We start from the raw sequence: 130,129 nt of genomic DNA, 5'->3' as shown, positions 1-130,129 counted from the left end.
TTGTTATTTTTCGCATCTCACTGTGTGTGTGTGTGTGCTCCAAGGACCAGAGAGAGAGATTTTTTAAATCTGGTCAGGAATTAATACAAGTGAGAGGAGAGAGAGTTATAAAAAAATCATCAGAGGCTCATAGGCATCAGAGGCCCCGAAATCCACCGAGATATCGTCTGATGTTATTTTCTAACAGAAATCGATTTAATTTGTTCTTGAAAGAATCGACACTTTCTGTTTCCACCATCTGTCTCCCTTAGGAACCTTGTTCCATGCATTTACTACTCACTCACTGCTGTCAAACCTCACACCTACCTCTTTCCCCACTTCTTTAGCCCACAAGACCAGTCTTTGCCCTGAAATGTTTAAGATCATCTTGAAAACTGTGGAAGCCTCTTAAATTCTTGCATTTGATATTGCGCCTTATCACATAGTTGAGATGTCTCAAAGCGCTTCACAAGTTATACTGTAAAGTGGAGTGAATGTGTATTTTGTAGGCGAAACACAGAAGCCAGTTTGCGCACAGCAGTATCCCACAAACAGTCATGGAGCGAGTGACCGATTTTATTTGGGAGATTGTCGGCCAGAACACGGGGAGAGAGAAACCCCTCTCATTTTGAATCATGCATTGGATCTTTCACATCCATCTGAACAGGTGCCTGTTCCATACTTTGCTACTCGCTCACTGCTGCCAAACCCACACCTAACTCTCTCCTCACTCTATAACCTGGCTTTGGCTTCAGCCACACTAGAGAGGTTGTGGCCTCTGTGCCCAGATGTGTTGAGGGAGTCAGGGAGCTGGTGCGGGCACGATGGGCGGAATGACCTCTTTCTGTGCTGTGAACCTCCTCGATTGCATACCTCTAACGTACCAGGGCTTCAGAGCAGCAGGGCTAGCAGCCACCAAAGCTCTGAGAGAAGTGTCTCTACAACACACGCTCTCGCCTTTCTCTCTCTCTCTGGCCAAGCTGAAGTCCAACAGAGGAAATAAGCCTCGACGAACACCAAAGGAGACAAGCTCTCTCTTTACCCCGGGGCAGAGAAAATGTTGTGCTGGGGTGATTCCCAATGGAGCAACGGAGCGCTTCCTCCCCCCTTCCCCCCGAGAGAGGGAGCCAACAAGCAAACCGTCCTCAGAGAGCAAACAGCCGGCCAAGAGTTACACAACCGTGGGCTCAGCTGTGATGAGAACAGATGAGCCCAGGATGCACAAGTCAAGGAGACAAAGCTTTTGGGAACTAAGTTACAAGACATGGGAAATGACTCATCTCACTCGAGTCTGGGAAAGCTGACAGATATGAAACGTTTCCACTTCCTCTTCGGCTCAAAGATTTGTCAGCAACAGGAGATAGGGTTTACAGCAGTATTCAACGTATTTCTGAACTGAATTAACCCGTCATTGCCATCCTCACCAGGCTGACAGTCAAGGCTGACACTAACACAGTACTGGGGGGAGCACTGCATTGTCAGAGGCGCCTTCCTTCAGATGAGACGTTCAACCCAAAGTCCTGTCTGTGTCTGTTCAGGTGGACGTTAAGTATCTCACGCCATCAAGTGAAAAGAGAAGGGAGTTTCTTTCTCTCCCGGTGTCCTGGTCAACAATCCTCCAGATAAAACTGTTCACCCACTTCATGGCTGGTTGATGGGACACCGCTGTGCACAAATTGGCTGCCGCTTTCAATCCCAAAACACAGTGACCACTTTATGGTAAATGCAGTGAAGCATTTTACAACATCCTCTCAACGTGAAAGGTCATGTAACGTAAGAACATAAGAATTAGGAGCAGGAGTAGGCCATTCGATAAGATCATGACTGATCTTCTGACCTAACTCTAATTACCTGCCCTCTCCCCATATCCCCTAATCCCTCTACTTTTTAAAAAATCTATCAGTCTCAGCCTTGAAAATGTTCAAGGACTGACATCTACAGCCTTCTGGGGGAGTGAATTCCATAAATTCACTGCCCTCTGAGTGAAGAAATGTTTCCTCAACTCTGTTCTAAAAGGCTGACCCTTAATTTTCAGACTGTGACCCCGGTTATAGATTCCCCTACCGGGGGAAACAGATCCTCAGTGACTACTTTATCAGCCCTTTAAGAATCTTATAAGTTTCAATAAGATCCCCCCTAATTCTTCTGTACTCTATAGAGAATACAGCCCCAGTTTATTCAGCCTCTCCTCATAGGTCAGTCCCCTCATCCCAGGCACTAACCGAGTGAATCTACACTGCACCCTCTCTAGGGCAAGTATGTCCTTTTTTAAATAAGAAGACCAAAACTGCACACAATACTCTCGGTGCGGTCTCACCAAGGCCCTATACAGTAGCAGCGAGACTTCCCTACTCTTGCACTCTAAACCTTTTGCAATGAATGCTAACGTGCTGTTCGCCTTCTTAGTTGCTGCTGCACCTGCAAACTAACATTTTGAAACTGGTGTACAAGGACACCCAAATCCCTCTGAGCACTAACACTATCTAATCTCTCCCCTTCTAGAAAATAATCTGTTTTTCTATTTTTGCTACCGAGGTGAATAACTTCACACTTCTCCACATTCAATTCCATCTGCCACCTACTCGCCCACTCCCCTCGCCTATCTATATCCCGTTGCAATCTTTTTGCATCATCCTCAGAGCTTACTCTCCCACCGAGTTTAGTGTCAGAGGGTAACAAATGCCAGGGGTAATGAATGCAAGGATTATTATAAAAACCCTCTTACAAACACATCTCTTTGATCGTGCTTTGGGTGAAAGTTCTCTCTTTTTCTGTTCTGTCTCACTGCTCGCTTAAATTTTGCCTACAAAATATACAGTCAATTTACTTTACAGTATATTCTGTGAAGTGCTTTGAGACATCTTGAAGCAGTGATAAGGCACTATATCAAATGCGAGGATTATTATTATTATTGATGAAGCACATCAGGACGTGAATGGTGCTATATGAGTGTCAGCTGTTGCAAAATTGTCCCTTGAAACTTTGAGGGCTCTTTGGCAAGAGGGAGAAGGGCTTGCTCCACAGTGTGTACTTGGCATAAGTTCTTAACATCGCAATGAAAAACATACGCTGACACAGCAGACACAACAATACAACAATAAGCTGAAAATCTCAATGAAATCAAATTGGTCACCATTTGAGCGACTTGAAAGTACTTTCAGAATCATTGAATCTCACAGTATGGGAGAACTTTCGGCTCACCGTGCCTGTTTGCCTGTGCCGGCCGGCTCTTTAAAGAAGCTATTGAGCTAGTCCCACTCCCCCCGCTCTGTCCCCATAGCTCTGCAAACTTTCCTTTTCAAGTACCTATCCAATTCCCTTTTGAAAGCTACAATCAAATCTGCTTCCACCACCCTTTCAGGCAGGGCATTCCAGATCGTAACCAACTCTCTGGGAAAAATAATGTCTCCTCGACTCCCTCTGACCTTGGACTCAAAATTAAGCTAGTTCAAACTCAGTTTGTGTGAAATGATACAAACCACTTTCTTACTACCAAGAAAGCCACTGTTCAGAGCCATGGGATGAAATCTGTGACGTCCCGAATTTCACTTCAGCAAATTCTGCCTCCAAGTTTGCGATGGCTAAGATTGAAACGGTCTTTGCTTGGCTTTGGCATCCGTCCATCGGAGGGTTAATTAGTACAGAGGAGCTGAAAGGACTGGTACAAACCACAGCATCCATTTTGTATCCTAATAATCTCCTGGCAAACAACAGGAGAGCTGATCTGGTATTCAGGGGAGAGAGGCTCCTACATGCTTTGGACCACAGATGCTCAGTCTACAATTGCACGTCTCTGCATCAAAGGGAAGCCACGGGGAGAGATCAAAGAGCCTTTCAAGGATAAAAGCCTCCAGGATTTTTCAATCCTCGGCCCACTTTCAGGCAGCTCATGCCTAGGCTGGAGTCTCAGTGGGTAAAATGCTCACTCGCATCTCGCCCTCAACCAACCAGCTCCCCCAAGTTTGTACTGAACTGCCTTACAGGAGGCTAGTGCTGAGATCAAACAAATACATACACTCTCAGGAAAGTGCTGTGAGCCTGAGCCAGACCAGGCTGGGAATCTGCTCACTGAGAGGATCGATTAATTTATACAAGCATTCTTACAGAGACATGACATGTGATGGACTAATAATAATAATAATCCTACCATTTGATATAGCGCCTTATCACGTCTTCGAGACGTCTCAAAGCGCTTTACAGAATACACTGTAAAGTGAATTGACTGTATATTTTGTGGGCAAAACACAAAACACGTGTTCACCGTGCAGGAGTCAATCACTGGAGTAATGTTAAGTGATCTGTCCCAGTGGGGAGGGGTTGAGGTTGGGTGTTGGTTGATTCTCTGTGTTAAAGTCAGCAGTAGCAGCACTGGACAGTGCAGAATAGAGCAAAGCTCCAAGATTGTGAGTCTGATGCATTTGGACCAGTTAAGAGATTGACTGAAGCGAGGCACTGAATACCAGTCTGTTGACTTGTCCTTGTTAGATGCCTGCTGTTACTGAGCTTGTAATTGTTGATACATGAGTGTGCACAGAGGATTACACCAGAGTCCCTGGACACAACTAAACAGACAAATTAAACGAGGCTTCTCCAATTAGTGTCTGGGAATCCTGAACCGAGCAACGTTCAACAACAACCTGCATTTATATACAGCGGCCTTCACGCAGGGGAGCGACTTGAAGCCCTGCATAATTGGACGCCAAGCAAGGGAGGAGGGGAAGGTGATCATAGACACAGGTGAAGAGACAGATCTTTAGCAGGATTTAAAGATAATTAAAGAGGGGATGAAGCAGAGGGATTGAGGCAGGGAGTTCCAGGGGTTTGGGGTGCACTGGTTGAAGGCACTGTCACGGATGGTGGTGTGGAGGAGTTGGGGGACACACAGCAGGCTGTGTTAAGTGAGGAAAGGGGATGGGCAATAAGATGGGGCAGGAGTAGGTCGGAGAAGTTAGAGAGGCGCACCCCCCCCCGACTTTCCCCCTACCTCCGCCGCCCCTACACCATCACTCCAGTTACATGACAACCATTACAAATGAGGTCACAATGTGTTGGTTTGGGGCTGGGTGAGGTGACACAGAGGTAGGGTGGGGGAAGAGCGTGGAGGCCATTGAAAATTAGAATGAGGGTTTTCAACTTCGCAAATCGATGGTACCAAACACGCTGTTGTGTCTCTGAACGGTCCTTGCGCAAAACTTTCTTTTCGGCCAGTTGGGTGTCTGACACTCAAGATACACAGTCAAAAACAGCCCAAAAGCAACACCATCCCAAGGGGAATCCAAACCAGCTCTGAAACACAAATTACCAAAACTGCCAACTGCACAAGTTAATGCTGAAGATGAGTTTGCTGTGTAACGTTGCCCAGGTCACACATCACAGATCTTCACAACCAACCTCTGAGAGTGGATCTCTGACCAGCCACAGCCACACAACAAAGCAACATTTGACTATTGCAATTCACTTGGTTTATTGACTACGATTTCATTGTTGACTTAAGATTGGCTCAAGGCTCAATTCTCAAACGCCACAAATTCCTTGGTCTGTAACGATTAATTCTACATAGAATTTACTGCAGCAATGGACAATGTCTCGTCCTTTCCATTGAAACCCATGTTATGGATCTAGCATTGAAATATCCCTCTTGACTTTACTTTACTCAGACTAAAGCCTAGCAACTGGCTAGTTATGGAACAAGCTTTGCTTTGCATGGGTGAGTGTTATACAATCTGACAGCAGATTAGTCACAATCTGGCACCATGTAAATAAAGACAATGTCACCTTTTAATCCATTGTCACCTCCTCTGTGGCACAGGCCTCAGCTAATGGCAGCCTTTGGATCAGTCCTTGCCTCTCTCTCTCTCCCTGTGCGCTAAGCTTTCCGTAGACAGAGGGCCTGTTGTGCCGGGCGCAGAACTTGATGCTTTACTAACACTGAACTCAACCTGTTTGTGTGATTGGACATTACTGTGTTGAAGGTTTTTGTCACAATCCTCAGCCACCTTGTATCACAATCATTTCCAGTGGACATGCAGTGTGGCTGTATCCTATTTGTCAGGGGCTTTGCAACCCAGCAATTCACCCGTTAGTCCCTCAGGTGGGTTCAATAATAATAATTTAACAGTAATAATCCTTGCATTTGACATGGCGCCTTATCAAGTTGTTGAGACGTCTCAAAGGGCTTCACAGGATATTACTATAAAGTGGATTGACTGTATTTTGTGGGCGAAACGCGGCAGCCAATTTGCGCACAGCAATGCACAAAAGGGAGTTTCTCTCTCTCCCTGATTTGCTGGCCAACAATCTCCCAAACAAAATTGGTCACTCAATCCATGGCTGTTCGTGGGACACTGCTGCGTGCAATTGGCTGCTGCGCAAAATATACAGTCACTACCCTTTACAATAAATCTTGTGAAGCGCTTTGAGACGTCTTGAAGACGTGATAAGGTGCTATATCAAGTGCAAGGATAGTTATTATTATCCCCTTCTCCCTCGTGTACGCATCACCTTTTCTCTTAGATCACAATAATATTTCTTGCTTCAAACACAGCTAGTATTCCGATAACCTGAGACGGGGGAGAGCTAGAGATTCAGCTCCACAGAGTTAAACAACCAGACAACACGAAATATTAAACCATGCAAACCACAATTTTCAGAATATCTCATGATGAAACTTACTCACAAAGTCTGTGACTCCGAGATCAAGTGAGAGCACAGCACAAGCAGATAGACACCGCAATGGCCTCAAGTAGCCTGGGGGAATCGATGGGGATGTATGGGGCAAGGGTCATCACACGTCACCCTGATAAGACTCAACATCCTTTCATTTGAAATAATGCTGCCTTGGAATATGGCTTAAGTCTGCCCTGGAGGCTTGGGGATGTCACGTGGGTGGCTGCGGTTCAGCTGCGTACCCATTGTCACAGTCAACCCCAGGGCACTAACACAGCATCCTCCTGCATTCAACCTCACAAAACAGAGGTTTTCTGCCCCATAATAAACAATCCAACTGGGGGGACTGTTCGCAAACCTTTTAATGGCTCTTAATTTGTAAACCTTTTTGTCTGCAGATGTTTAGAAAGACACCGGCTTCAGAATTAAGACAGGGTTGAAGAATCTCTCACAGTTCTGCCCGGGATGGACCCCTGGGGTTAAGGCTGAGGCGAGGTGGAATCTCGCTTCTCGTCTGCAATTTATTCTTGTCGCTCCGGTTGTTAATAGCAGACAGTAGCATCAAATATCTCTGGGAGATCACAAGCTCAGCCTCATCTGCTTGTCAGCATCTCACCAGATCATAGGAGAGGGTTCGGATCAAGAAGACCCTTCAGCCCATTATAATAACAATCCATTTGATCTCATCCTTGCAGAACACAAGAGTTCCCGTCCTTCTCGTTAAGGCTCACAGATCCTCATCCTTCTTTCTCCCCAAAATAACCCATGGCCAAGATTTAATGACAGTGTATTTATTGTCTGAGCTGAGCAATTTGCAGCACAGGAGGAGGAGACGTGGAGCAGACCTGAGGTACCAGTTAGACAGCCAGGACAACAACAACAGAATTACATTTGTATAGCGCCTTTCACGTCGGGTGGACGTCCGAAGGCACTGGAGATGCAGTTTAAGACACGAGCATTCCAGGCAAAAGGCATTCTGGTAACAAGAGAAAATTCACAGCGACTCAGAAACCAGATTGAAAGCACATCCTTTTTTAACCCAGAGACAAGTCTGAAAAGGACGAAGTTAAGCACTGGATATTCTTAGCCTGGAGCGTGTCTGGCAAACCTTTGCCTGATTGGGTGTCTGCAGTTATTACAAAGGACTTTATCCGGGAGTTTGGCTGAGCCTGTTCGTCCTTCCAAATTACATTCAGATGTTTGAACGCTTTTTTTTGCCAAGAAAAAACACAGGAATGAAATGAGAGCTTTGAAACCAAAAGGGAGAGGTGAATTTTACACAGATGATGCAATGCATTGGGGGGTTTTCTGTTATAATAATAATCATAATAATAATCTTTGCACTTGATATAGCACCCCCTGTACCATTGTAGGAACCTCTCGAAACGCAGCACACGATTTACCGTCAGGTGTAGTGACTGTGTATTTTGTAGATGAAGGCAGCAGCCAGTTTGCACACAGCTGATCTGGTTAACATTGGCTGTTCCAAGTCAATAATTTCCTCTTCCCAAACCCAACACCAGCAAATCACAGCCCTTCACTTCTGACAGCTGATGGACACCTTCTTATTGCAAAACAGAAACTGACAAAAAGTTTTGATCCTCAACATAGGGCAATTTCCCAATGTATTCCCCAGGCTCTGGAGAGCTGTAATACAAACCATTAAACATCAGGAACGTGGGCTCGGCTATCACCAGGGCAGACAACGGTGACATATACAAATGCAACATAAATGAAGATTACTATATTATATATACATGCATACATACACACACAGTATATCAAGGCCTATAATAAGGATTAAAAATCTCTGATCATTTCAGTACGAAATCTCGGGTTGAAATTTGCTTTCTGTAGCTGTCATCATAAGGAACGTGTTTCGAAACCCCACAATTTCACGCCCTATTTGTTCAGAGTTTCAAGCGTTTCCTTTCGTAAAATTTAAGTTAATATTTGTATGTTTTTGTAAAGGCAGAAGTGGGGAAAGCCGCCCTCCCCCAACTGCCAACCATGAAGTTTAAGAAAGTCCCAGATTCCGAACTAAGAATTCAAAGAAATTCCTGTTTTGCTGGGGATGGGGAGAGAGTGTGTATGTGGGTGTGTGTGTGTGTGTGGGGGGGTGTATGGGGGTGGGGGGGGGGGGTGTTGGGGGGTGGGTGGGGGTGTATGTGGGGGGGGTGGTAACTACATCTGGCATTGCTTTGCTAACAGAATAAAGTATTTTGCTCGAGTTTGGTAAGGAGTTCCTTAAAAACATACAGAGTTTACTTTATATTCCCAAAGCAAACCCCCCCCCCCCCCACCCCCCCTCTCTATCTCTCTCACCAGCAATCACTCACTCTATCTCTCACCAACTGACACACTCTCTCTCTCTCTCTCCCCCAGTGATGGGATGGGATGGGATGGGATGGAGAGGTTGTTGGCGTCTCCACAGCAACACGAAGACACAGGAATGGAATGAAAGTCTGTGGTCAGTCTCGGGGCCGTTTGAGAGGGTTTAGATGCTCCTCACACGCCTTCCCAGTTCCCTCCCCCCACTGCTCAAGCTTTCCCGAGACACGTTATAACTAACCCTTCCCCCGTGAAAACAGTTGCTCAGCGATATACGTTTCGGGAGGAAATCTGATAACGTTCGCCAGTAATATTTTTTATGACCTCTCTCTCTCACTCTCACTCTCTCCCCCTTCTCCATCCACGTCCCACAACAGGTCGCAGATGGGGGGGAGTTGGGGGTTGGGGGGGGAGAGGGGTCAGAGTAACACAGTGAGCAAAAGAGAAAGTAAAGTGAAGTGAGAAGCGATCCGCAGCCCTCGACTCACCGCTGACTCCCCGTCTGTGGCTGTGACTGTGGCTGTGACTCCATCCCCTGAAACCTTCTCAAAAGTAAACAAGACTTTGTTGCCAGGAGTTGGCTGTTTGGTTTGTGTTGGTTGCGGTGTGAGAAACTCTGTGAGCCCGGAAGAGCCTTAACCCACCCTCCGCCTCTCTCTCTCTCTCTCTCTATTCCCCTCCTTCCTCCTTCGCTCTCTCCACTCCCCGCATTGGCCGCTGCAGTAACAATAGGGGGGGACCAGAGGTCTCCAATCCGCCTCCTACATGTACATGTTTCCGCCTCCCGCTTCCCCCCCAAAAGTTACAGCCGCAAATGTGGTCGTTTTCAACAGCAACAACAACAATAATAACAATAATAACAATAATAACAAGCCTTGCAGTTGATTGGGCGCCTTATCACGTCTTCGAAACATCTCAAAGCGCTTCGCAGAATAGACTGGAAAGTGGATTAACTATCCTGTGGGCAAAACCCGGCAGCCGATTGCACTCAGACAACTGTCGAGACCTCGTCCCCGCGAGTGGCCAGCAATCCCCCAAGTAAAACTGGTCACTCACTCCATGGCTGTTTTGGGACGTTGCTGTCCGCAATTGGCTGCCGCGTTTCGCCCCAAATATATACAATCGATTCTCTTTACCGTGTATCCTTGTGAAGCGCTTTGAGACGTCTCAAAGACGTGATAAGGCACTGTATCAAATGCCAGGATTACTATTATTAATTAGATGTGTGCTCTTTTTTGCCAGAGCATTAAATGATGGATGCATTAGCCACAAATAAGACAAATTTTCAAAAGAGATTTTCTGTCTTTAAGCAGTTAAACTGCAGCCAGAGTCTGCATCAGAGATTCAGGGCCAGAGTGTATGTTTATCAGCAGTAGAGGGAGCTCCTCACACATCAAGGCAACAATCCCATTGAATTTAGACTTTTTTTTACTTAGCATTTCAGAACGAGCAGAATTGGGACAACTCTTGCAAAGTGGAGTCCTGTAGCTCAGTGGTTAGAGTACTTGTTAGTCGATCGGCGGACTGCTTTTCCGGGGATAATAATCCCTCAGCAAGAATAATAATTTGGTCACTCAATCCATGAATGTTTGTGGGACATTACTGTGCGTAATTGGCTGTCGCGTTTCGTCCACCAATATGAATACTCTCTGCCGATTGTCTATTTGGTTTATTGAAAATGACGAGCACTATTACTGTACAAATACAGTAACATCAAAAGCCATTTACAAAGCTGTGTAATAAACTGTACAAACAACAATAGACACAAGGGTTGTGTGGCTACACAGTGCCATAATAATTAGCTCAGACTATAAACAGATCGCTGTACATAATAAGCATGAGCCTATTAACGCACAGAAAATGGCAGTGAAGAGGGGTAGGGAGAGGAGGTGAGAGTTGAGGTTGGAAATAAAACAAATAGCAGAGTTATATATTCCTGGCACCAAATTAATGGACAAGACACATTTGACAGGAAAGAGAAATGAAAAGGACAAACATCTGCAATAAAACTGAAGGCAGAGCAAGGGCAGGACTTTGGTGCTTAACACAGCTGTGTCACGGCTACTTTTGCTTTTGATGCAATCTGATGCAAGGGATTATTTTCGATGCAGATTCAATTTCTAAACTTTATTTCTTCTACTTGAAATCAAAGGTGGTGGAGGAGGGAGGGGAGGGGGTTGTTGCTGTATATTACCAAAATACCATATGGTCCTCAAGAATATCAGGACCTAAAACCTAAAACGAGTGAGCATCAGTAATTTAGATTGGGAAACCCTATCAACGGGATAGGAGCAAGTGTTGCCCTAGTCAGACAAGAAGGACCAGAGAGAGAAGTTGTGTTTGTTTACTGAAGGCTCCCCCCCACCACCCCAAGTGAGGGACAGTCATGGTGCGGTGGTTCATGGTGGGATCTCTCGCTGTCTCTCTAATTCTATTCTGAATGTTCACAGACTGTGACACAAAGCGTAGGTGACACAACACAAAGCGAAGCCGTGGCAACAGGAGATTCTTCACTTGGCCAAACAAAGGGTGCGTCAGTCACCATAGCGACAACTGCAGGACTTTGGTACCATGGAGGGATGGAGGGATGGAGGGAGGGCGACATCAGGAGGTGACGTCAGCCGCAACCCAACTTCCGGGAAGTGCCAACCGATGGCCTGTTTTTTTCATGAAGAAGACACCGCCGTTACTAATGCAGGCTCCGATTTAATGGACCCAAGGTTATTGTGCTCTCACGGGGCCGAGTGTATTGACTGTCACCGGGGAGAAACAGGTTAGTATTTTGATCGGCAATATCAGAAATAAATTCAGGTCGACTCCCATTCACAATCCTGTCCCTCTGGTCTCTGGGGGTTTGATCCCTGGAGGGGGTTTGTGTTGTGAGACGCTCTAAGACGCTCTATAGAGGACGTTATACTGTTGTTGTGGTTCACAAATCTGAAGCCGCACTTACCTGGAATGGCCACTGTGCGTCACTGTTCTCATCCACTGAATCCCAAGGAGGTTCTGTGAGAGCTTCAACAGCCAAAGCTGCGTCGCTGATTGCACAGAATGCGACTCTCTGGGGAATCTGTCATAGGAATTAACGTGTTACACAAATGGGACAAACAGATTGTGGTGGGTGCACAATGGATGGTTAAAACCAGATCACATAAAAGGCACAGTCATGTGTGCAAAGCTGAGCCAACTCACTCAAACCCAATGCATCCTTTCAAGTTGGTGGTTGGAGATTCTTTCACATTGAGAATGTGTTCCTGAGACTCCCTGTAAAACTCTACCATGTGTATTTTCTACCAATGCTCCCCAAATAAGGGTAACTGTGTGGTGGAAACAGAACGCCCTCTGTTAGGGAGCTTCCCTCCCAGTGGAGCCCTCCTCAGCCTCTCATCAGGAAAATGGAGCGTTTCTGCTTGGGAGAGTTGGGGTGATCTGTTCTAAACGTGGCAACTCTGAAAATCATCACAATGAGATGTTGCCTTTATCCTCTACCCTTAGCTGCATTTACCCAGCTGGGTGAAGGATGCCCGTCAGTAAGCAATGAGAATGAGGAAGGAACAGCACAAAAGAAGGAAAACGAGTGGAAAGAAATAGTCTTTGTTCCAGTTATGAACAAGGACCACTGAAAAGCCACTTGGAGGAGCTCCAGACATTTGGTCGAAATGGTCTCATGGTTCAGCCAACACTATGATCTGTAAAGTAATCAATGTTCCCGATTCAAGTTGATTCGCATAATCAATAATTAATATTAATCAATTGCAGCAAAAGAAAAGTTACGGAATTAACTGTTACATCCAGGTAAGTTTTTCAACAACCGGTCAAATAAGCTGATCAGCATTGAAACAAGGAATTCCATAGAGCGACTTGTATTTCCACTCATTGTTTGGTGTGTGGGTCATCGATCAGATCGATTCAGTCAACTGGGGCTTTCCAAGATCCTCAATAGAAAGAGATGTCAATACTGTGTTTGGAGGTTCTTCATCTCTGCTGTGAAGCCTGATTTCACTTGATTTCACAAGAGGAGCAGTGTTAGCAGCAGCGTTCACCATCTTTACAGTGTTCCCTAAAGTGCAACATTGAATTCTGTTACCAGGAAATCCACGTAATCTCTCTCTTTGGTTTTAAACGCTTCCGCGATTCTCCTCGCCGCCTCTTTGTGCTCCTTCCCGTAGAGTGTAACGCCGTTGACCTCTAAGATCACATGGCCCACCCTCAGCTTGCCACAGTTGTGTGCTGAGCCACCCCTCTGACAAGGAAACAGAGGAGAGAGAGAGAGAAGTGTTACCTATAGAGTGATTATCTGAGAAAGGGTCTTGAGTTCTGAACCTATTCATTATCAACGGAGTGTTAATCCCACAGTCCCTTCACCTTGCCCCTTCCTTTGCCTTGTTCAAGGTCCATCTCAAGACCCTCCTCTTCGACTGTACCTTCTGTCAACCTCCCACTCCCGCCCTCCATTCCTCCTGATCCCAATCCCCAGCTCACATCCAAATTCTTGACTGTCCAGCACCTTTGGATGTCTCCCCAACGTGAACAGTGTTGTGTAAATATAATTTGTTGTTGTTATTGAACCTGTTCAGTGATTATCTGAGTCAGAGAATTAAACACTATATTTGTCCAGTGACTCTGTGACACGGAGCTAAACACTATACCTGGATGGTGACTATACGAGGCAGTGGTTGCCGAGTGTTGGCTCCTCCTTCGATGGCGATTCCCAGTGTGGCCGCGCTCTTGGGGACTCTCACTAGGACTGAGGTTGGCTCTAACAGCCCCGGCTGCAGCAGGAATAAAAAACACACACTAATAAGTGAGAGAAAAATAAGAGTTTTAGAGGATCTTTCTCTTGGAATGAAAGGACCCCCTTTATCCATTCCCACCATATCCCCATCGATGTTTATTCAACATAGATTTACATCTCAAATAAAATTGGCTGTTTGTGGGACACCCCTGGGTGCAATTGGCCTCTGAATTTCACCCACAACATACACAGTCACTCCACTTTACAGTGTATCCTGTGAAGCGCTTTGAGATATCTTGATGACTTGCGAAGGCACTATATCAAATGCAAGGATTATTATTGTTATTATTATTATCACCTCAGGAATGATCCAGGAATTAAGTGCATTGAGAACATCTTAAGCCTAATGTCTGGGGATCTGAACACGTAAACCATAACAGGTTTACAATTCTTCCAGTAGTGACCCACGTATTAATATTAATAATAATGATAATTCTTGGATCTAATACTATTACTGTAATATCAAACCATCTCAAAGTGAACGCTTTGTGGGCAATTGCTGCCAAGTGTAGTGACTGTGCACTTGTATGCAACTGTAAGGAACTTGCCGTGTCTGCAGCTAGTCACACCAGAGGGTCGCTGAGGAGAGACAGAGCCTATTTATTGTCTGTGCGTCAACTGGTAAATTCCCCTCGGACATTACTAAAATCAATTAAAGTGCATTAGAGCAAAGGGAATATAATAAACTAAGCCCAATGGAATTGCAATTTTCCAATGTCTGCATCTTCCAGGATTGAATAACAGCACAAATGTGCTTTGCGAGCTTAAACAGCAAGCAGAGTGTCAGAGCTGCTGGGGAAAGACTCTACATCTCCAGGGACAAGATATTGAGACTGAGTTGAAAGAGGCGATGGATTGTCAGCTGTCATTTCCCTGTGAAGATTACTGTTAATCACACTTGTCTAATCCTAACAAATTGACACCTAAATCACTTTTCTCATGGCTATACATAGACTACTTTACAATCTGAAATGTACAAGACTTGAATATTAAACACACCGAACCTGCAAATCAAAGCCTTAATGCAGTCCCGGCTCAACTACAGCCCGTGGGCAGGTTTCAGATTTTTATGGCATAAATCAAGAAATATTCAATCAAGAAAATGTATTTTGTTGGCCGACCAAAAAGATTAGCCACCCCTGATCCAATGGGGAAGGTGGTCTGAGCTTCCAGACAGTGCTCTCAATGGCAAGCTGGATAAACTCCCAACAGTTACCCCAATTCACACTTAGTGATACCCGAGCCTTGGCTCTCTCCAACATGCACCGCATACTCTCCGGGATTAAGTAAGCAGGTTACAAGTGCAAGTGTGGCACTCAACAATGGAACCCTCAAGCTAGATAGGATACCTGGGTTTGATTCCTGGCAGAGTGAAACCTTAGGCAAGTTTCCTTACTCCATACGCCTGATAATAATCCCTCAAGAAAAAAACAACAATAAATTGGTCATTTTCAATCCACGACTGTTTGTGGGACACTGCTGTGCGCAATTGGCTGCCGCATTTCGCCCACAAATATACAGTCAATTCACTTCTGTGAAGTGCTTTAAGACGTCGAGAAGACATGAAAAGCGCTATCTCAAATGCAAGGATTGTTATTTATTATCATTATTATTCCTCTTAAACACAGTGATGAGTTTCTGTGTGTATCAGATACTCGGCTGAGATAAAAAAATAGGCTGGGAGAGGAAAGTTAATTAATTGCACATTTAATTAATTGTGAAGGAAATGTAGTATTTCTCGAGCACCAAGCTGTCAGCCAAGTCCCACTCAGCAGATATGCCTCAACAGAATGTTGCAGCACAGAAAGAGAGAGAATGTTTTTTTAACACACAGCCCGTCGAATTCTGTAAAGACGGGATCAAAAGGGGTCAAAGCGAATTCTTTGCCTCAACCTTTCCCTGTTAACTTCCATTACCAGCCAATCCACTGTACGGTGTATCCTGTGAAGTGCTTTGAGACGTCTGAATGACGTGATAAGGCACTATATCAAATCCGATGATTATTATTATTAACTTTATTCCGGTGAAAGAGATGAGAAATGAAAGGATTACGTACCGGCTTTGAGGGTCCTTCAGGTTGACTCCCATTAGTGGGGGCGTCTTTGCCGGTTTTGCTCGTCACGGGGACGGGGCTGGTGTCCTTGCTGTTCCCCGCAGCGTCACACACGTCCACTCCACTGTCCTCACTGAGCGTCTGCCCACTGTCCGAGAGCTGGGACAGGGCCACGGCTGTTGGGAACAGGGAAGACCACCTGTTATTGGTGGGAAACCAGCTCCTCATTACCATCCCCCGTTACCCCAGTAAAGACCTTAGTCATCACGGAACTCGCGCACATCACTTGTCTTGTCCAACCGCAAACCACAGGGACCATTTTACCATGAGCTCCCACTGGCTCAATGTCTGGCTTCTGTCTCAGTCACGGTTTCTTTTCTTGTCAGATAGACAGTGTGACTGGCTACAGGGGAGCACAGTGTAACTGTGGGTGCAAAGATATTGAGGGTGCAACAACACCGTGTGCAAGGACACTCTGCAAAGTACTGGGTTTTCAGATGACACTTGCCTCTGGATTGGGGCAACGCACGGACTTCGTTGACATCAGGCTCGCTGTTTGGCTGGTGGACTTCCACCATTATATAGTGCTGATTGGCCGATGCAGGCGGTGGGGGAGGCAGGGGTGGGGGTGGGGGAGGGGGAGTGGCGTGGTACGGAGGGGGAGGAGGGAGAGTTATGTGGGTGGAGGATTGAAGAGCTGGGGGCAGCCGGGATGGTGATGGCGGATGGAGGGGTGGGGACGTGGACTGGTGAGGGCTGGGTGGCCTACGAGTGGGAGACCTCACCCTGGGGAAGGGGCCGATGGGGTGCTGCGACACCTGGCAGAGCTGAGCCCCCACCTCGCTCCTGGCGCTGGGGGGCCGGGAGGAGCCGTGGGCGGAATCATCTGTCGACATGACCGAGGACGAAGAGAAGGACGAGCGTTCGCCAGAGCTGTCAGACCCGGGCACCGGCCGGACCCCCGAGGGGCTCCGAGGGGTCGTGAAGAAGAGGCCGGAGTGTGAGGAGGTCTCGGAGGGTGAACTACGCTTCGGTCTCTCTTGGATTGTCCTGCGCTGCTGGGCGTAGCTGGGGGCGGGGGAGGGGGCTGGGGCGTGGCCAGCGGTGTGGCTGGGGGAGGGGTCAGGAGGGTCGGGGGGCAGTGGAGGTTTGAAGTTGGGGGGATTTTCAGAAAATGAACGGACATCGTCCTGGAAAAGCAAAAATCAATCAATCAATAAATAATCAATACATTGACAAATCAACAACAATAACTGGCATTTGTACAGCACCACGGTGTCTCCCACAGTGTCACCCACAGTGTCACCCACAGTGTCACCCACAGTGTCACCCACAGTGTCTCACAGCGAGTGTGGAATTCACTCCCCCACAGGCCAGGGGAGTCCATTGATGAACCAGGGAGCTGGAGATGCTGGTGACAACGCCTGCTGATAAACAACCAATGTCCAACGTGCTGCGGACATGTTTCTGGCCAAACCTGGTGACAGCCGCGATGGTGATGAACGTTACGGAGGCAGTGCTTACCAGAGAGACGTCTGGCAGCTGGTCAATATCTCCCTGCAGCCGGTCATTGGCACTTTCGAGGTCTGTATCGTTCTGCACATGAACACAGTGCACATGGGGTTAAATCTACTCGTCAGAGCCATAGAAAGGATAGTTTGGGTGGTGGCATTGGGAGAGGTGGTCACAGCGCTTGAGACTATTACACACCTGAACCCCAAGTGGTGTAGACCTCACCTAACGGACTGACCTCTGAGTAACAGTATGAGAACTCTCCAGGTATATGCTAGAGAGTGTGATCGACCGACCAACCGACCGACCGACTGACCGACAGGCTGATTAACTCCCTCTCCTTCTCTGTGTAAGAAGATACTTCCTGGTGTCTGTCCGGGACTTGTAGCCACTTTCCCTGCTCCTTGGCACAGCTGACAGTATCACTGATTTTTACTTCCTGTTAGATTTCCTCAGGCATGGTGGGCGGGGGGTTAAGTGGGGGGTGTGGGGGGGCACTTCTGACAATCAGCGGCTCCCCCAACACTACCACTGGAGGGTCAGCCTGAACCACGAGCTCAAAGTCCCTGAGGAGGGGGCTTGATCTGTAAGTTTCTAATCCACAGACGAGAACGAGGGTGTGGGTGTGGTTGGGGGGGTGGTAAGATGGAGGGCAGTTTGGTACAGAAAGGGCTCACAATGAAGCCTCTCACTCTGCTCCGCTGATCTCACATGGCACCCGTCAGCACGTGGCACGCTGCGTTGCCGGAGATTAACGTTCGGTGCCACTCGGCTTGTGTGCTGGGCTGCAGCCAGAAAGCTCAGCGTTATGTATTGGCCAGGCTCCAGTAATACAATTTTGCCTTCATTTTAATCTACGGTCTCCAAGCTCACGCATGCAGACAGACATGCATGAAAATATACAGCTGGATAAGCACAATTATTGTTCAACAGAAACATGGAATTGCATGGAGCCACACAGCACGCACACTCAGGCTGTTCTGCTCCTGTTCTGTTCAGCCCAACTGGTCCGTGACACTGTTTATAATCCATGTACTCCAGGTGGAAAAATTGGGAAAAAAAGACAAAGAAAAAAGAAATTGCAAGCAGAAGCCAAACAACCCTACACATGTTGCCAGCCCACACTGTCAGTGTGTGTCAGCCCAGTGCAGTGTTAACGTTTTTGCCTCCGAGTCAGAAGATTGTGGGGTTCAAACCCAACATTGTATAATGCAGCGCTGGGGGGGTGTTTCGCTGTCGGAGGTGCCGTCCTTTGGATGAGACCTTAAACTGAGCTCCCTGTCTGCCTGTTCAGGTGAACGTTAAAGATCCCATGGCACTAATTCGAAAAGAGAAGGGAGTTCTTCTCTCCCCCCCCCTATCCTGGCCAACAATCCCCCAAATAAAATTGGTCATTACTCCATGGCTGTTTGTGCGACACTGCTGCGTACGATCGTGCTGCGGTGTTTGCCTACAAATACACAGTCACTACGCTACACAGTGAAGCACTTTGGGAAGTCCTTCTGACGGGAAAGTCGCTAAACCAAATGCAAGGATTGATTGTTATTAAAAAAAAACACACAAGAGCAAATAACGTGAGTAACGGGTTAGAACCAGGATTGTCTTCACACAAAAACAGCTCGGCAGCTCTAAGCATAACAAAATCCTTCCCCCGACTCACTCCACACTAATGTCAAGCACAGCACTCGAAAGCATACACCACACTGAAAGCCACTGGTACCTCCATAAGGTCTATTAACCACAACAGTCGTTCCTGTAACAAGCAGGTATCAGGATGTGCACAGGAGAAACAGAACAAGGGTTAATGCTTGAGTAGTTTCCAACACGGATAAACAGCGAGTTCTCCCCACAGGAGCCGAGCGAGGAATAAAACACACAAATAGCGGCTTCTCTAACTCTGTGAAGGCTGTGGGCGGAGGTTGGTGTGGGGTGGGGGGCAATTTAGGTTCCACATGCAGTACCAGCTGAGAGCAGCAAACTTACACATTCATACATATACACAGAGATGCACACACACACTGATACACACGTAATCATATATACGCACTCACATACGTACGCACTCACACAGACGTGCACTCACATGCACACGCACTCACATACATACACACACCCACGCACACACACATGAAAGCAAAATAACACGCAAGAACATTTCAATTGGTCCAACGTAAGGAGCTGGTGTCAGAGAGAAATGATTGGCACTATCCAATCCGTCAATGTTTCAGCAAAAGCCACTCAACACAGCACCAGACATACCATTGAGGGGGATGTGGATACCTACCCTGGCAGAACTCAGAGTCGTAGACGTGTAGTAACTAACAGACGATGATGCCGTGTCCCCATATGACATGACAGAGTAGGAATCAGTCCCAGTGCTGGAGTTCTGCCGAGCTTTCATTGACTCAATCTCACGTTTCAGGACTAGATTATCAAATCTGTCCAGATCTTGGGCTGTGATTACACTGCGGACCTCAGAAAGCAGAGAGAACTGCCAAATAGCAGAGAATGCGTTTACTAAAGAAAGAGTTAAAAAAAAAACTTTCACACATATTTGTTACAGTCTCAAAAATGAACGGACCTCCGTTCAGACACAAGGTGGAGGGGAAATTGTGCCAGAGAGAGGGAGAGAGAGAAAGCTCTTTGTGACGTCCTCCTGACGTGAAAAGCGCTGTATGATAATAATAATCCTTGCATCTGATATAGTGCCTTAACATGTCGTCATGCGCTTCAATAATCAATATTATTTATCATAATAATTGCTAGAGAGGTTCACTCAGGTCCTACCTTGGCATGAGTGTTGAGGAGCTCGAAGAGAGCCATCACTAGGGCCTCGATGCTAATGTGATTGTCTTTGTACTCGTCCAGGTAGTAGCTCATGGTGGCTCGCTCACTCTCGTTCAACAGGTGCCTGGCCTGTTCATCCAGCATGGCCCTCGCCTGGCTCACCAGGCTGCTCAGCATGACCTGTGACCCCGCCAGACCCTTGTAAAAGATGGGCTGAGCGGCCAACAAATAAATAAAAAAAGAACATAAATAATTGAGAAACAAACAAACAAATAAAAATAAATATACATACATACCTATCTACCTACCTACCTACCTACCTAACTAACTAACTAACACGCATTAGTTCTTTGTCGCAAATAGCCACAAAAGCACCTTCTCTCGTCTCTCAACATTCAGGGTGTTGGTGTTGGCAGGAAGGAACATAAGTTAAGAATCTACAGCACAGAAGGAGGCGATTCAAGTCTATAGAGTCTACACTGGCTCTCAGAGCAAAAGCTGCACTTTCATACCCACTATCCTTATACCTCTTCAAGCCTCTATCCTTCATATATCCATCTCCTTCCCTCTTGAAATGCCAACAATGGACTCTGCCTCTGCCTTCTCACTTGGCAGGGCATTCCACGTCTCAACAACTCTCTGTGCAAAAATAATTCTCTCAAACTCTGCTTTCAGTTCTTACCTTAAGAACTACCTCCCCTTCCCCTTCTCGCTTGCTTTGCTTGGAGTAAGACCCCACCAATCATAAACTATTCCCCTTCAGTCCTTCCCAAACCCTTGTTCTTCACACGTCAACCCAATTCCTTTTAAAACAACGTAACAGCTTGTGGTAACCCATTCCATATCCCAATCGTGTGTGGTGTGTGTGTGTGTGTGTGTGTGTGTGTGTGCACATGACTGTGTGAGTGTGTAACCGAGCCCCAATTTTCTAACCTCTTCCTTTTTGCCCCAGGTCACCATCTTGAATTTATGCTCCAGGATATAATGGTAACACTATTTAAGCAGACACCAGCTTTCAGTCCATAAAGGTGGACCACGGATGGGAGTGGGGCTTTGGCTCTAAGTGTCTCAGCTCTGCTTGGGACCAATGTTGACCCCTGGACAAGGCTTAAAGCAGCTCACAGCCTTACATCAACGCTCCCCCCCCCACCTTGGTGGTCACTGCTAAAGTGCCCTGATCTCTTCCTATCGGCTCTACCTGGTTGTCCTCATCAATGAACCCGGCCATGTAACGCTTCATCAAAGAGAAAGCAGAAAGCGAGAGAAAAGGAAAAGAGATTTTAGTCAAAGGCGTTTTACACCAGAGAGTGTGTAAAGAGTGTGCGAGTGTGTAAAAAATATAAAAAATATAAAGCGAGTTCGTCACAACTGATGAACTCTGTCTTACCGCAGAACTTCAATGTTTTGTTCACAATCGCACAGGAGAAAAACGGTTAATAATATTTGTTCAGTTTAAGGATTTGGGAGTATTCCAGGGAATGGGAAAGAGTTAAACCTTTCCGAGACATTACCCTACGTGAAAGACACTACATAAACGCTAGTTGTTGTTGCTGTTTTAATTGGGTCAAGACAAGGCTGGCCAATAATAATAATAATCCTTGCATTTGATATAGCACCTTACCGCGTCTTTGAAATGTCTCAAAGCGCTTCACAGAACATACTGTAAAGTGAATTGACTGTATATTTTGTGGATGAAATGCCACAAGACGTTCAATTGGAAACTTGCCCAGTGAGGTCATTGGGAAATAAAGTGAATTACAACAACGTACGACTTTCAATTAAAGACTGAAATTATGAAGCAGAACGTTTGCTATTTCCTGATCCTCATTCGTTGTCACGGTGATCAGAGAGTGTTTCCATCTGGTCTGGACATCCTGGAGTCTTTCTGTGCTTTCTGAGCTCAGCAAAACATACCAGTGACCGGAGAGATGGGTTTCACGGGCAGACTGATTAGATCTGCAATGTTGTCTTCGAGCAGCAAACCACAAAGTGCAAAGGGCCTGGACGAGAGGTTTGAGACGTTCTCATAACTCATTCCCACAATCTCAAAAAGCCAGACACGTGACATTTCATTCTTTTCAAGACCTAATCATGAGGCGTCAGTCTGGCTCAGTCACTAGCGCATTCTGGCCTCTGAATCAGAAGGTTGTGGGTTCGAGCCCCCCCACCAACCCCATCCCCCGCGTCGGGGACTTTGAGACTCACATAGTCTCAGCTGTTGATCTCAAGTCTCTGAGAAAGGCTCAAGTGTCCGTGCCAAAAGAGATTTCAATTTTGAAAAGTGTTTAAAGGAAAGCCTCATTGGTTCTCAATTTATTTGAAAACAAGTCAGCCTCTTCAACCCAAATTGTTCATCTCCCTACCACCAATGCCCCAGTTTCTGTTTGCCTGACAGAAGGGGATGAGAGAATATGCCTTTAATATTTAAAAGGCTTCCAGCCATTGCTAATGAATATACAATCTCATCCCAAATGATTAAAGGTGAACGACACCTGCGTTGAATTCACGATTTGTGCAGCGCGGTTTCCAAAGCAAAAAAATATAATAATGCTAACTCTCTCCACCAATCCTGGGAGGGATTGTGTGACTGTGGTGAGCGTGGCATTGTGCAGCCACTTACCCACATCCATAATGCATACCACACACCGCAATTTCCTGTGCATTTCCAAACCCAATTTACTATGTGCCTCATGCAGCAAATTGCCGCAATTTACTGGAGACCCCCTGCATTCTGTAATTTACTGCAGGCAGAGTGCTCCCTCGCGCTCTCTAGTCTAGCTAATGCTCTCTAGTCTCGCTAGTGCTCTCTAGTGCTCTCTAGTCTCGCTAGTGCTCCCTCATGCTCCCTAGTCTCGCTAATGCTCTCTAGTCTCGCTAGTCTCGCTAGTGCTCCTAGTGCTCCCTAGTCTTGCTAGCGCTCCCTAGTCTCGTTATCATAAATAGCTCAATTTTGCTTTGTTACCTTGTCTTCCCAGCAAATGATGAAAGCTAATTCAATGTTAATTTCATTCCCATTCAGTTCATGAATTCCCCCACACACACCCCCACACATACCCACACACCACCACACACACCCCTATACACAGCCACACCCACACACATTCCCATACACATCCCAACCCTCCCACACAAACCCACGCACACCCCCACACACACCCCCAAGCACACCCTCGACTACTCAGCCTTGGTGTGTCCGTACCCGGGAGTAATTACAACTTCATTAACAAGCGATTACAAGGAAAGTGTGATAAACGGGAAAGGTGATCAATAATTCAAATTCATTTACAATTGTTACGACGCAGCAATTTATGTCAAACCAAGAAGTTAGTTGCTGCTCTTGGACTCCAGGAGGAAAGATTGGGTTCGAAGCCGGTGATATGTGCTGTGCTAATCACCACTGGTGATAATTAGTGAAACTCTCCACACCCCACACTCCCTACCTCATTCCCACACTAAGTTGCTGCTCTTATTTACACATCAATTAGAATGCTTACATACCTCTACTGACCTGAGACACATCTTAAGCACTCTGGAACGCTGCCCTGTGTGTGGGGCGCTGTATAAATGCATATTGTTGTTACCGGTGAATTGACTGCCGGGCACTCAGTGGCCAGACAATCACGCCATGTTGCGATACCGAGTGTCGCCTTCCCAATAAGGTGTCAGCCTTTCCCACAAGTTTGTCCACTTTAAAGCTTTAAAGGTGGAGATTCAGACCTTACATGTATTTTGAATCAGAGGAGAATATAATGATAAACAACAACAACAACAAAATTACATTTTTAAAGCGCCTTTCACATCGGGAGGACGTTACAAGGCGTTGAACAGTCAGGGATCAGGACTCGAGCGTGAAAGAACAAGAGGAGAAGCACTGAGTCCTACCTTAGCCGCAGCCTGGCCAATGTCCTCCCCAGGGATCCTGGAACGGAAACATGAATGTGAAATGATTTTACCTTCATGAATAACGCTCTGACTTTACTGCATCAAATAACCTTGCAATACCCTCTACCTGTCACACTGCAGTTATGTTTTTTCAATGGTTATTATTATGGCCTGTGCTCTGTGAGTCTCAGTCACAGTGTACACGGCACTCACTCACTTGGCTACAGTACACAGCAGCTCAACCCAAGATATTGAGGTCTGACCAGACCACACCAGGCCAGACTACGACATATAGTTCTTGTCGTAACAAACCAACTGCCAGCAGTGCAAAGGAGAGCAAAGAGGGTGCTCCCCAGTGTTAGAGGGAATAATAATAATAATCTATTGGATATAGCACCTTACCATGTCATTGAGACATTTCAAAACGCTTCACTGAATACGCTGTAAAGTGAATGGACTGTGTATTTTGTGGGCAAAACGCGGCAGCCAATTGCGCACAGCAGCGTCCCCACAAACAATCGTGGATTGAGTGATCAAAAAAGGGATCATTACCCCCACGTGACTGGTCTTTGGGAGCTTTGGGACATCCTCCTGACGTGAAAGGCGCTCTATAAATGTAATTTTGTTGTTGTTGGTGGTGGTCTGTCAATCGCCTAACAACCAGATTGTTAACTGGGCAATTGCAGAGCGAAGGGCGAAAAATGTGCGCGGTTTCTCCCTCCGCAGAGCACCGCTGACCAGAGTGATCTGGGTGGGATGCAAATCGCACTGGGATACGGGTACGCTGCCTGGCACTCACTGTTGCCGTTTCTCAAGGTTAATCACAATAGCTGTTGGCTGGAGGCTGCAGAGAAATCCATTGCCTGTCAGCGTGGCTGACATTAACAATCGTTTTCCCTTTAATTAAAGTTAAATGTGAACTCATCGCTATTCCAAGGCCGAGCTGTCCTGCGCTTGTTCAATTAAGGGACTAACAATGAGCATCAGCGAGAGCTGGGAAGTCACTTTGTCACCTGCCCCTCTTGGCTGTGCAGGTCCATGATTGATTGCCACGATCGCTAAACATTTCCCAACCAATATGTGTTGGAATATGTACGTCTGGCAGCTCAGCACAGCAAATCAACACCTGCCACACTCCATTAGAGTTATTGTTTTACACACACGCTCACACCCAACTCCAGCAGGAGTAGGTGGGCACCACAACCACAAGGCTTGTTGCTGGGCTGGTGTTGAGTATGGGTCTGGGGAAAGGGGGCCTCACCCCATCTCTTCTGTGGCGTCCAGTCAATTGGTGCTGAGTTTAAAGCCGGGTTTTAGTAATAATAATAATATGAGAGGCTCAGGCTCTGGAGTCTATCAAAGGCCAATCAATCTAAACACCTACGTTATTTATTGATGATAAGAAATATATTGCAGCAAAAAAGTTATGATTTGTAGCCCCTCAAAACAGACCCCCTTCCTGTTAACAGACTCCATCTCCAATAACAGACCTCTCTCATCCCCCCCTCCACCTTCCATGTTAGGCCTTCAGTTCAAACCTTAGCAAGAATGAACTGTAAGAAAATTAAAAGGGTTCAAACCTTGAATAACAGAAGCAAAAGCTGACTGAGATCAGAGAGGTTGACCTCTAACCATCAGTTGTGCAGAGAATTGGCCTTAATCTCCACACAGAGCCTACATTACATTAGTCACTGATCCTGACTTTACACTGTAAATACAGGAGAGTGCCTGGGATTTAAAGCCAACATGATGCAACATAAGGCCAATGCACTTAATGCATTTAAAATCGCTCGGTAACTAGGATAGTGGTGGCCCCATTAGGTATGTTTTGTGGGGGAGGGAGTTGGGGTGGGTGGGGGGGGGAAGATGGAATATTTTGATTCAATTGTATTAATCACAGCAGAACCAGGGTGAGCGCTATTGGCTTGATGTGGTCAAAGGAACCATGAGGAATTGTAGTTTGATTTACAGTTCAACAAAACTGCTTCTGTTCAGACGCTTGATGAAGGAAGAGGCCACCAATTTGGACAAAAACAACTTGAATTTATATAGCGGCCTTTCACCCCGGGGTGTGGGGTGGGGATTGAGCCTCATTCTTGAAAAGATATGCCTCAGAGGGGATCTTGTGGAGTTATATAGATATATATAGATATAGATATATATAACTTTAAAAGCAATGGAAAAGGTAAACCCAAAACAATGGGTTTAGGACGCATCAAGACAGCAGGACAAGAGGACTAACAGGGTTACAAAGGCGAATTACAGGACGGTCACCGGGAAGCACTGAATACAATGAAGTAACTTCTAAATACAATTATCATGATTTTTCACATGTTTTAGTTGTTGGTCAGTGCACTGTAAAAGGAAACATGTGGGTGGGGGGTTGTGGGGTAACATGACTTTGTGAACACCCTGTGCAACATAAATTGATAGTATATAGTGCGTGCGTTATAATGTGGTATTAAGAGCTGGAGACATAAGGCTGGGACTTACCCTGTGTGGCCTCCAGAGGTCACGCTCTCGCTCAGCTCTGAACCTGAGATCCACTTTGTCTCGTCCACGATGGTGCGAGCGTGAGGCAAGCGGCCCACATCCTTTATGGTCATCATCAGGTGATGTGAGGACTTCAAGATGCTCACAGCCTCATCATGAGGGATACTGAGGAAGCTTCTCCCGTTCACCTCTAAAATCTGGTCCCCGACCTGGAGGGCAACAAAACAATCGCCAAAACATCATTCATCAGGGTTCGGTGACTCAAAATCATGAAATGCGTTGGGTTCAGAGAGACTTGGCCTCTGGAGAGACTCTTATACAGAGTTAATGATGGTACCTTGAGGCCCGTGTGTTCAGCTGCGGATCCCTGGTCCACCCCAGTGATGTAGATGCCCAACGCATACTCAGCACCGCCTCGGATCATCAGCCCCAGTGACTTCCCGTCATCCAGGACCAGGTTCACCTGCAAAAGGCCCAGACGCGGACGGTGGTGAGACAGGAGCCGATCAGATAATTACCCTCCCATTTGTAATGGAATGTGCAAGCCCCCCTCCCCCGGGGGAGACACAGCCTGTTTACCTCAATCCAGAAAGTATTAGGTGCTGGTTGGTAAGAGACAAGGCTTGGGGTGAGTGTGTTGGGGTAACTGCTGGAGCCTGACCGGCTAAAATCACATCGCCATTGAGTGCTCTGTCTGTCAATTCAATGTTTTTTTTAACAGATTCATCATGTTAATTGACAGAAACAACAACCTTATGAGTAAACTTTCCCCTCAAATCTTCCTCAATACATTAAAACACCACCTCATAGGCTTCAAATAAACCTCACTGGCTAAATACAGTAAAAGATAATGATAATAAATTATTCATAATAATAATTTGCAGACTTCAACATATCTGAGAACTTAATTCAGATGACAGAAACATTGGTTAGTTGTACTACAGTAAGATTGCTTCCCATCTAGAGCTCGGTTGCCAAAGCACTCATCATTTTGCTAATAATTAAACTGCAGTCAAAGTGAATGATTAGGGTTATAACAATAATCTTCCAGCACATACTTTGCATTTTATGTTCATTATTTCTGCATTTGCATTCCAGTTTAAGAGCACACTGTGTGTGTGTGTTTTTTTAAAAAAACAATAAAACTCGTTTGGACAGTAATTTAATTGGGGTGTCTGGGGCGAGGTGTGAAATGTGATCAGCATGTTGAAAGTCGTGAGCAGTTCACAACTCCAGATGACAATAATTAAAACCGAGGCACGACTAGGTCTCAGCAGGAAGTTCATGTGTAATGCCTGGGCCAGATGAAAGGTGGGCTCAGTTACACAGCAAATTATTCTCAATTGGGGCTGGAAGGATAGATTGAAGCTGTACAATCCACACTGTACAATAGCGCAGAGGGTAGGAGGTTGGCCGAAGGCACAATCGAAGAGGAAAGTCTTGGTATCAGAGGGTATTTTGTGTTTCTAGAGGGAAGTACACAGGGCATGTCTCTCAAGATAAAGGTCTTGAGAGAAGACGTCTCAAGAGGAGTCCATAAAAGAAAAATAACAATAATCCATACAGCGCAAACCAGATGGAGATGAAAGTTCAGAGTGCTGCTCTTTCTCAAAACTACTGAAAAGAGCAACTTCGTCACAGCAACAAGCATAAATATTCACAAGCGTTTTATTTACAGCTGAACCTCTTGAGCGTTTTTCCCCGCTGTGCTGTGCCCAGATCTGATGGTGACCCAGTCCTGCCCACTGCCCACGCGGACTGCCAGGCGCATGTGCCCAGGGCTTCTGCCCGTTTTGCATTAGAATGAGCTCGTCCTCCCAGCCACACAAAATCGTGAATGAACAAAAGATCAAAAGCATCAATTCAAACGAATAATTCATTAAGTGCAATTAACTGTTCTTAAAGGCACACTCCACAAGTAATCAGACTGCAAGAACTCTTTAAAATAGCTGTTGGGACAGGATAATAATAATAATAATAATAATAATAATAATAATCCTTGCATTTGATAAAGCGCCTTATTACATCGTTGAGACGTCTCAAAGCACTTCACAGAATATACTGTAAAGTGTAGTGACTGTGTATTTTTGGGGCAAGGATATGAGGAGGGCAGAGTGTGATGACATAGATGGCATGGCATTCGTATGTAATGAACCATATTAACACACGCCATAATTTCGAACCTGTTCTTCCTCCCTTGTCAGAAGGACCGTCTGGCAAGTCGAGACCAAGAAATATTTCCCAATTTTACCTGACCGCAAATTTCAACGTAAAATGGCTACAACCAACCCCCAGCTGGAGTCCAAATCCCTGACTGTCCAGCGCCTTGGGACATCCTCCCGATGTGTAAGGTGCTGTGTAAATGTCATGTGTTGTGTTGCTGTTAAAACCGAGTGTAATTTGGAGCCTGGGAGATGAGCAAGTGTCTCTCAGTTCTCCCCATCACGGCCAACCTCCCCTCGCGGCTCCCCGTCACCTGGCGCTCAGGGAGGGAAGCTTTTACCTTCTTCTCATCTCCGTCTCGGAGCAGCTGGAGGTTGCTTCTCTTCTCGCTGTCCTTCCGCCGTAATGAGCTGCTCTGGTGCTCCAGGAGGTCCCCCGGGGGGGAGACGCTGCGGCCCAGAGGGTCCACCCAGGTGTACACGTGGTTGGTGATGTAGCCCCCCGGGATACGGCCGACCGAGCGCACGTGCAGGGTCAGCTTTTTGGAACCTTTCAGCACCTGGGAAAGAGACAAGTACAATGAGACTCACACAGCAGTGACTGCTGGTCAAGCGCTTTGAAACGTCCTTCTGGTGTGAAAGGCACTATATCAAATACAAAGATTATTATTATTATTACATGGGTATCTGAGCAAAGGTGTTTGCATATCCACGTGTACATGTGCAGCTCAGTTTGCACACTTTTTGCATATGTTAATTTATAATCCACGACTGTTCGTGGGCAATTGGCTGTTGCGTTTTGCCCACAAAGTACACAGTCACTACACTGTGAAGTGCATTGAGACGGCTCGATGGCGTAATAAGGTGCTATGTCAAATGCAAGGATTATTATCATTAACATTATTAATATTATTATTACAGGCGTGGGTCTGTCTATTCCGTGTGTTTGTGGGCGCTAGGCCATTTGTGTGTGTATTAACGAGAACAGTTAAACCGAGCAGAGAAATCCAACGAGTAGATTGAATGCACCGCAAATACCATAAAAAAAAGTAAATCATTTTTAGCTGCAAGGATTTGCACAAATGCGATCAATAACTCACAGAACGAAAAATTCCATTTGTTATTTATGAGATTACGCAACGAAGGACCAGAGCCCTCGCCAAACCCTCTTTCGTGCCGGGAAACGTGAACTGAGAAATTGCCGTAAAATACAATATTAGAAAAGAGCAAAATCTAGTTTACTGTCATGTGTGTTATTTACTATGGTTCTGCTGTGCCTTTACTGTACGACAGGAGATGAATTGAGATGCTAAGAGGCATTTAGCTAATGTATGGACGTTGTGTGTGTAATCTCTGCTAACAAATCTCACTGCCTCGGACAGAATGAGGACGCCAATAATTTAAGCACTGATTGCCATTTTGCATGATCAAACATATTGATACCATTCTGCTGGCGTCATCCATTGATTACATTTTTTTAATTTAAATTTAAAAATTGGAATTGAGGTACAGACCGGCCATGATCTAATAGAATGGTGGAATAGGCTTGAGGGGCTGAATGGCCTACTCCTGTTCCTATGTTTCGATGAAGTTCTAAGTGAAGCTGAATTGGCTTTGTTTAATTTTGCCCTCAAATTACACAGCCCCTTCATGTCAAGGTAAATCCTGAGTCATCCTCTTGGCACTGTACCAAATGCAAAGGTTATTATTGTTGTTATAATGTACCATTTCCCAGGGACTGAGGAATATCACTGATTCTCCACACTGCGAGTTAAGGGGCATCACAGCTCATAGCGTTGAAAACAATTTTTATGAAGGATTATTCCAATTACATATAAAAAAAAGCTCTCATTTGATTAGCTTGAAGTGAGAGTACTTTTTTTTATAAAGTTGAAATAACTTTAAAATTTACAGTCCTTAAATCATAGGATTTACTCCAAGCACACATCAATTCTGTTCAAATAGCGATTGAATTGCTATCCCTTGATTGGAGCGGTAATTTTTCATCCTCTCAAATGCTGCTCATTCAGTTCGTTGAGCGATTACCATTGAATAAAGGAACCATCTCATGCCTGGGGAATTATTATTCACTCCCTGGCAATCTCCATCAGCTCAGACCTCAATTTCTCCCTGCATTTTGAGTTCCAAGCTCCCATCGCTCAATCTAGTTTACATTGGAGAACTCAGCCTTGTTACACTCGATTGAGACCAAGACGTGAGAATGTGCAACTAACTCACTACAGGAAGCCATGGTCGAAGCAGAAAGGGTCAATGTATTTAAGACAAGCCTCCATGCATACACTGAGGGAAAGGGGAACAGGGGGGTGTCAGAGAAGGGATGGAGGCTCGTTTGGCTTACAGAGACCGGTATGGACTTCCTGGAGTCCCATAGGGTAGTGGTCAGAGCACTCGCCTCGCAAGTGAGAGGACCTGGGTTCAATTCCTGTCCTTAGTCCCCACCCCTCTGTTTACCAGTAGTAAGTAGGAACCAAGTTGTTAGTCGATTTTGGTGGATCGATTTTCTGGGGGTAATAATTCCTTCAATAAATGAATAAAATAATAATTAGGTCACTCAATCCACAACTGTGTGTGGGACACTGCTGTGCACAATTAGCTACAAAAGTTTTTTTCTTTTGGAGGGATTATTACCCCCGGAAATGATCCACCAATCAACTAATAACCGATTTCCTACTTAATGGTGGAACGGAAGAGACGAGGGGATGGGGTGGGAGGGGGATCACGCAGAAGCCCCGAGATAGCTGAGCGGACGGGGCATATTTTTATAGTTAGCTAAGAGTGGCGAGACTCTCTCTCTCTCTGTCTCTCGATTTACAGTAGCGTGACTCACTCTGAATTCAGACACCAATTCGAGATGTGCGATGTCCTTCAAGCTTTCACACTTCATTGAAGAACTTTCTGCTCAAGTAATTTTTACAGCAATACATCTATTCTAATGAAGCCAGCCATTAAATGTGGGAGATAACTGGCACACACAGTGCCTTGGCTTCCATCTCAGCAGCAGATTAGTCTTTCTTTTGGGACAAATTAGGCAGAAGTGAAGATGGTTTTCTCTTGTATGGAGGAAGCATATTTAATCACAATTTGTCATTCTCGTTATCATCATTAGCCTCTGTGTAAAGAAATATTTCCCACGGGCAGAACCTCAACTATTCTCCTGGAGATTTTCTTCACTGAAATAACATCAGTGATCCGAATGAGATCTGCTGAGCCCCAATCCCCCACCCTCTGGGTTATATTAACAAGTCTCTTCCTGCCTGTTCGCCGGGAGATTAACTGTCTATTAATTCGATCAAAGCACTGAAATGCTGTTCTCAGTTTAAAAGGTTAACAAGGAGAAACCATGAAAAGATCAATACTCTGAGAAGTGGCAGCCTTTTGCTGAAAGGTCTTTTTCAGGTTGGACAGGCGATGCATCAAAACTCAACTCGTATCTTCCTGTCACTGACCCGGTTTCAGTTCTCGCAGACGTAAGCCAACACTGGAGCATCAGATCCCATGGGAGGTTGTCTGTAAAGCTGTCGAGTCTTATGATTATTTCTCCTTATTGAGCTGCTTCTGCTTTGTAGTGCAATCGGCTGCCGCGTTTCGCCCACAAAATACACAGTCAATTCACTTTGCAGTGTATTCTGTGAAGCGCTTCGAGACGTCGCAACAATGTGATGGGGTGGGGTTGGGGTGGGGGGGGGAGGGCGGGGGAAGGGGGTCAATGCAATTTGGGAGGTGCCGTGCTTTGAATGAGCTGTTAAACTGATGTCCTGTCTGTGCCTGTTCAGGTGGATGTTAGAGATCCCTTGGCCCAGTTCAGAAAGAAAAGGGAGTTCCTCTCTCCTGGTGTCCTGGCCAACAATCCCCCCAATAAAATTGGTCACTCACTTTCATAGTGAGTTTCACACACCATTTTACACGAAACATGGCTGCAATGGTCGCCTACAAATACACAGTCACTACGCTTGACAACAAATCCCCATGAGTCTGGTTGAGGCATTTTGATATTACAGGTATCATGTGGTTTCTATGGATAAAACTCGGCCCTAAGTGAGCAAATCTGCCTTTGATTCGACTTCCATTGTTAGTCAGTGATCGATCAAGCAAATTATTCCAGAAAGGAAAATGAAGCGTTGATTAATCGTTGAATCTTGATGATATGGATTATGTTGATTTTAATGCCCATACTCCATTAACTTGTGCATCGCACAGTCTGGAAGGACTGCACGGGTTAGAGGTTCGTTCTCTGTAGACGAAGGAACATAGGAATATAGGAATTAGGAGCAGGAGTAGGTCATTTGGCCCCTCGACCCTGCCCCGCCATTCAATAAGATCATGGTTGATCTTCTAACCTAACTCCATCTGGTTGCCTTTTTCCCATATCCCTTAATCCCTCTATCCTTTAGAATAGGGATTGATAGGGGACCTGATGGAGGTGTTTACAATTATAAAAATAATACAATAATCCCTGCATTTGATACAGCACCTTATCACGTTGTCGAGACATCTCAAAGCGCTTCATAGAATATACTGCAAAGTGAATGGATTGTCAATGTTGTGGGCGAAACACGGCTTGTGATTCCACACAGCAGCGTCCCACAAACAGTCGTGATTTGAGTGACATTATTGCTATTAGAAATGGGTTTGATAAGGAGAAGGGTTTGATAGGCTTGTTGGTGATTCCATAAGAGGCAAAACATCTCGGCCCATTTCACAATGGGGTGGAATCCTATGAGTGTGAAGAGAGAAGTGGGAGGCGACTGCAGGTGTGGGCAAAGGGGTTTCAAAGTGGGATTTAAAGCCATGTAAAGAGGGGGCGTGGCAGAGGCAACAGTGGGATTTTTGGAGGTGAGAGTCTGCAGCTCAACAAAATGGGGAGCCCAGAGGGTGCGTTGGGGTAATTGCTGGAGTCTAACCAGCTAAATCCGCATAATTTGCCATTAATATTGCCATCTGCCAAGCTTTCCCGCTGCTTGTCCAGCTAGGACCTCCCACACGTTAGGGCTTAACACTTGCAGGGTTAATAGGAGTCGAGTGGGATGACTCCGTGCTCCCAGTGACTGGTCTAAGCGCAAAGAAGAGACTGAACAGTATATGTCTCTGGGCTGTACACTCTTGCTGATCGGTTTACTTAGGTAACGCTCCTTTAACTCAATATTTATTTACGGTCCAAGAGCAGCTCACAGCATTATTGATGGATGATAATTGCAGGGCCACAGGCAGGCAGCAGGCAGGCAAGTCAGTGACATATTGACATGCTCTGCTTTTACATCAATGTGAAGAGAGTGGATGTTGGTGACAGTTTATACAAAATGGGACAGATTTTCCCCCCAGGTCCAGATTTACTCTATTCACAGAGGCTTTTCGGAGTATCCAGAAATTAACACATTTCTCAAACGCACCCTCTTTATTTTGAAGTCAACATCAAAGGTGAGACTGAATTCAACTCCACACAGGAAGTGATGTCAGCGCGCTCCCTGCACGCAGCGCGTCTAACGACCCAGAGCACTGCACATTAGAGCGTTTCCTGGAAAGCACTTTGGGGTGTCATCCTGATGTGAAAGGTGAAATGGTAGGATTATTAATACTATTACTAGGCAGCCATTTTTTGGCATCAATGTAGTTGGGACCCACAGGATACATACATTATAAGCAAATCGGTCATGTTTCATATCAAGTTACTTATGTAACTGAGATGCTTTGTCATCACCCTCTATTCTGCTATTCCCAAAGAAGTAACCAATGTATTTTTTTGCACCTTTTTTTTTGCAAACATCTGTTCCAAACAGACATCAGCCAAGAGCCTTGAAATTCCACCTAGTTTTAGCCTTTAGGGCCATTTCGTCTCAGGATTTAAGGCAACGCAGTATTGTTGAAAGACTCTTGAATTAGGAAGTGGATTTCTTTCCAAGAACAGCGGAAGGCCAGCTTCCGAATAAAAACTGAATTGAAGAACTTTTCTTAACTTTTCTGTGTTTTTTTTAAAAAAGAACAATTCCCGCACTTAATTTGGAGGCGAAACGGTTCCAGAGGCTAAGACTGGGTGGAATTTCAGGCCCTGTAGAAATGTTTTTGGCCACGGATATGGGACCGGCACTTTTGATTTGTTGGAAATTCAATTAGATCAGATGTTAATCCACCAATAAAATCATCAGCAGTGTTCCAGACTTCAGGCTATGGTCAGCCAATATTTAACCATTAGCCAAAGATGAATATAGGCTGTGTTATTGAACCAATTCTAATGCAGAATGTTCTTCTCAATCAGTCAGGGGGTTATAATGTGTTTTGAGAGAAGGCACTCCAATCAATGCTGCATAAGGTCAGGGACATCTAGTCAACACATGGCCTGAGCACTGGGCTGGAGGTTATCGGTTCAAGTCCCATATCAGGGCTTTGAGCTCACAGTCTAGGCTGACACTCGAATGCAGCACTGGGAGATGTGCTACACTGTCAGGGGTGCCATCCTTCGAATGAGACACCAAACCGAGTACTGTTCAGGTGCACTTTGAAGATCCCATGGCACTATTCGAAAAGAGAAGCGAGTTTTTCCCGCTGTCCTGACCAAAAATCTCCCAAGTAATAATAATAATAATCCTTGCATTTGATATAGCGAGATGTCTCAACAACATCATAAGGCACCGTATCAAAAGCAAGAATGGTTCTTATAAGAAGAAAATAACTTGGAAAACAAGTCAGGTTGTGCAAGCCCTGACAAAGAAAATTTAAAAGATGTCATAAGAAAACAAGGCAAGGCTAAAAAAAAACAAGCTGTTTCCTAATACTGTTTCCTTAGCAAACTCTTGTGCTTAGTCGATGTTAACGATACGCCGTTTGAGCTGTACACTACAAAGATCAGGTCGGCTGGAGAATTGAGGTCCAGTGCAATCAATATTTCATTATTTCAATAAGGGAAGCCTTGTAATAAATGTTCGCCCACAGGAGAGTTTCGCTCGGATTGACCGTACATTTCATTACAGGTCTTTCTTCGTTTGAAAAATGAATTGGTCCTGGCTGGCGGAACACTTTTTGCTTATGATCCTGTGCGATTCAAAAAAACAGGTCTGAATTCCTGGGGGAATTCTGAACTGCATATTCAGGGAGTCTGGATTTTAGTCCCATTCAGTACCACTCACTACCCAGTATCTCTGTGCAGCTCTGTGTTAGAGCAATGCTCTGTCAACAAGGTGTCAGCCCGGCTGAAGTGATAGCAACTCTCATCACCAGATCAGACATGTACCAGAGTCACGTCAGCTCACAGTCCAGGCTGACACTCCGATACAATGCTGGCGATCTTTTTCTTGAGACTTAACACCAAGGTTCTGTCTGTGTCTGTCCTGGTGAACTTTAAAGTACCCCTGGCGCTATACGGGAAAGAAAGAAGAGGGTTTTTCTGGTCGACAATCCCCCATATTAAATAAGAAAATTTATTCCAAGTGGGCAAATTGACTGCAGTGTTTTCCTACAAATGCACAGTCACTACACTTTACAGAAAATTAAGATTTTTCATCTTTATAGGTGCTGCGTTGAATTATTAAATTTAACAGTTATTATTATTACTTTAGAATTATAAAATTAATATTTTATCAGTGGCCAATAGATGGCATTTCGCATTAGTTATAGAATACAATTTTTTTTTGGTGCCGTGTTTTATTTTAGTCTTAACCAAGCACACAAGACAGAGAATGGGACCAGTGGGTAATTAAGGTGATTTCCTGGATATCTGAGAGGGTTCTCCATGTGTCTTCTCCTCACATATTATTCTACACTCTGAACCTTGTGTACCTGATGCCAACAGCCAACATTAACCCACGCTGCACCAGGGACGCCTCATATTACATAAGAAGCACAAATAACGTCTTGTTTTGTTTGAAGTGACATCAGTCAGTGAAATGATGCCATCATCCCACAAGGCTGATCTCAATATTTCTCCCCAATTCATTCATGCAAATTTAGATCCTTAATACTTTCGAGGTCAAAGTCATCCACATAAAAACAATACAAACAAACCATTGCCAGAGAACTGGAGGATTTACGAGCAGCACTAAAGCTGGATTTACAAGATAGTCGTTCACAACCCTACATGCTGAACTTCTGCAATTGATTTGTACATAACTAGTACGAGTTTTGCTGTGAACTAGCAGAAAAATGTAGTGTATTATTGACAGAATCTTCTGGTAATGCTTTTATACAGTTACTACACCAGGGTCAGAGGAAAGCATCTCCAAACTACAAAGTCACTACACTTTACAGGAAGTTCTGCAACGGGCTTTGAGGCCACTCAAGAACGTTATAAGGCGCTACAGCAAATGCAAGTATGATTAATTAATTAATTAATTCTTACTATTATGCTTTCAGATCAAAGTTTGCAGTCATAAGGCTTTCCCTGGATGGCCTAGTAGATAAAAACACGGGGCAATGTTCGCAATTGACTGCTATGTTTCCCCCATAAAACATACAGTCAATTCACTTTACAGTATATCCTGTGAAGTGCTTTGAGACATCTCAAAGATGTGATAAGGAGCTATATCAAATGCAAGGATTATTATCAGTCGTAGTATTTCTGTGAAGCACTTTGTGACGTCTCAATGGCTGTTCTGGGGACAAGGCAGACATGGTGGCGACACACTTGTGTTATGTGCTCACTCTGGCTGCTGCCTCATGCACTAAATATTAATCCTGGGTTGCATAGCAGCAAAGATCATGAGAGCTACTCACCACATAATGTATAACTCAACGCTAAGCGGCAAATGATAATCCCCGATTAAAAACCAATATAGACTTAGGCAACTCCAGATGATGATAATGTTCATCTTCTGCTGGAGTCACTGGCCCTCTGAGCTCATACAGATGGGGGTCGAGGGGGGAAGCCAACTGAGATGATGTCCTCCCATCACAGAGTCCCAGCCTCACAACCACCCATTCTGGCAACCTGTTCTAGTCATTCATTCGCCCCCCCGCCCCCTCTGATCCCCCCCGTCCTGTCCCGGCAAAGAAATACTTCCTGGCCTCTGCCCTTAAACTGCCCCTTTGCAACTCTATTTGTGAGCAAATGCGGCAGCCCATTTGGACCCAGCAAGGGTCCCACAAAGTAGGCATGCGTTTGCCACGGAGGATTGTCAACCAGGATGAGTGCTGCTGAGCGAGCGCCAAGCAGTGCCCAGGTTCACAGCCATGTTTGCGAGCCTGAGCCAGTGATATCTCGGACCAGCTGCAGAGAAGCCCCTTGCAGCAGAGGCAGATTAACACCGCTGTGTCTGGATGACAGTTTGAAACACGGTTCTTTAATAGTGAGTTGCTCTGGGAGCCCAAAGTCTAATGGTCTCCATCTGCCGTCTGCTTTTCAATCTCGCACAGAAAACGCACCTCGTTACGCAGCACATAGATTCTTTCCAATGGTTAGGTTCATCCTCCCGGTCATGACAGTGACAGCATCAAACCTGGGTCAGTGGCTAACACTCTTGCCTCCGAGTCAGGAGGTTGTGGGTTCAAGCCCCACGTCAAGGACTTTGAGCTCACAGTCTAGGTTGACGCTCCAGCGTGGGGCTGGGGTGAGCACTGCATTGTCGGAGGTGATGTCCTACGGACGAGACATGAAACTTAAAAGATTCTATGGCACCAGTTTCTCCTCGTGTCCTGGCCAACAATCCCCTAGATATAACCGGCCATTCAGTCCATGGTTGTTAGTAAGCAACATTACTGCATGCAAATTGGCTGCACAAATACACAGTCACTAGATACAACAACAACAACAAGATTCCATTTATAGAGCGCCTTTCATGTCGGGAGGACGTCCCAAGGTGCTGTACAGTTGGGTCAGGACCCGAGCAGGGGGGAAATGGTCAGGGTGAGGGGAGGGAAGCGAGGAGGGGGTAGAGAGTCGAGAGGGGAGCTGAAGGCACGGTCAAAGAGAAAGGTCTTGAGACCGGCCTTGAAGGAGGAAAGGGAGGTAGCGGCGAAGGCACTGGGGGATAGAGTTCCAGAGCCTGGGGGCTGAGAGGCTGAAGGCGATGGAAGGCGGTGCCAGTTGTGGCGCGGATAGAGTTGGGTGTCATCCGCATACATGTGGAAGTTAACCCCATGTCTGCGGATGATGTCACCAAGGGGGAGTATATAGAGGGTGAAGAGGAGGGGACCGAGGACAGAGCCCTGAGGGACACCGCACGAGACAGTGCGGGGGCTGGAGGAAAAGCCGTTCGTGGAAACAAAGTGAAGACGGTGGGAGAGGTACGACTTAAACCACTCAAGAACAGGGCCTTGAAGGTTGAGGTGGGAGGACAAGCGGTGGAGGAGGATAGCGTGGTCGACCGTATCGAATGCTGCCAATAGGTCGAGGAGGCAGAGGGAGCCCTGGTCACAGATGGTCAGGATGTCATTGGTGACCTTGACCAGGGCAGTTTCTGTACTATGGCCAGCACGGAAACCCGACTGAAGGGGTTCAAATAATGAATGGGTGGAGAGGAAAGAGCGCAGCTGGGAGGCGACAACTCATTCCAGGACCTTGGACAGGAAGGGGGGGTTGGAGATGGGCCGGTAGCTTGATAGCTGCAACGCATCAAGGGAGGGTTTTTTCAAGGTGGGAGTGATGATGGCAGTTTTTAGGGGAATGGGAACAGAGCCAGAGGAGAGAAACAGGTTGACGATGTCTGTGATATGTGGGGCAAGGAGGTGGAGCTGGGAGATAAGGAGTGGAGTGGGGATGGGATCAAGGGAGCAGGTGGTGGGTTTCAGGGATAGGATGAGTTTGGTGACAGAGGGTGGGGAAATGGGTACGAAAGTGTGTAGGGGAGGATGGGTAGGAGTTGGAGTGTGGGAGGGAGAGAGTGGGGGGTGGGTGGATGTTGGAGGGGAAGTGACCGCGGAGCGAATTCCCTTGATTTTGGATTCAAGGAAATCCAGCATTTCCTCGCAGTGAAGGTTGGAGGAGATGACCAGCGTGGGATGGCGGGGGGGACGGAGGAGTCGGGATGTGGTAGAAAACAATAGCCTGGGGTTGTTCTTCGCTTCCAGGATTATCGACTTGGCCGAGGCTAGAGTGGAGCGGGAGATTTTGAGGAGGTCCAGCCAGATTTGTCGGTGGATTGTTAGGCCAGATTTGACGCAGGTGCGTTCAGTGGCCCGCACCTGGCTCTTCAGTGAGGGGAGGTGGGTGGTGAACCAGGGGGAGGAGCGGGAGTAGGAGACAGTACGGGAGGTGATGGGGGCAGAGTATCGAGTGTGGAGGAGAGACTATTGTGGAGGAGGGAGAGAGGAGAAGAGGGGTCAGTGAGGGTTGAAGGCCAGAGGGAGAGGAGTTCAGAGGACTCCAAGGCAGCGGTTAGGGATTGTGGGGGTAACTTCTTCCAGGGGCGGTAGAAGGTGGTGGTGGGTCTGGTGGAGGTGGGGAGGGGGGTGGAGGTGGTGAAGGAGATGAAGTGGTGGTCGGAGACGGCCTTGTCGGTGATAGTGACATCCGAGACACTGAGGCCCCGGGTGATCACCAAGTCGATGGGTGGCCGTGACTGTGAGTGGGGGAGTTGATGTGGAGGGAGAGGTTGAGCGAGGAGAGCAGGGAAGAGAGGTCCGACTAGATGGAGCAGGAGGGGGTGAAGTGCAGGTTGAAGTCGCCCAGGATGATGAGGCGATCAGAGCAGAGGCAGAGAGATGTAAGAAGGTAGAAATATCGGAAATGAAGGTGGGAGAGGTTTTAGGGGCCGGTAGAGGAGGAGGATTTTGAGTGACATACACTTCACAAAAAAAATCCTGTAAAGCCTTTTGACAATGTGAGATATAAAATGCATTATTCTTCTTATTAATAATAATAATAAATGTTGAAAGTCTGACACAAGCCAAGGTAAATGTAACATTAAGAAAGGCCAAGAAACCATCAGTATTCCCCAATTCCTCTCTTCCCTATAATTATGACATGAATGAGGGCCTCATTTGTTGGATCAAGAGAAGAATTGTACTAAATTACATAAGCCATTCCTTTCATTTGTTGAGTGTTTAGGATCGTTCTTCTTTCTAACAGGATTAACCACTATATACTATGTTATTTTCTACTTAAGCATTTTGCTTTGGGAAAGCATGACTGAGCTTAAGATGCAGACAATGGAGAGATTGAGTGAGAGAGACTTTGGAAAGGAGAGGAGAGATTGTGTAAAAGCCGTGGGAAAAAGCATCAGCACCAAATTTAATGTTTTCTAATCCTTTGTTTTGCTCGTAAACAGGTTTCAGCTTATTACAGCGACCTTCATCTTATTACTGCAACAAACTGAATTCAGTCTTCTCAAACGTTTTTTTCTAGTGTGACACATAAAATCTTTTGCATTTGCCAAGTGGGTAATGAGATTACCCTTCACCTACGGCAGCTCTGTGGCATCAAAATGCATACACAAGAAATAACCTACTCAGTAAACATTTCTCCACAATAACTCGCATTTATAGAGGTCCTTTCATGTGAAATATTGTCCTGGAGCGCTTTCTCAATTCTATAACAATAATAATAATCCTTGCATTTGATTATAGCATTTTATCACATCTTCAAGACATCTCAAAGTGCTTCACAGAATATATTGTAAAGTGAATTGGCTGTATATTTTGTGGGCGAAACGCGGCAGCGAATTGCGCACAGCAGTGTCCGACAAACTCTTTGTGACGTCTCAACAACGTGATAAGACGCTATATCAAATGCAAGGATTATTATTATTTAATTTTACCTTGGGGTATTTAACTTCTATGAGCAATGTGCTTCATTCCCATTTGAAATTAAACTTACTTTCACAGCATCCCCATGGGTGACTTTCTCAAACAGCTTGTCGTTGACACGTAAGATCTGATCTCCCACCTGAAGTCCCTCTTTCTCAGCCAATGAACCTTGCTCAACAAGAGACACATAGATTCCGACCCCATGTTCGGACCCTCCTCGGATACTGAAGCCCAACCCTTCGTTAGTTTTGTTTCGCCTCAATGCCACCAGCCTGACCTCCCCAAAGCTTTCTTTGAAGCCCTGCTGAGGAGGAGCTGTCCCTTGCTCGGTGCTGAAAGTGGTCTGCACTGCTCTGGACGGAGGCATCTCAGAGGGCTGGAGAGGGAGAGAGAGAGAGACAGAGAGAAACAACACTGTAAATACAAATTGTCAATGTGCAGAGCCACTGCAAGGTAATCCAATAACAAAGAGAGTAGCTAAGACATTCGATAACAGAGACTTGTTTTTATATACTGATCAATAGCCTTCTCAGTAGAGACATATTCTGTTGATAGGTATAGGTAACAATCTTTCAGCCACTGTGCCTCAAAACTCTGAAACATTCCTCCTCTATCCCTCTGTCTTGCCCCTTCCTTCCCCATCTTCAGATCGCACCTGAAGAACTTTGTGCCTCGGGTCCCCTCTCCCCAGTTTGGTGTCATGATCCACCACTGTCAAGTGCTCTGAGACTCATGAGGATGAGGAACACTATATAAGTGCAAATTGTTGTTGTTGTATATGTTATTGCTTCACAGATTCCAAAATGTTGGGGTTTCATGCATTTTGCATGGGCAGATCTCAGAGGGGATCTTATTAAAATATTCAAGATCCTAAACTAAGATCTCTTATTTTTAGGATGTTGCTCTAAGATCTTATTTTAGGATTTTTAATCAGATTCCTCTGAGATCTTATTACGAAAATATTCAAGATGCTGTTCATCTGAACCTCAGCAAGTTTATCAATAAATGCAAATGCCAAAATACAATGAATAAAGCACACATCTACAAGTGTGTGTGTGTGTGTGTGGGGGGGGGGGAGGGGGTACCAATTCAATCTTAGAACAGGGAAGATGAAAATATACAGATCAGATTGATACAGTCTACACAGAGAATCGTGTGTGTGTGTGTGTGTGTGGAATAGACCACCCAGAGAGACAGTGGAAGCAAATCTCTCACCATCAACTCAAAAGGGGATTTAACTAGCTATTCAGCCAATATNAAAAATATAAAAATGATATGAGAGGTTGTGTATTCACCTTAGAACATCCCTCCCCTTAGACCTGGCCAGATGGATGCACTGTTTCTCCCATCCCTGAGTTCCTATGTGCAATAGTCAGTGTACGTATGTCCCAGAATGCAGTGAATTCCTACAGCATTTTACTGTCAATGATAAATAGCCCAAGTATCAAATGACTTTGCCAAGGAGGGAGAAAATTGGTGCTATTTGATTTGCACAATAAATAAATTGGAGAGGACAAGGGAAAGGCAGCTCTATACAACAGAACAAAATAGTCAGTCGAGTCAACAGAAGATCACAACCCAGATTCCTCTCCCTCCTGAGCTCTGCACTACACTGAAAATGATGGGAACACACGGACACACACATACACTCACACACACACGCAGTGATTTGTTCTGATGTGCCAATCTCTTGATACAAAAACAATCATCCAGTCACAACAGGATTTTGGGATGTTTGGTGATTTCATGCAAACGTATTATTAATAATAATAACCCTTGCATTTGATATAGCGCCCTATCACGTCTTTGAGACGTTTCTCATACATAAAAATATTTATGTGTCTCACAGTCAAAAAGAAAAATGTCTCACACACACAAAAATAATCCTCTTTGAAGCGTTTGGCTGCCTGACACAATAACCTGGTAAACAGCCACTGTGTAGAGACATGTGCTTGGTTTATTACCAAAGCTGTGTGTGTAAAATTCATGTAAATAAACATATGTCTCCCCCCACCCTCTCCCCACACACACAAACCACGGAGCTTGTGATCAGGACATCAAGGCGCTAGTTTTTTCAGCAATGTTTCCATTGACATAACCTGCACTCCAGAAGGCCAGGTGAGATGGTGAGGATCTTAAACTGGATCCTCTGGGGATGGGGAGCCAAGTGAACTCAGAATATTTCTCAAACACTTCGCCTTGCAATCAGGATCAATCCAAAGGGGTTTTATATGTAGTATTTTAAAAAAAAAATGTTTTAAAGCATTAATAAAGCAGTGAGTGTAAGTGATCATTTTAAATGCACCAAAATATAGCTATTATATAGATATATAGAGACATACATCTGTATAGATACATCTAAAGATACATCTACATGGATACATCTGTAGGTACATCTACATGGATACATCTGTAGATACATCTACATGGATACATCTGTAGATACATCTACATGGATACATCTGTAGATACATCTACATGGATACATCTATAGATACATCTATATGGATACATCTGTAGGTACATCTACATGGATACATCTGTAGATACATCTACATGGATACATCTGTAGATACATCTACATGGATACATCTGTAGGTACATACACAAATATAGAGATTATTTATTTTGGTGAATTTTTATTTGGAAACAAGAACAGCACAATATATTAGATGTTTCTGGTATCATATATACACATATGAGGAAGTGAGAGAACAAAGCGGAGAGGAGAGAGGGAACGGCGCTGCACTTACATGGAAGTGTCCGGCGTTGGCAGCGCCTCCAGTGCCGGTGCCCAGAGTCCCATTGCCGGACAACAGGTCGGATTTCAAGTACAACCCCTCGGAGGTGTAGCGGTCAAACAGGAGCTGGTCTGACCTGGGGATGACCAGGCGGAGCATTGGCAAGAGCTGCCTCTTGCCCTGGCTGTTGAGGATAACTTTGAGCGTCTGCACCAGGTCGTAGACATTCCTCTTGCAATGGTAGACATTGAGGCAGTGGATGAATTGTTCCCTCTCGTAGTCGCTCAGTAAGACATTGAGAGCGTTGTGCAGTTTCCTGACGTTGGAGGACAGAGAGCGGCCGCCGGAGCCGCCTCCCGACACCAGGGAACTGGCCGACGAGTTCAGGGACATTCGCTCCAGGTCGGTGGACATGTTGAGGTTGAGAGAGACAGCAAAATAAAGTGGCTGGAGTTGTTGTTGTTGTTTTGGAAGGAGGAGAGGTAAGATTAACCTTATCAGAACATAATTTATAATAGCACTTCCATGAATTGCACAATATATATATAATCTACCTATCTATATATATAATTTAGATAACCCTCATGGGTTTAGAGCGATTGCAGATGTGATCTTGATTGGTGTGGAGATCTCTCTCTCGGTGCTCTGCTGGTCTCCCTCCCTCCCTCTCTCTCGCTTATCTCTCCTCCTCCTTGTCACTCTCGTTCTCAATCTGCATTTCGGTGGTTTGCTGAGCAGAGCAATCGCTGGGGGTTTGGGGTGATCTTCATTGCAAGAGGTTGAGGCAGAGAGCTCTCAATAACCCGTTGCTTTGAAGGCGGGAGCTTGTTCAGGTTACAGATGCAAGACTCAAGAGTCCCTCTGTCTGTCTCAGTCTCTCTCCCTGTGTCTCTCTCTATCTCTGTGTGTGTGTCTGTGTCTCTCTCTGTGTGTGTCTCTGTGTGTGTGTGTGTGTGTCTCCGTGTGTGTCTCTCTCTCTGTGTGTGTGTGTCTCTCTCTCTGTGTGTCTCTGTGTGTGTCTCTCTCTCTGTGTCTCTCTCTGTCTGTGTGTGTCTCTGTCCGTCTGTGTGTCTCTCTGTGTGTGTCTCTGTGTCTCTCTGTCTGTGTATGTCTCTGTGTGTCTCTCTCTGTCTGTCTGTGTCTGTGTGTGTCCCTCTGTGTGTGTCTCTCTCTGTCCGTCTATGTGTCTCTCTGTGTGTCTCTCTCTCTGTGTCCCTCTCTGTCTGTCTGTGTGTGTCTCTCTCTGTGTCCCTCTCTGTCTGTCTGTGTGTGTCTCTCTCTGTGTCCCTCTCTGTCTGTCTGTGTGTGTGTCTCTCTCTGTCTGTGTGTGTGTCCCTCTCTGTGTCTCTCTCTGTCTTTGTGTGTGTCTCTCTCTGTGTCCCTCTCTGTCTGTCTGTGTGTCTCTCTCTGTCTATGTGTGTGTCTCTCTCTGTCTGTCTGTGTGTCTCTCTCTGTCTATGTGTGTGTCTCTCTCTGTCTGTCTGTCTGTCTGTGTGTCTCTCTCTGTCTATGTGTGTGTCTCTCTCTGTCTGTCTGTCTGTGTGTGTGTCTCTCTCTGTCTATGTGTGTGTCTCTCTGTGGCTGAGATGCTTTTGTCAATTTCATCAGCTGTTATTCCCCGCGGAAATGACGCAGCAGATCTGTTGCTAAGGCGACAGCGACTCCCCGGGACGCCTCTGGTCAGTCCGCAAAATGGTGCTCAGTGGTCAGTCTGTCTGTCCTCACACAGGGCTCGGAACCCGCTCAGGCAGCGCATCACTGCAGGTTCTACATATACATATATATATATATATATATCTGGTGCTAATGAGACTGAGCTGTGTGTCTGGGTCTCTGTGTGTGTGTGTGTGTGTCTGTCTGTGTGTGTGTCTGTGTGTGTGTGTTTGTGTCTGTGTGTGTGTGTTTGTGTCTGTGTGTGTGTGTCTGTTTGTCTGTGTCTGTGTGTGTGTGTGTGTGTCTGTGTGTGGGGACACTGCTGTGAGCAAACCGGCTGCCTACAGAATATAATAATATATAATAATCTTTGCATTTTATACAGCGCCTTATCATGTCTTTGAGACGTCTCAAAGTGCTTCACAGCACATACTGTGAAGTGTAGTGACTGTGTATTTTGTCGGCGAAATGCAACAGCCAATTGCACACAGCAGTGTCCCACAAAGAGTCGTGGATTGAGTGCCCCAATTATCATTATTATTATTTTTGGAGGGACTGTTACCCCTGGGAGAAGCAATCTGCCCACCGACAGTATAATAAATACTATCATATAACAACAAATTCCATTTAGGCAGCACCTTCCATGTTGGAAGGATGTAAGGCACTGGACAGTTTGGGATTTGGAAAAAAAGCGAATATACGGAGCCCCATAGCGTAGTCACATGCGAGTGGACTCAGGTTCAATTCCCGGGCAGGGTGAAATTTCCCTCAAATTTCCCTCCTCCACGCATCATCTATCTATATTACCATTAAAAAAAAGTACTGACCGCAGAGAAGCCAGGGGAGCTTTGATAACAAGATGTTTCCGTTAACATTCAATTACTCGGGGAAATATTAGGTATCAGCCGGGCTCAGTTGATAGCACTCTTTGACTCCCAGTCAGAAGGTTGTGGTTTCAAGGCCCACGTCAGGACTTTGACCTCAATAGTCATATTCTCGTGTGAATAATGCAAGACATCTGCTAGTTCTGAGGTTCGGAATTATAAAATCGATCAACTCACGTGCTCTGAAGAAAGTGAATGGTCCAAGGATTTCATGAGCTATTAAAGAAAAGCAAGCCTAAAGTTTAATAAAACCAATCATTTCTGACTCCTGACTTCCAGTTTTGTAGATGCCGCATTGCCCTCTGGTGCAATTATAGATAGTACACATATCAACATTGAAGAGACAGCTGCAATGTGTCATCCACACCAAAACAATGTGGTGAGTGCTTTAACTGCAATCAACTCCTGGTATAGCTCTTAAGAATGATGTACTCAAATAATGTAAGATACATCCTGCCTTGCAGATAGAGCACTGTGTCTAAGCAGCTCTCTTTGAAAAGAGATGGCAGTTTTTCCTGGTATCCTGGCCAACAATTCCACCTTCCCCATCCCATGTCCCCCCTCCCCCAGGCAAAATTGGTCATTCACCTTCATGGCTGTCTGTGTGGGACACTGCTGTGCGCAAATTGGCTGCCGTGTTTCGCCCACAAAATACACAGTCAATCCACTTTACAGTATATTGTGTGAAGCTCTTTGAGATGTCTGAACAAAATGATAAGGCGCTTTATCAAATGCAATGATTATTATTATTATAAGGAGTCTTTGAAAATGAATATTATTAGATGCGAGAACACCTCGCAGGAAAACAAGCTCTTCTCACCTGCTAGAATGTCGAAAAAAAATAGTTGGAAAATTCTCATTGCATAGCGGCTGCCAGCTCTGTGGGGACACTCCCACTATTTATAACTCACCCTCAAGACTCCCTGCAGACAGGCTAACTCTGGTAAGTCAATAAAATACAAAACAAAATTGCATTTATATAGCGCCTTTCACATCGGGAGGACATCCCAAAGCACTGGATGAGAGTGAGGGTGGAACAATTCTGCTACGAGCTGCCTGCATGACCTAATCTAAATGCTTGGTGTCTTCAGACATTTGACAAATAGAAAAGACACAAAGTGCAGTGTATTACATGAGAGTGACATATCGGGGGGAATGAAACCATTCATTCTCAATCCCACAATGTGTTTCTTTGCCCTGGGACATGCTCCTCAGAGCATAAATCTTCTTAATGCACGAGGCGGACACGAATCGTTTTGCAACACATCCCTGTTTGTTCTCTCTGTCTTTTGCCCGCAGAGCTGCAGGGGAAAAGAAGATTTCCCAAACAGTACTACGGTGCCTTGTGATTTCAAGGAAGTATTTCCTTACATTGAGTATAATTAACAGGCAGAACAGGTTAACCAGGGAGGGTGGTAGAAGCCAGGGAATTGTGTTCATTTAAGTAGCATTTGATGCCTGTAAAGGGAGGATGGGAGGACGGCTATTTTGGAAAGAAGAAATCAAATGAGCTTCTTCATCCAAACCGCTCTTGGGATGTACTCAGTCCCTGTCCATGTCATATGGAGCCCATTCTTAATAATAATAATCCTTGCATTTAAGATAGCACCTTATCACATGGTTGAGACGTCTCAAAGCGCTTCACAGAATCCAGTCTAAAGTCAATTGACTGTATATTTTGTGGGCGAAACTCAGCAGCCAATTGCGCACAGCAGCGTCACACAAACAGTCGTGGATTGAGTGACCAAATTACTATTTTTTTTAAAAGGGATTATTATCCCCGGAAAGGTGATCCATCAATTGACTAACAACCAGGTTCCTACTTGCTGCTAGGTAAACAGAGGTATGTGGAGTAAGGAAATTTGCCTAAGGTTTCCCCTTTATTTGAGACTGTAACCCAGATCCTTGCCAGGCGAGACCGCTAAACGCTACAGTTGTTTGCTGCTGATAGAAAAGATGCCACAGCACACATTAACATGGCCTATTTGTCTCACTAAAACCCAGCAGGGATATCCTTTCCAGGGCTTGAGAGAGAATTGAGATTCTTAGCTCATCGCAAGCGAGCGATTTCTCCACCATGCTGGCTGCCGATTCCCCTGCCACTAATTGCGACACGACTCCAGATACTTCATTAAACACATTCAGATGTCTCGCTCACCATCTGTCTCCCCTCCTTTAGTTTTACTGATATTGCTATAATGCTTCCAATTCTGAATCCTTAGGCACACAATAAGCAAAGGAGAAAATATGTCGACTTTGGTAAAAGTCAAGAGTTTTTTTTTACACAGTACAATTTTTTTATATAAAAAAAAGCTCCTCTGCTGGGAGTGATTAATTGAGGATGGGAGTGTGCAGCCGCAGCACTGGTTCAGTCACAGTATTTTACAACTTTGATTTCCTTCAGTAAACAGAATCAGAAAGGTTGTTCACTATAAAGTCAAAATGAATATCGAAATACTGTACAATGTTATCCCAAGAGCTACTACAATCCCATTTATCCCTACATGAGTAATGGTGTGAAACAAGTGTGGACCTTTCTATCATTACAACTGATCAATGGGTTAGAGCATAATGGGAGTCACGTGTGTGGGGCAACACATTGCCGTGCTTATCCACAAAAATAACAACAACTTGCATTTACACAGCGCCTCCTCACACAGGGTAGAGTCCCGGAACGATTGATAGTGGAGGAGCACGACCCCGAGCTGGAGAGGTGATTGTAGGCACGGTTGAAGAGAAAGATCTTCAGTCACGACCTGAAGATGGGGAAGGAGAGGGCAAGGCAAAGGGATAGAGAAAGAGCGTTCCAGAGTTTAAAGGGTGTAGTGGCTGAAAGCGCGGCAGAATCCACAGGCACAGAATGAGGATATGAGTGGCATCAGCGCCATCCTCATCAACATGACTGGGCACAAGGTAAATGCAAGACCTTATTTGTGGCTGTGCTCCGACTGACTGGCGGGGAGCACCACAGGCCAGGACAGGGATTCAGCATGTCTCAGGAAGGATTGCTTTCACATACTCAGCCACAATCCCACACTTCAGCTGGTACAGCACCAATGGAACCCTCCTTGTCCAACAGCAGTAACTTGGATTTATATAGTGCCCTCCACGCCGGACGGCGTCTCACAGCGCTTCACTGTAACGGATTCCGGGCCGAGCCGGGGGGAGGGGGAGGAAGGTGACCAAAGGTGCGGTCAAAAAGAAAGGTCTTCAGCAGAGACCTGAAAATAAGGAGGGAGCAAGGCGAAGGGAACCTTTCATAACTCTGCCGCCTGCATTCTCAGCCGCACAAAACTCCGCTCCCAATCACCCCAGTCCTGACCAGACTGCACTCGCTGCCTGTCCCAGAGAGGATCCACTTCAAGATCCTCACCCTTGTATTCAAGTCCCTGCACTCCTCTGCACCTCTCTGACCTCCTCTCTCCTCACAACAGTGCTCATTGCCTTTGTTCCTCCGGGTCTGGCCTCTTCCGAGTCCTCCGCTCCTCCCTTGGTGGCCGTGCCTTCAGCCACTGCCCCGAGGCTCTGGAACTGCCTTCCTCATTCCCTTCGTCTCGCTCCCTCCCTTCCTATTTTCAGGTCTCTGCTGAAGACCTTTCATTTCGACCGCGCCTTTCTTCACCTTCGCCCCCCCCTCCCCCCGGCTCGGCCCCGGGATCCGTTACTGTGAAGCGCTCTGAGACGCCGTCCGGCGTGGAGGGCGCTATATAAATCCAAGTTGTTGTTGTTGTTGTTGAAGGGAGTGAGGAAGGCAGAGCCTCCAGAGCCTCGTGGCATAGTGGCTGAAGGCTCGGCCGCCGAGGGTGGAGCGGAGGAGTCGGGGGACGAGGAGCAGGTCAGACCCGGTATTCCACACCGGAATGCTCCTGCTCCCACCATCCCATCCCATCCCATCCCATCCCAGGCAAGGGGCAGGCTGTCAATCACATATGGGCCCCGCCCCCATCCCACATCACGTGGCACAGCGAGTTGACCCAGCCGGCCCTTGTCGGACCACGTGACACGGAGAGCCAATGGCAGCGGCGCTGGCCGCCGGAGCGGCAGCTGAGTGGGCGGCAGAGCTGTCAGTCACCCAGCCAGGCAGCCAATCAGCCTGTCCGTCACCCCCGGGTCCCGCCCCGTGATCACGTGAGCGCGAGGGCAGCCGTTGGTCCGCGGCGCTCGAGCGGCAGCAGCTGGAAGATGGCGAGTCAGTCACAGGGTATCCAACAGCTGCTGCAGGCGGAGAAGCGGGCGGCGGAGAAGGTGGCCGAGGCCCGCAAACGTGAGTCCCTCCCCCACCCACAGGGGGGTTCAGTGGGGGCCCGGGACCCGGCACCGAGAGAGGCCCCGCCTGACAGCTCAGCTCAGGGCCTGCTCTCCCCCTCCCTCTCCCTCCACCCTCCCTCCTCCTCCCCTCTCCCCCTCCACCTCCTCCCTCCTCCCCTCTCTCTCCCTCCTCCCCTCTCCCTCTCTCCTCACCCCTCCTCCTCTCCTCCCCCCTCCTCCCCTCCCTCTCTCTCCCCCCTCCCTCCCCTCTCCTCTCCCCCCCCCCTCCCCCCCCCTCCTCTCTCTCCCTCACCCTCCTCCTCCTCTCCCTCTCTCTCCCCCCTCCCTCCTCCCCTCTCCCTCTCTCCCCCCCCCTCCTCTCTCTCCCTCACCCTCCCTCCTCCCCTCTCCCTCTCTCTCCCCCCTCCCTCCTCCCCTCTCCCTCTCTCCCTCACCCCCTCCTCTCTCTCCCTCACCCTCCCTCCTCCCCTCTCCCTCTCTCTCCCTCTTCCCTCCTCTCCCTCTCCCTCTCCCCCCCCCCCTCCTCTCTCTCCTCACCCTCCCTCCTCCCCTCTCCCTCTCTCTCCCCCTCCCTCCTCCCCTCTCCCTCTCTCCCCCCCCCCCTCTCCCTCTCTCCCCCCCCCCTCCTCTCTCTCCCTCACCCTCCCTCCCAGCCTGGGAGTCACACAGTGTCCTGCACAATGTTTACAGTACAATGTCAAGGGGTTGACCAGGCCTCTCACTCTGCCCCCCGGGGGTCAGCTCTGGCCCCCGGGGGTCAGCTCTGGCCCCCGGGGGTCAGCTCTGGCCCCCGGGGGTCAGCTCTGGCCCCCGGGGGTCAGCTCTGGCCCCCGGGGGTCAGCTCTGGCCCCCGGGGGTCAGCTCTGGCTCGGGCAGTGATGCTCACGCACCTCTGTGAGTCAGGGGGTTTGAGCCCCCAATGTCAGGGAGTTTTGGACTCACGCAGTCTGGGCTGACACCCCAGTGCGGCGCTGGGGGAGGACCACATTGTCAGAGACGCCGTCCTTGGGATGAGATGTTAATCCAATGTCTCCCTTTGCGCTGTTCGAGTGGATGTTAAAGACCCCGCGTTGCTATCGGAAAAGAGAAAGGAGTTTTTCTCTCTTTCCCGGTTTCCCGGCCGACCATTCCATCCCCAGATAAAATCGGTCGGCCGCTCACTTCGCGACTGTTTGCGGAATGTTGCTGTGGGCAATTTGGCTGCTACGTTCCTCCCACAAAGTCATTCCACAGCCCTTTACAGTCCTGGCAAGTGCTCTGAGATATTCTCGACGGTGTGATAAGGTTTTCTGTGCTGCATCAAATGCAACGCTTGTTATTTATTATATCCTGTGAATCGCTTTGAGACTTCTTGTTTTGAAAGGTGCTGTATCAAATACAACGATTATTATTAAACACTGCACACTGTATACAATGTAATGTGGGTATATAAATGTCTGTCAACAAAACACAATTGGTATACATAACAATCCTGTGAAGTGCTTTGAGCTGTTTTGCGACAGTGTCATGTTGTGTCAAATGTAAAGATGAATATAAATGTGTAGAACTATAGCCGCTTGTCCTCACCTATAAACCCTCCACACCCTCGGACCTCACAATCGAGCTCTCTGATACTCTGCCCTACTCCAGCCCTGCCTCCCACTCCCTTCATTATTAAGAATATCCCATTGTGTGAGTTGGCTTATTTTTTATCTATTTTTTAAAAAGAAAACAATCTTATCTTATTAGATGTGTTCCTTCAGTCCATTTTCTGTTCAGCATTTCCAAACTTTTCTAAATCATCTTGTGCAACCCGTGCCTGCTAATGTGGATGTAAAACTTGTAAGTTCTACTTTCGAGTTTAGTCAAGCAAAGCTTTGAAGTAAATTTGGGCCTAATGTGCCGTAATTTTGTGACTTCCAAATTTTTCTTTTTTTAGAAAAGGTTTTTTTTTCTTTTTTAGCTTCGTTGTGGAAGTAATGAATGGTAATTTGTCACCTGAGGATGAACCTCCTCCCCAAAGGAGCATATATTTTTAAACATTTAATCTCATTTTATTGAGCTTGAAAGGTTATAAGAGTCTTCTGATACTGAAACCCATCCAAACTGTTGTGATCTTGTGCTGGTGCCTATTGACCTGCAGTACAATTGACCAGAATGTTGAACATTAACACTCAGTGTGACGTTGCCTGAGTTGAAATAATTTGAAACTAAGTATTGTGTGAAAATAACATTGATTTATAAAATGTAGCAGTAATATGGAGAAAAGATCATGTGAGAAGTAATCAATTCATTGTAACGTGTTGTGGATTATTTCCTTCTGTGAAATGTTGTCTATGAAGGTCATTTTGTGCATGAACAGTTTCCGACATGCCTTCACTATTGATTTAATCGATTTACTATGGCAACACACTCCTTAAAATGGATGTGTATCTGAAATCACTGAGGCATAACGTTTCACAGTAATTTGACCAGTATGGATGGAGCTTTGTTTCTCAGCAAAGGAAATTTGTGTTCTGAAATAATGTGTCACTGGTGCCACCATACGGTCAGTGGTCGAAGGTACCAGATTCAGGAAGCATGAAGCATGAGTTTGTTCCCAGCAAGTGATATATCCATTTACCAACAACGTATAGAAGTTAGTTTACTATGTTACCTGAATGTGTATGTATTGTATACACAGTATAATAATCTGTAGTAGACTTGCTACAAAATGATTTACTGGTATCTTAATACGTCCCTCACTTAATTACAGGAAAGAATCGCAGATTGAAGCAAGCGAAAGAAGAAGCTCAGGCTGAGATTGAGCAGTACCGTCTGGTCAGAGAGAAGGAGTTTAAAGCCAAGGAAGATGCTGTATGTTATATAAACTGTACACGCTCTGAGATGCCGTCCGGCGTGGAGGGCGCTATATACATTCAAGTTGTTGTTACACTTTAATATTTTATCATGTATAGTGTTTTAAAACATTGAATGTTGATCTAGATTCACCCTTGGACTAAAGTAATGAATATTACTTAACTGTGTGATCCTTTAAACTTGTCAGTTTACCGAACACCTCACTTGAAGTTAGTGACTCGCTTTTCACTCTGCAGGGTTCAATGTGAGCAAAACACATTTGAACCTATTTAAATCTCTGTGGTGCTGCTTTTGGCATAACATTTGGCCCCAACATAATGCATAAGTAAGATTTGACTTGGGAACACTCAAATTGGTTTGAGAAAGTAGGCTGTTAGCACCAGTTAAAAATTATGAGCAGGGCAGTAATTTAAAGATCTTTATAGTTAGTTTTATTGTTGGTATTTTGATCTGAAACTAAGTCAACAACCAAATTTATTTTTTCACTAATTGTACCTGCTGCTTACAAGCTTCTCAAAATTATCTGATCAGTAATTGCAATGCTAAACAGCATTAATCCATATAACTGTTCGGATTTGTATAATAACTTCCCTCTAATTATTTTGAGATTAACAGTCTTCCACAAATATTAATATGTAAAGATTAAACTTTTTTTTTAAGCAAATACTACTCTTATCATAGTGGCTTGTTTCTGTATTGCTTTTCAGGCTCTTGGCTCCCACGGTAACTCAGCAACTGAAGTGGATAAAGAAACTCTGGAGAAAATTAAGCTTATCAGACAAAACTATGAGCAACACAAGGAAGTTGTCTTGAACAATCTACTTGCTTTAATCTGTGACATAAAACCAGAAGTGCATTTAAACTATCGCATTAATGGCTAGAAAATAGACCAATATGATTGGTCTATTTTCAGTCAAAGTTGTATTTTGTGGTGTTTCTGTAGTTTTTTCCAAATTGGTACTGTGCAGAATCATTTTGCTTCAATAAAATTTGCAACGGATTAATTAAAAATAAGTAGGCTCTATTTCTAATTTCCTCCTGTGAAAGTTAAGTGACCTGCACTTATACTGAAATGATTACAAATTATCCTTGGGCTTTACTTATTCTGGTCCAAGATGAGGGTGATGTAACAGAACTTGTTAATAGGTTTGATCCTTGCCTAAATGAACATTGTACCAATGAGCACAAGATTATTACCTGCTCCTGTATTTTTCAGCCTCACAAGCAACATTAATGAACCACGTTCAAAGGCGTGCCCGTTTTGTGTGTAACTATACTGTTTTGTAATAAGATCATGAAGAGGGTATAGTGATCCAAAGGAGTCTGACTGCCTGTATGAGCATTTCTTGAGATTTAGTGTTCGGCAAAGGATGGCATGATGATTGAGTGTCAATTCATATGTTTATTGCCTTGACTGACAAGAGGTGGGGTGTGGGAATACTCCCATTCACTGCTCTTCGTCACCAGAGAGCACAAAGGGGATGCTCTTCGTCACCAGAGAGCGCAAAGGGGAGGTTGGTAAAGTGCAGCTGACAATTGGGTTCTTCAATTATTCTATGTAGGTGTTCCTAACCCTTTTATCCCATCCCTTTGTAGTAAAAGTGGAGCCACAGGGGTGAAAAGGGAAAATGTGGTTTACTTTCATCTTGAGACTTCTGAGCTTGTTGCATTGTAAAAACTGAGGTGAATTTAAAAGCTAGATAAGGATTAAAAATGAAGCCTTATCTTGGGATTTTGCCGAACTCCTTGTGTAAGGCTATAGGTTCTCAAAACTCAGATGGTTAGCGGAACTTTCAACTTGAACCAATATTTCTGTTGTCAATCTGACCTGTTTTGAAAGTATGAACTTTGCCTCCTTTAAGAGTGATTTCTGAGCCAAAGCTATTACCAGCTCATTCCTAAAACCTCTCAGGAATTCAGATGTCTATAGGTTTTTCTAATATTTCTCAGTACTATATGAAACAATGATGCTCCCTTTTACTGAACTGCCTCTTGACTATGTTTTCTTCAAATTGATACTTTTCTTTCCTGTAACCTCTGATGAGCACCAGCTTTTTTCTAAAATCTAAATAGCAATAAAATTTTGTTTGTTACTCTTACTAAAAGTCATTGTGTAGGCCTATTTTTATGTATTAAAATGTTTTTGTGCTCGCCAACTTAAAGGTAGCTACATCACTTTGCCTTGTGAATAATTTAATTGTAAATCCATTTAATTCAAATAGTTAAAGGGACAAGATAATAACTAACTGATAACCTAAGAGGGAAGAGAAATTCTCTTCTTAACGAGTGGAGAGTGGGTGGGAAGGGATGTTAACCTGCTGTACTGTGGTCTAGAATCAACAGTTCAGGTAATTGATCCAAGCCTCATAACTGGTACACAAAAGCCTGGGCATATTTCACGCGTCAGGATATAATGGGGGCTACAGTGGACTGAAAAGTTCAGGATGTTTGTGATCTTTAGAGGTTAGTTTTGCACTGATATTCATTGAACAGAAACCAACACCAATAAATATGCTCCTTCAAATTAAATTCTATATTGATGTGCAGCAGAGAGGTATAATTCTCTGACGTCAGTAGCTTGAGAAGGAAATTTGGTCAATGACATGTGGTGAAATGTTTATTGTGATTTTTCAGATGGAGATTCTGAATTATATTTATTGGGATGGGTACTTCTGTAAGGAATTGTTTTATTGAGCTATTTCACCGAGGTAATCTGGTATGTCATCAGCTTTGCAAAATGGCTATTACGTTCACAGCATCACAATTTACTCAGTAAGTTCTTGCTGGCAGTGAGGGCGCTTCTTGCAAATAAGGTGCCAGTTTGGTGTTGAATAGGCAAATAAATGGTGTATTCCTCAAAATAACTATTCAAATAGGCAGGTGGTTTTAAAATATTAGTAAGAACCTGAAAAAGTGGGTTTAAAATGTCAGATGTAATAACACGTCAATAACACTGAAACCAATTAGCTTTGTGAGGGCTCCCTGCTGGCCTCTTGTTGTCTCCCTGCAAAATCTGCTGAATGTTGTGTTGACTTTTACACCGTGAGATGAAGAGAGTAGATTGGGTCACAACTTCAGTGACTTATTCACTGTTGACTGGAAGGAAGGAGTGAAGGGGTAGCAGCTCGAGCTGTTCCTTGCTGGAGATGGACTTGGATTTGACTGAGAAAGGTAAAAGTAATTTGGAAACAAGACACTATTACTTGCTGAGAGCTCTGGTGTGATTTTCTAAACAGAAAACGATCACATAATGCACATTGAAGTGCTGTGAGAGAAGCTATGAGAGTGTTATATTTTGTTGAGTTACCGACCAATATTAATTGAAGGAAAAGTATTTTTTTCTTTGGGGATGTAAGTTTTTACATTTACATTCCTTCAGTTGCTTTGAGCTGAACCTGATTGTGACTGATATTCAGCGGTGATTTATTCAATCATCTGAATGTCACTTTGTGTAAGAAATATACCACCACAGTGCAGGAAACATTTACTGTTGTTTTAAATCAGATATGGTTAGCAGACATTTTAAAATAAACTAGTTAAAGAGACATTAAACCACAATGAAAATCTAGGTACCGCATGGCAAGATCGTGTTCTTACAAGTTATAAACTTATTATTTATTAAGTTATAAATGTATTATTAATAATCCTTGCATTTGATATAGTGCTTTATCACATCGTCAAAATGTCTCAAAGTGATTTACATAATATTTTACCCACAAAATACACAGTCAATTCACTTTACATTATATCTTGCGAAGTGCTTTGAGACGTCTCAATGACGTAATAGCGCTACATCAAATGCAAGTAATATTATTATGCTCAGTTTGGTTCCTGGTTGTTAATCTTCTAAAATTACATATGTTTAGGACTTCATAACGGGCAGCTTGTTCTGGTTCTAAGCTCTGGCAACTGCGAGTGGTCCCGAGGTTTTAACATGGATTGGCTTGTGAGAAGGCTGAAAGGATTGGGATTTCAGGTACAGTATTTCATTGGATCAAAGCCCCAATCAAATGTAGAAAAGGGTTTTCTGTGCGGTGTGCTTATAAAAGACTGAGACACAGAAGTTCTCTGGAGCTAAGGGAACGGGAGGAGGTTTGATCCACTCCACAAACATCTTTGCCTTCAGTGAGCACCAAATTCCACTGTAATATAAAATTCCAGACAACGTCTCTGATCTTTTCTCTGATGCTCCATACCTGACCTAGGATCTTAATGACAATTGTCGTGTCATTTGCCCTGCTCCCCATACAGAAATCTAACACAGCATTTGAGATCACTTAAGTCACTCAGTTCTGACCAGGAACCTGCCACGTATCTGTGCCTAAGCACTACCCACCGCAATGCGTTTGCTGTGGAGAAAACTAAACTAGAGACAAGAGACCATATCAGCCAAAGTCAGAGTGAACCCAATATTGTTTGAAGGATTTAAACATGTAAGCCACCTCCTTTAGTAACTGTTTTGGTCGCTGTTTATTTTCCCTAATATAATAGCTATGTCCAGACACATACAGGGGGCTGATTGAGAAATCACTAATGGATTCAAGAGTACGAAGATACATATGTTTTAACTCGAGGGCTTTCAGGCTGGCGTTTGCTGTGGTAAGTTGTCATTCTGCTGGGAATGAGATTTCGTAACCTTTATAAATCAGGCGGTTACAGTAAGGAGCAAGCGTATGGTAGAGCCTTACTCCAGTAAAATGATGTTGAGTTAAAAATGCAGAAAGCTCTTAAAAAAATAATTTAGCTATTAGCCCGGTTGGCCTTAAGGCATTGCAAAAGGAATTCGACAGGAAAACAATTCGAAACGCAATTCAATTGGTGTCCCAGGAGGAAAAATAACGCTCCACTTGGGGAGGCTGAAATCATTTGTCTCTGGAATTTGAATGAGGTTTAACAGAACACATTTGCGCTTGGTAACATGCACTGACTGTAAAGCCTTTAGATCTGAAACTTGAGCAATGTTTCGAATGGCAAATATAAATAATCCTTAATAATTAGAGGGTGGGGGGAATGAATGATCAAATGTTGAGAAGAAAGTTTACAGAGGACAAGAAATCTGACCACAAGAATCTGTGAAATAACAATAAGAGCAAAGGAGACATGAGAGTTCTTGAAGTTGTTGTTATACCCATCCCTATGAGGAATTTGTAGTCAGGGTCCTATCGCTGAAATCCATTTGTACCTTCACTTAGACCCATTGATCATTGTGGATCCGTTTAATCACCGGGGGATGAAAATAGATGATATGTGGCCTCTTGTTGTAAATTTATTTCTAAGTTTGTTCACTCCACCAAAACTTGGGAGTCTCACAAAAAACAAATGATCACAGGAGAAGCACGGACAGGGGGAAAACAGGGATTGCAACGACATCTGTGTGAGGTGTTTAATTTGCTGACTGGATTAAGATGTTGTGTTAAACCAATATTTAACCATGGATCAACAGAGCAGGTGATGTCCTGGGAGGGAAACTGAACTGGCGGTGAAATGAAAGTAAATTGAAAATTAGCCTCTCCAAGATGGGTCAGACTGGGTAAAATCGTTCAATTTGAGAGGATATATTTACATTCCATACATTACACAGCAGTTATTAAATTATCTCAACCCAGCTCCGCCAGGCACTGCTTATTCTTTATGTCACATCGCCCCGGGTGACTATATTCATCAGACGGACCATTCTTCCTTTTGCAGATGTTCTATGTTGCTGCCTGGGGAAACATATATTCCACCTTCCGTCAGCTCAGCGTGAATTTGATCACCTTCTGCCTGTGTGTAAGCCTGTCTGCTGCTTCCTTCACTGTCATCATCATCCTGCTCCTTGACAGGCAAGCCAGGAAGGTACAGGCAACTCGGCCATTTCCAACCCCCTTTCTCCGCTGTCCGTTCCCAGCTCTAAACTTCTTTCTTCACATTCAATGTCTTGAGTAACCTGAGATAAAAGGGAACCTACCTGTTTCTTTTCCAGATTAACGTAAACACTGATGTGCGCTTAGCTGCTGTCAACGAAACCCTAATGAAACACAATCTCCTGGCAGGGATCACGGAGACAACGCACTGGTTCAGTAACATGGTCCATGTATCCTGTTTATAAAGCTGCTGATCGAGTCAGAAGGATGTGGGTTCAAACTCCCTATGTCAGAACTTGGAGCTTGTAGCCTAAACTGTTGGAGGGGCCTTCCCCTCTTAGCCCCACTCTCCCTGCCCTCCACCCCACCTGATCCCAACCCCCTGCTCGGGTCCAAATCCCTGACTGTCCAGCGTCTTGGGACGTCCTCCCAACACCGTGAAAGGCACTGGGTAAATGTCATGTGTCGTTGTCGTCCTCCTTCAGATGAAACATTTCATAGTAAAATCCCTCAATAAGAGTGATGCTATATCAAACGCAAGTATTATTATTAAACCGAGGTCCCCTCTGCCAGTTCAGGTGGACATTAAAGAGCCCGTAGCACTATTGGGAAAGAGAAGAGAGTTTTTCCCCAGTGTCTTGGCCAATCATCCTCCAGGTAAAACAAACTGTTTGTTCACATTGTGGCTGTTTGCAGGACATTGCTGTGCCACAGTCACCATCTGAGCCAATCATCCTGAACCTTAACACTCGGCACCAGCTATCACTCATCTATTTCAAACCTCAGCAGTGCAGTGAAGGACTGTTGGCATTGCTTGAGCAAAGGAAGAACGATGATTTCTTCCAGGTAGTATCTCTGTGTATATTCATTTGAAGAGAATCTCTTGTCTTCACTGTGATCAGACTTAAGTTCATTGTCTATAGCTGCCGATGCATTGTTGAAAGTGCCGTCCTTAGCTGAGATATTTCACAGTAAAATCCCATTTTGTGGCCGTTTTTCTCAGGAAATCTATTGATCTACAAATTGAATGTTAGACATAAGTGGCAATGTAAAACTAACATGGTTCCTTCAGCTTACTTGATGGCTTTCCGAGAGAGCTTCTCATTCAGTCGGCTCCTCTGCCCTTCCCCACTTCCTTCCCTTTAATATTTCCGTTTGCGGTGGGCTGTTTGCAGGGGCTGTTGCGTCCCTCCTGATGTTAAAGGCACTGTTATCAAATGGAAGAATTATTAATTGTTTCTTGAAATGTGCTTCTCAAACATTCTGTCCTGTAGGTATACTCAAAGAAGTCCTGTAGCTCAGTGGTTAGAGCACCCATCTCACAAGTGAGAGACCTGGGTTCAATTCCCAGCAGAGTGAAATGTTTGGCATGTTTCCTTACTCCATGCGCCTGATAATAATCCCTCAAGAAAATAAAACAATATTAAATTGGTCACTTCAATCTGAAACTGTTTGTGGACGCTGCTGTGTGCAATTGGCTGCCGCATTTCGCCCACAAATATACAATCAATTCGCTTTACAGAATATTCTGTGCAGCGCTTTGAGACATCTAGAAGACATGAAAAGTGCTATATCAAATGCAAGGATTATTATTATTCTGTGCCAGTTTTCTCTGTGCTGAACAGAGAGAGAGAGCTCTGTGCTCTCCCGATCTGATGGTGTCAGTGTCTGACGGTGCCTAGAGCCAGCTTACTGGAAACCACAGAACATTTTGACAAGTACAGATGTGGTTTCAAGCACACCTTGACCTCTCAATACCTGAATGAACTCTGTACAGTACAGAGCTGAGTTGCAACAAAACATTGCTTGTATTACTTAAAACTTTATTCTGTAATTTGTTTGATTTAGCCTATTTTGAGGCTGGGATGAAGAGCGCTGGTGGGATGGTGCTGTCCCTTATTATTATTATATGCTGTGTCCACATTCACAGGGTTTGAAACATTATTCATGCTTTGTTTTTAAGGCAGAGTTAAGGAAGCAGTTGGATGATCTATGTATAGTTGTGGAACGTACTGTGCCTTTGCAGGAAGAAGAGCAAAGCAAGTTGCCTGAAGAACGTCCCCTGATATCAAGCAGGAGCAGTGATAGCAATTCAGCTGTTACCTGGAGTGGGATCATCAGCTTGATTTCCCCTGGCACCCCTGTGGTAATATTTGCTCGTAATTTGTTACAGTGCGGACTCACTCCTGGTGATTCAACTCTGGTTCCAGGAAGATTCGTTCCTACATTCTAGCTTTAAATCCCACTTTAAAACCCACCTCTGTGACCGCGCCTATGGTCCCCCCCCACTGCGCTCTCTCTACCTCCCTGGGAATCAGACTCAGCCACTGCTAAGCACTCTGAGATGTTACCCTAAAAGGCACTGTATAAATGTAAGCTGTTGTTGTTACTATCTCCGCGAGATGTCACTGGGCTCCGAGCTCAGTGCGAGCGACTCATTAAAAAGCGTCTGGTGCTGTGATAACAAAGACGTTATCGACACAGTAACTGGAGACCTTTTGCAGTTTAATATTCAGTCTTGTGAGGGGATGTGGAAATGCAGCACTAACACAGCACAAAATAAAGTTCCCCCACCCCCTCGCCTGCCTCCAGGGAGGGATAGTTTCAGGAATAAACTGGGAGTTTAAAGATTGTCTATAACACAGTTCTGGGAATGATCATTCCCATCCAGATGATTCCCTCCTGTGTGTGGCTTGTGGCTACTTTACATCCAGTAAATTGTGGATCGATGTAAATGAGCATACCAAGCAAATAGGCAGAGTAACAGAGAAATACCACATGTGCGTGCAAGGATGACAAGTTCTGAATTTAGGTGTCAGTCTGGCTCAGTTGACAGCACTGCTGCCTCTGAGTCAGACGATTGAGGGTTCAAGCGATTTGTCTTAAGTCAGAGGTCACAGTCTGAAGCTAGCTGCAGTGCTCCCGGAGTGCTGCATTGTCAGTTGTGCCAGCCTTCGCATGAGATGTTAAACTAAGCTCCTGTCTGCCTGTTCAGATCAGCTTTAAAGATCCCACAGCACCATGGAAGTCCAGAGTTTCTCCTGGTTTCCTGGCAAATAATCCCAATAAAATTGGTCAGTTCACATCATGGCTGTGTGAGACCTTGCTCTGCAAATTTGCTTCTCCATTTTTCTCCATTGCACTTCACATTAAAGTGCATTTAGACCTAGTAATGAGGTGTAATATCAAATGCGCAGATGATGATTATTATTAACGCTTTCTCCCTCTGTGTAGGAAATGACACATCGGCTGCTAGTGATGTACAGCGCCGTTTATGTGAGGCTTTTGGTCACAGGTCAGCTACCTTCATCGTCCCCTTCCCCCCACGCCTCCCACATCACTGCTCCCTGCCTTTGTCGGTTTATACAGACGGTACTGAACCTCAGAGCTCACTCAGAGGAGGCTGGAGCACCGAATACCAACCGTGAAGAGACATGAGAAGACATCATTCATGTCTTGGATTGGATTTGTCATCCCTTAACCTGGGTAAAGGTGCTGTATGAATGCAAGCTGTTGTTATTGATATTGTAATATATAAATTAAATCTAAATAATAATTTGGTCACTCAATCCATGACTGTTTGTGGGACACTGCTGTGCGCAACTGGCTGTTGGCTACTATATTTAGCCCACAAAATATATAGTAAATTCACTTCACAGTATATTTTGTGAAGCGATTTGAGATGGATTATTGTTATTAAGTGTGGCCCCAATTTTCTGAATATAAAACTGTTTAAGCTACGTTTCGTCCATGTACTTTACTTCTATATGAGTGAAAATGTACAAGAGATCAAATGTTTATATTCACTCCCAATCTATGGAGCTCCCTCCATCTTCCTCTCCCCTACCCCCCGCCCGCTGCTCTCTTTCTGCCTCAACTCCTACCTTTTTATCCCCAGGTTGAATTACGCACAAATCCACACAGAAAAAACAGCTCAGGAAAGTCTCAGGAAATGTTCTTTATTGGGATCATTATTAAGGAAACTGATTCCACCAAAAACAGCAAAGGATTATTTTTAAACCTAAAAGTACGAAGCATGAAAACATTTTTAAAATAGTAATACATGTTATTTTGTTCTAGATTATAAGACATGATTACTGGTATTTTGTACTTGAGTATGATATGTTACTTTCTTTTAGAATATCAAACCGTTTATTTGTTGGCCCAGAAGAGGTTTGAGAAGATGAGCTGAGGAGATGCCGTTGCGTTTTCTGGTACAAGGAAAGTATCTTCAGACAAGTTCATCTCCCAACAGATAGGAGGTTATGAGCAGGTCGTCATGGCTTCCTTGGGACAGAACAGCAGGGAGAGGGGGGAGAGCGTGGGGGGTGAAAGGGCGGGTAGGAGGAGAGTGGGGGGGAAAGGGTCAGCAGAGCTCCAGCGCCCACTTAGACGAGGTCGCTCTGCACCAGACCCTGTCCTTACCCTCAGGAGCCACAGGGAAGCCCTAGAGACTCCTTGGATCTCATCCCCATGGAGGCTGTGTGGCTGGGATGGAGGGTTTTTACTTTCTGCTCCATCTTCAGCGCTGAAAAAGAAAAGAAAAGCAGAAGTGAAAAATTCATAATGGAAAAATAGGTTATTTCTTGTGATTGGTCACACAAACTATTTCCCAATGATCTGCAAGGCATCTCCCTCCCACTCCCGACAGCTGTTTTGAAACTGAGGGAGAATTGGGCTTGTTTTCTCCCAAGTGGTTCTGAAGCTCAGGAAACGCACCGTTGTGTACGCAGCTTCTTGATGGTTAAGAGCATCGATGACAGGAGGACAGGGTATTGGAGGCACATTTCACTTGATGCTGTTCAGGTGGATGTTAAAGATCCCACAAAATACACAGTCAATTCACTTTACAGTGTATTCTATGAAGTGTTTTGAGATGTCTCAATGAAGTGATGAGGCTCTATATCAAATGTAAGGATTATTATTATTTATTATTATCCCACAGTACTTGTCAAAAAAAGAAGGGAGTTTCTCCTGGGGCTTGGCACACAGCTTCCCCCGCAATAAAATTGTTCCCTCACTTTATGGTCAACAACAACTAACAACTGCTGCTCTCACCACATCCTCCCCAGATGCACAGCTGTGACCTCGCGCATTACTTTGCAACATAATCTTTCCTCGTTTTCCCCCCCAAAGACAAACCAGGTCTAAATAAATGATGGCTTCAAACCACCAGAGCCTGTTAGTCTGGTTCCTTCGTAACAGCAAAACTGCAAGTCATGCTGACTGCTACATTCCTCACAAATAATCGATCGAAGGAAACAAGGGAGTTTCTCCCTCTCTCTCTCCTCCTGGGTTTCTGGCAAACAATCCACCAAATGAAATTGCTCATTCCTCAGATGGCTGTCCGTGAAACATTGCTGTTGTGTTTGTCCACAAAATACAGCAGCTCCACTTTACACTTCCTTCTCCTCTTTTCGAACAGCACCACAGAATCTTTAACGTCCACCTCAATAGGCAAAGGCGGGATCTCAGTTTAACATCTCATCCAAAGAATTATTGGTTCTGCTGACAATGCAGCACTAACCCCCCCACTCACACACACACACACCCTCAGCATTGCACTGGAGCGTCAGCCTGGACTGTGAGCTCAAATCCTGAACCCACAACCTTCTGACTCAGAAGCAAGAGCATGGCTGACTGAGCCAAGCTGATGCCTCTAACGTGGGGACTTGGTGATGCGATGATGTACAGTCAGTGAGGGTCTTACCTCCACACGAGCTCTTCGCCTGACCACACACGGTGGGCGTTTCCCCTCGATCGTCCCTTCGCTCCCCACACAGAGACACCACCTTCCGAGCCACATAGGAACAGGCTTGGGGGTAAAGGGAGAGATCAGCGAGAGCTTAGCAATGCCTTGCACATATTATACAATGGTATTTTGATTGTGCCTAAGGTCACCTCCCCTCTCCCTCTCCCCTTGGCTCATTATCAGACTGCCATTGTCAAGCGATCCAGAACTCCAGCCTGGTTGAAGGGTGCTATATAAACACAAGTTGTGTTTACATTTATACAGTGACTTTCACATTGCATAGGGAAGGATACTCTCTTAGCGCTTGACAATGCTGGATGGACTTTGACATAGACTCAGTCCCAGAGACTTCCTGCTCTGATTGTATAATAGCCTTAGGCCACAGAGTGGGGAGGGGGAGTAAGGGATTGCTTCCTCTGGCAGCACTCGTCTGGAGGTTAGCAGGATGGAGTTTATCTCACATCCATGTGTGGAAGCCTGTCACACACACACGTACACATCCGCATGTTATTGGGGGAGGAATGTTGGGGTCATCCCGCTCACCGTTTATCAGCAGTCACACCATTCTCGCCGTGGTCTCCCTTCTTCGCTCACGCCGGATCTCTCTGGTTCTGTTAGCAGCGAGACGTCACCTCGGCAACTCTCCCAGGATCTCACAGGATGTCAGACACCTGACTTGAGGACTGTGGGAGACGGATACAATCAGACTTTAGGTAAAAGATCAAAAGTGGAGACCATCACGTCCATCAAAATGCTAACAATCTTTGCATATGATATTGCTCCGTATCGCTTCAAAAATACTTCAAGTCCTCACAGAGTTTTCCATAAAGTATAGTCACTGTGTATTTTGTGGGCGCAAGTGGCAGCCAAACTGCCTGCAGCAGCCACTACAATCAGCCGTGAAGTGACGAGCAAATTCATCTCCCTCTCTTCGTGAGCAGCGCCAAAGGACGTTTAACATCCGATTGGACAGGTACAGACTTGGCCTTGGTCTCATCTGAAGGAAAGCACCTCCAACAATCCCCTCCTCCAGCTCTGCACTGGAGCGTCAGCCTGGACTGTGAGCTCAAAATCGCTGATGTAGGGGACTTTGAACCCATAACCATCTGACTCCGAGGTGAGAGCAGCTACCAACAGAGCCAGGATAAACACTCCCCTCTCAGGGAATCAATCCACATTCTCAGACGGAGATCATCAAAACCTGCCTCATGTTACTATAACTCCACCTGAACACAGCAGCTGGTGGCTCTTATTCTGGCAGCTCTGCTCTGCAAACCCTTCCTCGCTCGCTATCTCGCTTGCTCGCTCTGCCTGGCTACAGAGCTGTACACTTGACAATATTCACTGAACACACTGGAGCCTCGCCCACACCTACCTGAGCCTCCTCTCCCTGCCCCCTCTGTGACGTGTATTGCTGAGCCGATGGAAGGAGGGTACATATACCGCTCAGATCATTCCTTCCTTCTTCCCACAAACAGGTCAGACTCACCTGTGCAGCTCTGCTACTGCCTGCCTGGCTGGTCCTTTCAACAAGCTACTCCTGACCTGTGTCAGGATTGTTATTTATTATTATTAATAATATTATTAGTCATTATTAAGAATAATAAACAAATAATCCTTGCATTTGATATCGCGCCACAGATACCTCAAAAAATAATAAATATTTGGTCACTCAACCCACGATTGTTTGTGGAAGGACACTGCTGTGTGCAATTGGCTGCTGTGTTTCGCCCACAAAATATGCAGTCAATTCACTTTACAATATATTCTGTGAAGTGCTTTGAGACGTCTCGAAAACGTGATAAGGCACTATATCAAATGTAAGAATTATATTATTTATTTTATAGATGTTGAGAGTACGTCTCAAATTGTTTCACAATGACTTACTGTAAATATATATATAATAATTCTTGCATTTGATATAACACCTTATCACATCATTGAGACGTCTCAAAACGTTTCACAAAATATACTGTAAAGTGAAAAAACTAATTTGTTGACGAAACACAGCAGCCAATTGCATACAGCAGTGTCCTATAAACAGCGTGGGTTTAGTGACCAGAATTTTTTCGAGGGATTATTACCAACGGAAAGCGATCCACCAATCGACTAACAACCTGGTTCCTACCTATTGCTAGGTGAACAGAGGTGTGTGCCTAAGGAATCGCTCTGCTTGGGATTCGAACCCAGATCCTCTCGCTTGCGAGGCGAGCGCGCTAACCAGTACACTACAGGACTCCACAACAGTACAATAAGAATTAGCAGCTTTCTTGCATCGGGACTGAGGTGGTCATTGAGCACACGACAGGAGCAGTTTATTCTTTAATCAGGTAAAATAAATGCTTGCCCCTCGACGAACAGACAGAATGTGCACACACAATATGATTTGCAACCACTAGGTGACAGCACAGGATGGTTCACAGGCTGACGGGGAGCTATTCCCCCGTTTAATAAGCAAAGACTTATCGTGTGTGTTTGGTAATGATGATATTCCTAATTATCCTGGACTTTGTACAACGCCTTACGACGTCTAGAATATTTCCTTACGCAGAGTGTAATGATTGGCTGGGAGCGGGGTGTCAGGAAGGCAGCTTGAGGACAGGAACCTGGGGGACAGGAGGTCAGATATTCTGGAAGGATGAGGTAATATGGAATAAAGCGCCTCTTCAACCCAAACCCGTCTTGTGATCTCATGGCAGCTGATTTGTATACAGCATCGTCTCACAGGGTGTCTTGAAGTGAATGACCAATTCTATCCCATGGGATTGTTGGCCAGATGTGAATTCCCTTCATTTTACATAAGTGATTGCAAAATCAGTCTGAACATCAAGCCCAACTGGGATAATATTTTGGCTGCTCTCCTTGATGATTATTATGAAGATGATGATTATAATAATAATCCTTGCATTTTATATAGCACCTTACCACATCGTTGAGATGTCTCTAAGCACTTCACAGAATATACTGTAAAATGTGTGTGTGTGGGCGAAATGTGGCAGCCCAACTGAGCACATCAGCGTCCCCAAAACAATGGAAAAAGCACTGATAATTCCAGAGGAACTGAGATCATTTATTATTTTAATTCATTAGTGTTGTTGTGTTGTTTGGAGTTTTTTGTTTGAACCTGGAAATTGCTGTTTTGCATAAAATCACAGTTGCAAATTACAGCGGTTTGCGGGTTCCTTGGGGTCAAGAACCTGCAAAAACCACAGTCTGTCAGACCTGGGATCACCAACCCAGGGTCCTAGAGGGAGAGCTGTACCAAGGCTGTCTGAGGCACACTAGTGGGCTGTGCATTTTATTGCGGGGATGTTGTTGTATGTATGTTGTTGGCTGCGCTGACGCAGCGGTGGGCTGAAAAAACACACCATGTGGTATGATAAGTAGTGTAGTGGTGAGAGGAGCACTCGCTTCCCAAGCGAGGATCCAGTTTCTACGCCCAGACAGGTCAGGCCGAAACCTTGGTCAAGTTTCCTTACTCCACACACATGCCTCTGTTTCCCTAGCAGTAAGTAGGAACCTGCTTGTTAGTCAATTGGCAGATCGCTTCATTGGGGTAATAATCAGTCACCCTCCAAAAAAATTGGTCACTCAATCCATGCCAGTTTGTGGGATACTGCCATGTGCAACTGGCCACTACTTTTCGCCCACAAAGTACAGTCATTCCACTTTACAATATATATTCTGTGAAGCGCTTTGAGACGTTTCAATGATATGATAAGGTGCTACATCAAATGCTAGAATTATTATTTTTCTAAGTACCCTAGCCTGCATTACTGATGTTAATTCAGCTTCTCCTGTGTAAAGAGACTCTTAGAGTGAACCGAGAGAGAACTGCACTCAATAAAGTTGTAAAGAACAGGAGGAGACCATTCAGCCTATCAAACCTGCTCAGCTATTTCCTCAGATCTGTACCTGTCTTCTCTATACACCTGATACCCTGACTAGCCAAGGATTTACCCACTTCCCAATTAATCATTCCCACTGACTCTGCATTAGCAGGTCTTTTTGAGGCAGCGAATGCCACAGACCCACAGCTCTCTGGCAATAAAGAAATATTTTTCTGATTTCACCACTAACAGGTTGAGCTCCAGTGTGTACATTGTGGCCTATTGTGTTAGATTCGGCAATTTATAGGAAAGCATCTCTGCTTATCCACCCTTTACCATAATAATAATAAAAAATAATAATCCTTGTAGTTGATATATAGCCTTATCATGTCTTTGAGATGTCTCGAAGTGCTTCACAAAATATACTGTAAAGTGTAGTGACTGTATATTCTGTGGGTGAAATGCAGAAGCCAATTGTTCACAGCAGTGTTCCACAAATGGTCGTGGGTTGAGTGACCAAATTTTTATTCTTATATTTTAATTTTTTTTTAAGTATTATGCTGTAAGACTGGAGAGAGTTGCGTTGTCGGAGGTTCCGTCCTTTGAATAAGTTGTTAAACCGAGGCCCAATCTGTTTCTTCAGATGGACGTTAAAAATTCCGGCGGCGCTATTTATTTGAGTTGCGTTACAATTTGGGATTAAGCAGCAGCAGGAAAGTGGGCATGTGTCAGATGTAAGTGACACACACAGCCAGCCACAGAAAGTGTCCGTTCAACATGGTCTTTTAATGCATGCAATTTTATTTTGTGCCAGATTGGTCATTCAGGTTGGCTATAAGATTGAAGATATTTTAGATTGTAACATTGATGTACACACATTCCTACTTGCATTTGACCTATCACCACATCCTGATTGAATTACAGTAAGATGTCATGAGCATTAAAGGTTATTTTTTAATCACTGCATTGTAAATCATTGCAATGGAAATCCACGAAATTATGACACAGCTTTTCCCACAAATTATTTCTGTGAGTCATTAACAAGGACTTGCTTACGTGCAATTGAAAAATAATTCCCAATGAAAGTTATTCAGGCTGATTAGAGGAATCACTTTGTCAAGATCTGTACCTTAACCTCACCCTCAACCTCCACACAGCTTTGGTGTCGTTAAAGTAAAGCGTGTCTGGCTTCCCCCCTGGCTCAGTTGGGAGCAGGCTCATCTCTGTGTCAGGAAGTCATGGATTCTAAGGCCATGCTTAGAGTTTGCTCTCGTAGACACTGTGTTGTGATGTTGAACTCTGTTTTTCCACCCAGAAAAATCCTGTTGTTGAAGAGACCATTGCTGTGTACAATCATTACCCTTGAAATCACTAATCCATTGAAGCACTTTGAAATGTTTTGACAGGATAAATCTGTTCAAACAAATTGTTTTTTCCCCTTTTTTCTACTTGGGTATTCCTCTGTTGGGGAAACATGGAGGAAGTTACTGGCTTGATCATTCCCAGGGTCAATGTCTGAAAAGATTTCTCTATACTATCAACTAGACAGCTGCTCAGAGGAACTTTCATGCATTATACGTAACCAATGAGACAATAATGAGGAGATCTATGCTGTAAACTAACGTCTGTGGTGATCTGTTGGTTGCAAACCTGAGGGATACAATGGGGAGAAACAAGACTATCTGTGGCTCTCTCAATCCACCTTGAAAACTGCGTGAAGGCTGCTCTACAAAGACAAGATGTTCTTGTTGTTGCTGGTGCTAGTGAATATGGCAGCCAATTTGCACAAAGCAGTGTCCTGCAAACAGCCTTGAAGTGAATGACCCAATTGGTCCCTCCCTCCATGGCTGTTTGTGGGACACCACAGTGCGCAACCTGTTTCACTCACAAAGTACACAGTGAATCCTCTTTATAGTATATCCTGTGAAGCGCTTTGAGACGTCTTGATGACGTGAAAGGCACCGTATCAAATGTAACGATTATTATTATTTTACCGGTAAGATTATCAATCATGAACCCAAGACAAACACCTTTGTCTTTTCAAACAGAGTCACAGGATCCTTAACATCCACCTCAACCAGCAGAGACCCTCAGTTTAACATCTCATCCAACATTGCACCAATATTGCATTGAAGTGTCAGCTTGGATTACGAGCTCAAAGTCCCAATGTGGGTCCTGAACCCATAAAGCTCTTGATTCAGCTTCAGAGGTTAGAGTGCTCTGAGCTGAGCCAGACCCACGTTCAAGATGAATTATTGTGTTAACTCAAAAGTCTTCAGTTGAAGACAAACTGCTTGTCTGGCTGCTAGTGCCAAAGGTAATCTTTATGTTAAACCATGGGGAGTTTGACACAAGCCTTCCTTTGCCATTCAGTGAATAATTATTCAGGCTCCACCAGACACTGCCCTGCGTGAGAGGCGATATATACATGCACTCTGTTGTTGTTGTGCATACACAAGTAATGAATGAGGAATAATGTTACTGACCTTTAGTGTATTCTTCCTTATTCTTTGAATGCGGTAGTGTTTCTATATATAATCCTGCCTACCAGCCATAGAGCTACATTTACTATTCAAAAGAAGGTCATCTGGTCCAGCACTCCGAAAGAGAAGTCCATTCAATCCCTTTTACTTGTTTATTCCCCGTGCGATTCTCATGGTGGAAGAAAAGTAAACAGGATGTTCACTTCTTGAACAGTAAACACAGTTTAGCATTGCTCAGAGATGTGATAAAGTGCCACAAATACAGGCGCTCTTTGCCCTGTGTTGCAATGATCCTCAGCCACCATTCCTCAATTGGACATTAACGTTCATACAGCGGCATAGACTTTAAAGATAACATTGAAATTCAAATTTCTAAAGTCATCCTGAAAATCTACGTATGATTCACCAGTTACAAGAAAGTTTACTCATTGAGTCACTCTCAGCAGGTAGGGTTACAAGAAACATAAATGTCACTTTTTGCTTGTTTTTCTGCCACATTAAGAGTAATCACTTCACTGTGACCACAAAATACATTGTCTGGAACCTGAAATCAATACTTAGACAACCATTCTAAGCTGCTAGGCACTGATACTGGGTGTCAGCCTGGCTAAGTTGATAGCGCTAGAAGTGTATAGTGACTGCACACTGTTTTTAGGTGACCCAGGACCCAATTTGTGCCACAGCCAAGAAGACAATGACCAACTTTAAGATGTAAGAATTACTATTCAGGCTCCGTGATACACTGCCCTGCGTGAGAGGTGCTACGTACATGCACAATGTTGTTGTTGTACATCCACAAAAATATATGCAATGCCTTATAAAAGCAAAGCTTAAAATTGAAGGTGCAGATACATGATTTTGGTGGGTTTCCTATTTACATGATGTAGTTTAGGATCCTGTGTGCGAGCGGAGATAATGATCAGGGCCGCGATACAGGGAGACATGAATTGTTCTCACTAACATCTTATCCGATTCCAGAATGATCAGATAAAATGTGTGGAGAGAGAGAAAAAGAAGTCTGCAGCAAACCGATAACACCAGGGAGAACTCTTACTTTATTACAGCTAACTCTGAAAGAGAGCAAATTGGCACAGAAATCTGTTCTTTGTAAAACCTATATATATAGATGTATATATATATTATTCCCCAGTACCACAAACACAACAACAAACAATGAATTTATCATCAGTTTCATTCCAGCCCAGAACACAGAGTCCCCTGGCCTACTTGGAGAGAACATTTGTTTGCATTAACTTGCTCGCTAGTTACTGATCTCAAGACATCTGCAGAAGCTGCTTGACCTAGTTTGTTTTAAATAAATTCTGCAAAGAGCTAAAAAGGTCCCATTTCAGCTTCAATAAAATTGTGTTTTGCCCTCCTCGAGATGGAAAATAATATTGATTTGTTTGTTTGTTTGTTTGTTTGTTTGCTTGTTTGTTTGCTTGCTTGTTTGTTTGTTGAGTTAAAGCCCTTTGTAGCTTTCTGAGCCTTGGGTCTCATGAAACATTGAAGTAGTAGTAATAATAATCCTTGCATTTGATACAGCGCCTTATCACGTCATTGAGACGTCTCAAAGAGCTTCATGGGATATACTGTAAAGTGGATTGACTGTGTATAATGTGGGCGAAATGCGGAAGCCAATTGCACACAGCAGCGTCCCATAAACAGGATTCATCCCTCCTGGGAAAGAATGCGTATTCCATTCCAACAGTCTATCTCTGGGAAATTCGATGTGTAGGTGGGAACCATGGAAATCTGTTTGGTTTAAGTACTCTTATGCAATGTGATGGGTTTCCCCATGTGTCAAACACCCACCTGACGAACTGAAAAACAACAGATACAGCCCAGGGCGCTCTGCAAGTCTGCCTGAAACACGTAGGCTAGGAGATCCTGCCTGAACTGCAGATGGGAATGTGACACTTTTCAACCCTGGGACTTTCTTCACAACAATCCAGCCCCTTTTCCCCTGAAGAAAAGCAAAAGTGCCAAACAAGAAGCTGAAATGTCAATGACTCAATCCTGGCCCAGTTGGTTTACTGATGCTGTAGAAATTGTAGGTGTCTGCCTACGACTGCCAGACGATTCCTGGGGGTGAAAGGCATTATATCAAATGCACAGATTACTATTATTGTTTTGTGAAAGCCAATATAATTATTATAATCCTTGCATTTGATATAGCACAATTCACTTTCTCAGTGCCTGTTGCAATGGCCCCTTTATTTTCGCTCAGCTCAAGTGAATGTAATTTAGTTGATAACAATCTGTCAGTTTCATTTGGCAATAGACTTTCTTAGGTAATCGTTGCCACGTCTACCTGTGTGTGTGTGTGTGAAGGCGAATGTGGCTGATTTTAATTCCTGGTCAGGGCATAGAGAAAAGACTCCTTCTCTTTATTAATCATATCTTTAAAAAACAGCTGAACAGGCACAGACAAGAGCTCAGATTAAATGGTAATCCTTCTGTTTTCCAAATTAAATGGAAATCATAACACCTTTCACATCACAAAGACATCTCAAAGCGCTTTACAGGAATCACTATAAGTTCTAGTTGTAGTTTGTAGGTGAACACTGATTGACAGTTTTTTTTATTACTGACACACACAGAATTACACTGTAATAACACTGAGAACATTAATACTTCATATTATTTCTCTCACAATCTGAGTGCCAACTGACAGCTCAGCATTTTCACTTTGATTTCTGTTTGGTTAAGAGTTTTATTTGATGAGATGTGTCAGAAGGAACCTCAGAAATGTGTACGATTCTAAAGCGGAGCAAGAAAGTGAAACCCACAACAACACCTGCACTGAGACAATAGAACAAGGGGTTTGTAAGTTTACAGTTACAAAGGGACAATCTCCAGACAGACACCAGGAAGTTTCTCTCTACCCAGAGGGTATGTTTGTGGGGACGCTGCTGTGTGCAATTGGCTGCTGTATTTTGCGCACAAAATATACAGTCAATTCACTTTATAGTATATTCTGCAAAGCGCTTAGAACATCTAGAAGACGTGATAAGCTGCTATATCAAATGCAAGGATTATTATTATTATTTACAACTGAGAACAGGTTGTCGGGAAGGGTGGATCAGACCAGATGCTGGAACTCAATGAGAAAGATGTTGTGATGGGAAGATTTTAGGGTGGGTATTCTGGAAGGATGAGAACAAATTAGCCCAATTTGCCGCACTGACCAATTTTCCCCTTCCCCCCAACCTGTCGATTGGATTGTTGGGAGCAACACACCCACATTCATTAACAAAAGCCCTAACATTGTGGTCGCCCCCTCCCTGCCTGGTTACTCAAATCTTCTCTTGTTTATCCCATTTTAACCGAGACGCTACCCTCCTATGTGAAGGTCGCTCTATAAATGCAAGTTGTTGTCTGCGTTGTAACCTAGATAGATAAGCAAAGTGTTGTCAACAGGTTGTGTGGTGCTCGACCACCCTGTGTATTTCAGGGATCGTGTAATTGTTGTTAAGACAACCGCATGTGAGATTGCAACAGAGTTAATCTGTGTTGAAGATCACATTCCACAGTTAATTGTTTACTTGTGCAATTTTTGCGTTCTGTTATTGATAGGGTCGCACCAGATAAAGCTGATTTATGCAGTTTTTCCAAATATTAATTTCCGACATTGAAAAGCAAGCTGTCACTATGTAATATAAAGCAAAGTTCTGTAAATTTAAGAGTACTTTTCTGAGATCCCTTTTCATGGTGTCAAACTGTGATTCCCTTACGTTTTATCAATTCACAATGTATACAAGGACAAAATCCCTTTTGCCATTTACATGGCTTTTTTTGCCTATTAATCCCACATATGGTAAGAATAATCCTTGGTTTGATACCACACCAAATTACCCAAGAAGGTTAACTATATAGCTTCCTCCATTTATTCACCCATTCAGCCTGACTCACTCAGTAATGTTCTTGGCTTTGAGTCAGAAGGTTGTGGGTTGGTTCAAGTCCCCAGACTGGGCCTCTGAGCTTGTGTGTATAGTCTGGGCTGGCCTTCCAGTGCAATGCTGGGAGGAGAGCTTCACTATTAGAGGTGCCACATTCAAAGGAGCTGTAAAAAAACATATTTACCTAGCAGTAACTGAGTGCTGCTAAATTTATAAAGAATAAGTTTTCACACGCAAACATTTTTTTAAAAAAAGGTGCAATAGTTGATCACTTCGTGTTGCTTCAGGCTCTTTTTTTAGGGTAAAGGCTGCACTTCTTAAAAACTTTATCACAGCACAGTTTCCGTCGTCACTTGATAAGTACTCTGCAGTCAACAAGATGGCAATCTCGAATTGATCATTTATTAGATTTTTCCAAATAATGATGGGACTTCTGTCAGACGGTTGCTTTTTGCTAGTGTTAAAAATTCTAATTGTATAATAAGTGTGAGGTGATACACTTAGGTAGGAAAAATGATAGGAGGCAATATAGGCTTGGAGCTCAATCTTAAGGGGAGTGAACGTACAGAGAGATCTGGGTGTTCAAGTAAGCGAATCATTAAAGGTAGCGGGACAGGTAGACAAGGCAGTAAAAAAAGCATTTGGTGTACTGAGCTTTATTAGTAGGGGCATAGAGTATAAGAGTAGGGAAGTTATGGTTAATCTATACAAAACACTGGTCAGGCCTCAGCTGGAGTACTGTTTCCAGTTCTGGGCACCTTACTTCAGGAAGGACATTAAGGCACTGGAAAGGGTGCAGAGGAGATTCACGAGAATTATACCAGGAATGGGGAAGCTTAGCTATGAGGACAGACTGGAGAAGTTAGGACTTTTCCCATTAGAGAAGAGAAGGCTACGCAGGGACCTGATAGAGGTCTTCAAGATTATGAAAGGTTTCGACAGGCGAGATAGGGAAAAGCTGTTTCCGCTGGTAGGTGTGTCTGTGACCCGTGGTCACAGTCTTAAGATATCTACCAAAAGAAGCAGAGAGGAGGTTAGAAGAATTTTCTTCACTCAGCGAGTTGTTGGAATTTGGAATGATCCGCCCGAAAGGGCAGTGAAGTCTGATTCGATAACAGCTTTTAAGAGAGAACTGGATAGGTATCTGGGGAAGACGGGTTTGCAGGGTTTTGGGGAGAAAGCTGGTGATTGGGGTTAGTGAAAGTGACTTGTTCTGTCAAAGAGCCGGCACAGACTCGATGGGCCGAATGGCCTCCTTCTGTGCCATAACATTCTATGAATCTATGAATTGGTTGTCACTATAATTTTTAAAAATAATTCTATAATACAGTAAACCTCACATAAATCATATCAGTTGGCAATTTTATGTGGGGGATTGTTGGCCACCAGGACACCAGCAGAGAGAAACTCCTTTCTCTTTGCGACTCGTGTCACAGGATCTTTAACATCTGCCTCAACAGTCGCAGATAAAACCTTGGTTTAACGTCTCATCCGAGGGATGGCATCTCCGACAATTCAGTACTGCACTGGAGGGTCAGCCCAGACTGTGAGCTCAACCCAAGGTGCTGGCCAGTCAAGGATTTGCACCTGAGTTGGGATCAGGAGGGGGTGGAGGGCACAGAAACTGACCCAGACATGGTTGGACATCACCAATCTTCAAGTTGGCACTTTCCATTAGCTGCCAAGCCATCGCTGGTATTCAGGCCAGGTGGGGGGTGGAGGGGTCAAAAAAAGGAAAAGGTGCCTCCACTTTTCAATCTAGCCAAAGGTAATGTGCTTCCACATTTGTGTTTCTCCCTGTATCTGATCAAAATAATCATCCTTTTGCATTTAACACATTTGTTAGTTTTGCGAAGGCATGTCCAGGAAGCCATGTCACATCCTTCCTGTGTTTAGGAAGTGAGACAACTTCCTGTGCACACCGCTATAACACAAAGGCCCTGCTGTGGGCTACATGCCCTTTTAAGGGATGATGAGAGGAAATGTAATGGAGACAAACTCACACTCCCATCAAGTGAGAAACTTCCCCACCCCCTCCATAAATAACAGATGATAGATACAAGTCTAGCTGACTCTCAAATCAGTAGTCATGAAGCCATGACTTAAGAATGGACCCAATTGTTGTTCCTACATTTCGTGGACAACACAAACTGCTTCTTACATCTTGTGTGGAAGGCTCCTTCTTCTGTGTCTAGCGTTGACAAAGTATAAGATGTTGCGATTGACTTCTGCAGCAATTATTGCGTTCCACGTTCTCCCAACCCTCTGTGTGATGAATCGTTTTTGATCTCTCAACTCTTGGTGTCTCTCGGAACTTCAATCCCTCCCCTCAGCTCGCTCCCATTTTAAAGTTGAATTTAAGACTTTTTCCACAGTTCAGCACCAACTTTCAATTTTGCATTTGAGATTCTTTTCATATAATCATATCATATTTACAGCATAAAAGGAGGCCATTTGGCTCATTGTGTCGTTGCTCAGAATAATAAATAATAAAAATAAGTGCTTTGAGGCATCCACCCGATGTGAATGCTGTATCAAATGTAAGGATTCTGATGAGAGTAAATGTATGAGATGGGGATTTGAGGTCTCTGATCCCTGAACTGTACATAGGTAAAAAGCAACTCATCGCAAGTCTACATCATCTGCTGGAAGCATTATTAGTATTTTATTTTATTTTATTCACCAGAAGACAAACAACTTTAATACAAGATGCAGCATTGAAAAAAAAGTTTAAAAATCCTTACCTATATTATACGAGAACTATGAATATTCCTAGACACATTTCATAAAATGGCTAGTGATTTCACTGAGAACCAAACTCACTCATTGGAGTGTAACATTGAACAGGAACCTTTGTTACTGTAGCATAGATTGGTGCCAAAGTGATTGAATCCAAAACATGTCTGTTGAACCAGACAGACTACATTCAAAAGCCACATCAATTTGCATGCGTGGACTCTTAACCCAGAGTGGCGGCCGACTACAGCAGAAAGGCTCCGAAGTAGGTTTCATGCTCATGCACCGAAACCCTGAAGGCCGGGTCTTTGTAGACTTCGATGTAAAGGCTGTCATTGTTGAACAGCTCGAAGACACCGGCCTGGTAGGTGGAGAACCTCAGATAGCCGTCCGTGTCGGTAGGTGGCCTGACATGGCTTTTCAGCAGCACCTCTGGCTCGGGGTAGTGTCTGGTCCTCTTGTGGATGCAGGCGGAGAACTGGTGAGGGGGCTTAGTGCAGTGGCTCGAGCAGTAGAAAGTTACTTGGGCATAAATAAAATACAAGCCTTTCCTGGGGACCACCAGGTAGCCATTCTGGTCGTACTTCATGCCTAACGTGTTGAAGGCATGGCCCCTCGTGGTCTCGAATAGCAGGCGTCGCGAAATGTTCTGACCACCTGTAACTGGAAACAGAAGCCAAGATTCAGCAAGTCTGAGGGAACATCAAAACATGCAGCTTCTTAAAAGTCAGGTTCAGTGTCAGCCCAGCTCAGATGGTCATGGGTCAGAAGGTGTGGGTTCAATCCCCACGTCCAGGACTTTGAGCTCACAGTCTAGGCTGGTGGAATTCTCGGAGATGCCATCCTTCGGATGAGATGTGAAAACACGGGTCTTGTCTGTGCCCTGTTCAGACAGGCACTTACAATCTCGAGACACTATAGTCGTGGCCAACTATTCCCATGGATGAATCTAACATCCTCTATATAGCTGTTTTGTGGGATTTTGCTGTGTGCAAAGTGGGTGCCGCGTTTTGAAAATTGTTGCACTTGAGCGTACTTGCTTTGGGAAATTTGAAGTGTGTAAAAGGCGCTATTATATTGTAAGTTCTTTCATTCTTGATAAGCAAGTGACTTGACTGCTAAATGGGTCATCAACGGGTCAGTCAATGACGTGAAAATCGAGAGTTATTAGAAACGGATCCAGGCTGCTCTCCTGGTCCCCAAATAACCGATAACCAAGTGACCCAGTTGGCTTTGGCTGGATGATGAAGACCCTTTTGGCCCGTGTGATCTCATCCTTCCAGCCAGTAGCAATTCCGAGTTCCAACTGGAACCATTGCCACTCATCACTCTATGGTTGTAATTTAATTCAAACCAGACACCTTGCTGCAGTAGCAAACATTTTGTTTCCAATAACCATCTGAAGATTAGCTCTTCAGTGAAGCAGGAAAGTTGCAAGATGCGACCGAGTCACAGTTGTAAATCGCTGACTCAGAGATTCCTTTTGTTCTGTGTGTTTTTAATATAACTTTGCAAAGAAAATCAAGCTGTCATCGGCTGCTGATTTCAGAACTCGTTTTGTTTTATAAGCACCAAATCGCCCCAATGAGAGTAAGGCAGGTTCACGCAAAGATTTTTTGCTTTCATATTAATCCATGAAATAGAGATTATAGGGTGATCCCAGTTTGTAAACCAAATTCAGGGACATATATATATAATATATATATATCACGTGGGACATCCTCACAACGTGAAAGGTGCTTTACAGATGTAATTTTGTTGTTATTGTTGTTATCTATATATATATAGATATAAAAACTGAATTCACCACAATTGCTGATCCTGGCAGTTACTGGAGAAATGTGTTGCATTAATGGCTGTGTTTCTTTCTCTGATGAGTATATGTGTTTCAGAATGTTATTGTTCTTGTTCAGTTTGTTCATGAACTCAAGGCGGGGTAAATTTGTCCCCAGGGATACACAATACCTCATTGGAGACTGTCCCCAGAAATGGGGGAGATATGGTCACGCAACCTAATGTGGAGAGAGGGCAACCCTGAACCATGTTATATGTTGGTCCTGGCAACTGGGCATCAGTAATCGGGAGAGGAGAGTGAGAGAAAGAGAGACTGACCTGCGAGTCCAGTGAAATGAGCCACTGGTTTATCGGATTCCGCCACCTGATTCCTGAGTTCAGTCAGACCAAACTGGCAACCTGTAACATTGGCTTGTGTTAACCCAGGAACAACAACTATAATAATAAAGTGACTGTGTATTTTGTTCGGCAAATGCACGGCAGCCAATTTGCGAACAGCAATCTCGCGTTTCTCCCACAAAATATTCAGTCAATCCACTTTACAGTAAATTCTGTGAAGCATTTTGAGGCGTCTTGAAGGTGTGATAAAGCGCTATATCAAATGTATTATTATTGGAGCAACCTTCTGAAAGTGCTAGCGACTGAGCCACCCTAATCTCTATGATATAAAACAAGTTTACACATAAGAGGTACCTTGTTTGCACCTGCATATTTAAACTAGTAGCTTTTCTATGAAATGGTGCAGAAAATCTCTTTGCTAGATACTATCTCACTTCTGTGATCAAGACTAATCATTTAGGTAAATTTTCCAAGAGAAAAATGATTATTTATAATAATAATAATATCTGCATTTGAAACAGTATTGGGAGGACATCACAAAGAAAGATCAACCATGAAGTGTAGTGATTGTGGAGTTTGTAGGACGACCCCTCCAGCCAAATTGACATGCAGCAAGCGTCCTGCAAACAGCCACAGGAAGTGAAAAGCTAACAACTATCTTGATAGCAAGAGAAAACCAAATGCAATTCTCTGAGCCTCTTGAGTTACTTACTGTGAAGCACTTTCAATTCTCCGTAAATCAATTTGGAGGTATTGATATTACTGAGGGTTCCTGCACAGCGACAGTTGAGACACACCCTGAGCCGGGAGTTCATCAAAACCAGTTACTGAACGAATAGTTTTACTGAATCAGAAACAGTGCTGATGATATGTTGCACCAAAACAAGGAACAAAAGCAAGGTAATATTTAATATATATCTATATTTTCCTCCCTTTCTTCTCTCCTGGCACAACACTACTTTGTGCCAATGTTAGTTACAACAATAATAATAATAATCCTTGCATTTGATATAGCACCTTAGCCCGTCATTGAGACGTCTCAAAACGCTTCACAGAATATACTGTAAAATGTGGTGATTGTATATTTTCCACAGGAATGGCAGCCTTTTAGTACCTATATTGGCAAGATTGGGGAGCCTGGGTGGGTAAGATTGCAGGGGTCTGTGCAAGCGGGTGAGTCAATGGGGCTGGGGGAGCGAGCCTGAGGGACATTACATCTAAGCTGATGCCAACCCTCCCAACAGATGAATGTGTTCACGATCGCTCAACGTATAGTGATCAGGAGTAAATGCAAAATTACACTGACCTGACAACCAGACACCAGCGGAATAATTCCAACTCTGCCTTGGTTGGAATTCGCAAATACAGTAAAATCCTGATAACTCATCACTCCCAGGGAAGAGGGCTCAGTGACCAGTTATCAGGAGCGGCGAGTTAGTCAGATGTATAACTACATAAATAAATGCGGCCAGGATATTGACAGCATGATGAATTAAGTTGTGGTGACTAGTTAAGCCAGGGTTGAATTATCAGGAGTTTTCTGGAGCGCTCAATCTCAAAGGCGAAAACACAATCACTCTATCGACAAAGTAGCAATTGTTATTGAATTTATATAAAATACAGCTTTATCGCTTATACTTACAAGGCGCGGTGATGTTCTTTATCTGCACGGCCACTTGTTTATCGATGTGCTTCAAAATAAAAGATACACACAGCGTGTCAAGATGTAACCCTTTGCTGACTTGCGCGTGCGTGAGATTGTGTCATGGTCTGGGTCTTAATCTTTTTCTCTTTCTTGTTAAAAGAAAAGGTGAATCCGTTAGCATGATGGGTAGCACTCTCCTCGCCAGCGAGAGGACCCAGGCTTGATGACCGCGCAGGGCGAAACCTTAGGCAAGTTTTCTTACTCCGCATCGAGCAAAGTAGGAACCCGAGTGTTAATCGATTGGTGGATAGCTTTCTTGGGATAACAATCCCCTCCAAAAAAAAATAATGTGATCACTCAATCCACGGCTGTTTGTGGGGACTCTGTTGTGTGCAATTGGCTGCCATGTTTTGCCCACAACATACACAGTCAATCCACTTTACAGTATATTACTGTGAAGCGCTTTGAGACAGCTCAAAGACATGATAAGGCGCTGTATCAAATGCAAGGATTATTATTATTTTATTTTTATTATTATGTTATTATTAAAAGTGAACAGACTGGAGAAAGAAAGCAAGAAAAATATGCCAAGACTATGAAGAAAATCTCAGTACCTCCTTTTGTAGGTTGACGTAAAAATAGACAAAAGCGCAAACACCAGCAATGGCAACCCACTGCAGCACCACCAGCACCGCGAGAGGGCAGCTGCTGGGTCTCCGGGCTGGAGAGAGCTCGCCTCCATTAAACATCGTGTCGCTCTCTCTGGTCTGCCTGCCGGCTGCTGGGCGTCCGAGTCTTCAACGAGGAAAATAAAACCCACTGGTTATTGGTTTTACCCCCGGGGTCTCTCTTCCTGCCAGTGGTCCCGTCACCTCTTATAAACCGTTTGAGTGTGTGACGTCTCGGAACAATTCATCTAGGACTTCACCTGTCCCCATTGGATAACATTTTATTTGATAATGAGATTAGATAATCTGCAGCCTTGCACCAATGCTGAATGTCTACTGCTATTGATACAATCTTGTGGTGTTCTCCCCCACACCCCACCCTCGCAACCCCCTGCCACACACACACATACACACACACACGACAGTTCCCCCGAGTGTTGGTTTGTTTCTGTGTTGACAGCTTTGATTGACATTAATTAGGAAAAAAGGGGGATTTCCGCTGACAGTCATAATATTACACCGGTTTATCTATCTTCTCCGTGTTGTTATCCACATGGAAGTACCCGGCGTTTGAACCTTGTCTACCTGTTTCCACTGCGAAAGAAACGGACGAGTTAAAGAAAGAGAAGTAATATATTCCGCTCAGCGTTAACTCACCCCGCCTTTGGTGAATGTCGGCAATGCTGGTGGGATTTTATATGTAATCGCACAAAGTACAGTGTGTTCACAAAGTCCTGTTACCCCCATGTTTTGTTTCTACAGTGCACTGACCAATAGCTGAAACATGTGAAAGAATAATAATAATAATAGTCCTTGTATTTGATATAGTGCCTTATCACATCTTCAAGACATCCCAAACCTCTCACAGAATATACTGAAAAGTGAATTGACTGTGTATTTTGTAGGTGAAATGCGGCAGCCAATTGCACACAGCATTGTGGATTGAGTGACCAAATTATTATTTTTCTTAAATGTAAATAAACTCAGGACCTCCTCTTCTTCAACAAGTGACGTTGAGTCACTGAGCTTTGGTCAATGGTGCACGGAGCAGGAGTAAGCCAGAGCATGGCCAGCAGATCAACAACAAAAACACATTACATTTACGTAGAGCCGTTCACGTTAGGAGGACGTCCCAAAACGCTGGACAGTCAGGGGTTTGGACCTGAGCTGGGGGTTAAGTTCAGGAGGAGCGGAGGGCAGGGAGGGTAGGGGTAGGAGGGTGACTGAACGTGCAGTCGAAGAGGAGGGTCTTGAGACAGGTCTTGAAGAAGACAAGAGAGGGAGAAAGGCCAACGCCAGAAGAGATCTAAAACCTTCTTTCTAATCTTCCCGGCACAAATGGTGCAGTTTCCACAAGGTTGTTGTCCTGACCCAGCAACTTGCGATCAACGTTCTTTTTCTTTAAGTTGAATTCCCCCATCAAAAACCCAAAGCCAGATCATCTATGATAAGATCTAAATAATAGGACTGCCCACACTCAATTCAAAGTAGCAATTTGCACTGGGGTCCCAAGAAAGCTGGGCTTCCCTGAACATTTAATATTAAAATTTAGATGCACGCTTGTTTTGTGACAGTGATTGGAATCACTACTGCTTATCTCTGATGCTAAGTGTTCTGTGATGTAACTCTGAAGTCTGTTGTCTGTGTCTGTCTGTCTGAGTTACTCTATATAGAGAAAGAGAAGGGAGCTTCTCATTCCCGGTGTCCTGGCCAACAATTCTCCCCTCCCGCCACACATACACACAAATAAAATTGGCTATTCACTTTGTGGCTGTTTGTGGGATGTGTGGTGGGAACATTGCCTGTCAGGTTTGCCTACAAATATGCACTCACTGCCCTTTACAGTAAAATCCTGTGAAGTGCTTTTTTTTGTTTTGGTCATAATAATAATCCTTGCACTTGATAGAGCACCTTATGACATCTTTGAGACGTCTCAAAGCGCTTCACAGAGTATACTGTAAAGTGTAGTGACTGTGTATTTTGTAGGCGAAACGCAGCAGCCAATTGTGTGCAGCAGAGTTCCACAAACAGTCGTAGATAGAACTGACCAAATTATTGTTATTTTTTTAAGGGTTTTTGGACGTCCTCCCAACGTGAAAGGTGCTCTATCAATGTAATTTTGTTGTTGTAGTTGTTGGGATTGTTGCCCCTGGAAAAGTGATCCGACAATCGACTAACAAGCAGGTTCCTACTTACTGCTTGTTGTACAGAGGTAAACAGAGGTGTGTGGCATAAGGAAACCTGCCCAACGTTTCGCCCTGCCCAGGAATTAAACTCAGGTCCTCTCGCTTGCAAGGCAAGTGCTCTAACCACTAAACTACAGAACTCCACATGCGGAAACCCATCACCGTGCTTAATCCACAACCAAACTGAGAATGCCATACATCCCACCTATACATGGAAATCCCAGAGGTGAATTACTTTCCCTATCCTTCAGTACAAGATCCTGGTCCTCACCTACCAAGCCCTCCATGGCCTCACCCCACCCTACCTCTGCGACCTCCTAATCCCCTACCAACCCTCCCGCTCCCTCCGCTCAGCCGGCTCTGGTCTGCTCCATATCCCCCGACCCACCCACCCCACTATTGGTGGGAGAGCCTTTAGCCACTCTGGCCCCAATCTCTGGAATTCCATCCCCCAATCATTCCGCTTCGCCCCCTCCTTAGCTTCCTTCAAGTCCCGCCTCAAGACCCTCCTCTTCAACCATGCCATCGGTCACCCCCCCTTCCTCACCCCTCCCCACTCCCCCCTGACCCCAGCTCAGGTCTGAAATGCTGTCACTGTCCAGCGCCTTGGGACGTCCTCCCGACGTGAAAGGCACTGTACGCATGTTATCTTGTTATTATTATATCTCAACGATTATTGCATATTGTAATCATCTTCAGGATTAGGTAAACAAATGTAAGTGCGTTCCTCTGGAGTAAGAGTGTGGAATCCATTCAAACATATGGGAATTTCCATGTATTGGTGGCATTCCATCGGAACCCTCCGTCTGGTTTGGCTGCTCTTAAGCACGAGGAAGGAATTTTCCACGGCTGCTCAGTGAGACCCAAAAGAAAAGTTAAGAAAGATCCGAACACTGTTTGATGAAAAACAGTTTATTTACGATCTGCCTTGATCATTTCTGATGTACCATTCGGAACTGTATTTCTCTGCTGGTCGGATTAGCAACACATACCGATGATGTATAGATCAGTCGGTGCCTGAGGCAAGTTTCTATTTTAAGGAATGAAGAAGTTGGAATGAGGCCCCTTTTGTTCTGACTGAGATCCCAGGATGAGATCATAACAACCCTACTTAGAACAAGGTATACATGAAAAGGTACCTCCATTGTATGACACTGAGCAGCCCATGGCTTCCCACTGTTGTCTCATGTCATTCGTACTTGCACTTTCATTGGAAGAAAAAGATGTGTAAAATTCACAGGAATTAGACAAAAGAAACTCAAGATGAAAGCTAAGCCCATTTTGTTAGTTTTGACGCCCACATCCTCACCCACACGAAACTCCACAGTACCGTCACTCCCTGCCCTGCCCAGGCTCCCCCTCACTTACGACCTCTAATTCTTTCCCTAATATTTCTCTATCTCTCTGATCTTCTCCACCCTTCTCTCTCTCTCTCTGGTGTTCTCCCATTCAAATCTCACGCTCGGGGCCCCCACATTTGGCAAATGCCGACTTCTTTCATGTCAACCTGCTCACCTTCCTTTGCTCCACAATCAGTGGTCTATAGCCTCTACCCTTCCCAACCTCGGGTACTCCCTCCCTCTTCCCTTGCATCTCACCCCCTCTCTCTATCCATCTTTAAATACCACTGCTTTGCCCCACCCCTTCAGTGTATAGCGCTCCGAGATGTTACGCTGAGTGAGGGGCACCGTAACCATATTTAATAAATATCTCTCAGTGGCTCTCTATTCACATGCGCTCAGTGTTAATCCGCCGGGAGAGCTATTTCCACTGGTCAGGGAGTCAGTGAGCAGGGAGATAGTTATAAGATAGTCACAAAAAGAGCAAAAGGAGATTTTAGGATTTTTTTTACACTCAGTTGTTGTGATGTGGAACACCATGCTAAGTAAGATGGTAGAGGATTTTGAGAAGAAGAAACTTCCTTCTCTGAAACCTCTGAGACGTCCGCCTGACGTGAAAGGTGCCACATCAAATGTAAGGATCGTCAGTAACATTATGATGTAATCTCAGCTACCGTGGCCTTTTGGGGTCCAGATTCCTCTGTTCTCACGCAGTCCCCAAATCCACTCGCTGAACATGTACACTGCACGCTGTGGTTTCCCTTTAAAAGTCAAGCAAACAAAAGCAGATAAGTCCTGTTTCAGTGTTTACGCAGCAGCAAAAGGTGACCCTTGTGTGTGGGATGGGGGAGTTACATTAATGAAATGACAATAACAGTCAGGAAACAAGTCACTGGGGTCAGCCACATTGAGCAATTGATTTGCAGATCCAATTTGGTCGATAACGCCCACTCTCATAACAATTCTTTTTAAAAAATAGCCCCAAACACAGTGCCCAGTCAAGCGTTGCACAGACTGGACCCTGGTTCAACATCTCATCCAAAGGATAACACCTCAAACAATGTAACGCTCCCCACAGCATTGTATTGCACAATCAGACCACACTGTGAGTTCAAATTCCTGACTTGGGAACTCAAGTCCATAACCTTCTGACTCAAAGGCAAGACTCAAGGGCTACCAACTGGGCCAGGCTGACTTGTGCCAAGATGGGGCTCTCTTACAAGGTAAAAGACAAGTGAGGTAGGATTTATAATAATAATATTTATTATAATAAATAACAATCCTTGCATTTGATAAAGTGCCTTATCACATCGTCGAGACAACTCAAAGCACTTCACAGGATACACAGTAAAATGAATTGACTGTATATTTTGTGGGTGAAACACGGCAGCCAATTGCGCACAGCAGCATCCCACAAACAGTCATGGATTGAGTGACCATATCATTATTTTTTTTAGACAATTATTATCTCCGGAAAGGTGATCCGCCAATCGTAACAAGCAGGTTCCTACTTACTGCTATGTAAATAGAGGTGTGTGGAGTAAGGAAACTTGCCTAAGGTTTCACCCTCCCCGGGAATCAAACTCAGGTCCTCTTGCTTGTGAAGTGAGTGCTCTAACCACTGAGCTGCAGGACTCCAAACAACATGTGAAACACTATTTAATGCCTTTGTAGATATGAATGCTTTGGATTACAAATGAAATCATCTGTTACAAATTCACTGTCCAATGTGAGAGGGAGAAGGGTAAAGACCGTCTGCTTTCTCCAGGGTTTCCCACAAAAAGATCCCGAAGAAGATTTTATTTATGTCAATGCTCAGATAGGTCGGGTCGGAAACCTGCACAAAGAGTTGGTCTCCCTGGTCGAACATGAACATTCCTCCGATGTGGCTGGTTTGGAGCCAGATGTCGGTGGCTGCACTCTGACACCGGACGGTCCTACTGACCAGAGTGACCGGCCCTGAGCCCGAGCCTGGCCGGGGGGTTCTCTTGATGACATGGCTGATCAGATGGTTGTCCTGCGTGCAGCCCCGACTACCCAAGTAGACCTGAGAGTACACGTAATACTGGCCAGCCACCGGCACAACCAACGTGCCGTTTCGGTAAATAAGTCCATTTTTGGTGAAAGCCAAGCCAATCTTGCTCTCCCATTCCATGTGCTGGAGATTACTTCCACTTGAATTTTTGACTGTAACAATAACAATAATATTAATAATAATCCTTATCTTTGATACAGCACCTAGCATATCTGGAGACCATCTCAAAGTGCTCCACCAGGACATACCGTAAAGTGTAGTGACAGCATGTTTGTAGGTGAATGTGGCAGCTTATATGCAGATAGAAATATCCCACAAACAGCCATGGAATGAGTGACCAATTTGGGGGATTGTTGGCCAGGACACCGGGAGAGAGAAACTCCCTTCTCTTTTCAAACTGTGCCTTGGCATCTTTAGCGACCACCTGAACAGGCAAACGGGGCCTCATCTGAAGGACGGCACCTCCAACAATGCAGCGCTCCTCCCAGCACTACATTGGAGGGACTGTGAACTCAAAATCCCTACACGGGGCTTGAATCCACAACCTTCTGACTTAAGAGGTGAGAGTGCTAGCGACTGAGCCAAGCTGTCACCCCACAGTAGACCAGAAAAGTTGCCTTGGAAAACAATTTGCCAGCACTGTGCTTAAGAGTATCCAAACCAAGCTGAGAATTCCATGTCTCCCACCTCCACATGGAAATCCCAGAGATAGATTATTGGGATGGAATGTGCTCTCTCTCTCTCTCTCCCTGGAGGGACACATCCTGCTGACCTAATTCTGCAATGTATTAGGTGTAGGTTGGCGAGAGCCCAGGCTTGGGGACCCCAGGGGCACTGTGTCTAGGCTGATTCTTTAGAAACGGCGAAATGTGCACAGCCCCTGGATGTCAGACTTACCGGTCAGATGTGCAGCTGGCCTTGCAGAGCAAGGTGGAATGGGATGGAAAGCTTAAAAAGACAAGAGAAATATTTAATCATCTCACTTATCACTTATCTCAAAAATCACACCAGTTAAACTAAGCTCACAAAAAATTTACGTCTTTGGTTTGTTTACAAATTTATATTCATTGCTTGTTGACTGATCAGCGAGTGACGTGGGTTTGGAGCTGAGGTGTCTGTGCTTGTTGGCTCCCAGGCATGTAGAGACGGTTGTTGTGACGTTACACCCCTGGGAGTTTATTACTATACAAATGCAACTTTTGATGATACAGTGTCTTATCATGCATCGAAAATCAGGAAGGCAGGGGGGCACGATTTTTACGAACCCCCAAAGCACCGCATTATAGAGGGGGTCAGATTGTGTTAAGAAAGACAATTGCCTTTTGTTTCGGGAGAAACTGGAGGGGTTTGGGTTAAATGGTGGGAGTGGAGAGAGAGAGAGAGAGGGAGGGGCAGTGAAACACACAAACCCTGCACTGTGCACAAGCTCCCTATTTATATATAGGGAAAAAAACACATGTCACAAAATGCATTGGACAAAAATCAATTGCCAGAAAGTTTTATAAATGTATCAGTAACAGTCCTCTTACCTTTCAGAAATGAACTGTCAGCTTCTTCGACTTCCTCAACCTAGGCAATTGTGAAAGAGAGAGAAACCCAGCGTTTTATTCATTGGATCGGTGGGGCAGTTTGCTAAAAACCAAGTAAGGAAGGTTTGAATGGAACTGCCACCAAGTTAAAAGAGATGACATTTACCAGAGTTAGAGCATTGCCGGCTCCTCTTCTGTTGACCAAACCACGTAGAAGCAAAGCTGCTGAGAGCAAGGCCCCGACTACACACACACCACAGGACCAGCTCCAGGGCGAATACACCGCTACTTTTTCTGTTCCTTTCATCTTCAGAGAGAGAGAGAGAGATTTTGGCCACTTTCTTTCACTCTGGAGCTTACAAAAAAACAACCACCCCCATCCCACCACCAGAAAACCCCCTTCCCGATAAGAAATACAAGCAGAAAACTACGACAAGGGAAACATTGTGAGTGATTTGCTGTTGAATGCTGTACGTGTGTGTGTGGCAACCGCTATGACAAGGGTTTTACTGAATAGGGACTTTCCACTTAATCTCAATTAGTTTTTCTTTTGTTAACCATCTCCTTCCCCCCCACCCTCCATGTAAACGCTAATCTACTTTTTCATCCAATCTGGGAGAAAGGGAGGAAAAACACAAATATAAATTAACTTTTCTTTAAAAGTTTCTGAACAGTTTATTTGTCGAATGTAACTTTATTTCTCTCTCTCTCTCTCTCCTACCCCCAACCCCGCCAAAGATACAACAACAACAAATGAAATTTATACAGTGCCTTTCACATTGGGAGGACGTCCCAAGTCGCTGGACAGTCAGGATATGAACCTGATTTCTTTGTGGTCAGCCGGGGTGTCTGACAATGTTTAAGAGTTTCCCAACCAGGCTGAGAATTCCCTGCCTCCCACCTACACATGGAAATCCCAGAGATCGATTGTTGTAATGAATATGCATTCTCTCTCCAGAGGGACACCTTCTGCCCACCCAGTACATATGAACCTGACATACTTACACAGTACACTTAGATCAACCATATTAAAAAAAGCAAGGATTATTATTAGTCAATTTTGGTTTGTTTTTAGTTCTGCTTTGCTGTCAGGAGAGGCCACCGTTCGAGAAAAGGGGGAAATGAAAAGTGAAGGCAAGAGAGATTGTGTTTTTCTATATATAGAAAGCAACTCTTTACCTGGCAAACTCCCAGCTGTATGTGAAGCAAACTCATACTAATGTTTCCTCACACCTACACCCATTGCTCACTCTCAGCTCTGACAAATCTTCACCACTGCCAAAAGTTGCTACCTACATCTAATGTAATACAATAAACAGATGTGGAATTGTGTGATGCAATTGTGCACAAACGATGTGATAAGACGCTATATCAAATGCACTCATTATTACTATTATTGAATGCAAGAATTATAATCATAATAATAATCCTTGAATTCGATTCAGCGTCTTATCACGTTATTGAGATGTCTCAAAACGCTTCAAAAGATATACTGTAAAGTGGATTGACTGTGTTTTTCTTTGATGGAATTCAACAGCCAGTTTGCGCACAGCAATGTCCCACAAACACACACAGACATACGCACAGCTGTGAACCGAGTGACCAATTCTATTTGGGAGATTATCAGCCAGGACACTGGGAGAAACTCCATTCTATTTTCTAATAGTGCCACGGCATCTTTAATATTCACCTTAACAGGAAGACGGAACATTGGTTTAACGTCTCATCCGAAGGACAGCACTTCTGAAAATGTGGCACTCCCCAGCATTGCATTAGATTATCAACTCAGATTATGTTAGTCAAAATCCTGACGTGGAGGCTTGAACCCACTGCCTTCTGACTCAGAGACCAGCGTGCTACCACTGCTCCATACTGATGCTAGGATTATTTAATTATCCTTTGTTTAACTTCCTGGATGTTAACAGGAGAGTTCTCAGAATTCTTCACAGTGAATATTTCTGAGCGTCTTGGCTGAAGTTTCCGATGAATCATTGTATAAAGGCCAGGCAAACTGCTTTCTGCCAAATCAATCTCAACAACATGGCCCTCCCCCCTACTAGACTTCTGTAAAACATGAGCAGCCCCAAGGAGTAAGACTGATGTCAGCTGGTATTTCTTCACAAGTGGGTGCATAGGGAGTTAAACTGGAATTTAGCAGAGGCTGGGACTCACAATCTGTAAAAGGGAAGGCTTGAATTTCTAATGGAGCGAGGTAGGGAGGATATTCATGCACAATGAATATTTGAGTAATAATAGTAATATTAAATAATAATGAAATATTCTCCCATTCCCTTCCTCTTCCTATTTCCTTTCCCCATTCCCTATTTATGGAGTCCTGTAGCTCAATGGTTAGAGCACTCGCCTCGCAAGTGAGAGACATGGGTTTGATTCCCGGCAGGGTGAAACGTGGGGCAAGTTTCCTTACTCCACGCATCTCTGTTCACCTGGGAGTAAGTAGGAACCCAGTTGTTAGTTGATTGGCATATCGCTTTTCTGCTTGATCATCTGCTAAATTGATCATCTGCTAAATTGATCATCTGCTAAATTGATCTGTTCGTTCCCTGGATGTAACAGTTGTCAATGCTATTACTAATGGTAAAGCAACAGCTGAAGCCAGCGAGTTCCTTGTGGTATAAGTAAATATACTGGACAGGAAACCAAAACAGGCTGCACAGCACATTAATGATATTGCTCACTGAAAACATCCTCCCAAATGTTGCAATTTGTAATCTTTAAGTAATATACAAGGATTGCGAGATCAACTGCGGGGATAATTCCTGACTTAATGTTAACAGTTTTAAGAGAAAGGAATTTCTCTCACCCAGGTTCATGTTTCACATTGGGGAGGGCTTCACACAATCCTAGCGTAAGGCGTAGTGACTGTGTATTTGTAGGCAAAGGCGCCAGCCATATTTGCACACAGCAACGTGCCACAAAAATCCATGAAGTGATTGGCCCATTCTATTTGGGAGCAGTGGCAGATTGGCTCCCTGAAAAGCCTCCAGATTTTCAGAGCAATGATTGGCTGGTTCGGGCTGTCACTCACCTGGATGTTGGGCTCTGGGGTGGGAGGTCTCGAGAGCCAAGCTCAGAAAACTTTCCAAAGGCTTGTCACTTTGTCACCAGGAGAGAAAAACAACTTGTTTAATTCTCCATTTAAACTTCTGCGTTTACAATCGTACACTGAAATGAAGAAGTGAAAGTTTTGCTATTAATGCTTGTATCATCTGGGACGCAACAATGGAAAAGGCAAATGATGTAATTTTAATCCAGGGAGTTCCTCTTTTAAGTACCTGACACAAAAATAATCACTCAAGTTATTCCTTAATTGACTCCTTTCATGTCACGCCCAAGGTCATGAAACTTTCTTCACATGGAAGGTGATTTGTGAGAACATGGAATGCCCTACACTAGAAAGCGTGATGGGGAGTTGAATTGTGTAAAATATAGACACAGACAGAGACTTGGCAAGCACTGTGGAGATAGTAAGAGGTTTGGTGAAAGGGAGAGACATTGGGATTAAAGGATCTATCAAAATCTAGTGAACTGTGGAACAGATTTGATGAGTTGAATATGATATTTGACATAGCGCCTTTCATGTCTTAAAGTGCTTCACAGGATACTGTGTAAAGTGGAGGTGTAGAGCCTGATGTGCCGGTAGGTGTAGAATGCAAATTGGTTTCCATGTGCGTTCTGTCGGAAAACATTATCTTTAGCTGCAAGGCCATCGATTTGAACACCTTGTAAACTGTGTAGCGAGTTTCACCTGCGGGTGGGTGTCTGTGGGGATCTCCAAGGGCTAGAGGCACTTATCAGTGGAAAGTGCCAGGTGTCAACTCTCTCTGGGGGAAGGTGACTTCCGAAGGCAAAGCTCCAGATTTCGACTGCAATGCAGGGCTGCAGTGATGCTTGCTGATTCGCAACGAAAGGGAGTGAGTGAATTACAACAGATCTGAATCAACAATCATAACAAGAAAAACACTAATACAACGAACAAAAGCTGTGTTATTTCTCAGTAAAAAATTGCTGGATCTGGATGTGATAAACTGGGATATGCCTCCATCATGCAAAGATTGTAGTAAACTGGGTCTGGATTGCTTGTCTCTCGGTTTCCTTGAGGCACAGAAACCTTCCTTTTTTTTAAAAAGCTGAATGTATTTTGTTTTTAAAACAAAAAAACGTATCTTTTGGTGCAATTTAATAACAATACTCAATGAGGAGCTCTCTCAGACCCCTGGTACTGGCACCTCATTAGCATTTAAATCAGTACTGGGCATGACCTCCAGGATGGTGGAAGGTGAACTGAATCATCTTCTTTCGGCAGCGAATTTTTATGTTCTTGAGGTAGAAATTGGAAGATGGGACTTTATCTTTTTTTATTTTATCTCGGTCACGCTCACTTTCTGATTCTGCACTGCCCACTGCTTTGGTCGATATTACTGATCTTTAGTGTGTGTTCAAACTTACAATTAAGTCGAGAAGGGGCTTACTCACTGCACAGCACAGGGTTTTTTTTTAACCGAGGGTTAGCTATTTGAGAGTTCACCATTTAACCTGCTGACAGCCCCAGAAAAGTGTCACTCGTCTCAAATGAGTCGGAAATGAATAATCGCCACATCCGGGAAAGGAATTATTTTATTTAGAAACAAAAAAATTGTGTTATTTGTCAAATCAGTAGCAGCTCTTGAGTTTCAGCAGCGAGTGAGATCATGGATTTTACTCATACTTTAATTTTTGTTTTACCCCAACCATCATGTCCCAATTAAAACACGGTGGTAACTGTGTGTTTTGAAAAATTCTGATCAGTCTTTTCCTAACGCTAAACTCTTGCTTCCAGAGGAATTGGTGTTGCATTGTGACAATTGACAAATGAGCAAATATATATATATTGTAATGATTTGATTTCTTCTCATGGATTGAACTAGCTACTTTAATTGTTTACCCACAATTAGAGCCAGGAAGGCCATAGTTACAAAGCTTTGCTGGAAGCACAACTTCAAACTCTTAAGACTTTGAATATTGTTTCTACTGAGCCTGAGAATGATGTACGTCAGCACATAGATACAGAGAAATTCCTTGCTCAAGGGACAGAGTTTGGTTCTATGGTAGCATAATGGTAGCACGTCCTTTACAACATGCTAGATTAAAAAGGGTTAAGTAAGAAACAAAACTTTGATCTATGTACTTCCAAATATATGTATGGCGGAAATCATCATAGCTGCTGAAACTTTCTTAGACACTAAAATAGAAACATTTTCTACTTTACAGTCATCTGACAGTCATTGCACAGCTGTGACTTGACAAGGGAATGATTGTGTGAAACAAATGAATCATAAAAAAAGACAAGAGAGAAAAAAAAAGGTTGAAAACGGCTCTGATCTTTAGCAAAATATTGCTCCTTCCTCATTCGGATCTTGGAGTCTGATAGCTTAGTGGTTAGAACACTGACCTCACAAGCGAAAGGACTCGGGTTCGATTCCCGGGCAGGGTGAAACCATGGGCAAGTTTCCTTACTTCATATACCTCTGTTTACCCAGCGTTAAGTAGGAAACTGCTTGTTAGTCAATTGGTGGATTGTTTTCTGAGGGTAATAATCCCTCAAAAAAAATTGGTCACTCAATCCAAGACTGTTTGTGGGACATTGCTGTGCGCAATTGACTGATAAATTTCGGCCACAGTCACTATACTTTACAGTGTATTGTGTGAAGCGCTTTGAGACGTCCCAACGATGTGAAAAGGCACTTTTATCAAATCAAGGATTATTATTATTATCTCAGGTGTCCAGCACCACCTCTTGAGTCAGGAAATGATGGCTGTGGACTTTGAGGTTCCAGTGGGGGCAAAGCTGTATTGTCCTTCAATTGAACCAAGACTGAAGGCCCGTCTGCTTGTTCAGGCAGATGTTAAAGATTCCATGAAGCCATTCAAAAAGGAGAAGGGAATTTCTTCCGTTGTCTTGGCCGACAATTCCCCCAGACCAACAGAAATTGCTTATTGACATAGGGCAGTTTGTGGGACATTGCTGTTCGCAAACTTGCTCTTACAAACCTATAGTGACTGCACTTAACAGAAACACTGCGAAGCTTCACAAGCAATTATACCTAATGCAAGGTTTATTTTTTATGATTTAAATAGATGAGCAAAAAAAACATTAGAAATACAACAACAACTTTTTATACAGCGTCCCTGACGTAGGTAGCATCCCAGAGTACTTGAAATAGCCAATACAATAGACTGGTATAACAAATTAACAAGTAATCTCACAGATTTTGCAGGCTCCCGAATCTTTATAACGATTCAATATGATAAACATTAATCATTCAAAAAAACATACATTTCGAATGCATTACCAGATAGACACATGACATCAACAGGAAAGTTTTAATATAAAACAGTTGGCATAAACTCCACAGGTTATACACAATGAACAGATCACCATGTAGCAGATCAATGATTACTGAGCGTACAGATCAGGTGTGTGTGTGCGTGTATGTGTGTATCTCCCCTTTTCTGACCTTTAAGGTGTATATATGTGAGTATAGACACAGGAGGAGAACAGATCAAACAACCAATCTTCAATTTAACATCACCCGCTCAGCTAAAAGCTAATCGTTTTATTTATCATTGCAAAATGAGCTCTTGACTGCACAAATGACCCATGAGCATTTTACATTGCACAGCAATGCAGTTCGGTGTCATCCAATTGAGAACTTTAACTGAAGCCACTTTACCGTGTTCGCCTCATACCAGTGTTTAGCCCAGGACTAACCTGGAACCCTAGCGGGTTAGGGTGGACCTGGCGGGAATAGCAGTGAGAAAGCTTGTCAGACAGTGATTTCAATGACGGTTTTTAGCTGGTTTTTAGTTTTTAGTTTTTAGCTCCAGCAATTACGACCCCAGTGCCCCACACACTCAGCACACTTTCTGGTGTCCCCAAGTTTCGGTTCTTGCTAAAACTTGCCAATACGTAATCAGGGTGCGTCCAGGGTGTGGGGGAGAGCCTGCATTCCATTATAGATGCAGGAATTTCTATGTGTGGGTGGTGCACATGACAGCTCTCGGTCTGGTTTGGATGCGCTTTAAAGCAAGATGAAGGATTTCCACGTTTCAGACTTAGACCCCAGCTGACAGATTTTGGTGGTAAATCAACCAAATCCATGAGCGAACTCGCTCACTTGTATTCACCACAAGAGACAGTTCATAGTTATTATGCTGTACTGACTTCTCACAAGGAAAAACAGGTGAATATCAATGTAAGAAGTAAATTGTTATAAATATATCATACGGTTTCTTGTCTGTTTACTGCTGACAGTGCAATCCTTGATGACGGATATCAAAGATAGGGCTTGGGGGGGGAAGGGACGATAGAAGGAGGGGGAATCTGTGTGGTGTTGACCTAACGTGAAAGTAATATCATGGATCAGTTTAAATTGCAAAAGGAAAAGGAAAGTTGCCTTCTGCCGTTCATTTAACTCCCACCCTCTCTCCCTCTCTCACTAACCACTGAATCCATCGCTGATCGATCAGACGGACAGACAATCACAGTAAAAAGGCACCGAAAAAGGTTTTATGTTCATTGGTGTGGTCCACGAGTGCCACGCTGCTCACGTTCACCATCAGCCGGTCACCTTTCTCCAGTTGGATCATTGCCCCCAGGTAGATGGGCACCGACCATTTATAGTCAGACTTTTCTGAGATGGTTTGGGTCGAGCTCAGCAGCTTCATGGGCTCAGGGTAACTGGGTGTCAGCTTGGTGACGATGTGGATAATCTTCTCACATCTCTGGTTCTCCAGCCCTCTGAACAAGACCTGCGAGTAGACAAAATAGAACCCGGTTTGGGGGATGAGCAGAAACTTGTTCTGGTAACTGAGGTCTCCCTTGGTGAAAGCGAGTCCGTGGCGATCCTCCCACCCCAGGGCTGGGTAATCGCCATCTGTCATGTCGTTGGACTCCACTGTTTTAACTGAAATCGAAAGAAAAAAAAAATTGGCACAAATTGATCAAAGTCTGTCCATCGACAGAAAAAAAGACTTTCAAGAAACATAAGAATTTGCTGGACGAAAGAAGACCAAGCTCCAACTAGTTTGCCTTCCGCCATCCTGGCAGCCGCTTGCACATGTCGTGTCCTAACCTCCATACACTATATCTCATGGTTTTAATTCCGAACAGAAATCTATCTAATTTGCTTTTGAAAGAATCCACACTTTCTGCTTCCACCGTCTCTCTCCCGAGGGAGCCTGTTCCGTGCATTTATCACTTGCTCACTGAAATGTTTTCGCAGATTTGTTTACAATTTACCACACACGCGCACACACACGTACACACACATATACATATACACACACACACGCACACAGTTAGGGATTAGTTGAAATCAATATAAGGGCAAACAAGGAGTTTCTTACCAGTCAGGTGGGCTCTGGGCTTATCCTTAGCTTCTCCTGCAAGAGGATATCACAGGAGCACTAGTTAACACTAAAGCCCACAATATACACAGATACTCCACTTTACAATGATGATAATCAATAATCCTTGCATTTGATATTGCGCCTTATCATGTCATTGAGAAGTTTCAAAGCGCTTCGCAGAATATACTGTAAAGTGTCCATAAAACCAACCTTTGCAATATACACTGTGATGCATTGACTGTGTATTTTGTGGGCGAAATGCAGCAGCCAATTGTGCACAGCAGCGTCCCACAAACAGTCGAACAATATATCCCATGGATCGCTTTCAGACATCTCGACAGCACAAAAGGCGCTTTACCAAATGAAAGGATTATTATTATTAATAAACCATTAAGACACAAAGCACTGTAAACATGGAACAAAAGAAAGGTTGTTGAATACTTACCAATAATTTTATTAGGTGAAATCTGTCGTTCCTCCTGAAATCACAACAATATAACTTTAGTTTTTACTAATTTTTTACGCACACACAGACACACACAAAATGAAACTCGTATTTTAACACCGGCACGAGAAAGAAAAGCATTACTGGTTTAAATCATTTTACTCTTATTGCTCTTCGAAGTGAGAATTTTTTAAAAAAATAAAAATAGTGATTTGGTCACTCAACCCACAGCTGTTTGTGGGACAGACGCTGCTGTGCACAATTGGCTGCTGCGTTTCGCCCACAAAATACAGTCAATTCACTTTACAGAGATTCCTGTGAAGCCCTTCGCGACGTCTTGAAGACGTAGTAAGGCATTATATCAAATGCAAGGATTATTATTATTAGAAAGAAAGAAAGAAAGAAAGAAAGAAAGAAAGAAAGAAAGAAAGAAAGAAAGAAAGAAAGAAAAGTCCAGCTAAAGCTTGAAATAGGTGAAATAGAACAAAACCAAAAAAAACGCCTGAGAGGGAGGAAGAGAGGGGGAGAGGAAGTGGAAGACAGAGAGGAAGAGACATAATAATAATAATAATAATAATCCTCGCATTTGATATAGCGCTTTTCACGTCAGGAGGACGTCCCAAAGCGCTTCACAGAACACACTGTAAAGTGAATTGACTGTATATTTGTGGGCGAACGCGGCAGCCAATTGCGCACAGCAATGTCCCACAAACAGTCGTAGATTGAAAATGACCAATTTAATTATTGGTTTTGGTTTTGGAGGATTATTATTAGGCTCTGTGTGGAGTGAGGAAACTTGCCCAAGGTTTCCCGGCCGTGAATTGATCTCAGGTCTCTTCACTTGCAAAGCGAGTGCTCTAACCACTGAGCTACAGGACTCCACCAATAGGGAGGGAATTACTTGTATCTATGTATATATATATAAAGAAATCTTACAACAAAATAACAAAAATGAAAGGGAAACAATCAATCAATCAGAATCAATCAGCCGCGGGCACAGGGTGGGGTGGGGGTGGGTTACCTGACTCGGCGCTGTGTGGTGGAGGAGTAGGTAAGTGCTGACAAGTGACACGAGAAGCAGCGACAGCGCAGAGCAGCTCAGCGCCAGACGAGAGGATCCGCTCCTGGTGGGAGATCCCAGTGTCTCCCTCTGTCCCTCCTCCATCCGCGCCGCCTCGGCGGCGTTAGCACCAGCGACCATGGCTACTTGTGCAGGAAAACCTCTGTCTGCGTCTCTGTCTGTCTCTGTGTCCCTGTCTGTCTCTGTGTCCCTGTCTGTCTGTCTGTCTTCCTGTGGGTGCCCCGCTCTGTCCTGTCCCGGTGCCGCTTGTGGCAGTCGCGGCGCCTCCCGCTGTATATACACTGAGCCTCTCACAGGCAGCGGTGACGTGAGGAGGTCCCGGACCAGGGAAAGCCGCCCACGGGGTGAAACTCGAAACAGCCTCCTGAGCCGTGTTCGTGTCTGTCCCAGGACAGCAGTGTGGAAACCCCCTCTCCCTCTCCTCCCCTCTCTCCCTCTCCTCCCTCTCCCTCCCCTCCTCCCTCTCCCTCCCCTCCTCCCCTCTCCCCCTCTCCCTCTCCCCCTCCCCCTCTCCCCCTCTCCCCTCTCTCCCCTCCCCTCCTCCCCTCCCCTCCCCCTCTCCCCTCTCCCTCTCCCTCTCCCCCTCTCCCCTCTCCCTCCCCTCCCCCTCTCCCTCTCCCCCTCCCCCTCTCCCTCTCCCCTCTCCCTCTCCCGGCCTCCAACAGGAACCACCGGGTCAGCGCGTAAATACGCACACTGGCACAGACACACACACACACTTGGGCACACACACACTGGCACAGACACACACACTGGCACAGACACACACTGGCACAGACACACACATTGGCACACACACACTGGCACAGACACACACATTGGCACGGACAAACACACACACAGGGACACATACACGGACACACACACTGGTACACAGACGGATACGCACACACAGGGACACACACACAGGGATATGCACACAGAGGGATACAGACACATGGACACATGTACATATACACACACACACACACACAAACACATGCGCCACTCACTCAAACAAACAAACATACTTTGAAATTCTTCCTTTAGTCTGTTTGTGAAATTATATGCTCACTTTAGCAACTTTCCCTCTCTCTCTCTTTCCCTCCTCCCGATACCGGGCCTGATCTCATTGTGTTGTCTCCCACTTCCTCTTCTTTATCCAAGATCCGTTTTTTAAATATTCAAATATCGGTTTTGGTTTTATTTTATTTTGACATTTGGATGTCAGTTTGTGTCTGAGTCACAGACAAGGTTTAGCTGTAACTGTTTGTGGGGACGCTGCTGTGTGTCATTGGACAGTCTTCGCCCCCAAAATACAATCACTCCACTTTACAGTGTATCCTGTGAAGCGCTTTGAGACGTCTTGAGGACATGATAAGACTCTGGGTCAAATGCCTGGATTATTAGTATTATTATTATTGTTGTACTGCCTACACCGTGATTTCATTGGGTGCAACATTTATATTTTGAGACACATGAAATACTCTGTATTTCAGTGCAGTTTCTAGCACTTCTTCCTCTTGTTGGTGTGTGAGAGCGCCACCTCACGATGATCGACCGGTTGAAGACTGAGTGAAGATTGGCTTTCGTGGCAGTCACTGGGTCAGAAGCTTATAAATAATATTCCTTGCATTTGATATAGCGCTTTTCACGTCGGGAGGACGTCCCAAAGCGCTTCACAGAACACACTGTAAAGTGAATTGACTGTATATTTGTGGGCGAACGCGGCAGCCAATTGCGCACAGCAATGTCCCACAAACAGTCGTAGATTGAAAATGACCAATTTTTTTTTAATTATTGTTTTTAGTTTTTGGAGGGATTATTATTAGGTGTGTGGAGTAAGGAAACTTGCCCAAGGTTTCGCCCTCTGCCTGGAATTGAACTCAGGTCTCTCACTTGCAAAGCGAGTGCTCTAACCACTGAGCTACAGGACTCCACGATGGGTTGCAGCCCCATGTTATAACTTTGAGCTGATAGTCTAGGCTGATATTTGGGTTAGGGTTAACGTCTCCTGCGGTTAAAGGCGCTAAACCCAAGTCATTTTGTTGTTGTTGATACTCTGGGAGGTGGAGAGCACTGCATTGTTGGAGATGCCATCCTTCAGGTGAGACATCATCTGCCTGTTCAGAAGGACTTTATAGGTTCCTTAGCATCACTGTATTAGAGTACTGCTGTGCTGGGGGGGCTGGAGGGGCTGCGGGAGGTGGAGGGCAGGGGAGCCTGGGGGCGGTGGGGGGGCTGCGGGGCTGTGGGTTTGGGAGGTTGGGGGCCTGTGGAACTCAGTTCCTTAAAAGGACTGTTAATGCGGAATCGGTGGGGATGTTTAAGAGGGAAGTAAATACATGTGTTATCAGGGGTACAGAGAAAAGGCAGACAAATGGTACTGAGTTACAGCTCAGCCAAGATCTACATAGCATTAACCTGCGTTATGAACAATTGGAATCCTGTAGCGTAGAGGTTAGAGCACTCGCCTTGCAAGCGCGAGGACCCTGGTTTAATTCCCTGGCAAGGCAAAACCTTACACACCTTTCCTTGCTCCACACGTCTCTGTTTATCTAGCAGTAAATAGAAACCCGGTTGTTAGTCGAATGGCGGATCCCTTTTCCGGGGTTAATAAACTCTTCAAACCATTTTGGTAAACAATTTGGTCACTCAATCCATGACTGTTTGTGGCTGTTGAGTTTCGGCCACAAAATACACAGTCAATTCACTTTACAGTATATTCTGCGAAGCGCTTTGAGACGTTTCGAAGTTGTGATAAGGTGCTATATTAAATGCAAGGATTATTATTATTATTAAATATTAATGTTCTCTTTATTCCAGGCATTAACGAACAACCTCAGCATCGAAACTGATGTGTATAAATTTTGGTCATTTGTATAAATTCACTTATAAATTTTCGGTTAAGCATCTAAATAAATAAATCAATGAGCTGAGATACTGACAGCAGTCTCAATGACGTGATGAGGCGCTATATGAAATGCAAGGAATATTATTAACAAAGTGGGCTGAATGGCTTCCTTCTGTGCTATAAGATTCTATAGATTCGACCATAGCTTTCAAAAGGGAATTGAATAGGTACTTAAAAATGAAAAATATGCCATACAACAACAACAACAAGATTACATTTGTATAGCGCCTTTCACGTTGGGAGGACGTCCCAAGGCGCTGGACAGTGACAGCATTTCAGACCCGAGCTGGGGTCGGGGTGGGGAGAAGGGTTGTCTGTACGTATTGTACCTGGAACGTTTTACCCAGATTGAGATCTTGCTAATTGAAATTCAAATCCTCACCTAATCTACAGATTGCACCAGAGTTCCCGTTGGCAAACTTTCAAAAGCCTGTGGTTAAACTTTTCTCCTTCACGTCGCACACAAACAGGTTTAGACTGGACGGAAATTTCTGCTATGTAATCTTGTCAGCTAGAGGAGGGAAGGCAGAGTTGGGGGTGGAGCGTAAAGCAGTGTAGAATGGAACATGGTAAATAAATGACAGGCCACTTTTTTTAAAAGAGGATGGCACTGTCATCGCTGTCAGATGACGTCAGGGCTGGGCTGAGCAGGAAATGACGGCTCTCTTCATGATTAGAACAAAGATCACAAGATAGCTTGGATGAAGTCAAACGGCCCTTCGGCCCGTTTGATCTCAGTTTAATTTTTTTTAAATATTGCCAAAATGCAATCCCACAAAATGCCCAGTCACCACACTTTAGAGTAAATCCTGGGAGGCGCTTTGAGGAGCCCTCAAGACAATAAAGACGCAACGATTATTATCATAAGATCAGCTTGGATCCGTACAAATAAATACTTCCTGGAGTCTGTCCTTAAAATTGCCCCGTTGTGAGTGTGAAATTGTATCCTCTTGTGCCATCTCAACCTTAATATATACCCAATTCTGGAAAATCCTAGCTTTCGGTCTTATTTGTTTTAAGAGTTGTGTAAAACCGCCACCAAAACTGAGACTAGATTTGAGATTTTTGTTTTGTTTTCAAATACTGCCTTGGTGCGTCGGCTCTTTGTGCTTTGGCCTGGAGACAAGAGAGAGAGAGAGAGAGAGAGAGGGGATGGTTGCTGTTTGTGTGTTAGGCACTTGGCTGACCAAAAACCAAGCAATACTCAGACTCTCCTAATATCAAAACTAACTTTTCGACCACCTACCCAACCCACAGCTTCCCCTTCCCCCACCTCGCACTCTCTGTCAGTTCTGTGACACATTCTAAGATGTGGAGTCCTGTAACTCCATGATTAGAGCACTCGACTCACAAGCGAGAGACCTGGGTTCGATTCCCGGCAGAGCGAAACCTTGGCCAAGTTTCCTTACTCCACTTCCTTACTCCAGTCAATTCACTTTACAGTCTATTCTGTGAAGTGCTTTGAGACGTCTAGAAGACGTGAAAAGCGCTATATCAAATGCAAGGATTATTATTATTATTATTATTATGTCTTTCCGGCATCTTAATGTAAATTGCAATCATGACTTCATCTGATTTAGGACATTGGTGCTTGTTCTCAGCACATGAATATTATAATAATCTTTGCATTTGATGACAGCCCTTATCGCCATCAAGACGTTTCAAAGGGTTTTGTGATGTAATGTTGACTGTATTTTGTGGGCGAAACGTGGCAGCCAATTCGCACACAGCAATTTCCCACAAACAGCCATGAAGTGAGTGACCAATTTTATTTGGGGTGTGGAGCGGGGTGGGGGGGGTTATTGGAAGAGGGGAATTCCCTTCTCTTTTCAAATAGTGTCAACAGATCTTTAACATCCGCTCATGAGCGGCAGACGGGAGCTCGTCTGAAGATCAACACCTCCAACAATGCAGTGTGGCGTTAGTTGCATACTCGTGATTCATTCCATTCTTTAAACTTAGTGTAGTTTGACCTTTATTTCTCTCAGCAACGTCTGGGCAGTCCCAATGTGACATACCTTTGGCTCATTGCGAAGATGCTTTAATATTATTGTGAATAAAAGAAGTGACTGAGACACCTCTCCTGCCCTTTGAGAGAACACCCCCTCCATAGGCTGTTTGAAAACATGATCCATTGTGAACTGTAACCTAATCCGTTTTTACCACAAGGGCAGAAATTTGTGCAAGTCCCAGCTCTCTCTTCAAGACCAGAACAAACCAACTCCAGAGGACACAACTCCCAGCATTCAAACACTCAAATGTCAAGTTCATCAAGTAATCATTCCGTATGTAACAGGTAAATTAATACGACATTAAAGTAAACATTAACACTGTATATTTAGCCCTGTTTTTTCGGATAGAGCCCAGACTCCAACCCTGAAATTAATATGAATGACTAAATAAACTCAGGGGAGCTTCAGGAAGGTGGGTGATGTGACTAACTTTGGGACTACATTTTAGTTGCACAAACTGCCATAATCCACAATTTTCAAATCCCCACAAATAATTCTAACTTAAATCGGTACAATTTGTACATAATAATAATAAACCTTGCATTTGATATTGTGCCTTATCACATCATTGAGACGTCTCAAAGCGCTTCACAGAATATTGTGTGAAATGGATTGACTGTGTATTTTGTGGGTGAAACATGGCAGCCAATTGCGCATAGCAACATTCGCTATTAAGAACCAAGTTAGAGGCTGTGGGTTTGGGAGGTTGGGGGCCTGTGGAACTCAGTTCCTTAAAAGGACTGTTAATGCGGAATCGGTGGGGATGTTTAAGAGGGAAGTAAATACATGTGTTATCAGGGGTACAGAGAAAAGGCAGACAAATGGTACTGAGTTACAGCTCAGCCAAGATCTACATAGCATTAACCTGCGTTATGAACAATTGGAATCCTGTAGCGTAGAGGTTAGAGCACTCGCCTTGCAAGCGCGAGGACCCTGGTTTAATTCCCTGGCAAGGCAAAACCTTACACACCTTTCCTTGCTCCACACGTCTCTGTTTATCTAGCAGTAAATAGAAACCCGGTTGTTAGTCGAATGGCGGATCCCTTTTCCGGGGTTAATAAACTCTTCAAACCATTTTGGTAAACAATTTGGTCACTCAATCCATGACTGTTTGTGGCTGTTGAGTTTCGGCCACAAAATACACAGTCAATTCACTTTACAGTATATTCTGCGAAGCGCTTTGAGACGTTTCGAAGTTGTGATAAGGTGCTATATTAAATGCAAGGATTATTATTATTATTAAATATTAATGTTCTCTTTATTCCAGGCATTAACGAACAACCTCAGCATCGAAACTGATGTGTATAAATTTTGGTCATTTGTATAAATTCACTTATAAATTTTCGGTTAAGCATCTAAATAAATAAATCAATGAGCTGAGATACTGACAGCAGTCTCAATGACGTGATGAGGCGCTATATGAAATGCAAGGAATATTATTAACAAAGTGGGCTGAATGGCTTCCTTCTGTGCTATAAGATTCTATAGATTCGACCATAGCTTTCAAAAGGGAATTGAATAGGTACTTAAAAATGAAAAATATGCCATACTGTGGAGTGAGGAAACTTCCCAAGGTTTCCCGGCCGTGAATTGATCTCAGGTCTCTTCACTTGCAAAGCGAGTGCTCTAACCACTGAGCTACAGGACTCCACCAATAGGGAGGAATTACTTGTATCTATGTATATATATATAAAGAAATCTTACAACAAAATAACAAAAATGAAAGGGAAACAATCAATCAATCAGAATCAATCAGCCGCGGGCACAGGGTGGGGTGGGGGTGGGTTACCTGACTCGGCGCTGTGTGGTGGAGGAGTAGGTAAGTGCTGACAAGTGACACGAGAAGCAGCGACAGCGCAGAGCAGCTCAGCGCCAGACGAGAGGATCCGCTCCTGGTGGGAGATCCCAGTGTCTCCCTCTGTCCCTCCTCCATCCGCGCCGCCTCGGCGGCGTTAGCACCAGCGACCATGGCTACTTGTGCAGGAAAACCTCTGTCTGCGTCTCTGTCTGTCTCTGTGTCCCTGTCTGTCTCTGTGTCCCTGTCTGTCTGTCTTCCTGTGGGTGCCCCGCTCTGTCCTGTCCCGGTGCCGCTTGTGGCAGTCGCGGCGCCTCCCGCTGTATATACACTGAGCCTCTCACAGGCAGCGGTGACGTGAGGAGGTCCCGGACCAGGGAAAGCCGCCCACGGGGTGAAACTCGAAACAGCCTCCTGAGCCGTGTTCGTGTCTGTCCCAGGACAGCAGTGTGGAAACCCCCTCTCCCTCTCCTCCCTCTCCCGCTCCCTCTCCTCCCTCTCCCGCTCCCCCTCCTCCCTCTCCCGCTCCCTCTCCTCCCTCTCCCCCTCTCCCTCTCTCCCCCTCCCCCTCTCCCCTCTCCCCTCCCCTCCTCCCCTCTCCCCCTCCCCCTCTCCCTCCCCCCTCTCCCTCTCCCCCCTCTCCCTCTCCCCCCTCTCCCCCTCTCCCTCTCCCCCTCCCCCTCTCCCTCTCCCCCTCTCCCTCTCCCGGCCTCCAACAGGAACCACCGGGTCAGCGCGTAAATACGCACACTGGCACAGACACACACACACACTTGGGCACACACACACTGGCACAGACACACACACTGGCACAGACACACACTGGCACAGACACACACATTGGCACGGGCAAACACACACACAGGGACACATACACGGACACACACACACTGGTACACAGACGGATACGCACACACAGGGACACACACACAGGGATATGCACACAGAGGGATACAGACACATGGACACATGTACATATACACACACACACACACACACAAACACATGCGCCACTCACTCAAACAAACAAACATACTTTGAAATTCTTCCTTTAGTCTGTTTGTGAAATTATATGCTCACTTTAGCAACTTTCCCTCTCTCTCTCTTTCCCTCCTCCCGATACCGGGCCTGATCTCATTGTGTTGTCTCCCACTTCCTCTTCTTTATCCAAGATCCGTTTTTTAAATATTCAAATATCGGTTTTGGTTTTATTTTATTTTGACATTTGGATGTCAGTTTGTGTCTGAGTCACAGACAAGGTTTAGCTGTAACTGTTTGTGGGGACGCTGCTGTGTGTCATTGGACAGTCTTCGCCCCCAAAATACAATCACTCCACTTTACAGTGTATCCTGTGAAGCGCTTTGAGACGTCTTGAGGACATGATAAGACTCTGGGTCAAATGCCTGGATTATTAGTATTATTATTATTGTTGTACTGCCTACACCGTGATTTCATTGGGTGCAACATTTATATTTTGAGACACATGAAATACTCTGTATTTCAGTGCAGTTTCTAGCACTTCTTCCTCTTGTTGGTGTGTGAGAGCGCCACCTCACGATGATCGACCGGTTGAAGACTGAGTGAAGATTGGCTTTCGTGGCAGTCACTGGGTCAGAAGCTTATAAATAATATTCCTTGCATTTGATATAGCGCTTTTCACGTCGGGAGGACGTCCCAAAGCGCTTCACAGAACACACTGTAAAGTGAATTGACTGTATATTTGTGGGCGAACGCGGCAGCCAATTGCGCACAGCAATGTCCCACAAACAGTCGTAGATTGAAAATGACCAATTTTTTTTTAATTATTGTTTTTAGTTTTTGGAGGGATTATTATTAGGTGTGTGGAGTAAGGAAACTTGCCCAAGGTTTCGCCCTCTGCCTGGAATTGAACTCAGGTCTCTCACTTGCAAAGCGAGTGCTCTAACCACTGAGCTACAGGACTCCACGATGGGTTGCAGCCCCATGTTATAACTTTGAGCTGATAGTCTAGGCTGATATTTGGGTTAGGGTTAACGTCTCCTGCGGTTAAAGGCGCTAAACCCAAGTCATTTTGTTGTTGTTGATACTCTGGGAGGTGGAGAGCACTGCATTGTTGGAGATGCCATCCTTCAGGTGAGACATCATCTGCCTGTTCAGAAGGACTTTATAGGTTCCTTAGCATCACTGTATTAGAGTACTGCTGTGCTGGGGGGGCTGGAGGGGCTGCGGGAGGTGGAGGGCAGGGGAGCCTGGGGGCGGTGGGGGGGCTGCGGGGCTGTGGGTTTGGGAGGTTGGGGGCCTGTGGAACTCAGTTCCTTAAAAGGACTGTTAATGCGGAATCGGTGGGGATGTTTAAGAGGGAAGTAAATACATGTGTTATCAGGGGTACAGAGAAAAGGCAGACAAATGGTACTGAGTTACAGCTCAGCCAAGATCTACATAGCATTAACCTGCGTTATGAACAATTGGAATCCTGTAGCGTAGAGGTTAGAGCACTCGCCTTGCAAGCGCGAGGACCCTGGTTTAATTCCCTGGCAAGGCAAAACCTTACACACCTTTCCTTGCTCCACACGTCTCTGTTTATCTAGCAGTAAATAGAAACCCGGTTGTTAGTCGAATGGCGGATCCCTTTTCCGGGGTTAATAAACTCTTTAAACCATTTTGGTAAACAATTTGGTCACTCAATCCATGACTGTTTGTGGCTGTTGAGTTTCGGCCACAAAATACACAGTCAATTCACTTTACAGTATATTCTGCGAAGCGCTTTGAGACGTTTCGAAGTTGTGATAAGGTGCTATATTAAATGCAAGGATTATTATTATTATTAAATATTAATGTTCTCTTTATTCCAGGCATTAACGAACAACCTCAGCATCGAAACTGATGTGTATAAATTTTGGTCATTTGTATAAATTCACTTATAAATTTTCGGTTAAGCATCTAAATAAATAAATCAATGAGCTGAGATACTGACAGCAGTCTCAATGACGTGATGAGGCGCTATATGAAATGCAAGGAATATTATTAACAAAGTGGGCTGAATGGCTTCCTTCTGTGCTATAAGATTCTATAGATTCGACCATAGCTTTCAAAAGGGAATTGAATAGGTACTTAAAAATGAAAAATATGCCATACAACAACAACAACAAGATTACATTTGTATAGCGCCTTTCACGTTGGGAGGACGTCCCAAGGCGCTGGACAGTGACAGCATTTCAGACCCGAGCTGGGGTCGGGGTGGGGAGAAGGGTTGTCTGTACGTATTGTACCTGGAACGTTTTACCCAGATTGAGATCTTGCTAATTGAAATTCAAATCCTCACCTAATCTACAGATTGCACCAGAGTTCCCGTTGGCAAACTTTCAAAAGCCTGTGGTTAAACTTTTCTCCTTCACGTCGCACACAAACAGGTTTAGACTGGACGGAAATTTCTGCTATGTAATCTTGTCAGCTAGAGGAGGGAAGGCAGAGTTGGGGGTGGAGCGTAAAGCAGTGTAGAATGGAACATGGTAAATAAATGACAGGCCACTTTTTTTAAAAGAGGATGGCACTGTCATCGCTGTCAGATGACGTCAGGGCTGGGCTGAGCAGGAAATGACGGCTCTCTTCATGATTCAGAACGTTAGAACAAAGATCACAAGATAGCTTGGATGAAGTCAAACGGCCCTTCGGCCCGTTTGATCTCAGTTTAATTTTTTTAAATATTGCCAAAATGCAATCCCACAAAATGCCCAGTCACCACACTTTAGAGTAAATCCTGGGAGGCGCTTTGAGGAGCCCTCAAGACAATAAAGACGCAACGATTATTATCATAAGATCAGCTTGGATCCGTACAAATAAATACTTCCTGGAGTCTGTCCTTAAAATTGCCCCGTTGTGAGTGTGAAATTGTATCCTCTTGTGCCATCTCAACCTTAATATATACCCAATTCTGGAAAATCCTAGCTTTCGGTCTTATTTGTTTTAAGAGTTGTGTAAAACCGCCACCAAAACTGAGACTAGATTTGAGATTTTTGTTTTGTTTTCAAATACTGCCTTGGTGCGTCGGCTCTTTGTGCTTTGGCCTGGAGACAAGAGAGAGAGAGAGAGAGAGAGAGGGGATGGTTGCTGTTTGTGTGTTAGGCACTTGGCTGACCAAAAACCAAGCAATACTCAGACTCTCCTAATATCAAAACTAACTTTTCGACCACCTACCCAACCCACAGCTTCCCCTTCCCCCACCTCGCACTCTCTGTCAGTTCTGTGACACATTCTAAGATGTGGAGTCCTGTAACTCCATGATTAGAGCACTCGACTCACAAGCGAGAGACCTGGGTTCGATTCCCGGCAGAGCGAAACCTTGGCCAAGTTTCCTTACTCCACTTCCTTACTCCAGTCAATTCACTTTACAGTCTATTCTGTGAAGTGCTTTGAGACGTCTAGAAGACGTGAAAAGCGCTATATCAAATGCAAGGATTATTATTATTATTATTATTATGTCTTTCCGGCATCTTAATATAAATTGCAATCATGACTTCATCTGATTTAGGACATTGGTGCTTGTTCTCAGCACATGAATATTATAATAATCTTTGCATTTGATGACAGCCCTTATCGCCATCAAGACGTTTCAAAGGGTTTTGTGATGTAATGTTGACTGTATTTTGTGGGCGAAACGTGGCAGCCAATTCGCACACAGCAATTTCCCACAAACAGCCATGAAGTGAGTGACCAATTTTATTTGGGGTGTGGAGCGGGGTGGGGGGGGGTTATTGGAAGAGGGGAATTCCCTTCTCTTTTCAAATAGTGTCAACAGATCTTTAACATCCGCTCATGAGCGGCAGACGGGAGCTCGTCTGAAGATCAACACCTCCAACAATGCAGTGTGGCGTTAGTTGCATACTCGTGATTCATTCCATTCTTTAAACTTAGTGTAGTTTGACCTTTATTTCTCTCAGCAACGTCTGGGCAGTCCCAATGTGACATACCTTTGGCTCATTGCGAAGATGCTTTAATATTATTGTGAATAAAAGAAGTGACTGAGACACCTCTCCTGCCCTTTGAGAGAACACCCCCTCCATAGGCTGTTTGAAAACATGATCCATTGTGAACTGTAACCTAATCCGTTTTTACCACAAGGGCAGAAATTTGTGCAAGTCCCAGCTCTCTCTTCAAGACCAGAACAAACCAACTCCAGAGGACACAACTCCCAGCATTCAAACACTCAAATGTCAAGTTCATCAAGTAATCATTCCGTATGTAACAGGTAAATTAATACGACATTAAAGTAAACATTAACACTGTATATTTAGCCCTGTTTTTTCGGATAGAGCCCAGACTCCAACCCTGAAATTAATATGAATGACTAAATAAACTCAGGGGAGCTTCAGGAAGGTGGGTGATGTGACTAACTTTGGGACTACATTTTAGTTGCACAAACTGCCATAATCCACAATTTTCAAATCCCCACAAATAATTCTAACTTAAATCGGTACAATTTGTACATAATAATAATAAACCTTGCATTTGATATTGTGCCTTATCACATCATTGAGACGTCTCAAAGCGCTTCACAGAATATTGTGTGAAATGGATTGACTGTGTATTTTGTGGGTGAAACATGGCAGCCAATTGCGCATAGCAACATTCGCTATTAAGAACCAAGTTAGAGTTCAGATAATAAGGATGGCAGTATACCTCATTCTTGTTCTTAATAGTGAATTGCATCTGGTCTCATGGCTTGTTCTTAACTCATGGGCATCTGAATATTGTGCAACTACCCACACTTACCATAGCTTTAGCTTCCCACAATAATTCTAACAATAATCGGTGCAATTAGTCCTTTTGAACAAGATTGAAGTTCAGATAAAAACCTCTTTAAGTCTAGACAGAAGTTTGGTTGGAAGTTTCTGTTCATGGTCCAATGTCTCTAATCATTTTCAGGTTGTTAGGAGTTCTATGTGGGAGGTGGGTAGAGAGATTAGAGAAAGTGGACAAGGAGTGAGCGAGGTGGGGAGGCATTGACAAGAGAGTTGGGGGGCAAAGTGGCCAGAAGCTTGATCACTGGTGGTGAGGAAGAAGAGGCGCAGGAACACAAAGAAGGGCAAAGACAGAGGGGAACCTTAGCAAGGTAAGAGCTGGGGGGGAGTGGGTGGCATAAGGAACGGGGAATAGAGGAGATGTGACCAAAGGCAATGGTGAAAAATATTTTACAATAATAAGCTGACATTTTAAAAATATCTATTTATATTTTTAATATTAATAACATAACATTTGGGAAAACCAACAATAACAAAATTCTTTTTTAGAAAGGGAAATTTGGCCAGTGGTAAAAATGTGGGGGAATCTTAATGTAGATTGAATTGTGTGTGTTTGTATGTGTCAGAGAGAGAGAGAGAGAGAGATGGTTATTCCAGCCCAACCCAGTATTCATCAGTGGTGAGCACTCTTGTCTTTATATGTCAAAACAGTCAGATGCAATTAAAGCGAAAAGTTTGATCAGGAACCAAACATTGTTGGAGGTGGAAAGCGAGGGAGGGAGACAGGTTATGGCTGGAGCCTAGACATTCCATTCAGAAGAGCCTCAGGGTACAGGTTGTATGACCTGGTGCCTCACCACCTTGTCAACGTAAACTTCAGTCTGGTGCTTTGAACGTCACCACGAAAGGCGCGGTATCAAATGCAAGGATTATTATTACTGAGTAAAGACCAGTCCCATCAAGTAGCCCGTACACACTTTGTGTTTGAAACTCATAGGCACAATACTATAGGGCATGTTTACCAGCTGTGTTCATGTGATAGATGCCAACTCAAAACTTTTCTTCCAAGTGTTTTTTTCCCAATTTTCCTTATCAGTCAGAAGGCACATTCCTGGTAAACAAAGTTAAGGTCACGGTGTTATTCAGTATTTCTGCAGAGCCAACGTTAATTTCAACTAATGCCAGAGAGAATGCATGGTTTATGTTGGGCTCTGTTGCAAACCTGATGATGTGATTGGTGTAGTTCGTAGAGGATGAACAACCTTTTCCAGTTCTGTACATTTTGTACATTTTTCTGTACAGTTATTATTCACGTGTGGGAACAGCTCTGGTCTTGTCCTCCTGACATAATGATCTTTTATATAGCATGTTCTGCCTGAATGCAAACAGCACAAGCTTTTTGTTTGGTCATGGGGAAACTCAGTGACAAGCATAACAGTCTCCAAACAAACTCCTGAGAGTCCCACATATATATGTAAATTTCCCTTTGTCTGGAGTGGAATGAACACACTTTCCCCAGAGGGAATGTAAGTGCTGGAGTTTAGTAGCCATCACTGAAACATGGTTACAAGGAGATCTAGGGTGGGAGTTAAATATTCCAGGGTTCTCAGTTACAGGAAAGATAGGCACAAAATAAAACTAAAAAACTCATTAAGAGCGAGAAAAAGGAGTATGAGGGTAAGCTCGCTAGGAACATTAAGTCAGATTGTAAAAGTTTTTACAAATATATTAAGAGGAATAGACTAGTGAGGGTAAATAGGTCCACTTCAGTCAGAGATGGGAGAAGTTGTAATGGGGGATAAGGACATGGCAGAGTGCCTAAATGGGTACTTTGCATCTGTCTTCACCCTGGAAGACACAACAAGTCTGCCAACTATAGAGATGCACCAAGGGGATAAGGACAGGGAGCAACTTAGGGAAATTTTCATTAGTAGAGAATTGGTGCTGGGAAACTGTTAGCACTAAAAAGTGACAAATCCCTGGTCCGGATGGTCTGCATCCCAGGGTTTTAAAAGAGGAGCTTATGAGATAGTGGAGGCCTTGTGTCTGATCTTCCAAAATTCCTTGGATTCTGGAACAGTCCCCATGGACTGGAAGATCACAAATGTCACAACTATTTTAGATCACAAATATTTTAAAAAGATGGAAAGGAAAAGATGGGGAACTATAGGCCAGTTTGTCTCACATCAGTGATAGGAAACATTTTAGAATCAATGATTAAGGATGTAGTAGTGCGGTATTTAGAGGAGCACAATATAATTAGGCCAAGTCAACATGGCTTTACAAAGGGGAAGTCATGGTTGACAAATCTCATAGAATTTTTTGAGGATATTTTGAGTAAACTAGATAAGGGTGAATCAGTGGATGTGGTCTGTTTGGACTTCCAGAAAGCATTCGATAAGGTGCCGCATAAAAGGTTAGTCCAATAGATAGGGACCCATGGAATTGGGGGGAGCATATTAACGTGGATTGGGGAATGGTTAACGGGTAGGAAACAAGGAGTAGGGAATAACGGGTCCTTTTCAGATTGGCGGGATGTGACTAGTGGAGTGCCACAAGGATCAGTCCTTGGGCCTCAGCTATTTACCATCTACATCAACGATCTAGATGAGGACATCGAAGTTAATATATCTAATAATAATAATAATATATATAATATATATATAGAGCCTAATAATAATCCCTCCAAAACCAAAAACAATAATAAATTGGTCATTTTCAATCATGACTGTTTGTGGGACGTTGCTGTGCGCAATTGGCTGCCGCGTTCGCCCACAAATATACAGTCAATTCACTTTACAGTATATTCTGTGAAGCGCTTTGGGACGTCCTCCCGACGTGAAAAGCACTATATCAAATGCAAGGATTATTATTATTATTATTATCTAAATTCGCGGATGACACAAAACTAGGAATAAGTGTCAACACAGAGGATGACATTAAAAAAATGCAGCGAGACAAAGATAGGTTAGGTGATTGGGCAGGTAGGTGGCAGATGAAGTATAATGTAGGGAAGTGTGAAGTCATCCACCTGGGTAGCAAAAACAGTAGAGCGGGTTATTTTTTAGAAGGGGAGAGATTGGAATGTGTTAGCGTCCAGAGGGACTTGGGTGTCCTTGTACACCAATCACAGAAAGTTAGTCTGCAAGTGCAGCAGCGATTAGGAAGACGAACGGTATGTTAGCATTCATTATGAAAGGATTAGAGTATAAGAGTAGGAAAGTCTTGCTGCAACTGTATAGGGTCCTGGTGAGACCACACCTGGAATACTGTGTCCAATTTTGTCTCCTTATTTAAGGAAGGATGTACTTGCCTTGGAGGAGGTGCAGCGTAGATTTACTGGGTTAGTACCAGGGATGGAGGGGATGAGTTACGAGGAGAGGCTGACCAATTTGGGCCTATAGTCTCTAGAATATAGAAGAATTAGAGGGGATCCTATAGAAACCTATAAGATCATCAAAGGGCAGATAGAGTAGATAGTGGGAGATTGTTTCCCCCGGTTGGAGAAACTAAAACCAGGGGTCACAACCTTAAAATCAGAGTCCAACCCTTTCTCACTGAGTTGAGGAAGAACTTCTTCACTCAAAGAGTGGTGAATCTATGGAACTCACTATCCCAAAGGACTGTTGACGCTCAGTCCTTGAACATATTCAAGACTGAGATAGATATATTTCTTATTATAAAAGGGATTAAGGGATATGGGGATAAGGCAGGGTCATGGTATTAGCTGGAGTTAGATTAGAAGATCAGCCATGATTGAATGGCTGGGCAGGCTCGAAGGGCCAAATGGCCTCTTCCTGCTCCTACATGTTATGTTAAGTCGCTAAAGTTTGCCAATGAGAGCACTGTACGACAATCTTCCTGTTGCTAAATCTAGGCATCGGAGACTGCCAATCAGATACTACATTACCAGTCCCGTCACCTCGGAACCAAGTCACTCCCAAAGCGACCGTGGGCCCCATCGCCCTAGAAGGACAGTCACTAAGTGGCCCTTTGTCAACCTGAAGAGGTTTGTGTTTTGTTCTGACCTGAGCTGTGATTTCCTCCTGTTTTATTCTGCTGCACCATCTAGTGAAGCATCATGGGCATCGATCACGCACCCGGTCAACTCTGAGATCACGATGACACATCAACGGGAAAGGAAATTATATCATGGACATTTTACCTGTCGCAATCCTAGATATAGAACTTCTTTTTCTCTTTAGTTGGGCAACAGTTTCCTCTGACTGCTGATGTTCATATGACCTTGGTTTTCCATGCTCAGAGTGGAGCAGATTTTAGATTATGTGTAACTCTTTATAGGCAATGTTACTACATCTATTCCAGTTGTGATGTCAGCCTAGCTCTGACTTCGACTCTTACTGAACCCCCACTCCCTCCACCAGCCTGGAGTCCTGTAATGTGTTGGTCAGAGCACTTGCCTCACAAGTGATAGACCTGTGTTTGATTCCAGGGCTGGGCGAAACATTGGGCAAGTTTTCTAACTCCACACACACGCCTCTGTTTACCACCAGTAAGTAGGAACCTGGTTGTTAGTCGATTGGTGGATCACTTTTCTGGGGCTAACAAATAATCCCTTCAAAAAATAAATAATTATATTTTCGTTACTCAATCCGAGACTGTTTGTGGGACGCTGCTGTGTGCAATTGGCTGCCATGTTTCAACCACAAATGTACGATCAATTCACTTTACAGAATATTCTGTGCAGCGCTTTGAGACATCTAGAAGACATGAAAAGTGCTATATCAAATGCAAGGATTATTATTATTCTGTGCCAGTTTTCTCTGTGCTGAACAGAGAGAGAGAGCTCTGTGCTCTCCCGATCTGATGGTGTCAGTGTCTGACGGTGCCTAGAGCCAGCTTACTGGAAACCACAGAACATTTTGACAAGTACAGATGTGGTTTCAAGCACACCTTGACCTCTCAATACCTGAATGAACTCTGTACAGTACAGAGCTGAGTTGCAACAAAACATTGCCTGTATTTCTGTATTCTGGGTTTCCCAGTAAAACCACCAGAACACAACCATGACTTCTCTATCTCTGGATGTGTTGGTAGTTTGATATCATAGGGACATTTTTCTACTTAAAACTTTATTCTGTAATTTGTTTGATTTAGTTAACCTATTTTGCGGCTGGGATGAAGAGTGGTGGTGGGATGGTGCTGTCCCTTATTATTATTATTATTATTATTATTATTATATGCCGTGTCCACATGCAAGGTTTGAGACATTATTCATGCTTTGTTTTTAAGGCAGAGTTGAGGAAGCAGCTGGATGGCCTATGTATAGTTGTCCTTGTTCTACAATCTAAGATGATGCTCTAATGCATCGCTGGGGGGGGGGGGGGGGGGGGGAGGTCATTGCATTGTTGGAGGTGCCGTCCTTTGAATGAGTTGTTAAACCAAGGTCCTGTTCAGGTGGGCGTTAAACATTCCGTAGCATTATTCGAAAAGAGAAGGGAGTTTTTCTCTTCCGGTGTATTGGCAGACAATGCCCCAAATAAAATTGGTCACGCATTTCATGGCTGTTTGTGAGGGACAATGCTGTGCACAAATTGACTGCTGGGTTCACCTAAAAAATACACAGTGCTGGATACAATTAAGTACTTCTAAATATAATTATCATCATTCTTACACGTTTCAGTTGGTCAGTGCACTGTAGAAAAAAATGGGGTAAAAGGGCTTTGTGAATACCCTATGGGGTAGCCAGGGCCAATGAAACAGATGCTTATAGCATAGTGCTCAAGTTTATTTATAAGAGTCAATAAACATTCAATTATTAACATTTTTTTTAATTTTAAGTAACATTCTCTGTTCTTTTACTGCAAAAAAAAACTCTTCAAACTGAAGCACGGCATAAATAATTTATAAACTCACACATGTATCGGAATTAAATACACTTTTCTTTGTTTTGAAACAGTTTTTTAAGAAAAAAAGTGACTTTCTGTAAGTTACATTCAAGAATCCAACCTGCCTTCTGCTAGGAGCAGAGGTCCCTCTGAGTCTTATTGATTCGCCTGCAAAAAGCACTCAGTCACTACACTTCACAATGAATCCCGCAAAGCGTTCTGAGATGTCTTCCCGATGTGAAAGGTGCTATATCAAATTATCATTATATAAAATAAATTGGTCACTCAATCCATGACTGTTTGTGGGACGTCACTGTGCACAATTGGCTGCCGCACTTCACCCACAAAATATACAGTCATTTCGCTGACAGTATATTCTGTGAAGGGCTTTGAGACGTTTCAACGACATGATAAGGTGCTGTATCAAATGGAAGAATTATTATGATGATGATTATTATTGATTTGAGACTGGTATGAACAGACTTTATGCCAACAAAAGTGAACCTGGGTATGAAATGATGAACACTGCTTTCCCAGCCTGTGGGAGGCAGATCATATTAACAACACATTACATTTACACAGTGCTTTTCATGTCAGGAGGACGTCCCAAGAAGCTGTCAGGGATTTGGACAAATTCAAAGGAGGATGTGATTAGATTGGATTGGATAGCTGTCTGGCGGAGAACGGTTTGAGAGAGTGTGAGTCTACAAGTAGTGTAGGATTGTTCATTTTTGTATTTTTATGTCTTTAACATGTTGTTAAGCCAATTGGATTCCCTGCCCCCTCCCCACCCACTGATATCTTGTGTTTGCTAACATTCCCATACGGGAATCGGTTCACAAGGAAAGGTTTAAGTCTATAATAGGGGTGTCCACCCGCCCCACAACCCACAGCTAATAGAATGATGGATGTTTGGTGACGACAAAGCATTTGAGGCACCGAAATTCCATCTATTCTAAGCCTGTGGCACTGTTTTGCCTTAAAATATTAGGATTGTTGAGGATTGGTTGAAAGTTCTTAAATCAAGGCTTAATGTAATATAAACCAGATCCCGGATCGTGGCTGAACTGCCCGAGTATCAGTTATCAGAGACCATCCGCAATAAGTGAAACAAATCTCTGCTATAATCGGATCAGAAGAGTGTTGGCCTTTGGTTCTCTTTCGAAGCCAAGAGCAGAGATAGTTGCACTCACCTCCCACACGGGGGCAGCAGAAGGTCAGCCACATTGGCCATGAGCCGCCAGAGCTGTTCTCCCCCGATGTCGCCAATAGGAGGCGGCGCTGAGCTCCACAGTGGGACAAACATTCACACAGAAAAGGGGCAGAAGTCACAAATTGGGGGGAGGTCCATCCCGGGTCCAGATTCACCCATTAACTTCAATTTCTGTTTCACCGGCATCCAGACTTCGTCAAATTTCTTAAACGCAAATGCAGTCATAATTTTGAAGCCGTTTCCCCCCCACACACACACCCCCACACATCCTATACACTCACACACACATCCTATATACCCACACACCCTACAACACACACACACATCCTATATACTCACACACCCCACACACACCCTATATACTCACACACACATCCTATACACTCACACACACATCCTATATACCCACACACCCTACACACACACACATCCTATATACTCACACACACCCCACACACACCCTATATACTCACACTCACACATCCTATACACTCACACACACATCCTATATACCCACACACCCCACACACACACATCCCATATACCCACACACCCTACACACCCTATATATTCACACACACCCCACACACACCTTATATACTCACACTCGCACATCCTATATACCCACACACCCTACACACACATCTTATATACTCACACACCCCACACACACACCCTATATACTCACACACACCCTACACACACATCCTATATACTCACACACCCTACACATACACCCTGTATACTCACACACCCTATATACTCACACACACATCCTATACACTCACACACACATCCTATACACCCACACACCCTATACAAACACACATCCTATATACTCACACAACCCACACACACACCCTATATACTCACACACACATCCTATACACTCACACACACATCCTATACACCCACACACCCTATACACACACACATCCTATATACTCACACATCCCACACCCACACCCTATATACTCACACATCCCACACACACACCCTATATACTCACACCCCACACACACACCCTATATACTCACACACACCCCACACACACCCTATATACTCACACACACCCCACACACACACCCTGTATACTCTCAACAACAACAACAACAACAAGATTCCATTTATAAAGCGCCTTTCACGTCAGGAGGACGTCCCAAGGCGCTGCACAGTTGGGTCAGGACCCGAGCAGGGGGAAATGGTCACACACACCTTATACACACAACCTTCACACGCATACAACCCACACCCTACACACACTGTGAGTTTCTGTTTAGAAACTACGTGAAAAAACAGGTTCAAAGTCGAGGCAGAACTGAAGTCACTAATTCACCAAAAGCTTCTGAAACACGGGATGTATTGGCCGAACCCACCAGAGACACAGATAAATAGATAAATAGATTGGCTGAACAGCAAGACACACGACTGAGCCCCCCCACCCCCCCAGACACACTCACACAACACCCCCCCCACACACACATTCACCCCACACACACTCACACACATACACCCCCAAAGACATTCACACACCCCTCCTGCACAAACACACTACCACCCACACACCCCAACCCCACACACACCCCCTACACACATACATCACACACATCCCAACCCCACACACCCCCCCACACACACCCCCCCACACACACACACACCCACACAGACACACCCACACCACAGAAAATGTTTCCGACGATCCTAAATCCTGAGGGTGTCAGGAGCGTGAGAAACACGAGACCCTCTGGCCATGGAGAGAGAGAGAGAGATGCGGGATGGTAGGGGGGCAGCATTTTTAACATGCCCCCCCATCCTCTGGTCCCCCCCTCCCCCCCCCCACCCCAGCACCCCCCACTTGCTGTCCTAGTGTTGCAGTTGGGCGACGCCAAAGATATTATTCTTGTTGTGGTTGATGTCCACATGCTCCATGCTGGTGGAGGTGACATACAGGCTGGATTCCGCCCCCAGGTAAACCACTGCGACCTGGGAGAGGGACCTGGTCCAGTTGGTCGAGTTGTGATCGTCCTCACAGACCGAAGCGCTGGTCACCAGCAGCTCCGTCGCCTCATCGAACGGCGATGACTCATACAGCGTCAGCTTCAGCAGCACGTTCTTGCGGCACTGATCCCCACGGAAGGTCACCTGGAGATGGACCAGGTAGGTTCCCGCCACCGTCACATTGTACTGGGTGGTGGGAAGGCCTCTGTGGTACCACAGCAGCTTCTGCCCCTTGGTCTCCATCAAACCTCAGGGAAAAGCCACGGGAAAAGTCAGTACATAATAATAATCAGGAGTCCCAATAATAATATTAATAATAACAATAATGATAATAACCACATTAATATTAATAACAATAATATGGATAATAATAAGATTAATAATGATATTGACAATAATAATAATGAGAAATGGAGTCACTCGCACTCACACACCCCTTACGCGCACACACACACACCACACCCCCCACTCAGTGGTTGGAGCACTCATCTCACAAGCGAGAGGACTTGGGTTTGATTCCTGGGCAGGTGGGCAAGTTTGCTTACTCCAGACGCCTCTGATTACCCAGCCTATTATAATAATAATCCTTGCAATGGTTATAGCATCTTCTCACGTCATTTGAACGTCTCAAAGTGCTGCACAACAGATACTGTAAAGTGTAGTGACTGAGTGCATTGTGGGTAAAACACGGAAGTCAATTGCGCACAGCAGGGTTCCACAGATACATGCATGTGTGTGTACGTGCGTGTGTATACTCGTGTACGTGTGTGCACGCGCGCGCATGTGTGTTCATATATGTGTGTTTACGCATGTACATCTGTTTAAGTCCCTCCATTCCTTGGCACTCCTCTTTTTCTCCAAACTGCACTCTCCCCGCACCACTACCCGCTGCCTCCGCTCGACCGGCTCCGCGGCCTCCTGCTCATCCCCTGGACCCTGCGCCCCCGCCATCGGTGGCCGAGCTCTCAGCCACTACGCCCCGAAGCCGTGGAACTCTCTCCGTCAGCCCCTTGGCCTCGCCCCCCTCGGGTCTGAAATGCTGTCACTGTCCAGTGCCTTGGGACGTCCGCCTGACGTGAAAGGCGCTATACACATGTAATCTTGTTGTTGTGTGTGTAAGTTTGTGTATGTGTGTGTCTGTAAACATTTAAAAATTCTGTCTGACCTCAGAGTTTGTGTGTGTTTACAATGCACTTGAGGGATTGGTGTTTCCCCCAATTTACCATCAGCCGTCAGGCCTGGCAATGCGGGAATCCAGGTCAGTGCTGTTCAGCAAATAGACCCGAGTGAAATGCACAAGGTGAGCTTCAACCAGACTCACTACTTACAAGAAAGAGCTCACTTTAGTGGGTATTGAGAGGAAATCGTTGTGCTCTTTTACAAGAAATATAAAGGAAATCTACTGTACTTGTGACTCCTGTGCTTTGAAATCATGTGGTTGATTTGAAAAGGTGACGGCAAGCTCACAGCGTTACCACGGAGTTGTTACAAACACCTCCGGCGACTTGCCATGACTTTGAGCTCACATTCTGTGCTGAAGCTCCAGCGCTGGGGTGGGGAGAGGTGGGGAGGGGGAGATTGTCGGAGGAGGCTCCTTTCTTTGGTTGAGACATTAAACTGAGGTCCTGTCTGTGCCCATTTCAGGAGGATGTTAAAGTTCCCTTGCGGGTCTATTCAAAAAGAAACAGTTTCTCTCCCGGAGTTCTGGCTGTCAATCACCTCCCCACCCCCCCTTCCCCCGATATAATCGGTCACTCACATCATGGCTGTTAGTGGGATGTTGCTGTGTGCAAATTGACTGCCACATTCGCTTACAAATAAGCAGTCACTACACTTTACAGTAAAATTTTATGAAGCACTTTGATTAGACTGTAACATTAAGGCACTGAGGTTCACTGGCTTTGTTATCGAGCTATTTCTGAATAGGCTTATTAACCGTCCCAGTTGCACCAATGATTATGGGCTTTTGAATTCACCGTTAGTCACTAGTTGTAGCTTTGGTTTACACCTAAGCCTTGTTCTTGTTGTCATTTCTTTTGCAAATTGACCGGGAAGTGTATTCTTCTCCCATTTTTTTTGGTACAAAAATCATTTTCTTTTTAAGGAAAATTTTCATTCCATGTGCTGTTTTTATTGGTTCAGAATGAGCTACTTTATGATATTATTATCATTATCATTGTTATTATTATCATTGTTATCAATGTTATGATTACGGCATTTAACACAGAATTACATCGATTATACAACCCAGGAATAGGTCAGTTTTGGTGTAACTAGTCCGTGCCGGTGTTTCTATTTTACAAACAGGTAAACTCCACTCCTCCTATTCCTCCTCTCCTATTAACCCTGTGTTCTCGTCGCTGGCTCCCCTTAATGAGCGAGTTATTTAAAATACTGAAATAAAACGTAATGACAGATTTGCAGTGGGGTGATTTTCCCACAGTGTGGCAGTGCTGGGCAAAGTAGAACTGAGTAACATTTCACCCCAGTCAGAGTGTGAGTGCTTCTCAGCTGTGGTCTTACCTTGGAAGAATTCATGTCTTGTGGGTACTTCAGGTCTTATTGGTGTGACTGTTCCTGTGCTTGACGCTGTACAGGAGAAAAGACAGAGACATTAACACAATTCTTTATTGAATCAGTATAACATGGAGTTGCATTTACACAGGGGCAGAAAGGCTGAAAGTCCGGCTGCCGGTGGTGGGGTGGGGGCACAGGGAGGGGGATATGGAGCAAGCAGGAGCGCGCTGAGCGGAGGGAGCGGACAGGTCGATATGGAGTTAACAGGTCACAGAGATAGGACGGAGCAAGGCATGTTTAAGCTCCACACTTCCTATCCCCCTCTCCTATAACACCTCTATCCCCTTCTCTGGCTTGAGTTAATAAGCGAGTTATTTATAACACTGAAATAAAACATAGTGACAGATTTACAGGGGGTGATGTTCCCACTGTGTGGCAGCGCTGGGCAAACAACAACAACAAAATTACCTGTGTAAAGTACCATTCACGTTGGGAGAATGTCCCAAGGTGCTGGACAGTCAGTGTTTCTGACCCGAACTGGGGATCAGGATTGGGGAGGGTGGAGGTCAGGGGGGAAGGAGGTGATCGAAGGCACGGTCGAAAAGGAGGGTCTTTGAGATGGGTTTGAAGGAAGCAAGGGAGGGGACAAGGCGGAGGGACAGATGGAATTCCAGAGGGTGGGGGCAGAGTGGCTGAAGGCTCGCCTGCCAATAGTGGGGCGAGCAAGGTGAGGGATATGAAGCAGCCTGGAGCCCACTGAGCGAAGAGAGCGAGCAGGATGGTAGGAGATTAGGAGGTCGCAGAGGTAGAGGAGAGCAAGACCATAGAGGGCTTTGAAGGTGAGGACCAGGATCTTGAACTTTATCCTCTAGTGTGATGGGAAGCTAGTGGAGCAAAGTGTAGAACTGAGTGACATTTCATCCCAGTCAGAGTGTGAGTGCTTCTCAGCTGTGGTTTTACCTTGGAAGAATTCATGTCTTGTGGGTAGTTCAGGTCTTGTTGTTGTGACTGTTCCTATGATTGTTCCTGTGCTTGACACTGCACAAGAGAAAAGACAGAGAAATTAACATAACATTTTATTGATATAATATAACATGGATCTGCATTTACACAGCGTCTTTCACATCAGAAGGATGTCCCAAGGCGCGAGCGGGTGGGGGCAGGGGAAAGATCACCAAAAGCGCAGTCAAAGACGTAGTTCTTGAGATGGACATTGAATGAGCAATGTCCCATGAACAGCTATGAAGTTAATGACCAATTATTCTGGACGGGCCACCAGAGGAAACTCTGTGCCGAAGAATCATTAATGTCCACCTGAATGAGCCTCGGGTTTAACATCCCAGTTCACCTCCCAATTCATCTGTGGCCATGGTGAACAGATGTGCTGACTAGGCACTAATGCCAACCTGTGGCCAGAAGTGGCCCCTGGGGCTGTCCTGAGGCAGCCCCCCCCATCCCAACATTCGTACAAGTCTAGTTAAGTCCGTGTTCCATCAGTTGTGTTGTTTCACATTTTTCTTGATTGAATATTTCTTGATTTAAGGCTGAACAGAGTTTTTACCAGTTTCCTCCCCAGCATGAGTGCCAAAGGCCCTGGTGGTTGGCAGCAAAGAACATCAGCTTCCAAGTTTGCCAGAGCTCGTTGTGCAATGAAATGGCAATGAAATTCCTTCAAATCACAGTGAAACGCTTATTCACAACAAGTTCCCATTATAATGGCACAGCAGCGGCTCTCGTAAACAGTCTTTGAAACAGAGCGAAGGTTTTCGGCCTGAGTGACTGTTTCCCAGTCAGTGTGAAGGTGTTTCCCTGTGCCCAGGGCTGAGTGCCAGGGGTCGGTGCCCTCTGCAGATCTCAGGAAAACTGGATCTGTGGAATCAGCCATCACAATAAGTGATCTCTGGGCTGATGTGGAGGGTATTATCGATCCTGAGCACCGCCTTATCCAGTCCAGTATTTCCTTCTTTCCGAGTAGCGTCTCTATTGATACGATAAACTCAGGATTCTCAGCAGAAGTAAAATATGGGTCAGAAGGGATTCTTCATTTGGAAGGTGGTTAGGACCCGGGTTCCCATCCGTGTGCGTGAGCAACAGCCCAATCGTTTGGTCTGGATATCTCTGAATCAGGGCGTTGGGCATTGGACGTCTGCGTGTCTGTTGATCAATAACTGGATGCTTCCTCTCACTTCACATAATGGCCTGGTTTTCCAACTGCTTTAAATTATATCCAGTTGGGCTTCTGAAGAACGGCAGAGTGGAGTCCATTTGACCACATTGTGCCACGTCAGGTTCTGGAGATTTGGTTATTAGAATCTCTTTCCTCGTGTGAATTAACACCATAAACCAACCCAAACTCTACCCCCAAAACTGTAGAGAATTTTAGAAAATTATTAAGTTGTGTTAAGAAGTGCAGAGCGCCAAATTAAGGTTCATTAAAAAAGACTGAAGACCCTGCTTAAGGCTGTGACCTTGTGTTAGTTTGGGGGGTGTCAGGGGTGCGGGCGCATAATAATAACAATAATAATCCTTGCATCTGATACAGCGCCTTATCACATTGTTGAGACATCTCAAAGCGCTTCACAGGATACACTATAAAGTGAAGTATATTTTGTGGGAGAAACGCAGCAGCCAATTGCACGCAGCAGTGCCCCATAAACACTCAGCATTTGGCTGTTTGTGAACTCTGTGCAGGCTGCAGTTGTTAACAGCGATAACTTGCGCGTTCTTCCTTAATGCAACTTGCGCAATCGGTTTTCGACAGCGTCAAAGATCCAGGGATTAAAAACATGTGGTTTAACAGGAATCCCTACCTGGAGCTGTTTGACTGCAGTGTTGTTGCTGCGGAGACAAAGACACATTAGACACAATTAATGGGTGAAATAATAACAAGCAAATTGACAAACGATCATTTAAACAGGAGCTGTGACAAATTACATTTGCTTTGAATAATAATGATAATCATCATTAAACATGCAAATACAGCGCGTTTCGCGTCAGGAGGATGTCCCAAAGTGCTTCAGAAGATTTTACTGTACAGTGTAGTGAGTGTGACTTTGAAGGCAAACACAGCAGTTTGTGCACAACAACATCCCAGGAACAGCCATGAAGTACTCAAACAGTACCACGGGATCTTTAACGTCCAGCTGAACAGGCAGACGGGACCTCGGTTTAATGTCTCATCCGAAGGACATTTCAGCGCTCCCTCCAGCATTATATAGAGTGTCAGACTAGACTATGAGCTCAAAGTCCTGACGTGGGGCTTGAACCCGCAACCTTCTCTTTCTAAGATGAGTGTTACTGACCAAGCTGGGCATATGCACTGAAATAAACATGTTTGAGAACCTGAAGTTAACAGCAGTTTATCAGGTAATGGGTCACTGCCAACGGCATTTGGATAATAATAAGTTTTACATTTGATGCAATAGCATGGAAACCTCTTTTCAAAGGTTTACACAGGGAAATTCTGTCAGGAATAGTGACTGTAAGACCGAGTGGCGCCCTCTACTGGGCACAGTGCCCAACAAGCTCAGAGGGTCCCGTTGTTAGAATGAAGCTGCATCACAATTGGATCAGCCCATCGAGGAGAAACTCTCATCTATTTAAAAAGTACCACAGGATCTTTAACATCTGCCACAGACCAGACCTCAGTTTAATGTCTCATCCAAAGGGCGGCATCTCAGACATCACAGCGTTCTCTCCCAACAGTCCCCCCCCCACACACACACACTCTGTGGGGCTTGAACCCACAATCTTCCTGCTAACCAGCTGAGCCAGCCTGTAACAATGGTGCAGAATCACAAGTGACCACTGAGATGGTTGGACTAATCCATACAGAATTAATTGCTATCAACATCTATTATTGTAGCCTGTGGCTACCAGGAAGGTAGGAGATGGACTAGATGGACCTTGAAGGTCTTTCGTCCAGAAATCCCTATGTCCCCATCACAAGATTGAGCAGCTTGAGATTCACATTACACTGTTACAATCAATTTCAGAGCGGCCACAGTTTCAGTTCAAGACTGTGAAAAGGGAAGACAGTTTTGAGATACCTTTCCACATGAGTCGTATGAGTGCCGCTAGCTTACTTTAATTTACCTGCATTTTTTTTCCACTGCTTTTTCTCCATTTAAAGCCAATAGGATTTCCACCTCCAGTGGGGAACACACACACATACACACACACACACACACAGTGCTCCGTCCTCTCCTGAAGCTTCTCAGCACATGAGGCGTTCGTGTTCGTTCAGAAGTGAACTGTCATTATACAAATGTAAGTTTATTTGCATAACGTCACTTTTCTGCATCAGCTTTTTTTTGTTTTTTGATTTGAATTAATCGTCCAAATGCCACTGTATGCAAATGATACAGCATTCACAAGCCATCTCGCATTCGTACAGTCTATTGTGTTGTGTGTTGCGGGGGAGGTGTCTAATCTTAAACTTGTTACTCGTAAGTTGAGTTATTACTTGAGTTTTTGGGGGATTCGTTTTTTGCCTTTTTTTCACTAGAAACAGAGACAATGTCATACTTGGTTGTGGGAACTGAATTGATTGCAAACAACATCTCCGTGATAGAAACGGTCACTGATTATCGGCTGTTTGTGGGTCGAGGTCAGGGTACTCACCCTCGTTCGCCTACAAACACAAAACTCGCACAGTTGCTGGCATTTTTCCACGTGAAGCGCTTTGAGTGGCTGATATGATCGGTGATGTACGAAATAATGCAAGGCTTATCCGTTATAAAAAAGCAAACAGTACGTAACGTAACAACAGTACTTACTGTTCTGAAAAGGACAATAGTTCCAATGGACACGGCGGTGGAGAGGAGAGTAAGAAATAAGCAGGCTACGTTTATGAATTTGGTGTTTCTGTGTTCAGATCTCCTGTCCAGTGTTCTACCCTCAGGATAATTCACTTCCGTTAAGGAGCTCATTTTCCCCCTGTTCACAGCTGTCAGTGCCGGGGTGTTTGGTTTATATAGGGTCACCTACACACTAATCTTATCAAATCATCTGTACAAACGTAATTTTTTTTAAAAAAGCCATGCAGGNTTTTTCCCTCCCTCCCTTTCTGATCTCACTATAAATGCCACTGGAAAATTAGAATCATCTGTAAAAGGTGTGAGGTGCTGCGTGTGGGTTGATGAGAAAGAAGGAGAGAGAAGAGTTTACTGGTTAGGGATTTCTACAGGGCAGTCCTGTTAGCCTCAACTTGTGACATCACTGGAGGAATGATGGGGGAGGAAAGGCTTCGAAGCTTTGCAGGATTTCATTTTCACTGGTGGCTGGTTCAGTTTCACTGGTGTTCACTCTCAAGCCCGTTTATCTTTGAACGCAATCACGGTCACACAATAATCAACACAGGATGTGTGGCTTCACTGTAATAGACTCACCTGCATCGATCTCTCTTTCTTTCACTCTCTCTCTGGAATTGTGGTCTTGTAGCGTATTTGTTAGAGCACTCTCCTTGCAAGCGAGAGGTCCTGGGTTGAATTTCTGGGTAGGGTGAAACCTTAAGCTAGTGTCCTTACTGCACATTACTCTGTTTACCTGGATAGGAACGTGGTTGTTAGTTGATTGGTGGATCGCGCTTCTGGGGGTAATAATCCCTTAAAAATAATAATAATTATTTGATCACTCACTCCATAACTGTTTGTGGGTTACTGCTGTGCACAATTGGCTACCATGTTTTGTCCACAAAATATACAGTCAATTCACTTTGGTCCGCAAGTTGGCCACAAGTAAAATCTGCCTTTAACATCAGTGCCACCATCTCGCTGGTGAATCTGTGTCACTCTCTCCTCTATCTAGTGATTTGACCCTAAACTGGTGTCTAGCACATTGACTGGAACCATCAACTCTAACCCCAAAGACCATGTTCTTTCCCTGTACTGTACTGTATTGATGTAAGCTTCAATAGCACTCTCGCTTCTGAGTCAGAAGGTTGTGGGTTCTTATCCCAGAGCTTGGGCACTCTGAGCTCACAGTCTAGAGTGATGCTCCAATGCAATACTAGGTGTGTGTGTCCTGAGTAACTGCTTGTTCGGGTGGATGTTGAAGATCCCAGTGTGGGATATTGTTAAAGGTTTTGTCATTTAGGCTTTTGTTTTGCGAAAATTTAATTTTCTGTACTGAGAATCGCTTTGTACAAATTCTGGCTGTTCTGGAACCCTAAATGATAATAATAATTCTTGTATTTGACATAGCGCCTTAACCCATCGTTGAGACTTCTCAAAGTGTTTCACAGAATATACTGTAAAGTAATAAATAATAATCCTTTCATTTGATATGTAGAGCCTTATCACATCTTCGAGGCATCTCAAATTACTTCACAGAATATACTGTGAAATGAATTGATTATATTTTGTGGGCAAAACATGGCAGCC

At 44.5% G+C, this 130,129-nt stretch overlaps 7 protein-coding genes and 1 long non-coding RNA gene across 11 annotated transcripts; 2 read left to right on the top strand and 6 right to left on the bottom strand.

The window, feature by feature from the left end:
• Positions 1-12,648: 12,648 nt before the first annotated feature.
• whrna (whirlin a) lies at positions 12,649-44,505 on the bottom strand. Its single transcript, XM_042337554.1, has 16 exons — positions 44,072-44,505; positions 43,542-43,548; positions 41,421-41,726; positions 29,002-29,220; positions 26,836-26,961; positions 26,499-26,707; positions 24,006-24,042; positions 21,322-21,357; positions 20,124-20,336; positions 19,621-19,827; positions 17,349-17,420; positions 16,502-17,014; positions 16,324-16,408; positions 15,828-16,015; positions 13,626-13,748; positions 12,649-13,219 (listed from the first exon to the last, which is right to left on the bottom strand). Exons 1-16 carry the CDS (start codon positions 44,503-44,505, stop codon positions 13,037-13,039), a joined length of 2,958 nt encoding a protein of 985 aa, XP_042193488.1. The 3' UTR covers positions 12,649-13,036.
• On the top strand, positions 31,168-54,741 carry atp6v1g1 (ATPase H+ transporting V1 subunit G1; the record flags this gene model as incomplete). Its single annotated transcript, NM_001292235.1, is given in 4 exon segments — positions 31,168-31,199; positions 50,751-50,892; positions 53,632-53,732; positions 54,443-54,741. Coding segments are annotated over 3 exon segments (357 nt in total).
• A 2,015-nt stretch (positions 54,742-56,756) lies between these two features.
• LOC103189295 (transmembrane protein 268) lies at positions 56,757-63,060 on the top strand. 2 transcript variants are annotated; one of them, XM_007909643.2, is made up of 8 exons: positions 56,757-56,906; positions 57,602-57,711; positions 58,227-58,334; positions 59,424-59,570; positions 59,698-59,808; positions 60,338-60,424; positions 61,542-61,724; positions 62,813-63,060. In XM_007909643.2, the coding sequence occupies exons 1-8, from the start codon at positions 56,882-56,884 to the stop codon at positions 63,014-63,016; spliced, it is 975 nt and encodes a 324-aa protein (XP_007907834.1). In that variant the 5' UTR covers positions 56,757-56,881; the 3' UTR covers positions 63,017-63,060. The 2 variants fall into 2 exon arrangements, with proteins under 2 accessions (XP_007907834.1, XP_042193487.1); XM_042337553.1 differs by lacking the exon at positions 58,227-58,334.
• A 461-nt stretch (positions 63,061-63,521) lies between these two features.
• On the bottom strand, positions 63,522-71,817 carry LOC103189286. Of its 3 annotated transcripts, none has more exons than XR_489056.2 (4): positions 71,647-71,817; positions 65,874-66,013; positions 65,289-65,393; positions 63,522-64,106 (listed from the first exon to the last, which is right to left on the bottom strand). It is a non-coding gene; the product is annotated as an uncharacterized LOC103189286 (long non-coding RNA). The 3 variants fall into 3 exon arrangements; XR_489055.2 differs by lacking the exon at positions 71,647-71,817 and adding an exon at positions 66,706-66,753; XR_489054.2 differs by lacking the exon at positions 71,647-71,817 and adding an exon at positions 66,557-66,699.
• Positions 71,818-78,525: 6,708 nt separating this feature from the next.
• On the bottom strand, positions 78,526-82,808 carry LOC103189296 (tumor necrosis factor ligand superfamily member 10-like). The gene is made up of 4 exons (XM_007909644.1): positions 82,674-82,808; positions 82,057-82,105; positions 80,394-80,474; positions 78,526-78,944 (listed from the first exon to the last, which is right to left on the bottom strand). The coding sequence occupies exons 1-4, from the start codon at positions 82,806-82,808 to the stop codon at positions 78,526-78,528; spliced, it is 684 nt and encodes a 227-aa protein (XP_007907835.1).
• Positions 82,809-87,896: 5,088 nt separating this feature from the next.
• Positions 87,897-90,185, bottom strand: LOC103189287 (tumor necrosis factor ligand superfamily member 15-like). The gene is given in 4 exon segments (NM_001292244.1): positions 87,897-88,440; positions 89,186-89,236; positions 89,818-89,857; positions 89,984-90,185. Coding segments are annotated over 4 exon segments (702 nt in total). The 5' UTR covers positions 90,125-90,185; the 3' UTR covers positions 87,897-87,970.
• A 5,999-nt stretch (positions 90,186-96,184) lies between these two features.
• Positions 96,185-100,173, bottom strand: LOC103189288 (tumor necrosis factor ligand superfamily member 15-like). Its single transcript, XM_007909635.2, has 4 exons — positions 99,693-100,173; positions 98,672-98,705; positions 98,224-98,259; positions 96,185-97,781 (listed from the first exon to the last, which is right to left on the bottom strand). Exons 1-4 carry the CDS (start codon positions 99,870-99,872, stop codon positions 97,357-97,359), a joined length of 675 nt encoding a protein of 224 aa, XP_007907826.1. The 5' UTR covers positions 99,873-100,173; the 3' UTR covers positions 96,185-97,356.
• A 20,921-nt stretch (positions 100,174-121,094) lies between these two features.
• Positions 121,095-128,684, bottom strand: LOC103189297. The gene is made up of 5 exons (XM_007909646.1): positions 128,525-128,684; positions 126,557-126,584; positions 124,707-124,784; positions 123,753-123,818; positions 121,095-121,477 (listed from the first exon to the last, which is right to left on the bottom strand). Exons 1-5 carry the CDS (start codon positions 128,675-128,677, stop codon positions 121,095-121,097), a joined length of 708 nt encoding a protein of 235 aa, XP_007907837.1. The 5' UTR covers positions 128,678-128,684.
• Positions 128,685-130,129: the final 1,445 nt, after the last annotated feature.

The sequence above is a fragment of the Callorhinchus milii genome, unplaced genomic scaffold, assembly GCF_018977255.1.
Source record: "Callorhinchus milii isolate IMCB2004 unplaced genomic scaffold, IMCB_Cmil_1.0 Scaffold8, whole genome shotgun sequence".
Taxonomy (NCBI): domain Eukaryota; kingdom Metazoa; phylum Chordata; class Chondrichthyes; order Chimaeriformes; family Callorhinchidae; genus Callorhinchus; species Callorhinchus milii.
Note: the sequence above shows the minus strand (reverse complement) of the source record. Positions and strands in the feature narration are given on the sequence as shown.

Excerpts from the sequence above, each read along its gene's own strand:
- LOC103189288 (XM_007909635.2), bottom strand. The coding sequence starts at position 99,872 with ATGGTCGCTGGTGCTAACGCCGCCGAGGCGGCGCGGATGGAGGAGGGA. Across the intron at positions 98,706-99,692 it reads ACCACACAGCGCCGAGTCAG|GAGGAACGACAGATTTCACC; the intron begins GTAACCCACCCC and ends TTGTGATTTCAG. Across the intron at positions 98,260-98,671 it reads TTCACCTAATAAAATTATTG|GAGAAGCTAAGGATAAGCCC; the intron begins GTAAGTATTCAA and ends ATCCTCTTGCAG.
- whrna (XM_042337554.1), bottom strand. The coding sequence starts at position 44,505 with ATGTCCACCGACCTGGAGCGAATGTCCCTGAACTCGTCGGCCAGTTCC. Across the intron at positions 17,421-19,620 it reads CGACTCTGAGTTCTGCCAGG|AACGATACAGACCTCGAAAG; the intron begins GTAGGTATCCAC and ends GTTCATGTGCAG. Across the intron at positions 13,220-13,625 it reads CTCGTATAGTCACCATCCAG|AGGGGTGGCTCAGCACACAA; the intron begins GTATAGTGTTTA and ends TTTCCTTGTCAG.
- LOC103189296 (XM_007909644.1), bottom strand. The coding sequence starts at position 82,808 with ATGTTTAATGGAGGCGAGCTCTCTCCAGCCCGGAGACCCAGCAGCTGC. Across the intron at positions 80,475-82,056 it reads AAAGAACATCACCGCGCCTT|GTTGCCAGTTTGGTCTGACT; the intron begins GTAAGTATAAGC and ends CCAATGTTACAG. Across the intron at positions 78,945-80,393 it reads TCATTTCACTGGACTCGCAG|TTACAGGTGGTCAGAACATT; the intron begins GTCAGTCTCTCT and ends TTCTGTTTCCAG.
- LOC103189297 (XM_007909646.1), bottom strand. The coding sequence starts at position 128,677 with ATGAGCTCCTTAACGGAAGTGAATTATCCTGAGGGTAGAACACTGGAC. Across the intron at positions 126,585-128,524 it reads CTATTGTCCTTTTCAGAACA|CAACAACACTGCAGTCAAAC; the intron begins GTAAGTACTGTT and ends TTGTCTCCGCAG. Across the intron at positions 123,819-124,706 it reads AAGACATGAATTCTTCCAAG|CGTCAAGCACAGGAACAGTC; the intron begins GTAAAACCACAG and ends TCTCCTGTACAG.
- LOC103189295 (XM_007909643.2), top strand. The coding sequence starts at position 56,882 with ATGGACTTGGATTTGACTGAGAAAG. Across the intron at positions 59,809-60,337 it reads GGTTCAGTAACATGGTCCAT|CTATCACTCATCTATTTCAA; the intron begins GTATCCTGTTTA and ends ACTCGGCACCAG. Across the intron at positions 60,425-61,541 it reads AGAACGATGATTTCTTCCAG|GCAGAGTTAAGGAAGCAGTT; the intron begins GTAGTATCTCTG and ends TTTGTTTTTAAG.